The sequence below is a fragment of the Gobio gobio genome, assembly GCF_949357685.1.
Source record: "Gobio gobio genome assembly, chromosome: 12".
NCBI classification, from domain to species: Eukaryota; Metazoa; Chordata; class Actinopteri; order Cypriniformes; family Gobionidae; genus Gobio; species Gobio gobio.
The window spans coordinates 43,612,292-43,755,392 of NC_137105.1; the positions used below are offsets into that span (position 1 = coordinate 43,612,292).

The window sequence follows — 143,101 nt, forward strand, 5'->3', positions numbered from 1 at the left end:
TTTCCGGAAACTCCCAAAACGAACGTTGTTTCTGCCTGATTTTGTTATGATTCAGTTAGTTTTTCAATTTAGCTTAAAGTATATCAGGGCCTTTACTTGCTCATAGCAGCGTGTCGTGCATGTATTTGCAGTAGCGAGTCCCGTACTTGCTCTACAGCAGCAGCGCAGCAGATCTATTATGCCAAAAGCAAACATATCAACATTGTCATATCTATTACCTTGCCAAACACTACGAGGGTTGTCGTGACAGAATTATAATTTTTATCATAGTAGTGCAGCCCTAAAATTCTGTAGGTTGTTGTGCTGGTTTAAGAAGACAATTACCAGTGTACAAATCCGGTAAATAAATCCCATTTGTTCCTCTCTGAGGGGACCGTCCTACACAGCCACCCCAGCCTGCTTGACTCTTATAAGAGATTTGCGTGACAGTGGGAGCATGTCTGTATATGTGAGCAGTGAGAGTTTGCTTGGCAACTGTGATGTAAAAAAAAGACTGTTGGCTTTTTAATAATAATAATAATAATAATAAAATAATTCAGGCCTGATCCAGGTTCCAACAAAACAAACTTTGGTTGGTTGTCCTGACATGTCAGACATATCTCTTCATGTGAAGGGTTCTTGGGTCTGGCGGTCTGGCTGTATATCAGACTGTCACTGACCAAACTTGTCAACCACAACCCTTATTTCCCGCCTACTCACACGCATAATTTGCAAGCACCTTTTTCTCCCGTGGCTAATAACCAGAACCACATCAAGTGCAATTAGAATGATTGACGGATGCCAATAGCCTCTTGTCTGGCATTTCAGTGTAATTAATTCCATTGTTTAATCAGGCACACAATTTCATCTTCGGACTTTAGTTGTACTTTTAATGGAAAGTGGCTTTGGAGCGGTGAATCTCTCTGATTAGATCATGATTACAGCCCATCGAACATGAAGAAAAAAAGCCAACAGAACAAACTTTAATGGCACTTTGTAAACAGCATGCAGGTTCAGTCTGCTTTGGCTATTGACGAGTTGACGGTGTCGCCATTATGTTGTCAAGCTGCCAGAGTGAAAATGCACAAACCATTTTAATGTTAGTGAGCAAGATGTGTATTCCCTGAATAGACATAAAGCTCAGATGTATAGCGCTGTTTGCTCTCACTGATGCACTAAAGTCCCTGATATACTTCAAGAGAAATCAAAGAATGAACGAATGTGACAATATCGAATAAACTTCATTTGTTTGTTTTGGGAGTTTGAAACTAGCCTGGATGCCAGTCGAACTTAGCCCCGCCCACAACATTTGAGGTCGGGAAGTCTGGGCTTGATCCGTTGTGGAGCAACTATACTCGAACCAGAGCTGTTCGGACCAATCAAATGGTCAGGGCGGGCTTTATACGATGATGGACAGGTGCTCAACAGTGACATAATCATCCATGTCACCAAAGAGCGCTTGGGTTGAATTCGTTCTAATCCTAAACGGAGATCTTGTACGTATATGCATTCACCTTTACTATTTCTCTCAAAAAGTATGATCATGTTGGTAAGTACTCGTGTATCCTTAAATTCTTTTTTACAACACCGGCAAAGATCGTTTACACTCATCTTCTTCTACTTCTTCCAGTGTGCGTGCAGTCGAGTTCTGTTGACAACTATGCGTCACTCCATTGCTCTGATTGGTTGTAGGTTTATCCAATTGAGTGCAGAGGCATTTTCTTTCCTGGTTCGGTTGAGACACACCCCCATAATCACAGCCCAATGGATCAGACTCATAATCTGACTAGAATTGAGTATGACGACGTCAGGCTATTTTGAAACAGCTTGCCATAGCGATCTTTCCGGAAAGTTTTACACTGTTTTTACCAGCAGGGGTCACCAGAGTGTGGCGCTTTGAACACTTCGAAACAGTGAATCATTTTGTGACGCAATTGGTTCAGTTGATTCGAAGCTTTGAAAAGCTTTGTTTCTCTTATAACTAATTAATGCAAATTGTCTGTCGTTCTTACTACTTTGAGTCAAGATAAAGGGTGGAGCACAATTTGTTTTGCAAGCTTTAAAGTTACATCAGTCATTCACGTTAGTGCTGGCCTAACGTATGCGCTGTTATTGATACAGTTCCTGCATGTGCACCGCAATAAAATAGAAATATGCACACGGGTTTGTTGATGGACATACACTTGTTAAAGGGTTAGTTCACCCAAAAATGAAAATTCTGTCATTAATTTCTTACCCTCATGTCATTCGACACCCGTAAGACCTCCGTTCATCTTTGGAACACAAATGAAGATATTTTAGTTGAAATCCGATGGCTCAGAAAGGCCTCCATTGGCACAATGTAAAAGGTACTAAAGACGTCGTTACAAAGTCCACCTCACTACAGTGGTTCTACAATAACTTTATGAAGCGACGAGAATAGTTTTTGTGCAAAAAAAAAACTAAATAACGACTTATATAGTGATGACCGATTTCAAAGCACTGCATCATGAAGCTTCGAATCGTTATGAATCAGTGAGTCGATTCAGCGGTTTGGATCGCCAAAGTCACGTGATTTCAGCAGTTTGGCGGTTTGACACGCGATCCGAATCATGATTCGACTCACTGATTCATAATGCTTCGAAGCTTCATGATGCAGTGTTTTGAAATCGGTCATCACTATACATCAAGTCATCAAGTCGTTATTTAGGTTTTTTTTGCGCATAAAAACTATTCTCGTCGCTTCATAAAGTTATTGTAGAACCACTGTAGTGAGATGGACTTTGTAACGACGTCTTTAGTACCTTTTATGGGTCTTGAGAGTGTAAAGTACATTGTGCCAATGGAGGCCTTTCTGAGCCATCAGATTTCAACTAAAATATCTTCATTTGTGTTCCGAAGATGAACTGAGGTCTTACGGGTGTCGAACGACATGAGGGTAAGTAATTAATGACAGAATTTTCATTTTTGGGTGAACTAACCCTTTAATGCTGACGGTGAGGAATTACAGTTGCACCATCTCATAATGTACCTCAAAATGTGTAGCGTATCACTGGGAAACGTCCTGCTCAAGTCGTCCTTGCGATGGAGGTTCGGGTTGAATAACTAGTTCTTCCAATGTTTCATCATCAGACTCGCGCTCGGATTGATATGGTAAAATCAACGTCATCATTACTGTCTTTACAGTACAATCGCTGAGGACTGAGGAAGCATCCAGAGCTAAAGTTCGGTTATGGTGATGGGAGTTTAGCCTCTGACACACGTGGCAGACCAATCACAACAGACTGGGTCATCTGGCCAATCAGAGCGTAGTAGCTTGTGGAAAGGAGGGATTTAGAGAGACCGATTCATCCGACAAGTTGTTTGAGAATCATTGAAAAGTGTGATGTGCAATGTATATTATGAGAAAATGAAAGCCTTTTATGCATGTAAACCTGTTGTAGGAGACCTCGAAAACTAAATTAGGAACCTTTAAAGGTGCACTGTGTACATTTTAGCGGCATCTAGCGCTGAGGTTGCGACTTGCAACCGCTCACCCCTCCCTTTCAAAACACATAGAGAAGCTACGGTGGCCGACACAGGACAAAGATGTCGTTGTCGTCATCTGAGAGAGCAGAGAGTAGCTAGCGCTCTGTAGAGCAGTTTGTCTGTTTAGGGCAGGGGTGTCCAAACTCATCCTGGAGGGCCAATGTCCTGCTGAGTTTAGCTCCAATTTGCCTCAACACGCCTAATATCCTTAGGCCCTGTCCCAAATGGCACACTTACAATGGCCGCTGCGTGCGCGTGTCTGTTAAGTCCACGAGACCGCAGGGTGTCCCATTTGTCATTTTAGGTCTCAGATGCTCGCGAGCGCCCCCTTTGAGGTCGATATGCACCCTAGATGCGCACTTCTGCCGAGCCCGCACTGGTGCAGCGGACTTCTTCCCGGCAGTCAAAGCGGCATTACGCGTGAAAGTGCAGACTCAGAGGAAGACCGTGAGGGTTTAGGGTCCCATTTGGGACAGGGCCAAAGTAAGACTTTGATTAGCTGGATCAGGTGTTTAATTGGGGTTGGAGCTAAACTTTGCAGGACAGTGGCCCTCCAGGATCAGGATTGGACACCCCTGGTTTAGGGATACTGTAGAACAGTGGTTCCCAATCCTGGTCCTGGACGCACGCCAACACTGCACATTTTGCATATCTCCTTAATCAAACACACCTGATCCAGGTCATCAGCTCATTATTAGAGACTCCAAGACCTGAAAAGGGTGTGTAAGAGAAGGGAGACATGCAAAATCTGCAGTGTTGGGGTGCCTCCAGGACCTCTGCTAGAAACAAGCCGGTGCAAAATGGTGACTTCATTATAAGGGGACCCGCGGTGTAAGCAGATAGAAATGGCTCATTTATAAGGTAATAAAAACATAACGGTTCATTATGTAAGGTCTTTATACACCACTGAAGACATAGATATGTATATTATATTACATTTATATCCTCATAAATACTACACACTTCACCTCTAAAATGGCATAATAGGCTATTTTCATAATAAAGGCACTTTAAGATGTGATGGAAATGACAGTGTGAACAGAAAAATCTATCCAGTACAAATGTGTGTACATTCAACGAACACAATTGATTCTGCCAGTGTTGTCATGCAGCTGTGTACAGTACAGGCTGCAGCAGGCACAAGCCCATGTCTCTGTATATAGGACATCACTGATCCCAGTGTGATTTGCAGACAGCAGTGCGGAGGTATGGCAGTGTAACTGTGGTAAAGGCAGCGCTGGCACTGTCTCTCAGCTGGAGTCATCTCCCACTGTGGAGCGCTGGAGGAGGCCTGAGAGGCAGGCAGCAGTGGCTCAGTGTGAAGCTGGCTCACTAGGAAACATCCACAAAAAAGGCCTGTCAGTATCCACTTCAACAGCGTAACTTAGAGAATGCCACAGCAGGGCCGGCCCGTGGCATAGGCGGAATAGGCAAATGCTAGGGGCGCCACTCATCCATAGGGGCGCCAAAATGTATTACTGATACTATTTTATTAATATTAATTTGAAATATTACCAAATAAAGCGCAAAAAAAACGTAACTAAGTCCCCGCATCTTTCCGGTCCGCCTCATCAATCTCCCCCCGCCGATCTACTTGAAGTGCGTCAGAAATACAACGCGCGATCAGTTTATCGTTAGGGGAATTTGTTGTGTCGCGTCGCCTCTCGCCGCATCCAACGCAGACAAGGTTGCTTTCATTTTTTAGGGTGCTTGGCCGTTCGCGCCAGGTGTTGACACGGTGTAAGTTGCCTGATTATTTATGACGGATGGCCGAATTGAAGTGTCTAAAAAAAAGACACAAGCCCTCTGATGCAGGGAAGATAAGGGATACACTGCTCTTCTTACGTAGTATTTGTGTCTTGTTTCTAGTCTAAATATCTAAAATTCCTAAATCAAGGTTGAAGGTGCATTTACTAGATAAGTTAAATGACAGAAGATAGTTTTCTTGTTTTCTTGAAAATAAAATCAAAATGAAATGAGTTTTTTCTTTTAAGAAAAGAGTTTTTCTTAAAACAAGCAAAATTATCTGCCAATGGAGTGGAAAAATAATCTTGTTTCTGTCCCAAACAGAAATAAGATTATTTTTCTCACCCCATTGGCAGATAATTTTGCTTGTTTTAAGCAAAAATTCAAGACATTTTTCTTGTTTACTTGAAAATAAAATCAAAATGAAGTATGTCATTTTACTCATCTAGTAAATGCACCTTGATTTAAGAATTTTTAGATATTTGGACTGGAAACAAGAAAAAGATTCTAAATAAGAAGAGCATTTTTTGCTGTGTAAAGACAGAAGTAAAGGGATGTAGGCAAATTAGTTGAACAGTTAATGAACAGTTTATTTAATTGCATAGTAGTAAAATACGAATGTTTGCTAATTAATTCCAGTTATTTTTACCTTAAACTTTATGCAAGCAGCTGTTCTGGGTTCTCCAGAGGTCACAGCCAGTGTGATTTTGTAAAAAATAAATAATATAAAAATATTAAACGCATGTAATATCACTTTTTTAATAGCCTAATGTTTTTACTCTGCAGTTGTGCAGTTTTAAGGGGGTGTATAGCAATTTTAAAATGTATTTGCCGAAATTAGTAATGATATTTATATACAGGTTTATTTAAAATGGCAACATTTTATGTAAAATTCACATTAAATATCAATTTCTCAGTTGAATTCCTGGTGAAAGCATGAATGCTCATAGTTTAGTGGAAGATTGCTGCCATCTACTGGAAAACAAACACTTTTGCTAGTTCTCAATGAATAGTTTGTGCATGAATGTTAGATGCAATTACTCTTGCTATTTGTGTTTAGGCTGTAATGTGGCATAGGTGTAATATTTGTACAGTTTTACTATCATCAGCCTTTAACAAATAAAAAACAATAATAATATCATGAACATAATGATGGGGTAGAATGGACTGGACATCATATAAAACAACAACAACAATAAAAATAAAACATCAATGCATTACAAAAATAAAACAGTTACGAGTGTTTCCACAACTTAGAATGATAATAGTGCTAAACCTTGATACAAGGGGCACCAAGTAAAATCTTGCCTAGGGCAGCAAATTGGTCAGGGCCGGCCCTGTGCCACAGTGTGTGAAAGGAATTTTGTAGGTTCATTCCACCCACACATAATGACATTTGTACTTTTTTAAACTCACAAAAACAAATAAATGCAAAAACTGATGACATGAGCAGCATAATGTCAGTTAGTAAAATCAGATTTGTAATTGTATTTTGGTCAGCTCGTCTGTGTGTGTGTGTGTGTGTGTGTGTGTGTGTGTGTGTGTGTGTGTGTGTGTGTGTGTGTGTGTGTGTGTGTGTGTGTGTGTGTGTGTGTGTGTGTGTGTGTGTGTGTGTGTGTGTGTGTGTGTGTGTGTGTGTGTGTGTGTGTGTGTGTATATATATATATATATATATACACACAGTGCTGCTTGAAAGTTTGTGAACCCCTTGCAGAATCTGTGAAAATGTGAATAATTGTAACAAAATAAGAGGGATCATACAAAATGCATGTTATTTTTTATTTAGTACTGTCCTGAATAAGATATTTGACATAAAAGATGTTTACATATAGTCCACAAGGCCAAAAATAGCTGAATATATAAAAATGACCCCGTTCAAAAGTTTATTTACCCTTAATTCTTAATATTGTGTATAAAAAAAGGTTCAAACACACACAAAATTTAAAGATCATGATAAATTGTACTTAATTTGTCTTCCGGGAAACATGTAAACATCGTCTGTTGCTTCCGGAGGGCAGTTGTGGATCATCCAGGGAACGACAGAGTATTAAGAATCAAGGGTTCATAAACTTTTGAACGGGGTAATTTTTATAATCCACAATTGTCTTATGTTACATAGAAGATGTTTACATACAGTCCATATCTTATTCAGGACAGTACTAAATAAAAAAAATAACATGCATTTTGTTAATCTCTTATTTTGTTAGAATTTGTCACATATATATGAGCTATTATCATTATGCCCTTGAGCAAGGTGCTTAACCTCAGGTTTCAGGTTTCTCTTTGTGGGTAGTCACTGTAATAACTGTACTGTGAATTGCTTTTGATTAAAATGTCGGTTAAATAACAGATTAGTAATATAGTTACTCCAGTCTTCACAGAGCTTTTGCTAAAATACATTAATTCTCAGAAGCCATTTTCTCCGGGGTACCATACCTGACACTCGGAAGAAACTTAACGTCTCTGGATTCAGACACAGCCGCAGAGGGATTGTCTGCTGCTTTATGGCATGGGAAATGAAATCGTAAGCTACGCTCTGAAAATGACAGAGGGAAATAATTTTAGTTTTCGTAGCTGCTGACCTAGATAAGCTCTTATTTTTGACATCTGAGGAAGTTTGTGCATAGGCAACAAAATTAGCCTCTGAGGTGATTTGCTGTAGAGAAACAGCGCCACTTTGTGGTCATAATGAATGTGTTCCTTTAATATATAGTATAGTGAAAGGGGGCATCATAACTTTGTCAGAAACATTGTTTTATGAAAACCAAATTATATTTTTTAATCTGGGGGATTGATGAGCTCTGTCTGTGCTAGTTTGTCTGAATGTGTCTTTACATGTGCGAGCACATTTCTTTCTACACGACTGTCCGTCTGTTTTACCTGTCTTGTCCTGTTTTGCACCATCTTTTGCTGGTCTGGAAAATAATTATGCTCTGAGGATTTATTGAAATTAATCTTGCTGTTACATTCACACTTCCCTGAGGATCTCTGCAGTTACAAAACAGACGCGTGCCATCTAAAATCCACACAGGTAACAATATCCCAATGTGCACATCAACCAAAACAGAGAGCTGCACTCCATTTTTTTTTTTTTTATTTAAATTATCCTCATTAATAAAAGGTGTAAACATGAAATTAACAGTACTCAAGAAAAAAAACTCAATATCTGTAGCCTAATTAAAAAAAGATTCATTAATTAAATATAAGATAATACATTAACTATGATTCATTTTGTGTTAGATTGCTTTGATACATTAATATTAAGTCTTTCATTAAAATACTTTTAGTTTTAAGTCTCATCGGAAGTTTGCTGAGGCCCCCTAGTGGGCCCTGGGCCCCTGGTTGAGAACCATTGGAGTACATTGTATAGTTTTCCATTGTAGATTTATTATATGTTGTTATATATTGAATTTATGCTTTTAAAAGGTCCCACAGAGTGTGATATCCCGAGTATTTTTACATCTTACCTCTATGGTGCTGTTGAGTAGCCTGGCTCCGCCCTCCTACGTACTTCCGCTCAATTTTCATTTTTCTTCAGTACTCCGTCTGTGATTGCGGTATATTCTCTGGTTTTATCCAATAGTTTTAAACTTCAACAGAGGACCCGCCTTCAAAGAAGTAAACGCTTGTCAATGGAGAGTGGCCAGATGTGGTCGTGACGTATGTCATGCGCCGGAACCGTCCAGAATTTTTTTTTTTTTTTTTTTTTTTTGTCGAAAATAATAAGATTTACAAAACAAACATGGCTGCATAGAAATCGTTTCTTCAGAATAGAATACAGAAAATACATAGCCTGAGAGAGCAGCTCTTAATACAAACAGGAAATTATTAACAGTTTCGTGATAAAAATAAGGGTGAATTATGAGGAAGAGAAAGAAAACCAAAATAAAAACAAAAACAAAAAAACTAAGATTATAAGAACCGTCCGGAAATCACGCAGGCTGAAAACAACAACCATCCCTCATTGGAATGAGCAGAGGAGTGTGTGAAGATGTCTGTCAACGAGAGCTGCAGGTTATGTTCGTCAAACTTACGAAACCAACGGAACAATTGTAAATTCTAAATTAAAGGTGGGGTAAGTGCTTTCTGGTAACTGATGTTGATTTCAAATCACCAAAACAAACACGTCCCTATTTTGATAGCTCCGCCCCACACAAACGTAACCCAGGCAACGACTATGGCGGAGTCTCCTGTGCCAGCCGGCCGAGGGTATGATGTCATCAATAAGTGAAAGCAATGTGTGTTACTATGGTAATCCAGGTCGAATATTCAGTTAAAAAGTAATCCCTTACATCCCAAACACACAAACATAGTTCTCATGAACAAATCTATAGCACAAGCACGACAGTCCAACTAACCAACACATTACAATTATGACAAGATTAGAGGGTTATATCGATCATGAAAAGAGGAACCAAAGGAAACAAACATATAGGCCTATTAGGAGTATATTATCGTACTTTTCGGACACACTCTGAGAGCTGAGAAAGAGACAGTGAGGAGGTTTAGACGCTCAAGGCTTATACGGTGTGGAAATGAATGGGTAATTATCATCGCTGAAGTGAACGACAATACGATCGCAAATGTACAAGCAAGCAAACATGACACATGAGCATATTCAAGCAAAAGCCAGCATATATTAGTTATGTGAAACAAATCAAAATCAATGTTACTCGCGTATCGAGAAGAAATAAAGCAACTCTGCCTTCGCTCCTTGAGTTCTCTCCAGCGCTGGAAAGCTGATCCGATATTTACACGGGTCCCACTTCTTGCCTGATCGTAAGCCTTCTTTTGTTCCACAGACATCTTTCACATTCGTTTTTTTCATCTGCCATCTCTCTCTTTCTGTCGTCGCTCGGCTAATGTCCGTCCTGTGTCGTGTCTTTTGAATAATGACGTGCACTGAGCACAGACATGCCCCTTACTGCTAATTGACTATAAGTTTGTTTTGGTACTCGGCCCGAGACACTTTTCTAAAGCAGTTTTGAAATACAACTTACCCCACCTTTAATATTTGACACTAAGGACAGTAAAAATGTATACAGTCAACTGTTGAAGCTGGGTCTAATCATTCACAATACGCCGCTTCGGTCGTTTCGGATCTGCCGCAAATGCTGTTTAGTGATTGCCACAACGGACCGAATGGCTTCGCTCGCATCTTTCTCCGCCGCCATTACTGAACTACAACTCAAACTAGCGCATGACATCAACGTCCTCGTTCTCAGCCACTCCCTCTGTTCGCTGATTGGACTGGTTAAAATTTGGCAGAAGAAAAGCGAATATACTGCAAACCCAGACAACGTACTGAAGGAAAATGAGCCTACGTAGGAGGGCAGAGCCAGGCTATTGTAAACCAAGAGCGCAGACATTTGTCGTCAAAATAATGTCATATTCCTACAGTGTTTTGCATATTGTGTAGCAGGGAAGTATGCAAATTTGAATGCAGGGTTACAGAAAATGACTAAAATGCACCTTTGAATTCTCTTCTGTACAAAAGATGTTTTGGTATTTGTAGGGATTTTAATTGGGGATAAAGCTGCAGGTTACCTGCGGGATATTATTGAAGAAAAAGAGAAGAAAGCGAAGTAAACAGTCGTTTTTTGCCTTTAGCTTAGAACTTGAAGCCCTCAAAAGCCGCCAAAAAACAGCCAAGAGCCAAGCTCTTCTGCTGCTTATTAATATAAACAGATGTAAGAAAGAAATGTAAAACAGGTTGAAAAGATATTTGAGCATGTCTTCACGAACAGTCATATTTTATAGAAGTAACTTCAAAGGGGTACATTTTTAGCAGGCCAAAAAGCAGATCAAAACATGAAACTGGCCCATGTGTCCTTCAGGCAGATCAGAATGTGCCGGAGAGGCACTAATTGAGCAAAATAATACAATTAAGGCTAAGTCCTCCATTAACGAGGTGTTCAAGGTTACTTACTCTGTGCAGAATTAACTCTTGGCTGGAGGTCGTCATCATGCTGATTTAAAGGGAGCAGTGTTAACGAGCAATCAATTATGTCCCTCAAAATGTGTGTGTGTGTGTTTGGAAGGGGGTTTGATGAAGGGTTAATACGTTTAAATTTACTACAACCCAATGGGGTGCCAATGCATAGGCGGGATGCAGGGTGGGCGCAATATAATTCACAGATTTGTCGCCTCCGTTTCCATTCAGCTAACCTTTACAGAACATCCAGTTCCGCCAAGAGGTTTTTAAAAAATAGCTTGAGTTACACGTTGGCTTGTTGATTTTGACTTGATATTGACTGTGGTTTCTTTCATTTGATTGTATTGTTTGCTCAGCCAAGGTTTATATCCAGCAGGTGTCACCCTGCAGCGTTTGCTAAGTTCAGGCCTCCCAGTTCAAAGGATATTTCACCCAAAATGAAAATGTTGCCATCATTTACTCACCGTCATGTCGTTCCTGTATGATTTTCTTTCTCTGCGGAACAAGAAGATCTTTTGAAAAATTTCTGGGGGGGGGTTTCCATCAAAATATCTGCTTTTGTGTTCTGCAGAAGAAAAGTCATACAGGTTTGGAATTATATGAGGGTGTAATTTTGTATATTATTGTAATTTTCGTAATTATATATTGTAATTTTTGGGTGAACATCCCTATAAATCCCTTTCTGATTCTTTAGAGCAGTGGTTTCCCAAACAGGGGTCCGGGTCCCACTGTAAGGTTTATAATAGTTCTTAACGACTGTTGCTTGTCAGATTGTACGAACATGATCCCTACTATAAGCCATGTCACATGTCACACCAAGACTAGGGTTGCCACCTTTGGTGTGGCAAAATAAGGGACACCCATTCACGACCCCCCCCCCCCATCATCTCTCCCCCCCCCCCCCCCCCCCCTCTGTTGAACTTGCAACAGAGCACATTTTATATTATTTTAAATTTGATTATTTTATTTATTTCTAAAGAACTTTTTAGTAGCCTATTTGGTGCACTTTAAAGGGACAGTTCAGCCCAAAATGAAAATGCTGTCATCATTTACTCTCCCTCATGATGTTCCAGACCTGCATGAGTTTCTTTGTTCTGCTGAATACAAACGAAGATATTTTGAAGAATGTTTGTAACCAGGCTTCTTTGGGGGCACCATTGACTTCCATAGTAATCTTCCTATCTGTTCAACATAAAGAAATGTATACATGTTTGGAACAACTTGAGGGTGAGAAAATGATGACAGAATTTTCATTTTTGGGTGAACTGTCTCTTTAAAGGTCCCATGGCATGGCATTTTTCTATTATTTTATAATGTTTCCTGAGGTGTACTTATATTGTTAGTATGACTTTTACATCATAAAATGTCATAATTTAGAAATAAAAGGCATTTTGTCTATACTGCTGTTTGCCCTGTGGCTGAATGCCCTGCTTCAAGAGGCGTGTCTGCTGTGAGACTTCAGTAAAAACGCCCACTGTTGTGATTGGCTGACATCTTTGCATTTTAAATGAGCGGAGGGGGCGTGGTTTAACTTGGTCTATGAGGCACGAGCTGGCACGAGCTGCTGCCAGAGAGACGGATGGACCTGAGTTCACTTCTCATCAGTTCTCAGCATGTCTGAACTGTTGTAGTTACAGCATATACTTCAGGTTATTAGTCTATTTCTAGTCGGAGGGGCTGTCACTCATGTCAGAAAGTTAGTAACTTTAGTAAATTATGGATCAGCGCTGACTGGAGACGTGAACCGTTTAGAACGATTCAGTCCGATTTGGTGAACTGACTCGGTTCACTAAAAAGAACTGGTTCAAAAGAATGATCGTTCGCGAACCGGACATCACTAACGTACCAGAGACGGAGATCAGCGATTGCTAACAAAGTTATTTATAGTACCTACTGAGTTGTGAGAGCGTTGTCAGTCAGCGCGAGTTTATTGTGTTTGTATCTGAGAGTTCTGAATAAACACGAGTCCCAGTCACACCGAGTCCGTCTTCATCATTATTACCAACTTTGTAACACATGCAAAGTACCATTACAGCTGTCGAGATGAACGAGTTAAAAGTAAGTGTTGATTATAGCATTATTTTTAAAATAAAATAAAAGCGTCAGTGACGCTCGTTGAGTACACAGCGCAAACAAAGACACAACAGCAGTAATCGAATGTAATCCAGTTTATTGTGGGGATAGCTGGCTAGCCCGGATATGCTCACGCTTACCCCCCTTCTGCTTAATCTCACGCCGCGTTTGGTGCCTCTGCTGTGGGCCAGATGCAGTACTGGGGGTCGGGGATGTTGAAGGCCAACGGCCAGTGCAGCCCGAGCTTCGGCGTGTGTGAGGCCGATGTTAAGCAGAAACTTCCGACTGTATGCACATTTTAGAACCGATAGACGCGACGAGGACGTACAAAAACACTGACTCACAAGATAGAAAACACGAAAACACCGTTCTGTCTGGAGAGAGAGAAGCCGCATTGTGTGCACGAATAATAAATAATTAGCTACACATCAGAAATCACTGATCACAGATCAGAAGGAACTGAAAAAAGACTTCGGTTTTCATTTGTACATCCAAACACTGAGAAACTGCCAGCGTTCACTCGTTCACAAGCAATGATCTCTCGAGCGTTTGCATGGGCGTGCCAGATTTTCTGGGCGGAGGAAAGGGAGGTAACCGTTCCTGCTTGGACGTCAAACCAGGAGACTTCAGGATTGGCTCGTCTGGCCTGTCATTTTCTCAAAGGCAGAGAAAGACAGCCAGAACTCGGGTTTACACCGATCAACATTTCTATCCACTTGGGGACAATATTCAGGCTAGGGGAACTCATATTAATGTTGAAAAACCTCATAAAATGAAAATTTCATGCCATGGGACCTTTAAACAGTCATTCTGAACCACTAATCACTTTTTTGAATTTCAAAAATGTAATTTTTTTTAATTAATTTACTTAAATTATGACTATATTATCATGTAGTTATTGGTCCCATTTTTATCAAAAACATTTTTTAAATGTCATAAACTTTATACAACAGGATTATTGGTTATGTATGATTATAGCGTAGCTAAATTATAAATTAATAATTACATTTATTAGGCTATAATCTATTAATTAACCTGTCTAAAAAATAATAATTCTGTCTGCCAAGCTCTGATAATTTATGGAATATTATATTAAGATATTATCCATTAAAAAAAACTATAGGCTACCTTTAGAAGCACAGATGTGTCTGTCACCGCTGTTGCTTTAAGTCAGTCAGTCTGAGCAACTGAAATGCTTCTCACAAAGTGTGCAGTTGGCCTGAGGTTCATCATGAGTTACTGGACAGACCCATTGATACCTTTTTGATATTCAGCTCTATATCTGGAGATTGTCTTGCGTTTAAACGGTGGACGCACGCGACGCGAGCTCGACATGTTTTTTAAAAAACGCGCAAGTTTTCAGGCACACTCTGGCACAGCGCATGTTCTCGAGACTCCGCCGCTATGTCAACAAAGCCGCTAAAACGCAATCACGCACAAATGAGCTCCTGTACTACTTATTGTGAAATTGATTTGTTTATATTTGCTATCAGTATTCTCCACACTGCAAAATCCTTGTGTGTTTATTGAACTATGTGTGACCTATGTAAAATACGGAACAAATCGCGTCCCGTATTGGTTTGATACGGAATGCGTCATTTTGCTTGTAAATACGGGACGATTCCGTATTTTACGGGACGGGTGGCAACCCTAACCAAGACTCGTGCAGAGATTTACATCATAAATCCGTGACACGTTCGGTGACTGCATTTACATGCGGAATAGAAATGGTGGCTGGCAAACAAAAACAGCAGCATTCATTGTGATCAAGGAAAGGGAAAAAGTTTGGTATTTGATTTGATGGTTATCGTAGGAGAAGTCACACTGCAGGACGGCACCTTAAAACTTCGGACACTGCCAGGATGTTGTCGGAGGTTAAATTTGATCGCAATGTGATCGGCTGTTGGTGAACATGTCAAACTAGCGATCAAAGACTTCAGATTTTGGCCCTGGATCAGAGGAATCTTTTAGGATTCTGTAAAATTTGTCTCAGGCAGCCAAATCATGGCCAAAATCAGTTTAAATCCGGCTTAAGATGGCCTCAAGATTTCTTAAAATGATTATGATGAATGAATAATAAGCATTAAAATGTGCAAAAACAAACTAAAATTTAGTTTCAAATTATTTTCCGGGAAGTTCTTTTTGGCAAGCTGTTTCGAACTCCCAAAACTAACTCCAAACGAACTTCGTTTTGGCCTGATTTTGTTCGAAATGACGTCACATCATTTTGATTTTGCTTGAAGTATATCAGGGCCTTAACCCCACTCCCATCCGGGTCACGGCACCAAACGTAACCGCTCTGAGTGGGATTCGAACAGGAGTCTCCGCCGTAGTCTGGCGCTCTAACAAGGACGCTAAAGACCACAGCCCCTAGAGTCATTTGGTAGCGAGCCTCTTGAGGCTAGGAGAGTGAGGTCAAAGTCCCTTTTAAATAAAGTCTGTTCACTCTGCCGCCGTATTTGCAACGCCTCCAGGCAGCTATTTCGAGCATCCAAGACCAAGTCCTATATATTTGAATGGGGAAATCCTGAAATCGTTTTAAAAAACTGCTTGCCGAACTCGCAATTAAAGGGGTGATGAATTGAGAAATCAACTTTCCTTTGAGCCTTTGATATATAAAATTTCATCGTGATATAAGAATATCCTGAAAGTTTCGGAGCTGAAAACTTCCTTGTTAGTCAAAGAAAAGCTTTTATTGACACCAGGCCCAGAAAACGGGAGAAAAAAAATCTCAGAATATGTCGACCATTGACGTCATAGAATGCATAAGCGCCGCCTCAAGCCCGCCCACCGACTCGTGGAGCTAAACGTGGAGCAATAAACATGCCCGTTCCAGCTCACGTGCGTAAGTTATTGCGTGTTTGTTCGCTTCATTTCACCGGGGAATCGATTGTAAACATGATACAGGTTGAGACTGGATTTGCAAACATATTGAGATTAAAACACAATGCTGTGCCTTCTATATTGGATTGGAAAACATGTTTTTTATATGTGATAGTATTGCATTGTTACAGATCGTTTGATATCTATTGATTACATATCTTGGCACGCTGTCACAGTCTGGAGAATCCTTTATTTGATGTGTTATTGGTTTATTTGTGATCAGACTCGGACTTGTAATTTTGTAGCCAAAGCCCAACGTCCCGGGCCTATGTGTTTTTCAGATGGGCTACCAAAACGTATCACCGGCCTGCCGACGGGCTATCTTAAATAGTGAAATAACATTCCATTCTTGTGTGCGCGTACACGCATATATGTGTGTGTGTGTGTGTGTGTGTGTGTGTACGGTTCGCGGTTATATTCACCAAATGGGCCGGACAAGTAATAAAAAAATTACATTCCAATCAATCGCGGGTGGATGAAAGATGAATCATTGTGTTTGATAAAGATATTTTGCGAGTCCTGTGAGCGTTTCCCCAGATGCTTTCAAAACAATTCCGACATGTACTGAGGGGAGCTGAAGCTCATTAAATATGCAAATCTTATCCAATCATAGCCGTGGGCGTTTACTTCCAAGTCTTCAGTGCAGCTCGCCCATAGAAACAGAGTGTTTCTTCAGAGAGCCTCAAAACCAAGGCAGAAAATAGCCTATTACTTATTCATTATGATGTTTTTGAATGTAAAAACCACGCGTCATAAGTTGATCTCAGACAACAGTATAAAAAAATTGAAAAAGCCAGTTCATGACCCCTTTAAATAAAATATTTAAAATCAGCAACAAAATCTGACATGAACTGTCCCATAAATGTTGTTTCTTATGCTCAAATAGCATTTTAAAAAAATGCTTGTTTACAGTCCAAATATCTAAAAAATCTTAAATCAAGATGATTTTACTAAGTAAAATTACAAAGTTTTCTTGTTTTCTGGTGAAAAATCTAAATGAAGTGAGTTTTTACTTAAAACAAGCTAAATTATCTGCCAATGGAGATTATTAATTTCTGTTTGGGACAGAAACAAGAAACAAGATTTCAATCAGAAACAAGATTATTTTTCTTAACCCATTGGCAGATAATTTTGCTTTTTATAAGCAAAAACCCACTTTTTGATTTGATTTTCCAGAAAACAAGAACAAATATCTTATGTAATTTTATTTATCCAGTGCATCTTGATTTAAGAATTATTAGATATTTAGACTGGAAACAAGACAAAAATACTAAATAAGAAAAGCATGTTTTGCAGTGTAGAGAAGTCATGGTTCCTTTGAATGTTGTTATGGACAACAACAACATTTTTGCCTTGGAGTCACTGCTTTAGTGAATTATCGCATTAGTTTTAAGGAACAGTTTTCTAATGTAATATAATTACGTGGCACAAACACAATTTGAAATGGTTTCAAAACAAGTATTTTAGAGCACTTCTGATAATAAGGAGAAATGACATTTGGTAGATAGGGTTTAGGTTAATGACTCTGGTCAGGACTCTTCTTATGCTATTCATCATTTTAATGGTTTCTCTGTAGCTAGTTATGCACAGATCCATTATGAGTGGACACATTAATAAATAACAATGAATTCAGCTTTGCGTGTGAAAGAAAAATGACTAGAAAAAAAAAAAGAATATATGAAAAATGAATAGTGGGTTAAAAAAGACACTGAAAGTCACCAAACCAACAATGGGAGTAGTTTATTTGTTTTTAGTTTATCACAGTTATCTCGCAGAAGCTGTTTCGAAGGTTTGGTTTCTGCTGATGATAAAACCTATTTTGAACCCTGAGACCCTTCCATGGGCCTTTACATGCTGGATAGACCAAGAACAAGAGAACACTTTTGTCAAGAGAACACTATCCTGCTGTGCTCCTTGCTTTTTTGATTACTTGTTTGCATTCATTTTTAAAGAAGTGAATGCATAAGTGCAGTATCCAGCTACACTTCTTTCTGTTATCTCTGCAATCACAGCAATACCCTCCTTCTCAAAGTAACATCACTGAGAAAGACAGTCTTTCCCCTTTCAGTTCTTTGTGTCTACACAAAAAGAGTGTGAGAGAAAGAAAGAGAATCAGTGGATCTGAAAGAACTTGAGGCTGGTGTATTATTTCACTCGTGACACTTCAAATGAATGCAGATGGTGGTTGGCTAAAATTACAACAAAGTGTGGGTGTCCCTTTTTTCTCAGGTCTGTGACTGATATGTGGATAGGATGTGTAACAATGAGCCTGCTGGTCCTGAGAGTCTCTGTCTCTCTAAAAAAAAGTTTTGTCAATGAAAGGCTTGCCGTTCAGAGCCATGGCACAGTGTACGTGCACATGCTCAGGGCGCAGGCTTAGTGCTCCTGTGGGAAGATGGTTTCAAACCAGAAAAACACACAAAAAAAAAAAAAAATGCTTTCCATATTCCAGAAGTGTAGTGTCCAGTCAGGCATATCCTTTAGGCCCACATGAAACCTGCATCTGCTCAGGCTCACAGAAAGCTTGGCAGATTTCCACAGAATTGGTTCGCCTGTTAATCATACAAATCTATACAAATCCTATAATGCCCTTTTTTTACATGATGTAAAATAAGTCTCTGATGTCCCCAGAGTGTGTAAGTGAAGTTTTAGCTCAAAATACCCCATAGATCCTTTTTAATAGCATGTTAAAATAGTCACTTCTTGAGGGTGAGCAAAAACTTGCAGTGTTTGTGTGTGTCCCTTCAAAGGGTCATGAAACCCTAAACCAAATTTTCTGAGATTTATGAGTGTTGAGCATCATAGAAGTCAATGTTACCATCCATTCATTTTGATTGTAGGTGAAAACTAGTTCATTTGAAACATTTTTGCGCTATATTCAACTTCCAGGTTTAAATTCATTTTTATGTCAACGCTTTGTCGTACTATAGTACAGCGATGACTCATCGATGTCTCATAATTATTCATGAGTCTGCGTGTCCTTATCCTATGAGAAGAGGCCTCACTTAATTATTCATGAGACTGCGTGTCCTCATCCTATGAGAAGACGTCTTGCTTAATTATTCACGAGTCTGCGTGTCCTTATCCTATGAGAAGATGCCTCACTTAATTATACACAAGTCTGCGTGTCCTTATCCTATGAGAAGATGCCTCGCTTAACACAGCAGCACGCGTTGATTGACAGGTGCTTCAAAGAGATGCATTAATGGATCAAAAACTAGTGATTATTTTTGCTTTGTATTAGTTCCTGCGTCGCATAAGTTCTCTTCAGTATCCTGAGTCTTCACACAAACGCGATTCATCCACAATGTGAGTGTAACCTCTTTACGCCCCATTAACCGATCAAACGGCTCATAAAACACTGCAAAATAAGCCTCAAAAGTTATCAATGATGCAACAGCGTGTTCGTATATATTTTCTATACAGAGAACATGCGAATGGCTGTGGATTTATTTGTGCAATACATAGCTGTCATAGGAAATGTATTTATGTATTTGTGTTATTTAAGGTGAGCTTACAAAACCATGTGTTACGTAATGATATTTTGCAGCGTGCAATTTTTTGGGAAGCATTGATGCTTTTACTGAGAGTGAAATAATACTCTGAATCAGAAGCCGTTGCTGTGTTGTTGTCAGTCAGTCTCCCCTCACCTCCCTCGTCTCCGCAGCTTAACCGCGCCCACTTTTATAGCATTTTTCAAAACTGTGGTGAGAACTGACGGCTGCTAAAACAGGGGGTTTCATGACCCTTTAAATGCAAATGAGCTCTTTCTAGAAGAGGTTTGCAGCTCTTATTACCTCATGCAGACACACACTGAAAATGTCAGAAACTGTTAAGCCTTTTATGTTCAAACCAGAGTCGGACAATGATGGAGAGACTCAAGAAGAAGTGACAAATGCAACAGGATGTCTGAATGGTTAGTTAATGAATTTATGTAGCTGATGTGGAGTTAACTATCTAAAAGTCATCGATTAGCATTCTGTCATGATAATCTATAAATCGCTTGTGTGGGATCTGTTGTAAAATGCACAGAGACAGAGAATATATGAAGACAGAATAGGTATAATTTAGTTTTATTACGGTTATAACATACAGTCATTTGAAAATGTTAGGCCACCCTATTGAATTCCATGGTTTTCTGTACCAGGACTTAATAATAAAAAAAATCATCTGGTCCTTGGTAGATCTTAATTTGGAAAATGAAACCTCATGAACAACATCACATGACAAATCACACCGTGTCATTATTTACTTAGCAAAAATAAAGCCAAAATGGAAAAGCCACGGGTAGCAAAGTTAGGACACCCTTACTGTTAACATAGAAATTAAGACATTAAGTAACGGTCAGGCACTGCTAATCAAATGCCTTTGATTAACTGATCACCAGCAAGTGTGATCACCTCTATAAAAGCAGAAGTTTTGGCAATTCAGGTGTGAGTTAACACAATGCCAAGGAGGAAAGACACATCAGCAATTATCTTAGAGAAGCAGTTGTTGCTGCCATCAATCTGCGAACGGTTACAAGGCCATTTCCAAACAATTTGAAGTCCATCATTCTACAGTGAGGAAGATTATTCACAAGTGGAAGACATTCGAAACAGACACCAATCTTGCCATGAGTGGATGTCCGAGCAAATTCACCCCAAGATCAGATTGTTTAATGCTCAGAAAAATTGCAGACAACCCAAGAACCACACCTCACAATCTTCAGGCCTCAGATAACATGTTAAATGTTAAAGTTCATGACAGTACAATTAGAAAAAGATGGGTCAGGTATGGCATGTTTTGAAGGGTTGCCAGGAGAAAGCTCTTCTCCCTAAAAAAAGCATGGCAGCTGTAAGAATCGGTTTTGGTGCTAAGACAAAAGCTGAGATACACACCTCAGCAATTGAACAATAAAAGGCACTAATCTTGAGAGAAAGATCTCACAGAAACTGTGACAACACCCTGACAAACATTCCTTCCCCCTCCCCATTTTGCCCTCTCCTTGTCCTGGTTTCAAGTCACCAAATGCATATACCAGTGATGATGTCTCTTGTAAATTTATTGTTTTATCCCTTTCATGTTTAATGTCTTTTTAAAGGTCTCAGTGTGAATGGTAAAATGGTCTCAGTTTCACTGCAGTCACTGGTAGTATTAGAAAGATTGGAAAACTAATGAGAATTCAGTTCTCCTTTGAGTAGTCTCTTCAAAGATATCTGATCCACTCCCCCAAAACCAGGTGGGGGTGTTGCAAATATTTACAAACCTTTTGTTCTAGTTGGAGTATTTAAGGCTGGATGTTCTAACTCTCTGGGGGAATATTCTGTAGTCAGACCCCCCGTGCCGTGCAAACTGCATGTAGATGTGCCAGACATGATGACTCTTTTAAATTATTTTCATATTGCTTTGCAATTGTGTTTTATGTTTTTACGCTGATCAGTTGTGTACCATGGATTCTTGTTTACGTATTTACTTTTCCTGTCTGGCCAAAATAAATGTTAATCTTGATTTTTCTTGTATGGTTCCGAAATCATTATTCTAGTATGGATCGATGTATACTCCTTTATTACCGCAAAATCTAGGGTTATGATAGATCACACCGATGACGCCACGACTGAAGCTTGGAGCGCAGCGTGCGCGATATTCCGATTTCTGACTATCGCTGGGTTAGCAAGTTGTAGTCCGTGAATATTACTAAAATTACACTTTTTGTTGAGTGAGCATGTGCAACCACTTAAAGGTAAAATATTCACTCTACACCCTCTGACTAATTACAGAAGTAACCGTTTTGTGCCCGTGAGCGCGCGGATCCGGACGCGTCATGTCTCTCTGCGATTTAGGGTCTCTCGATGAACGAATATAAAAACTAGGAAGATACAAAGAAAATCAACGATCTAAATTAAATCGCAACTAATCGTAAAATCAGCTGATAAACTCTAAATGTAGCACACTTTATGGAGTCACCTAGAATTGGAGTCAGATAAAATTACTAATGGAGTCAGATTTAAAATGAGATATCAATAAATTAAGAGAACTTCACCGAAAGGCTGAAAAGGCTTACACGCAGAATTCCTTTTGACCAATTTATTAGTATCCGGTTTTTGGGCTAATGGATGGAGATTTACACAGCACACCTTAGGTTTGCAAAGTTGCATCTGAACAAACCTGAAGACTTATAGAACAATATCCTTTGGACAGACAAGACCAAAGTGGAGATGTTTGGCCATAATGCACAATGCAAATTTGGTGAAAACCAAAAGAGCATATCAGCACAAACACCTTGTTCAAAAAGTCAAGCATTCTGGTGGAGGGGTGATGATTTTGGGCTTGTTTTGTAGCCACAGGAACTGGGCACCTCACAGTTATTGAGTCGACCATGAACTCCTCTGAATACCAAAGTATTTTAGAGACAAATGTGAGACCATCTGTCCGACAGCTAAAGCTTGGCTAACATTGGGTCATGCAACCGGACAGTGATCCGAAGATCACCCGCAAATCTACAACAGAAAGGCTGAAAAAGAAAAGAATGAAGGTGTTGCAATGGCCGATGTCCAGACCTCATCCTGACTGAAGAGTTGTGCATAAACAAATGCCCACAAACTGAAGCAATGTTGTAAAGAGTGGACCAGAATTCCTCCAAAAATGATGTGAGAGACTGATAAATCATGCAGAAAATGATTACTTCAAGTTTTTGCTGCTAGAAGTGGATCTACAGGCAATTGTAATATGTTGTGTGTTGTTCATCCAAGGTTTTATTTTCCAAATTTGAAGACCTGCCAAGCACTAAATTATTTTTTATTATGTCCTGATACAAAAAAACATGTAATTCAATAGGGTGGGCAGGGTTTATGGAAATTTTAGGGTTAGTGATGTCACTACACTAACCTGTGACTAAGCTCGTTGTTGAAGTCCCTACAAGTCGTTTGTTGTAGTCCTTAAAAAGCCTGTGGCTAGGTTGACGAGCGAGAGACATGGGAGGAGCGAGCGAGATCGGTGTGCGTGATTTAGAATGAGCGTCACCTGCGAGGCACACCGGTCTCAAGTCCTCTCATGAGGGACCATGGAGGCATATAAGGACGAGCGACACTTGTGAAGGACGAGAGAGGACCAGGCCTGGACTTTACGTTGTGTTTTGTTTATGTTTGTTTTGTACGTAGGCGGCAGTCGTCCACGAATTATTTTCATTTTGTGTTTATTATTTGATTAAAGTTTTTGAACGTTCACCGGTTCCCGCCTCCTTCTTCCCTGAACATACAAACTCTGTTACAATGGTGCTGAAACCCGGGAGGAAGGAGAGACATACTGTCGAAGAGCCCTTGCTGCTGAGGGGGATTGCGGTGCTGAGGAAGTCGGGCGGCGCGGATGAATGAAGACCACGAGTGGCTGCCCGAGGCAGTGGTGCTGGAGCGAGTGAAGATCCGATGGGACGGAGAGCTCGCTGCCGTGCCCCTGGGTCGAGGTGGGGGGGCTGCCGTCCTAGAGGGAGCGGAGGCGTAGGTATAGGCGTAGTCGCGGGGTACTCCCCAGCCTACGAGGGGTGTTGGGGGTATGTGGCGAGGTTGACGAGCGAGAGACGTGGGAGGAGCGAGCGAGATGGCTTTTACTTTCATTTTGCTTTTATTTTGAATTAAAGTATTGTGAATGTTCGCCGGTTCCCGCCTCCTTCTTCCCATATGAACAAACCCGTTACAAAGCCATTTCTATAAAAGTAAATATCTACCTTTGCATTGAATTTTGAGCAGTAACTTTGCAGATGTTTTTTTATGCTCAAACAGCAACATTATACATTAACTAAAGTCAATCATAAGTCAACTCATAAGTCAAGTCACCTTCATTTATATAGCGCTTTTCACAACACAGATTGCTTCAAAGCAGCTTTACAGTGATAATAGGAAATTAAATTAGTTTTAGATGAAAAGCTAAAGTAAGTTTTTGAGTGATTAATTTATGTTGTAAAAACCGATTAGTTATTTAATTTGGTGCCATGTAAACAACACCATCCTCAATTAAAACAGAAATCCTCCAATGCATGCCGGACCCCATCCGCATGGCAACGGCACCTGGTGGCTGGAGAACAAAACCATGAAGTAGTTTTGAAACTATTACGTATTTAGCCTGTAGGCAAGCGTGTTTGACCACATTTGTGTGCAGATGTGTTTTTATCTGTACAGAGGGGAAGAGAAGGGAAGGAGGCCTTCCCAGGGGAGAGTCTAGTTGACATGGTCTCTGCCGACACCGACGGTCTGCGTTGTGGTCGTGTCTTGGAGCAGGTCCACCATCTGATCTGGATCTGGCAGACTATAGACTAGAGAGACTAACATTAGCGTAGATGCCATTCATTTTATGATGTAATGAGTACATCAGGTGTTATGGGAAGTGTTCCCGGTTCCGGCAGACCTAGTTAATGCAGCCTAACAATAAATGAACTGATTAAACTAATATAAATTGATGATGTTCTATGTGTATGCCAGTGTAAAGAGATGTGTTTCAGAGTGTGTCTGCTTCCCGAACAATGCTAGGACTACTGTCCCAAAGTTTAGGTGCTAAATAGGAAAAGGATTGACCGCCAGCAGTTGTTTTTGATATTCTAGGCATTATCAACTGGCCAGAATTTTGAGACCACAATAGACGTGAAGGAGTATAATGCATTAAGAGCTCCTTCAAGTACTAGGGAGCTAAGCCATTTAGTGCTTTGTAAGTAACAAGCAATATTTTTAAATTTATACAATGTTTAATAGGGAGCCAATGCAGTGTTGACAGAATTGGGCTAATATGGTCATATTTCCTGGTGCTAGTAAGAACTCGAGCTGCTGCGTTTTGGACCAGCTAGAGTTTGTTTACTAAGCGAGCAGGGCAACCACCCAGTAGAGCATTACAAAAATCTAGCCTTGAGATCATGAACGCATGAACTAACTGTTCAGCATTTTGCATTGAAAACATGTGCCGTAATTTAGATATATTTTTAAGATGGAAAAATGCAGATTTACAGATGCTATACACTCTAAAAAAAAAGTCTCGTAATCATAGGGGAACCTTTTTTAGTGCTATATAGCACCAATTTTGGTGCTTCAGTGGTTCTTCAGAGGTGCTATATAGCACCTTAGTCAAAGAACCGGTGAAGAACCTCTGAAGAACCTCTGAAGAAGATGATTACGAGCCAAGAACTATTTTTGGTGCCATATAGAACCTTTTTTTTTTAGAGTGTAGAAACGTGGCTTTCAAATGAAAGATTGGTATCAATTATTTAAATAATGAAATCATAATCAGCCACCCCTTTAAATATTTTGGTTATTTAATAATGCTTTGAGTTACTCCAGTAAGAGTGTTGTACAGTTTAACACATTTTAATATGTTAAAATCCTTTCAGCTGATTTTTCCTTTGCTCTTTATTTTATTTTATAATTTGTAAAAAAAAAAAAAAGTATATATATATATAAAAAAAATATATATATATATATATATACATACATACATGTCATCTGTGTCTAGGGCTGGGTTGATAATATTAATTTCTCAAATGATCTTGTTTTTAATAAAAAAAATTTTTTAATGAACTGGCTCAAAATGGTCTGTGTTTATGAATCATCTGCACACTTCTTTGTACCACTCTCAAGGGGATGCTGGGAAGAAAGATGGAAATGGGTGTGACTGGGTTCCCATGATTCCATTTATTACTTGGTATATAGAAGAGCCTCAGGCATCTACTGCATTCATGAGTTGCTACTCAGTAGACAACGTCTGATTCTTATTGATGTCATAAAAGAAGCGTGAGAGCATCTGCCGTCCATCAATATCTCTTTAATACTGCCCGTATTCAACAGTGAATGGTTCAGCCAAGTCTCATGCTTGAGTTCTAGCAACAAATCTCAAGTCAAGTCAACATCATGAAGACTTATTATACTTCATTACTATTGTTAAGTATTTAGTATTTTTTTATTTAATAACTAAGAAACTGAATCCATATTTTATTTTCAGTTGTGCTAACTAATGGGACCTTATTGTGAAGTGTTAACAAAATTTGTGAATGTGCTGTTCCATTCCAGAATTATAGAGATTATACAATAGAATATAATACAGTTTTACACAATAGTTTTTAAAAAAAAATTCAAATCACCCATTTTCTCACAACACATAACCAAATCTTCAAGCTATACCCACGAAACCCCTGACTCTTCAAAATCAAACAAACACCTCAAAAACTATTTCACCTGCACACAAAATCAAACAATGCTTCCAGCATTATTACATAATGTATAAGTATTACACTATTATTATAATAACATTTTCATAATGTAATAATTTTCTCAAAACAATACAATTGTCAAAAATTGTATTGTCATATTTTCACAATTGCAATAGCTTTTAAAACATAACAATTATTAGTATTCCTTTACAGTACATTTTTTAAAATCTTTGTTTAATAAAAAATATAATAATAATAACAATAATAACTGCATAAATATATAAATATAATATATATAATATATAAATATGATTTAGATTTTTAAAAATAGACTGTAAGGGAATACTAATATATTTGTTATTTTTTAAAAGGTATTATGACCATATATTTTGGTGTGTTGGTATAATACTTATTACATTATGCCATTTTTACATTATGAGTTGCTACAGACACTACATAAAAAATAGAGAACACAGTGTCCTGAGTATGAGGTTACAGGCATTTTCTTTATATTGTACACTGTAAACAAAGGTTGCAATTTTTGCGTAAAAAGTAGTAATTGAAACTTAGTAAGTTACATACAGTATATACACTCACCTAAAGGATTATTAGGAACACCATACTAATACTGTGTTTGACCCCCTTTCGCCTTCAGAACTGCCTTAATTCTACATGGCATTGATTCAACAAGGTGCTGAAAGCATTCTTTAGAAATGTTGGCCCATATTGATAGGATAGCATCTTGCAGTTGATGGAGATTTGTGGGATGCACATCCAGGGCACGAAGTTCCCGTTCCACCACATCCCAAAGATGCTCTATTGGCTTGAGATCTGGTGACTGTGGGGGCGATTTTAGTACAGTGAACTCATTGTCATGTTCAAGAAACCAATTTGAAATGATTCAAGCTTTGTGACATGGAGCATTATCTTGCTGGAAGTAGCCATCAGAGGATGGGTACATGGTGGTCATAAAGGGATGGATATGGTCAGAAACAATGCTCAGGTAGGCCGTAGCATTTAAACGATGCCCAATTGGCACTAAGGGGCCTAAAGTGTGCCAAGAAAACATCCCCCACACCATTACACCACCACCACCACCAGCCTGCACAGTGGTAACAAGGCATGATGGATCCATGTTCTCATTCTGTTTACGCCAAATTCTGACTCTACCATCCGAATGTCTCAACAGAAATCGAGACTCATCAGACCAGGCAACATTTTTCCAGTCTTCAACTGTACAATTTTGGTGAGCTCGTGCAAATTGTAGCCTCTTTTTCCTATTTGTAGTGGAGATGAGTGGTACCCGGTGGGGTCTTCTGCTGTTGTAGCCCATCCGCCTCAAGGTTATGCATATTGTGGCTTCACAAATGCTTTGCTGCATACCTCGGTTGTAACGAGTGGTTATTTCAGTCAAAGTTGCTCTTCTATCAGCTTGAATCAGTCGGCCCATTCTCCTCTGACCTCTAGCGTCAACAAGGCATTTTCGCCCACAGGACTGCCGCATACTGGATGTTTTTCCCTTTTCACACCCTTCTTTGTAAACCCTAGAAATGGTCGTGCGTGAAAATCCCAGTAACTGAGCAGATTGTGAAATACTCAGACCGGCCCGTCTGGCACCAACAACCATGCCACGCTCAAAATTGCTTAAATCACCTTTCTTTCCCATTCTGACATTCAGTTTGGAGTTCAGGAGATTGTCTTGACCAGGACCACACCCCTAAATGCATTGAAGCAACTGTCATGTGATTGGTTGATTAGATAATTGCATTAATGAGAAATTGAACAGGTGTTCCTAATAATCCTTTAGGTGAGTGTATATATATATATATATAAGTATACTGTATGTACTACAAGTATAGTATTGTATTGAATATAGTATGTCTGTATATTCAGCACTTGCATACACTAAAAAATACAGTAGTCCAAATGCAAAAGGTCAAAGAAAACTACAGTACACACAAGGTCAATGAGAGATTCTGTAACACTTTAGTTTAGGGTCCAATTCTCACTATTAACTAGTTGTTTGTTAGCATTACTAGGCTATTGGATGTTTATTAGTACTTATAAAGCACATATTAATGCCTTATTCTGCATGACCATATTCTACATCCCATAATCCTACCCAATACTTAAACTTAACAACTATTAGGAGTTTATTGAGGAAAAAGTCGTAGTTAATTGTGAGAATTGGATTCTAATCTAAAGTGTGACCTGAGATTCTTTCTGCCTCATCATCACGTCTTCATCCTGGGTCCGGCATGTGGACTTCATCCACATCACAGGCAATGATGTCTCTTACCAGTCAAAGGGAAAAACCTCTGGTGTGACGACTGTGTTGTAGTCGTTTTTAACTGTTACCGCTCATGTTTAGCATTTTGCAGCCGAAGTGCAAGGTTTCTCAGAAAGAGTGATTTATTCGACATATGGGTTTAGAATTTGCTTCAGAGAATGGAGTTTAGTGTTTAAGCATTTGTGAAAAACTTTCTTCAATATAAATGAAATCCCGGGAGTGGAATGAACAGCCAGATGGTGCTGTTGCCAAACAAAAGAAATGCTAACCTTCTTCTTTCCTTCAGCAAATGAAGTAGAGCAGGACCAGTGTTCACCTTGGATCTATCCTTTTAGTATACATTCAAATATACAAACACTGACCCAACACCTCGATCTTCACCAAAGCTGTGGGTTGAGCTGGTAACTGGGTAATAATATAGTCAAGGTCTCCATTAATGTCCATTGTTGACAGTTAATATATAAGGTAATTCTTTTAAAACTAGACATATTCTCTTTATTTTGTAATCTGCGTTCTGTTATTGCTTTTTTCTCTCACTGTTATTTTGTCTAAATTTTGAACCCCGTCACAGGTGTTCCAGCTATAGAGTCACTGTACATAATTTGTGGTTGTTCCCTAGAACCATAAAACTGTCAAGAGCACATTATGCCATATAGCAGAGATTTATAGGAGACCATCTTCACAGTCTTATCCAAACTCACATCAAGGTCTAAGTAAATATAGAGCACAGGATGAGATGAGGCAGATGCCCGTGAGGAAATTTATATTATAGATTTGATCAGACTGTGGGGGTTATCTTATCCCAATATTTGGGCAAATTATATAAAAAAATTCAGTTTGTTTGTGCAAAATTCAGTTATTTGTGCAATAACAACAACATTTGTGTTTCTGTTTATATTGGCAATGCATGAACAGATAAAATATATGCAATGTAAGTCACTTTTGTAAGTGCTTTTCACAATACACATTGCTTCAAAGCCACTTAATTCATGTAAAATAATATATTAGTCAATGCTAATGCTAAACCCATATCAACTGTATATTTGTCACAACGTATCTGTAAATGTACATGGGTCATCTCATCCCATCTTTTCTTAGTTATACTGTATAATTAGTAAATATACCCCCGCCCCACCACCACACAAAAGGTATGGTCTTATAGTTACGATTTTTCCCCCTACACATTTGATTTATAGACCTATATATTTTTTATCTTTTAGGACTTTTGTTTAACCTGTTCAAACCCCTCTGTGAGCTGAGAGTTGAATGCTTGTTCATTAAACTGATCGTTTGTCAGGAATGTAAATCTCATTTAAACATAGTCATTTGCAATAAGTAATGTGCCGTCCTCAACATTCTTGTCACAAAACTGCACTGTTTTATTGTTTTACAATGTTTCCTGGGGTGCACTTATAATGTAAGTATGATTTTTACATCAAAAGTAGTCATAATGCATATATAAAAGGCATTTTCCTACCCTGATTTATATAAAGTTGAAGTTTGAAGGGGCGTATCTGCACTCTAAAAAATGCTGGGTTAAAAAGAACCCAAGTTGGGTTGAAAATGGACTAACCCAGCAATTGGGTTGTTTTAACCCAGCGGTTGGGTTAAATGTTTGCTTAAAACAACCCATTTGCTGGGTTAAAACAACCCAATTGCTGGGTTAGTCCATTTTCAACCCAACTTGGGTTATTTTTAACCCAGCATTTTTTAGAGTGTGCTTTGAGACTTCAGTGTAAACGCCCACTGCTGTGATTGGCTAAAATCTTTGCATATGAAATAGCTAAGTATTACGTGTGGAACTCTCTCTAAAACTTTTAGCTTGTTTTTACTATTACAGCTCTCACGGTTAACTAATCGTGAGAAATGTTGATTATTAGCCTGACAAGCCGACCCACATCAAGATATTGGGTCTGGGAACACACCATTGGCAGGGCTCAATCCGAGGGGCGGGATAAAAGGTTGTCTTTCAAATTCCCTCTGCACACAATAGGATAGAACTAAAACCAACCAGAGCAACGAAGAAGGTGAAGCGGAGCTAGTTGATAGATTCAACTTTCGCCGTATCCGGTCGGCAAACCTCCGAACACATCTTCCTTTCTTAAGAATAACTTCAGCGCCGTTCTTTGTTCTTTTCTCAAAGTCTTCCAGAGTCGCGACCAAAACCGAATCGAAATACCGCTGTTTGCCTGCTGGTTTGTTTACGAGTAGCACGCGGAACCGCGTCAACTCTGCCGTCATTATGTTAAGCCCGCCCACCGACTCTATACACGATGTGATTGGCCTGACCAGAATTTGTTTTTTCCAGCTCACAAGCCTGGCTGCAAATTAGATTTGCTGCTGCTAGGGTGCGTCTAGATTTCTAGGCTAGTTGATTATAGCATTATATTTAGATCAATCGCATTATATTTAGATCATAGCATGAAAGGTTGCAGTGATGAGCATTGTAGCCGATCACAGACGTGTTGAGCGCATGAAATGCAGTGATTGTGCAAACACAATGTAAATAGAGATTTGTTGATTATAACGGGAGTTTTGGCGCAAGTTCAGAACTTAGTCGCTGATAAACTCGCGCTGTTTGATTGACAGCTCCAGCGATTGTACAGGGAGATTCAAGATTCAAGATTCAAGATTCAAGAGTTTTATTTGTCACATACACAGTTATATACACAATATACAACTGGCAGTGAAATGTAAACAGGTCCGCTCCATGGACAGTGCAAATAACAGTTACAAGAAATTAAATAGAAATAGAATAAAGTTAGAATAAAAAGTATTAACATAAGTAGAATTATAAATAAATCAAGTAAAAGATAAAAATAGGAAATAAGATAAAAATAAAAATATAAAAAATATGTGGATGATAAGTGAGATAAACTGTAGACTTAAAAATAAGTGGTTAACATAAAATATATAATATGTATATATAAAGAAGTATAATGTGCAAGGTTTATTACAGGTTGTTACGCAGTAACAATAGGGACGTAAAGTAAAGTGCAGTGCAATTGCAGTATGTGGATGTTAATGTTGAAAGACCGTATGTTTATGCGTGTGCGGGGGTGAAGTGAGTCACGTGATTGAGTTCAGGAGTCTGATGGCCTGGGGGAAGAAACTCCTCCTGAGTCTTTCAGTCTTTGCCATCAGGCTACGGAAGCGCTTACCAGATGGCAGCAGGGTGAAGTGAGAGTTTGCAGGGTGATTAATGTCTCTGATGATTTTAGTAGCTCTACCTCTGCAGCGTTTGGTGTAGATGTCCTGCAGAGACGGGAGAGCTGAGCCTGAGATGCGCTCGGATAAGCGCACCACTCTTTGCAGGGCTTTGCAGTCGTGAGCGTAGGCAAGCGTAGGCGGCAGTCGGGAGCGTTCTTTGATCGCTTTCTATATACAATTTAATCACAGTTTAAATAACAGATTATTTTCCTCCTACTAAGAGACTCAATGTGAAGTTGACCATTTAGTCACTGGTTTGATTTACTGACACAGACAAAGAACATCTGACTGTACATGAATCATTACATATCAGAAATCACTGGTCACAGATCAGGCATTAGAATTAACACGATTACTAACATGTCGTCGCATTTGATGTCGAGTCCATATCGTAAAAGTGTGTTTGCAAAGCCTGCGCCAAAACTGTGACTGATTTACCAAGGAATCCACAGTGAAATGTGCTGAATACAGATAAATAATGCTCAACTGAGACATTCACATTTTTGAAAATAAATAAGCACATTTCTATTTTTAGTCCAGTAATCCTGTATTGTTCCTCTCTCCTTGTCATCTCACTAACACGCCAGTGGGCGGGGCCAAAGTTGCAATGATGAAATAGGCGTTGATTTTCGTCTTTCACCTGTCTATGACAGGCACATTCCACAATGAGTCATTTGGCTTGGTTACAATAAAAGTTTTCAGTTCTGAAACTTCTGAAACAATATTCTTATAGTATGATGACCTCTTATATGTCAAAAGCTCAAGGACATTTTTTATTTCTCAGTTCATGACCCCTTTAAAATTATTTTCCAGAAAATTATTTGAATAATTTGGCTTTAGAATTATACAGTGACAAAATTTATGCCTTTTTTTGTTGTTACTTTGTCATTACATTATCACACATTTTTTTCTCTCACACAGTTTTAAAATATATTAGCTGTTTATTATATGTGGGGGTGTTTTTTGGCATGAAAAAGTATAAAAATAAGTGGGATTTTTTTATAAGGCACCTTAAATAACCTCCATGAGCAGCCTTCTGCCTTTTTTTCTGCCTTCTATGCATTGTTGTGATTGACACATGGGGTTGTTAATGATTATTCCATGTTTCCATTGCTGTACCTCCGTGAGCTAATAATAATAGTTCTCGGAACGTGCCACAGTAGCCCATATTGGCCTGTTTGCTCCCTTATGCTAATCCCTCCTGAAAAAGAGTTCCGCTCCACAGCAAACTGTGCGCCTGCCGCCCTCCCTCCTTCTCTCTTGCGGCAGGACTGACATGAGGGAACACATCCCATTAGCCGCCTACGCTTGCTCTTCTCCTCATGGATAAACCAGCTGCACACCACCTCCAGTGCACCCCCAAACAATGGCACTCGGAAGGCACATTCCTCTCTATTCATATGTTATGTAGCCTCATAACGCTGACTGTACATGTCTCCATTCTCTGCATAATCATTATTCAATATAGCCAGGCTTCCTCTGGACTGTTTGGGCAAAGCTTAAACAAGTCCTGTCATAAGATGGCTTAAGTCTCGCTTATCATACACCTGCCCTCAGACTGTCATGGTTGGTGGGACTGATAGTAAAGCCAAACACCATTTCCAGTAAAGCCAATAGATCCCGGAGAGAGTAGGAGGATGTTATAATTGAGCTAAGGCTGAGCAGAAATTTGATATCTGCTGTAACACTATCTTCCCAAAGTACAATGCGGCGATATAAGAGATTGTTGTCATCAGGGGAGGCAATTAAACATAAAGAGGGAAGAAAAGAAATAGGTGAAATGAACTACGGTATATAGGCAGAATCGGTGGAATCAAAGCTCCCCTGGGAGGAAACTGACTCTACTTCAAATGCTGGTTTCCACTGGTATATGGCACTGGCATTAGTTTCCTCTTAAAGGGATAGTTCACTCCAAAATGTACATTTTACAAGCCTGTATTACTGTCAAAACAAAAAAGAAGATATTTCGAAAAATACTTCAGCTGTTTTGTTGAGATGATGAAAGTCAATGGGGTCCAAAATAGCATATCCGTAAGATTAAAAAAATAAAAAGTCTCCTGCTCACCAAGCATGCATTGTTTGATCCGAAATACAGTAAAAACAGTAATAATGCAAAATATTAAATTATTGTTTTCTATTTTAATATATTTTAAAATGTATTTATTCCTGTGATGCAACGCTGAATTTTCAGCATCATTACTCCAGTCTTCAGTGTCGCATAGTTTGCAGCTCAAGAATATTATTAATGTTGAAAACAGTTGTGCACTGTAAAAAAAATCCCCGTAAAATTTACGGTAAAAACGGTAAAAGAACTTTATCGTAAAAAATATGGCAGTAATGTTTTAGGTTTTACGAGACAGCACCATATAATTTAAAGGTTTATATTGTAATAATTGCGTGTACGTTATAAAAAAAAAATCATCGTAACACATGAAATTTAAAAAATGCCATAAAAATTAATTTAACAACATTAGATGTAACATAAAACCCTAATGTACATAACCGATTAGAAAAAAACTAAGAAGAAACAGTTATTTCAATGAAAACACATCAAATGCGAAGTGTCACGCAGGGAATTCTGGAAATGTCAATTTACGTTTTTTTACTGTAAATTACACTATGACTTGTTCTTTTTCACTTCCAAAAGATTGGAAACAAGAAACAAGAAATTTAACCTAATTTTACTGTAAAATTATTAGTAATATATATATATTAGTTAAATTATTAGAAACTTTCTGTTAACCAATTAACTGTTTTTCACCGTAGCATTTTTACAGTATTTTACCGTTAAATTTTTTTACAGTGTGTTGGTCATATTTTTATGGATACATTTTTTTAAAGATTCTTGATGAATAGAAAGTTCAAAAGAACAGCATTTATTTGAAGTAGTATCTTTGTACCAGTTTAAATGTCTTTACTGTTACTTTTGATCAAATGAACGGAGCCTTGGTCAAACTTCTGAATGGTAGTATAAATGTAGCAATCTTAATTTAAGGCTTATATTGTATCTTTCCATCATACTAGTTGATTGTGCCGCTTTGGAGAATTACAATAGAGCTGTGATTCATTTCACACTTAAATATTTTGGACCCCATTGACTTTCATTGCATGGACAATAACAGCCGAAGCATTCTTAGAAGAAAGAAAGTCATACAGGTTTGGAACAATGTGAGGGTGATTAAAAGAGGACATATTAGACCTGTGAGAACTTACAAACGCTGACAGATTTGTGTCAATAGGCCACAGCAACTGGCCAAATGTCCTTGTTGATGTGAATCACTATGTTTATTATTTAAATCAAATGATCAGGATCGGAGATTTTAAATAGGCACACGCGTGAAACAAGCACACATGCTCCATAGAAACCAAAAACAGGAGTGTATTTTGATTTGGGCCGATCCCTTCTTTTTCAAAGTCTTTTTTTTTTTTCCAGGATTACCAAAGTCATTGCCTGATTGAGAGAAAAATGCTAACGTGTATGGGCAGGCGGTCTGACCCTCCACTGATTTCTGGGCACACACAGGTGTGGTGATATACAGGAAACTATCTAACAGCGAACAAAAGATCCAAATGCAACCCCAAGGCACAAATGCATCGGCATTCAGGAACACATTGTTGGCGTGCACCATCCATGGCTGACAAACCTGTAGCGGATAGCTTTCAAATACCTTAAGCGTTGCGCTGTTTACCCACAGTTCGTACAGAATGGATGCATAATGCTTAATTATTATTAATACGGTCTTCATTAATATTCCCCGGAGGTCTTAAAAGCCAAACAATGCAACAATGAAAGGCATGTACAGGATGGCAGCCGTTTTAAAGCACCGTACAATTACGATTATTATGATGGGAAACAATCAAACTTGTCGAGAGCTTTTAATACCCCGTTCTTTGTTGATGCTTCCTGCTGGTCACCCAGTCCCCATGCCGGGACATGTTTGCGTAAGAGCGGCACCCTTATCGGGGCCTATCTACCAAAGCCGGCCGAGCCCGGCGAGTGACAGCAGGAGCATGTACAGTGGAGGGCAGATAAAGGCGGTGCTGTTTAAATAAAGAACGGCAGCAGTAAAGTGGGCTCAGAGGAAGGCCGCATTCTGCCTCCAGTACAATGGAATCATTCTTCAAACCTGGGGACAGAATAATATTGCCCTTCTGAAGCGGGTGGCACAGGAAAAGAGGGAGCCTCGAGGGAGAAAGCCAAAACTCTCTGGCTTTATTTACAGCCGTCCGGTCACTGGCGTACCGCTGGCACCCTTGGGAGGGCTGCAGAATCAAAAGCGCTGCATGACAAAACACCCTGGCTTCGGATAATGGGCCTTGACTCGGGAAATCTTTTCTCAAGGCCTCGCAAGTGTGGCTGCCTCGGCCGAGGAATTGTTGTGCTGCAACAGGATCTGCTAAAGGATTTACGGCTATGTGACGTTTGTTTGCTTAAAGATTGCTTTTATTGAGGAGTGCAGATGTACAATGGCTAACTGAAGACGTCCTTGTAGGTTTGTGGGCATAGTGATTCTCAATTGATTCAAACACAATAAATCTTGTGATTTTCAGGGGGTGACAATGGCAGTACAGGACTGTGACCAATGGATGGCGCTTATCCCTCATGAAGTCTCAGGCTTGTCATAACTTCTATAAAGACTGTCGCCGAAAAGGAATTAGCTGTGTGAGCTTTCTTTTAAACCACAGAAAAACCCACAGATAAGTATCAGTGTAGGGTGTAGACATCACACATGATGAGTGTGCCCTGCGTGATTAGCAATTTACTGTAAGACCATCTGTGACTGATCAATTTACACTAAATGTTGATGTGCAACCATAGAGAAAGATACCGTTCTATGTAAATGGTTACAAAATCACACAGCATTCTAGACTGTATATTTTTACCATATCATGACCACACTTCATGACATGACAAAAAAAGACTTTCTATATTCCACAGTCTCTCAATTTTCTTTTCTTTTTTTTGTGGTGATTTGTATTTATTTATTTTCGCCACCGCAGGTGTCTTGCTCTCTCCGAGCCAGAGGTGAAAATGAGTGCTAGTTCAGTGGAGGTGTGAAACTGTTTCTTCACACTGATAATGAATTCTGCCCCATAGTGATTAAAAGAGGTTTCTGAATACCCAGATGATCTCTGCATGTGTTTTACACTCAGTTTCGATAATGAATGTGATGATGATCTAAGGTTGCCTTAAGGCTTTTTTTCTCCCCCGGAACAGGATTCATAATATCTGAGCACTACTTTCCACGATTCTGGGCTCTCATTTAGCCTGTTTTGTACTACAATAAACCTTGAGGTAACACTTTAAAATAAATAACATTAGTTAATGCATTAGGTATTATGACATAACAATGAACATCAGCGTTTATTAAATAGGTTAATATTATTAATAAAAAATAATTAAGGGTAATTAGTGTGTGCTCATGTGTGCAATGTCTATGTACAAATTAACATTAATAATTATTATAATAAAACACACACACATATATATATTATATATATATATATATATATATATATATAAAGTTGAATTGTATTTATAAAAATAATTAAGTTTATAATATATTGGACAATGTTAATTTATACTTGAAAAGTTAATGACAAATTATATTTAAAGGTGCAGTGTGTAGTATTTATGAGGATCTATTGACAGAAATGCAATATAATATACAGTACATATTTATGTTTCCAGTGGTGTATAAAGACCTTACCCAATGTACCGTTATGTTTTTATTACCTCAGAATGAGCCATTTCTATCTACATACACCGCGGGTCCCCTTACAGTGAAGTCACCATTTTATGCCATCATGTTTGTTCAGTTAGCCTGCTCCTACCAGACTCTCGTACATTTCATTTGTACAGAGAGTCTGGCCACTCTCCATTGACAAGCGTTAACTTCTTTGAAGGCGGGTACTCTGTGGGAGTTTAAAACTATAGGATCTGCCCAGAGCCACTCTGGATCTGCCATAACCAGATGTATGGCGTAACCATAACGTATGTCATCTCAAACTAGCGCATGACATCAACGTCATCGTTCTCAGCCACTCCCTCTGTTCACTGATTGGACTGGTTAAAATTTGACTGGAGAAAACCACAGAAAATATACCGCAATCACGGAGTACTGAAGGAAAATGAAAATTGAGTGGAAGTACGTAGGGCGGAGCCAGGCTATTCTACAGTAGCTCTAAATGGACAAACTGCTCTATATAGTGCTAGCTACTCTCTGGGTGCTTCTCAAACGGAAGGCTACATCCTACTAAGACTGTGTCCTTCCTAGTCCAGTCCTTCAGAGGCTTGTAGGCTTGAGTCCTCGTCAGCATTAAACACTAGAATGAGACGGTCTAGTAAGTGTACATGGCTACCTCACACATGTTCCCGCCCCCCGTAGTCACGGCACGAAAATACTATTAACACTTCATTTTGGAAAAATACTTTGTAACACAAATCTTTCTATTAATTGGCTTTCTATTAAGGCAATACAGTGAATGACAGCCGTCTGCATCCTCCCACCAGCATACATTATTGTCAATTTAGTGTTAGTGATAAATCTACAGCAAAACAAAAGATAGCATCTATGCTTTCATGTCCAAAAACATTATTTTTGTCTTACATTTCATAATAAACTCAGACAAGCTCAGAACCGACTCGTTTTCCATCAGTTTATTTTAGTGAATTTAAATGTGTGCGAAGGATACATCAGATGTGCCGAATAAAGGAAGCAAAATGAAGGCTGTCTTCCAAAGATCCTTCAAATTGAGATGGCCTTCAGCGACTTTTGATGCAGCCGAGATATGCAGCCTTCGTAGGATGCAGCCTTCCATTTTTAGAAACAGCCTCTATTGTCGCCAACGACTACATTTTTGTCCTGTGTCGGCCACCGTAGCTTCTGTATTTGCTTCGAAAGGGAGGGGTGAGTGGTGACCTCGGAACCACACCACTAGATTCGCAATCCCACAGCAACATGAAGGCACAAATTGCAGTCCGCGAAGTGCATTAAAATCGTTTAATGCACAGCTAGCCATGGATTATCCCGCTTATACCACGGTCATTTTCCAGCATTGACCACTTAAAGATGTTATTGATGTTTGCAGCACAATATTTGACTGGAAGGGTAAAATTGACGGTTATTTTCGTCAGTTACGGCTCGTAAGATCTAGCATTCTGCTCGCTTTGAATCAGACACAGAGATAAAGTAGTGCGTAAGTTTACATTTATTGGAATTAATTAATTACAGCATTTATTTGAATTAATTATCGATCGAGAGAGCGAGATAGAGAGAGAGAGAGAGAGAGAGAGAGAGAGAGATTCGTACCTGCATCTGTTCAGCGTGTTATTAATTACTTCAAAATAAGCAATGTAACCCGAAAAATTAATACCTGAAAAAACCTGAAAAATATGTTTCGATTCAGTAAAAAAGCTATTTAAAAAAAAAAAGTCACAGGGTGGGGATGATAACAAGTATCTGTGCTCTTGAATGTTTCTGTGCGTGCACAGCGCGATCACATGTGTGCGAGTGTATGCTTCGATGAAAACATTGCATTGATATAGAACGGTGATTAAACTGACTTGGAACTACCTGTGCATTAAATGGTTTTATTGCACACCTACCAGCCAATCAGAATCGAGTATTCAGACAGACCATGTTCTGCATCCCAATTCGCATACTATCCATCCTAAATATTCGAAAATAGAATTATTATGTCCTAAATCGTAGTATATTGAAAAGAGTATTCCAAAGATAAGCGGATGGTCTACTATTTCCGGTCCACAACCCATTGCGAGTTGGACGAGAGTTCGATTAGAACTACAAACGTGGATAGAAAGTGTTAAAAAACTACAAACATGACGGATGTGCGAGTCCGGCGGTTAAGTAGAGAGATTTAGATTAAGGGGCTTGAGTGATCAATTATCAGTGTTTAACCTGACTAAAAGATATTTATTCAATGTTATCCACATTATATTTCACCTGCAGAAGCATTGAGAACTTTTGTAATGATACATTTGGCCATTGACTTTTAAGTGCATCATTATTTTTAAACTGCAAACACATGAGAGGAGTCTCTGCATTAAGGACTCATGAATGGCAGATCAACGTGCTACTACATTTCTCTATGATACAGTAGGAAATTAAACTGAATATGGAGGATTTTAACTGTGACGACTGACGGGGCAGTTTAAACGGTGACGGGATGCACGTTACTAAGCGAAAGAGTCCGTTATAGATGACGAACTAGTATATCCCAAAGCTTGCATACTCTTCTGCTGCACACTCAAAAGTATGTTCTTTTTCTTCACAAAAAGAGGACATACTTTTAGATCGTAGTATAAGTAAGCGAATCGGGACGCAGCAATGGTATAATAACATATATTTAATGGATACAACAACCGTTACCAACTTGACAATGATTGTTCATTGATAAACCATATCGATGTAAGGCTAGACCACAGCAGATCTACCAATAAAGCTTTGTTAGATTGTGGAAAAGGCTGACTATTCCTGGCAGAAACCAGGCTCTAGTGGCTGTTAATCTACACCTCTTATATGTTTTTTGTTTTTTTAGCCAAGCTTCTTTGATGCAACATCACGTGCAGTTGATGTTTTCTCCATGCATACAGTTCTATGGCCCAGCATGTCATTAACATACCACTGCTGTGACAAAAGCACTAATTATTATTCTTAGACTGTGGTTAATGAACACAGCTTCAACTGAGGGCACACTTGCATGCTGCAACATACGGGTTCTGGAAGTAAAAAATGATTTTTAACCATAACTTGTTAATCTTTAAAGATAGACCTTTGTGAGCTCTGAGGTTAATTCATGGTAGGCCTATATACTTTTGTTGAAGCCATCTGTTTACATTATTTTAGCGTATCACCCTCTCCCATGAAGCACTGTGAATCGAGTCAGCCTCCACATGGTTTTTAATTCAATTGTCATTCACAGTGCTTCATGGGACTGTAGTTATTTTCTTCACTAAAGCTGTTAAGTACACAGTTTTTTGACGTTTTGCTTTAACCCTTTCGGACGTACGATCACACTGGTGTGATAAGCCTTGGCTGGTCCCTGGAGCATACGATCACACCGATGTGATTAGAACATTCAGTGCATCACGTGATCAACTTCTAAATTCAAACATGTTTTCGCACTTTGGCTGGCACTGAGCCAGAGGCAGAAACGCTGAGCACTTGTCATATACAACAACTATTCAGTGTTTTCAAACACATAATGTTTATTTTAGCCTTGAGACATTTAAATATAAATAAGTATCAGCAAAACCATGGATTTAGAGTTTGTAAAATACACACTGATGTCTATGGAAGCGACAATAATAATCCTTTCCATTATAATTAGACAACTTTTTATTCATATCAGATACACATTGTGTAAGTAACTTTAAAGTTTTCTCTATTCTTCTCCTAGTTCACCGGTCACTTAGGGTGCTTTCACACCTGCCTCATTTAGTTCGGTTGAATCGCACTAGAGTTCGTTTTCCCCTTTGGTGCGGTTCGTTTGGTCAGGTGTGAAAGCAGCAATCTCACTCGGGTGCGCACCAAAAGCGGACCAAACAAGCGTACCGAGACCTCCTTGAAGAGGCTTTCAAACGAACTCTGGAGCGGTTCGTTTGTGGTGAGAACGTGATCCGACCTCGAACAGACCCAGCTGCAAAAGGTAGTGATCATTTTTGGACAAAACCAGCTGCCATAGTCAGCTGCGCTGTGCATTATGGGATGAGGAAGTGTTTGTTGACAGTTTGCACTTTAGCATGGCAGCTCGCGGACAAACTTGTAGTAGTGAGGAGGTGCGGAGCCTCATAGAAATTTGGTCTGATGACCATATTAGCTCCAAACTTTCGAAAACTCACAAGAACAGCACGATCTTCGCTTGAAGTGACGAGCGATGTGCGCTCGCCATTTGCAGTGCATTAGAACGTTGCATCCGCGCTTCATTATAGAAATGTATTGTTTGCATATTGTGGTGTATACAAACAATTTAATAGATTATGGCCAGGGACAAAACCTGTGTAGTCGCAGTTTAGGAAATACGCCATGGCCAATGAGTGATGTGGATGTTGTCATGTGACTGCATTTTGGTGCGTTTCAACTGCTTCGGACCAAAGCAATCAGTGTGGAGTGAAAAGGAACCAAAAAAGCTGAAAAATGCTACAATGTATAATTGTTTGCCCTTGGTTCGGACCAAATGAACCGAACTAGAGATGTAAAAGCACCCTTACTTTCATGTATTTCGGGATAAGTGGATGAATTCGCGTGTTGTAAATCCAATAGATCCGATTCTCTGAACTGCGGCACTAACTAAAATGGCGGATAAAATGCGCATATCTCAACTAACGTGATCGTTATAAAGGTGTTTAAATGACAAAACACATCCACTTGCCCATATTTGACAATTGGAATATCAGATATTTCATGCTATAGGTAACAAATTTGCGACTATTTTTAATAAAAAGGACAAATGAAATAAAAGCAGATCATTAGTCATACAGTCCTATTTTAACTGCGGTGCGTCATGTGACAAGCAATGACGCGTCACCATGGAAACAATAAAGTGATACGTTCTAAACGATCGCCTTGAAAAAAATCACACTGGGGGGTCAGCCAGAATATTTTAAACTTACGTGTGAAAGGGTTAAATAAAAGTTTGTAATATTCACCTCATACCACGCTTATATGCTTTAACGAAAACTTTTTTTTTTATCCCAATATGAAAAATGAATAGAAAAGATACTTCCGGAACCATGCCGCTGAAAAAGGTGGGCGGACACTAATGCACCGTATAACGCCTAACCCTCCCATCACCACCCCATAACCTCCCACCACAACTATGACCAGCACCAATCTTCCCCCATGGTCACAGGGCACATAATGGTCTGTGGAATTGGAGACAGAGCTGCGTTTGCACAGTTGGTTTAGTGTGTCACACTGTTTCTCTCTCGTCACCTCTTCCACTACAGCCCCCCGCCACTGCCACCGCCGCCGCCCTCTGTAACCTCTCACTCCGTATACTGGCTGCACCTTCTGTAGAGCGTCTCAGGTTTTTGAGATCAGGTTATGTGTCATTAACAGTGTCTCTGTGGGCCAATTCAAGCAAGTAATTAGCAAGGGAACGTGCATTCCCATGGTGATGAGAGGCACAAGCCATCTCGCAAACACACTCGGCCCAGAGCCCTGCATCTGCGGCCGAGCGCGAGAGTGGGTAAAGCCTCATATAAAAACAATGGGATTTGAGTTTTCGAGGCGTTTAAAATAGTCCCCCCTGCAGGAGAGGGGGTAGTCAGCTGTTCCTTAGTAAATTGAGAGAGAGATCAAGGTTCAGTCGGCTTGTCAGGCCTGTGGCCCTGTAATCCCCAAAGATGACTGCCACTTTTGACCACTTCTAAAAATACCTCCTCAGGCGCCTCTTTATCACTTAACTGTCACCTTTCCCAACTTATCAAAATCACAAACTGCCTCTTTCACCATCTCTTTTCTGCTTGCGACTCTTCGATTTGAAGGGATGGTACTGTCGGTCTAGGTACGCCGGCCATAATTCTTGCGCAAAATGAGGAGCGGGACGCGGGAATTCTGTCTAGGTAACACATCCGGGGCCACAAGAACAATAATAGCCCTGCCTGAAAATACAAGAGGCAAAATAACAGCGGTGGTTTCCATTACAAAGGCCTTGGATGGTAGAGAGGCCTGCTGCTTTGAAGGACTATTCACGAGAGGCGAGTTCCACACAGATCAGGTTGCCTTAATTTAGGCCCTATACCTGGAAAGGGAGGAGGGTCGAAGTGTTGTTTGATGTGACAGGCAATGGCCATTCGTGCCCGCCCAAAGCCGCACACATCACACCTGCATATGTGTGTGTGTGTTTGTGTGTGTGTCAAATATATATATATATATATATATATATATATATATATATATATATATATATATATATATATATATATATATATATATATATAGACAGACGTAGGCCAGAGCTGGCCTTCAAACCACATTTGAACGTTTGATAAGTTATGGCTTCGCCCTCAGTTTAAATCCCGCTCGGAGCAGGTCGAGTAGGACTGGGGACTCCGACGTGGGAGGCAGGTGCACTAACAAGGAAGCTAAAGATGCTATATAAGATATATATTAGTGGTGGGCCGTTATCGGCGTTAACGTGCTGCGTTAACGTGAGACTCTAATCGGGCGATAAAAAAAATATCGGCGTTAATCTATTCTCAAAGTTGAGTTGGGAGCTGGGTCTATACTACGCAAGCTATGATGACTTTCACCTTGATATTTTAGCGCGGATGTATACCCAGCCGAATTGCACTGTAGGGGCGAGAGAACGAGTCTTCGAACCTGTGTGTAATGTATGCCTACTAGTGTTGTCAAAAATATCCATATTTCGATATGTATCAATACTGAAATATCTGAAACGATACGATACTCATTTTCTACAGTATCGATACCAGCCGCGCTCTCCTCTCCGACCGACAGCGAGTTGACACGCACCCGCCTCCTCTCATTCAGTCCAGTTAACCCTCTGAACATTGCGAACGGGTGTTCTGCTGGATTTTTCCTCATGACCGCGTGTTAGTATTCGTGTGATCGGTCTGAATTTCGAGCAGGGTTGCACATAACGTTAATTCTACTAATTCCCGCAGATTTCACGCTCGCATCTGAAGCGCACACACATATACCGTAATAAAGCCGTCTCTGACATACAAGTGCAAAAATGAGCTCCTTTTTCCAGCTTATTAATGGTCAAATACACTCAATGCCCCAATGTCTCAATGCCCATCTTGGTGAGCTTTAACGTAAACACAGTCGTAACCAACTCACAGGAACAGTGTTTGGGATCCATGCGTGCGTCAGGTCTTAAAGGGACAGAAGTTATTTTTTATTCAAACTACAAAAAGACTTCTGAATGCCTTCGGTAGAATTCAAATGAGCCATTTTAATCTAGATTAATCTAGATTAATTCCAAGATTACAGTGAGATTAATCTAGATTAAAAAAAATAATCTATGCCCACCACTAATATACATATATATATATATATATATATATATATATATATATATATATATATATATATATATATATATATATATATATATATATATATATATATATATATATATATATATATATATATATATATATATATATATATATATATATTATATATACTGTATTATACGGAATATAGGCAGGGGTGCACATTAGTTTTTCAGTCTGGTTCTCATGAGAGCACCTGGAGATTTGGTTTGGTAGCACATAGTGTGACCCATTAAATATAACTATAAAAAATACAATAAAATAATGAATAATAGCATTATTGCACTTTATTTAGCTCATTTTTAATTAAAATAATAAATAAAGTGTCATTATACTATTATATTTTAAAATAAATAATGAGTATTAAATAAAAATACAATTATTTAATAGTACACCTAAAGATACAAAGCTAATATTTACATTTCCTTTTTTTTTCTTTTTTTTTTTCTTTTTTTTTAAATATGAATTTTCAAAATTTCCAAACCTAAAATCAGCACGCTTTCATTTTGGCGGGTTGCCAGGAAGTATATATGCACTGCCATTTTTAGCTCTGCCGAGTCAGTGAATGTCACAGCTTTGCATTTTGCTCTGAAACTGGCAGATTTATTTTGCATTCAGTACAAATGGAAACCTTCAGTATTACAGTTACTCAATCTAAAATGGTGATTGTGCATATACAGCTGTCAACCATGTTATGTGCGCCGCTGTATATTGGAGCTGCTTACACAACACTGTTTTTAACTGAAAAACGGCAGTGTTTTGGTGGCCTGAAAACGCAAACTTGTGAAAGCGGGTTTCAAAGTGTACGTTTTTGAAAACGATACCGTTATCGTCTCTGTGTGAACTACAAAAATGTGAATTTGTGAAAAACGGTGACGTCATGCACATGCATATTACGTGTTCAGTCTATAGGCGCGTAGTGTTTCTTTACAAAGTGGCATTGCTATCTACCGGCTTGGCATGAATAATACTGTGTTTTTAACAGTTGTCGTCTGTACGCAAAAAACGCAAAGGAAAACGTTTCCGTTTTTAGTACATAGTACATCGTTGTCATACCCTTAGATTGGTACGTTTTTCAAAACCACGTGAAACCAACATGAATTCTAAGGGTAGATTTCTAAGATCTTGCCACGTGTTTTGAAAAGATCCTTTTCTATATCGTGGACACTCTGGACACACTTAAATGTCATTGACCCATAAGCAGCTAACCTTCAAGGCCACAATCTCTTCAGGATGTCGTGTCTGGCTCGACACCCTGTGAACGCTAACAGAAGGGTAGCAGGCACCTCAGCTAAGTGCATTCCCAGAAGTCTGACCTTTGTCATCTCCGGCAACAACAAATCCCTGCTTGACCCTTGCTGATAAACCTACTCTGCCTAGACTACAAGAGGAGACAGAGCGAAAGCTAGAAATATGAAAAGGAGTGTGTGAGGCTCCGTGACCCTGTATTCTCTGGAGCCAGCACTGGCCTGGCTTGTGTTGCAGCGCCAAAGAGTGTAATTCAGAGTGAAGGGATGGTCCGGACAACAGTGACGCCCTGAGGTGCGCACAGGGGTGCAGGATTAGCACTCTGTTGGGGCTCCCGAGCCAAAAAGATGGTTTGATAAGATACAGGGGGTTTTGCAGGGGGCCTCATGCAGAATGAAAGGAGGACCGGGCGATCCGATATCCGTTTTCCATTCAGCTTTAAGATATAGACTGTGTAATGAGCCATGTCTCATCTTGAGTTATCTTGTGTTCTCAGACTTTCACTTCTTCGGCTACTTATTTGGATACTGTGCGCAGTTCAAAACAAGGGCAGTTCACACAAAGTCTCTGCAGCAGAGCACAGGGCTATATTTACAGAGCCTCATATAAATAGTTTCAAAATCCTGTGGATGTTTACATTTTTTTTGGTACAAAGAATTTTCACTTTGGACTAGAGAAAAACTTGGAGAATAAGAGGTACAAAATATCATCCGTAAGATGAGAACATGCAAGATCCTTTAAGTCCTGTAAGTTGCGAGGTGAGGGTGGATCGGACGTGTTTGTTCACATCCCACAGATGCTCGATTGGATTGAGATCTGGGAAATTTGGAGGCCAAGTCAACTCCTCAAATTCGTTGTGCTCCGCAAACCATTCCTGATCCATTTTTGCTTTGTGGCATTATCTGCTGAAAGAGAACACAGCCACCAGGGAATACCGTTTCCATGAAAGGTTGTACATGGTCTGCAACAATGCTTAGGTAGGTGGTACGTGTCAAAGTAACATCCACATGGATGGCAAGACCCAAGGTTTCCCTGCAGAACATTGCCCAAAGCATCACACATCACACACCGGCTTGCCTTCTTCCCATAGTGCATCCTGGTGGCAGCATGTACACCCTGACGCAACAAACTGCGATGCACTGTGTATTCTGACACCTTTCTATCAGAACCCACCCCCCCCCACCCATCAATGAGCCTTGTCCGCCCTGTCGACGGTCCACCACTGTTCCTTCCTTGGACCACTTTTTGATAGATACTGACCACTGCAGAACGGGAACACCCCACAAGAGCTGCAGTTTTGGAGATGCTCAATTACGCAATTTAGCCCTTGTCAAACTCGCTCAAATCCTTATGCTTGCCCATTTTTCCTGCTTCTAACACATCAACTTTGATTGTTCACTTGCTGCCTAATATATCCCACCCACTAACAGGTGCCATTTGTTAAATTGTAATAGCTAAAGTAATAAGTAAAGTATATTTAATATTTTACATATATGGATGCACTGTTATGAACATTTTGGCCGATACCGTTAATTCTTTATATTTGAAAGCCGATAACCGATAAATTGTCAGATAAATCTAAATCCAAAAAAGTCTCACCATTAAAAGCCATGTTCCAATCACACAATTATAATTTATGCATATATGAAAGACTTGCACTTCACATGTTGACCGTAACCATATATTTTGAAGTGATTTCAATCACATTTCAAGCAATTAAAAACCATCATGGCGAACAGTGTCTCAGCTGAAGGAAATAATTTATCGGCTTCAATATATCGGCCAAATTTTCAGGCCGATAACGATAACATTAAAAATGAACAAATATAGGCCGATACCGATATGGTGGCCAGTATATATTGTGCATCCCAAATATAGCCTATAAGTATGTATATTTTTTGAATAAATATAGAAATATTAATATCACTATTCACATACATATTTGAATCAAGTGTCCCCACAAAAGGCCTTAAACTTTCATTGAACCCCTTTTTGTGAACCTCTGCTTATCATAGAGTGCAGCCTTGTTCAATCGGCTCATATCAATTGGCCGGGTGGAGAAAAAAGGGCTGCGTTTCCATTCCAGTCGCACATTGTTTTGTCTGGCAATGTTTATTTAGATGTAAATCAGCCAGCAAAAGTGTTACATCCTGCCAGTGTATGGAGGGTGCGACTTCTGGCCCTCTGAGGAGGAAACTGGCTTGCAGAGATTGGGACCCTCGGAATGTCCGAAACCGAGTGCCCTGTTGCAGTTTGGGTGACATCACCCTTTCTCCCCGAATTTAGCATCAAAGTCGGGGCGTCCTGGGTGTTACACGCCTTCAGCTCCTCTCAACACCTCCTGGCCCAGGCCTGCATGGGGCTTTTATGATTGCGCTGATTATTGTATTATTGTACACAATCACAATCACTGTACCACACAGTATTGCGTCTAAAGATGTTTGGAAAGGTGCACACCCCGGGGTTTATAAGAATCATGCTGAATTTCCTTGCTGCCTTATCGACTGACTTCCACCCCGCCTTCATCAAAAGATCTAATTTAGATCAAATTAGAACTTGTATTTTTCCAGTCAAACTCAGAAGATTGGAGGGGCGGGAAAGAGGAACCAAGGGGCGGAAACAGTTCGTGTGGGAGAGTTCTGAGAACTATGATTAGAGGTATGAGAAATATGATTGAAAGAACAGGGTGTGGAGTATATTGTGGATTGAATTGCCGTCACATTAATCACTGTGGTTATACAGAGAAACCCATGACCACATGCGAAATAAAACATTTGGGTCTTTGTTTTTCGTGTCTTTGTTTACAATGTTTGATTTCTTATAGGATAAGACAAAAAGGCCCAAGGATATTGCAGAACACATGCATAAAAGAAGAAATTATTTGCATTTTAATGCATCTGTTTGATGACAATTAATTTATACAGAACTGGAGTTTTTCTAATATGAGAATTTCCTTCTTCACTGGGACCCAGAAATAGACTAAAATTATATTTTAGTGAAGTTCTCTGACATCATACATGTCACAGTTTTAAGTATTTTCACCAGGACAACAACTTATTTTTGGTCTTTAAAACAGCTGACATTATTGTTTTGCACTCTTATGGAAATATGATAAATTTTTTGTAATTATAATTTAAATTGGATTAATTTTCAAATGGTTTGTTATAAATCAACCTCTCAGGAAAATGGGGTTTCTAATCAAAATATGACTTTCTGTTACAAAACAGGGCATTGATTTCACAAATGTCCACTGATGCCAGGACTTAAATCATGTTTATCAGGCATTTTGGAGACACAACACGTGAATAGGGAAAGAAATTACATGTCAATATTCCTATGAATTATTAGATATTATTATGAAAATGTTGCCAGTTATTCCTCCCATTATTACACTTCTATTTTCAATACGTGTTGCACCAAGAACACATTAATATGCAAATTAGATGCAGTGTATAGATACATTGTATTGAATGGGAAAATCCAAGCATGGCCATTTTACCCACATATTGCATAAAGTAAAATGGTATATCAATTCATTTCGTTATATCTTTCATAACAGTTCAGAATCCTAAAAATTGATTGGTGAATTAAAAATGAATCCCATTGTTTTTGTTTATACATGCAATTTCATGTCATTTTATTTTTAAACGAGTCCTTTGTGTCAACTATATAGAGGACATATCATCATAACATATGAATAAAACATAATTTTAATAAAAAAATAAGTTTTTTTTTCCCCATTTGTTTCTTATGCGCTAAAAAATGCAATGACATGAAAAAAATAATAAATTCAAAAAACTTTTTTTTGGGGGGGGGGATAATGACAATTATGTTGGATTAAAAAAAAAAAGTCAACTCAGGAAAGTGGAAAATAATATACATAATTCAGGAACTGCAAGCCAATTTTGTGTTCTTTATGTCTGTAACCTTGACCTGACAGTCATATACTTTAGGTCCCTAGTGAATTCCTCAGTGTAATTAGCAATTCGTTCCACTTCTGCTGCCTATAAAATCATGCCAAGCCAAGCCATCAATAGACATATACTGTCGATGATGAACCAACGTGATGATGTCATTTCTATATGTGAAAGCTGTGATCACAGACATCTAAAGCAGACAAAGAAAAATTGTCACCCTACATATAGAGGTGACAGTTTTACACTTTCTGTGCTTGTAAAGATGGTGACTCACAAATATCCTCATCTCTTTAAGACATGGTTTTAAACACTTCAATATCATGACTCTTGGAATGTATTTATAAAAAGATTTTTGCTGCTTGATCAAATTTCTTGGTTAAAATGTGCTGAAGTAACGTAATTCTTTACCTTTTTGTAACAAAACTAAAATGATTATGTTCAACTTAATGAATCATTTTCGTCGACAATGACAGTGGATCTGTAGTTCCCAGTATGCTTTGCATGGGACTGCATTAGGAGAATTTTTTTCCTGTTATTTTTCAGTAAAGAGAAAGACTTAGTGCTTAAAGGGTAACTTCAGCGATTAGCATTAAGCTTTGTATCAGAAGAAACCCGGTAGTATATTCGAATTATGGTACTTTCCCCCCTCATATCCCCCTGAGACAAGAGAATTGTGCATTTTATTTCATTTTTATTTAGGTTTTTGAGTTTTGTGGTTACCGTTATGCTAGTCTCAGCCTCGGACAGTTGGCTGAACGTCTGATGCAAATGGGACACTTTTCTGGAAACACTTCAGGAGTAGTGTTGTCAAAAGTACCGACCGCGATACCAATTCGGTACTGACATTTTTAAAATGTGACGCTTTGAGTGCTGTTGAGCTGGAATCATAAACACCTATGACTGGCCGTTGTGCTCATGCGCTCATCGGATGTGTCTGTGATTGGCTACAATGATCAACGCACGGGAGCGTTTGAAAGCACACGGAAGTGTTTGAAAGTGTTTTGAAAGCGGGAGCGTCTGAAAGCACAAGCAGGCGTCGACCAGCGGACCGGGAGGCAGATAGGCGCCTGCATTGAAACGCTCCCGTGTGTATCTGTGTAAGCGCTCTGTGAAAGCGTCATTGATGCACACTCACCTAAAGGATTATTAGGAACACCTGTTCAATTTCTCATTAATGCAATTATGTAATCAACCAATCACATGGCAGTTGCTTCAATGCATTTAGGGTTGTGGTCCTGGTCAAGACAATCTCCTGAACTCCAAACTGAATGTCAGAATGGGAAAGAAAGGTGATTTAAGCAATCTTGAGTGTGGCATGGTTGTTGGTGCCAGACGGGCCGGTCTGAGTATTTCACAATCTGCTCAGTTACTGGGATTTTCACGCACAACCATTTCTAGGGTTCACAAAGAATGGTGTGAAAAGGGAAAAACATCCAGTATGCGGCAGTCCTGTGGGCGAAAATGCCTTCAGAGATGAATGGGCCGACTGATTCAAGCTGATAGAAGAGCAACTTTGACTGAAATAACCACTCGTTACAACCGAGGTATGCAGCAAAGCATTTGTGAAGCCACAACACGCACAACCTTGAGGCGGATGGGCTACAACAGCAGAAGACCCCACCGGGTACCACTCATCTCTACTACAAATAGGAAAAAGAGGCTACAATTTGCAGGAGCTCACCAAATTGGACAGTTGAAGACTGGAAAAATGTAGCCTGGTCTGATGAGTCTCGATTTCTGTTGAGACATTCAGATGGTAGAGTCAGAATTTGGCATAAACAGAATGAGAACATGGATCCATCATGCCTTGTTACCACTGTGCAGGCTGGTGGTGGTGGTGTAATGGTGTGGGCGATGTTTTCTTGGCACACTTTAGGCCCCTTAGTGCCAATTGGGCATCGTTTAAATGCCACGGCCTACCTGAGCATTGTTTCTGACCATGTCCATCCCTTTATGACCACCATGTACCCATCCTCTGATGGCTACTTCCAGCAGGATAATGCTCCATGTCACAAAGCTCGAATAATTTCAAATTGGTTTCTTGAACATGACAATGAGTTCACTGTACTAAAATGGCCCCCACAGTCACCAGATCTCAACCCAATAGAGCATCTTTGGGATGTGGTGGAACGGGAGCTTCGTGCCCTGGATGTGCATCCCAGAAATCTTCATCAACTGCAAGATGCTATCCTATCAATATGGGCCAACATTTCTAAAGAATGCTTTCAGCACCTTGTTGAATCAATGCCACGTAGAATTAAGGCAGTTCTGAAAGCGAAAGGGGGTCAAACACAGGATTAGTATGGTGTTCCTAATAATCCTTTAGGTGAGTGTAAATTTTACAACATGTTTTTGAGGCGCTGGTCTTTGCCAATCACAGACATATTTGATGAGCGCGTGAGCGCAACGGCCAGTCAGAGGTGATTACGATTCCGCTCAACAGCGCTCAAAGCGTCACATTTTTAAAATTTCAGTACCGAATTGGTATCGCGGTCGGTATTTTGACAACACTATTCAGGAGTTTCGAAGTCGTCATCTGATTGGTTGAATTCTACAGGATTAGCGGTCTGGAAACAAATGCAGTGACGCCAAACTCCCTCGTGGCAGAAGAACGCCGTCATGTTTACAACTGTGGCAATGAACGCTTACCAGGATCAACGAAACGCTGGATTTTCAAAAGTATGTGACGTTTGCGGCGCCATTGTTGCAGTAAATTTGCACGTCGTTATTGAATGAATAATTTATAGATGCACACCGGTCTGTTATTGCAGGTACACCGACTTTACATTGTCACGCCCCTAAACATGAGACAGAACAAATTGAACTGTGATTGGTTGTGTTACATGTCAGTCAAATGTCCTCTTTGGCGGTCCTCGACCAATGAAGCTGCAATAGTTCAGACCTTCTGCCGTCAATCTGAAGGTCTGGCTGCGTGAGACTATGGGTGCTTCTCAATCAGCTCACTATTTCAGTCATCAGGGCACTGATCAGGGAGTCAGCCCATTGACTTATTTCCTGATCAGTGCCCTGATGACTGAACTAGGGAGCTGATTGAGACGCACGCTATGTTGTGCAGAACAGTGGCGCTTGTGCTTATAGGCTGTGGGTGGTTACATGATAAACATGATGCCACTTGCCAGTACTGAAAGCAGTCTCTTCTTACTTGCTCATCCTACAAGTTGTTTAATAAACTAATTAGCATACTAACATGTGCTGTTGCTAGTTAGTATGACACAGTAACTTAAATGTATTAAGTTGCTTCAACAACACATTATATATATACAATATTCTTATTGTACCGACCTAAACTAATTGCATGGAAAAGTTCTCACACCGTGATACTTCAGCCCATTTACTAAGACTCAACCATTGAAGAAAAATAACTATAAGTAAAGATGTTTCAAGGAAGATAGGATAAGCTTTGTCAGCTGGTTTTGATGAGATGTTAGCAGAGGTACGGTCAGATAAGAAATCTGCACCCATCATGATACACACAGTTTACCTCTGCGATTCTTAAGACGTCTATGTCAAATGCCGCATTCTGTTTCCTCTAAACTACATTGAAACCACATGTTTAGACATCACTTGTATCACTGATGTTTTAAGGCCATCAGATAAGCAGAAAGATTTACTTTGCAATAGCGGAGGTAAAAGACAGAAAATGAAGATGAAATACATCTGCTATAATAAAATGGAAAACAACAAGGCTGTGTTTAGAATGGAATACGCCTACTGCTGCCTACTGTATAAAAGAATATTTCAGACAGTATGCTACATTATTGACATGACCTCATTACCTCACATGATTAATTCAGAGAATGGTGGTGACCAGTTATCATCCCGGAAATAATTAATTTTTCTTCAAATTTGTAATCAAATTTTGTGTTAAAAAAATATCCTTTCATTTGGCAGATAAATAAAATAAATGAACCAAGAAATAGATAACTACTATGAAATGTATAAACACATGCATAGACTATAAAATAAAAAATGTAAATATTTTATTATATATATTAAAATATTATGTAATGAAACTAATATAAACAGTTTGTTGTAACTCAGGTAACACTTTAGGGTTCAATTTTTACTATAGTTGCTTATTAGCATGCATATTACTAGCTGTTTATTAGGAGGGTACTTATATTAATGCCTTGTTCTTTATTCTACATCCCTTAATCCTACTCAATACCTAAATTTAATAAATTTAAACGCTACAAAAGCTACCTTACTAACTATTAATACGAAGTAATTTAATAGTTTATTGAGGCAAAAGTCATAGTCAGTAGTCGATATGTGTTCCCCATACTAAACTGTTACCGTTACAAATAGCCTATACAAAATATCTATATTATTTTTTTATTTTATTTTTTTTCAGATTTTTCCCTGTTCTGTTCTGTTCTACTACTACTACCTTATATAGGCTATAATAATTTCACAACTATTTTGGTTTAATACCTTATTTATCCTGTCGAGGAAGGTGGGAGTAAAAGAATTCAGACATATGGGCAGTGCACGTTTCTGGAAAGATTAACAGAAAATTGGTCAATAGTTTTGGCGGTTTAAATTCTTTAAAGACTTTTTGGCGGTTTATTTAGCGAATCACGCGCTCCCTGAAGTTGGCGCTGAATGTGAGGTAATGCCTGCACGAGCCAAGCACACACCTGCATGCGCGCGTCGTGCGCGCGCCCGGTAAAGGTTGAAAAGGGGGTGTGCTGAGGCGACAGAGTCCGTTGTTTAACCTTAAAATAAAAATAAATAAATGAATGAACTCATCCACCCGAAACTATCGCTGACTGGCCGTTTTCTGCACCGCATAGTCCTCTCTACAGAGCATTACTACAACGCAAAAACTAAACAGCGTTCTTATTCTGCCCTTCACAGGCTTCCGTAGACATTTCCCCTCATTCTCCCGTAGTCTGCGGCTCTGCCATCTGTGGTGAGAAGTACCCGTGGGCAGCTCTATCAAAGCCATGGAGCAGATCAATAATATTCAGGTGGTTCCGTGCACCAGCTCGAACTATCTCAGACCGTTTAGGGTGCATTACAACCAGGTGAGTTGCTATAGTTTAATCGCACGTTCTCATCTGTCAGTGATGCGGTCACACCTCATCATTTTGCTGTCAAGCAGCCCAACCCCCATTCATTCAGTCATTGCTTTTATCGACCAACATTGCGTCTAATATTTCACAATGTGCATAACATAAATAGCGTCATTCAGAATGACAAACGACGTATTGCAAATGTTGCTGATGCCGTGTGTTGTGGTCTTAGGTTAACTAGCAAGACGCTATTAAGCTATAGACAGGGAAGCAGCCACTTTCCCTCGAGCACATGCTTTACATTACAAGCAGCACAGCTGCCTTAGAAAGGCTTTATTAAAAGCCTGATGCACATCATATTGTACAGTTGGAACTGAGGAATGAAACGCGAGCCTGGACTGAACATGCTAAAATACAAGAACACAATTATTGTTATCCATACTCTAATCTGTCTATCTTTAGCAATTTTGACACTGTAAACTATATATATATATATATATATATATATATATATATATATATATATATATATATATTCGTAATACTTTTTATGAAGGCATATGTTTAATTAATTTTTCTTACATTATTGTAAAAATATAAACAATAAGGCACTCGGCTGTGATTTGTGTTTTGAATATAATCAGGGGTAAAGGCTATTGTTAGGGACAACCCTCAGTGTAGGCCTTCTTGCTTTTATAAATCTAAAATATTATAAGAACATTATAAGTTATTATTATAATATAATTGTTTTTGTTTTTTGCAAATTCATTAAGTGGCATCTGACTAAAGGATTACAATTTTTAGCGTACTTTAAAGATAATTTTGTAAAATCGAAATAAGCTTTACAGATCTTTTTTGAAACTATGTTTTTCATGCTTAAACAATTAACAATTATTGCACATATACCTGTGGAACAGTACTTAAAGACCCCTGCGGTGAAGTTTTTAATGTTGTTTAAATGTCTGTGTGGTGTTTTTAATAGCCATGAGCAAATTCATGTCAACACCATTGCTGAGTATTTTCTTCTTAAAGAGCACCTATCATGGAATTTAGAAATGTACCTTTCATGTAGTGTGTAACATAGATCTAAGTGAACAAAAATATCCTGCAAAGTTTGAAATATGACAGTGCACCGTATATATAGTTATTTTCTTTCAAAAGTAAGAGTTGACTCTGAGTCATTTTTAAGAATCGTTAGAAGACCGAAGCTTTTTCTCTGACTAGATGACGTCAACTTGTCAAGTTATTTGAATACGATACGCCCACTTATTGCGCTCCAAGACGCCAGTGAAAACTAGAAAACATCATGGCGACGAGACGCTGTGTTCTGAAGTGCGACTCAAAATCAAACTTTTTTTAATCTGCCCAAGGATGAGCATTTGAAGACTAAGTGGCTTGAAGACAAACCATACATCGTCGCGATTGTGTGTTTATTAGTCTTCAAATGTCTCTATTTGCATGTTTCGCGATCTCAGGAAGCTTTTATTATGGACTTCTATTATGGCACATGGTGTCTTCTTCGTCTGTCTGTACCATATATGGACTACATGTGCACAGAGCGCCATCCGGCTGCCAGTATGAATTGAAAACAACACATAAGAGACTCCATCACTCATGATTAGGCTATCTGCGCATTTTGAGGAAGTATTGAATAAAAAATACTCTGTTTAGAAATTTGACACAGACATATGAGAATCTATCAATATGTCTCCTCATCTGCACACTTTTGAACTAAAAGCCCTGAGGGATGTTGATTTGTCGCGAGTCTTCGTGAGGAGAATAGAGGAGTTTTTTTTATGAATGAGATCAGCTGAGGCTCATATTACAATCGAACGGAACCGACGCGGTTTTCATATTCATAACTTCTGACACATATTAACAAATTACGGTCACTATAAGACTTTGATGGGCGTTCCGTTTCCGAAAATATCTGCACAAACTATACCAATCACAACTGACTGGGTCATCGGACCAATCACCACAGATTAGCGTTGCGTAAAGGCGGGGTTTTGAAAAGTGAATCACTAAAGGAATCATTTGAGAATCGCTGTCAAAACAGGTAAAAATAAATGCATATTATAAGAAAACTAAAGTCTTTTTTGTCATTGCATGCATGCAAAACTGTTGTTGGGGACTTCTAAAACAATATTTGGAACATTTTAAATGCCATGATAGGTGCTCTTTAAAAGTCCAGTGAACCAAAGACAGTCTCAAAAACACGGTTTGAAATCGCCAGTATTTCTTACGTCACAAACTGTTTTGTTACCAATCATGTCAACATGCAGGTGGGCTTTAGCAAATAATTTACTGCTGCGAAGCTGGGGAGTCTTAAGCGAAGCCAGGTTATCCTGGTATATTTTTCTGAAGATATGAAAAATCATGTACATTTAGCAATATAGCGAGTGAATTATTAATATGATGTATAGTATGATGTTATAATAATTATATGCTTTCTACACTGACGTTCTAAGATGTTCAAAGCGTTTCTAAGGATGCTGATTTAGCAAACAGGAACATGGTTGTGTAACATTTGCAACACATTATTAGCTGTTTGATAACACAGTCAAGCAAAGGCTATTTATATTAATTACCAGTATGTGTCTGTCGTTGTAAAGAGCAATACCATTGTGCAGCGTTTGATTCAGTAAAGTTGAGCGAGTGAATCTCTGAGCTGGTGTGAGTGAGTGGAGGCGGGGATAGTTTGCATATTCATTCATATGTCTCAAGATGCACACCAGTAATGTTTTTTTTCTAAGGCATATTTATAATTGAACTAAGGTCTAATACAGTGTTGGGCAAGCTACTCTGAAACTGTAGCTTTACAAGCTACTTGTAAGTTAAAGTAGTTAAGTTACATTCAAGCTACCCTTTAGAAAATGTAGTTAGCTCCACTACAAGTTACTGTCAAAAAGTAGCTAGCTACATTTCTTTCTTTTTTTTTTTACAATTACATTGTTACAAAAAACGGAATAATTATTAATGAAGAATGTTATAATATTTGGGGTTTCAAGCAACATAATGCAATGTAATTATGATTTCAAATAGTATAGGGTGAATTCAGGTTGATTGGGACACTTTTTTCCCAGTCATTTCAAACTGTCGGAATCCTTTGATTTTGTAAACGATCCGATACACGCAATACTCAAATATAGCCTATATCTCAAACTAGCTGTTAAAGTGCAAAATGGCTACAAATTTACATCAATGCAAGAACAAAATGTATGCCACTTAAATTAAATACTCAGGAGTCAAGATTAGTCTAGAAATGCAGGTTATACTTCAGGTTAACCAGAAACGCTCTGAGTAGTCATGACCTGCTCGCGTGAACAGTGCGCATTGCTTGACTATTTCTTTTCGTTTTGAATTGTTTTGTTTAAAAGTGGACATTTCAAGCTTTCTATACACATAGTTCTCATGTCTGTGAGACAAGGAGCCTGCTGAGGTTCGGTTTATTAATGAGAGCAATGCAACTGATCGCTCCGGCGCCTCCATGTCATGATTATTGTCTGCTATAGTCTATTTGCTTCTTATTTATTAAATCCAGGCGATTGGCTGATGAAACATCGATTACAATTAAGATACAATTTATACAAAACGAAATTCAAAACAAAAACAAAACTTAATGAAGTGGTCAAAATCATTTCTGACTCACTCGCACCTTTGCACTTTTCATAATCCATATAGCCTAGATTATATTTAAAAATAACATTATAATATTTAAACATAAATATGAAATAAAATACATTGTTTAATGGCTACAACAAGTTTAGTAGGCTACAGAACAGATACATTTCATGTCTGAGCAGGATTTGAGCGAACATAGTTTTACCGGTGAGCGGTTCATGAGTGGAGCGCGCCTGCAAGCATAGAGCGGATTATTGAGCTGAGCGTCACATCGCTCCGCTTCGCTCATTACAGGCTCGTTCTCGTCAGAACCCAAAACAGAATTTAGCTTTTGGTTGCGCTACACTGCTACTTTCTGGATAAAGTAGTTAGCTACTGGAAAAGCTACACTGTTTTAAAAGTAACTGAGCTGCTGACAAGCTACTGAAAAATGTATTTACAAGTCACTACTTGTAGCTCGCTACTGTCCAACACTGGTCTAATCCCGGCTCAAACTAAGCCATGTCTGTAAAACCAGACACCAGACGCGAATGAAGCGTTTTGCGCGAGTGATTACCATGTTGAGTCAATGAAAAGACGCAAAAAGACATTCTGCGGCATGATTCACACAAATGAGGTGCCGCAAATTATGCGATTCGCGCAAACTTTGAACTTTGGCGGATATTCGCGCCACGTTAACCAATCAGGAGCTTGCTCTAGCAGGGTGTCCGCTGGGTTGTAAAAGGTAGTAAATGAAATTAGCCAAAATTAAGGGCATTAAAAAGTAGTAAACATCATCTGACGAGGTATTACATTTTCGAGCCCAATTATTTTTAGATACATTTTCAATTAGTGTTAAGTACAGGCCTTTTTTTTCTACAATTTGCGTGGATTTATTTATATGTTGAGAGTAGGACCTGCGCGATATCATGTGAGGTGAGGTGAGGTGGTGTGGTGTTCATTCGCGCGCATGGTGAAACAAACTGGGTCCGCGGCTGGCTTGCTGCCAAGCATGTACGCAAGCTCGCTTCCATTCAGTAATTAAAGCATGGGGAAATGCAAGTTCTCGGACCTCTGGCTGGAGGACTCACGATTTAAAGACTGGCTTAGGCCAGTAGTTTGCAACAGCCGTGAGGAAGACAATTAATATAACCTGGGTGGGGGTGAATTGCGTCAAATCACATATGTAATCATATAGCAGCCACCAAGCTAGGATGCGCGGACGTAGCGAGCAGCTTCCCATATCAATGTTCTGCACTACGGATGCATCAACGACCTCAACCTCCACTGCTTTGCCCTCAACCCCGACTGCTCTCCCGATTCAAACCACTGCAGTCAGCAGTAGCCTAACGTTAGTCCTAGCAGCTTCATCAACAGGTGCGTGTCAGACAGCAGACGCTATGCCCTATCACCACCGCTACACCAGAGCTGAGGTGTTTAGACCTTGCAACTAAACACCACATTGCGTTTTTGTGTGATATCCACTGACTGACTCGCCTTAATGATTTAAAAAGAAAAAGAAAAAAAATCTATATTGCGCCGTGAAAATTGCTCTCGTTTCCCTCTGTACACTGCACGAACTATGAAGAAGATGTCTCCTTCCTCTCCTGTCTTTATTTCTATTCTCATCTCTGTGGGCAGTTGATGTTAAGTTATAATGACCTCGTTACATTGTGATGCAATATATTATTCCATTTGGAAAGATATTTAATTTGCGCTACTATAGTTGCAGCTTGAAGTCGCGCTGGTATTAAAAAATATTTTTAAGGTAGTAAAAAAGGTAGTTAAAGGTATTAAATTCAACTTAAGAAGTTCTGTATATACCCTGTCTAGTAGTGACAACAATGAGGACAAAATCATATGTGGATACCCGGAGCTGTACGATACATCTTCAAACTTTATAGAAACAAGAATAAAAAGGATCTTGCTTGGAAGTAAGTGAGTGAGGAGGTCGGACAATCTGGTATATTGTAAAAAAACATTTACTCAATTTGGGCTATACAGGGTGATTTCAGGGTGATTGGGACACTTTTTGCCATTGAGATGACTTGAAAAAAGTATCCCAATCACCCTGAATTCAGACTTAAAGCTAATTAAAGCCGGCAAATTGAGCTTATTCGCCGTATTTTAAAACAATCCATGTCAGCCATTTCACAACGAGACGAGCCGGCTGGCAGAAGCCCCTCCTATGATGGGAATTTGTGTCTGTTGTGTAGTGAATTTCATGCGCAAATGAAGCAAATTTCACACTCGAATGAAGCGAGTAAACTCAAAATGTTCAAGCGTCCAACTATGCGCGAATAGCGTGATTTATTTGCGTCTGGTGTGAACACACAGTCACAGCAAGAACTTGCAAATCTGCTGCAGTCCATGAAGATGAGATGCACTGTAGTACTTAAAGCAGCTGCTGGTACATGAGCACAAAACCCATAGGACTTCATTACGAGGTCATTTTTATGCACACATTTGAAATATAATTTAATGTTAATAATCTTTTAGGCACTCTCAGTAGCTTTTTTGCCCAAAGCCCTGGATTTGATTTGTGAAGTAGTAGTTAAAAGGCCCAAAGCCAACACATCTGTAGACCTTACAATTATATTCGAATAGCCTTTGGGTATGTTTTAATCTTTTAACCTCTCGGTACTGACTGATTCTTGGCATGCATCCCCATCCTTTTCCGTGGAACTGTGGTAACAAATATGTCAACACATCCATAGGGTTTTCCTGAGTTGACGTCATTTTTCCTTCTGTTGTATTAAATCCTTTTTGTGTTTTGCGGGGGCACCTGTGGGTGTTTCCTCTTTGATTGTTCTCCTCAAACTGTGTGTTGCATTTTTCAGAGTGTATTAATACTTCCTCCTGCTATAGTTTGACAAGCAGACCCTGGGTCCACATACACGGTTGCACATGAGGTGTCTTAGTCATCCACATCCACTGCTCGGTGCGGGAATAGATGGAATGCGCAGTGATTTCTTTCCAGATTCTCGTGCGATTGCCACTAAGTCCCTTAATGTGAGGGTAAGGGATTTCAAGATGTTTCATGTTTCACTTTGAGTCACACTACCTAAATCTTGTAGTTTGGATTTAAAGTGCAGCCTAATAACGGTCAGGCCTTGCTCAGTGGCTTATTTGTTTTAAAAATGCTGTTACAACTTTTAGCATGATGTCTAAAGTGGAAATCCCTGCCCATGAAGATTTGGTGATGTTGGGCAGGCGTGCTTAGTTTGCATTTGCATTTTAAAGGGCAAATTAGTGTGACAGCGCAATTCCAAAAAAACGCTGATGGGAGTGGAAAGTTCTGTGCGTGATCTACTGACGACGCACAAATGAAAGAACACAGACTTAGCCGATGTAGTGACAAATTGTGTCCCCCCCAAAATCGGGTCTCCTTTAGCACCCCAAGTGATCCCATTGGGTTAAATTGCCTTTAATAGGTTCTAATTTTAGCACCTGATTACAATTCCTACAAAATCATGTTATGATACATGTTGTTCCAACTTTATGTTATAATGACCATTTATGTCTGTATTAGTTAGCTTATATACTAGCATAGCAGCATACAGCTAACGCCCAATTTATACTTCTGCGTCGAGTGTACGGTCGTAGGGCTGAACCCGAGGCGTTTTAAAAAAAAAATTATGCTTTTATGTCTGCCGTTTCGTGCGTCGGTGTGTACACTCACATTGGCACCCTTTGTTTAGTCACGAGGCGTTAAACGTCGGCGATAAACGCGTGCGAAAATCGTCCCGGTGTGAACAGGCCTTTAGACCATGCGCTTAGATCGTTAAAATAGGGCCTGAGGAGTTCATTGAAGAGATTTTAATTAACAGAAACTCAAAATACAATATTATCTGAACAACATTTATTATCTAAGTTGGTTTTGACAAAATAAAATAAATCATTAAATAATTCTTATAGTGTATTTGTTGTAAAAAGGCAGGATTCTGCTTTGAAATTGATGCTGTGGTAGGTCATAGTAATGCAAGACATTTGAATAGATTTGCTTTGAGTTAGGAATATGTTCCATTAGAGAGAGAAAAAAAATATGTTTAGGCCATTGAGTTCATAGATATAATTTGTGCTAATAATAATTAAGTGTTGTCAGGAATGCAAGCATATGGAGTCCTTTTCTGGCTAGTAGAAAAGAATAATTAGGCCTTAATTGTCCCACTTTTCCATTATGAATAATCGTAGGAGGTCTTAAATGCATTAAAAGTGAGCGCTTTAAAGTGCAGGTCAGAAAACACCCAGACACTTTTTCAGGTGCAACATAAGATAAGTGCAATCTATGCACCCACACCTCCAACCTTTGCCTCTCTGAAAGAAGTTGAAATTTCCAGCACCAGCCGCATCACTGAGTCACAGCGCACAGTGCCACCCACACAGCCCTGCTGCCATGTACCAGTAGACGCTTGCTGCCAATCCATTCCACCACCTGTATTTTCAAATATTGCCACCCAGCGCACATCTCACCTTTGCACCAACCCCTTTCGCAGATTCACCTCCAGGGTTTCGTATTGTTCAATGAGTCAATGACTGAATCCGAAATCGCCCCCTAAACCCTCATTCACTATTCCCAACGTTAGTCCACTAATATTGTTCACTTGAAGGAGTGAATGAAAACAAGTGGGTGAATTCGGACAGCCGTTGTGTGTACATCGGCTGTACACTCGTTATTGGGGTGCAATGTGGGATACAATGAGTGCACTCAATAACGTTCACTATGGTTTCGGACACCACTACAAATGCATGTCTCCTCAAATAGTGCCCTATTCAAGGGTATAGGGGGCGATTTCGGATTCAGCCAATGTGTTGTCTGGTAGGGCTGGGTCAAAATCAGTACTAGGGGTCGCACAAACTATTCGACTAGTTGACTTTAATTCTCTGCCATGACGTATTAATCTTGAGGTTGACAAGTCACTGATCATGGCCAATGGCTGATCATGGCCCGATTAATTGATTGGCTACAATGATCAACGCTCTTCACCGAGGAGCACTTGAAAGCAGACGTCTTTCAGTAGATCCCTTATATATCCTCTGATAGACGGATCTGCTGATAGAACGCTCCAGTGTGTATCTTGTGTAAGCGCTCTGTGAAAAGCATCAACATGTTAATCATTGTAGCCAATCACGGACATATATGTTGAGCTCGTGAACACAATGGCCAATCCGAGGTGTTTATGAATCTGTTTAACAGCGCTCAAAATGCTGATATCTGAGGGAACGTCAAATTTTTAAAATTTCAGTACCGATTGGTACTGAAGTCAGTACTATCGACAACACTATGTTGGCGTGGATTTAAGCATACACACACTCTATGTTCAAAACTGCATATGCATGTTTTATAAATGAGGCTGTGCATGTGATTGAGGAATGTATAGTGCTCGCAGTGGGTGTGGCCTCAATAGCCCTGCAGTAAATGGTATGCTGTATGCATGTGATTGAGGAATGTGCAGGGTAGAAATTCAACTGAATTTGCATTAAAAGCCCACTGAAGTGCCTTGAAACCCGCAGCATTATTCAATGTGTTGACGTAATTTCCCCTGAAACAGCTCCAGCTGTTAGCAGCTCCTCCCCTTTTTTAAAACAGCCAATAGCGTTTCGTTAACCTCACAGTTTGACTAGAGCCTTTCTGTTTGGTAAAGCCGCTGTTTCCTCGTTTATCTCTAACCGTTTATCATCATCAGTGTTGGGGGTAACGCATTAAGCAACGCGAGTTACATATTCAGATTACTTTTTCAAGTAACTAGTAAAGTAATGCATTACTTTTAACAACTAACAGATTTCAGTCGCAGCATTAGTGTCTATTTATAGTGTAGGGTGCGGGGCGCTTCAGATTCTATAGAGCATTTGATTGGACAGAAGATGTGATGAGAAGCTGAAGTCGCGGTGATGTCATAAAAATCTGTGATCCCTTTTAGTGAAAGGGAGAGACTGTAAGTTTTGAATGCTTATATCTCCTAAATGCGAATTTTGTCATTGTTTTGGAGCACACCAACTTATTCCTAACATTTAAGGCTAACATAGTAATAATAAAAGCTAAAAAACTTAAATTTTGATTTCTTTAAATCTGGTTATTTTAACCAACATTATGCTGCAAGATGTTTTTTTTTTACTACATTTAAGTTCCCTGTTATAGGCTAACCTGCAATTTAGCAAATTTTCGGTTAATTCCCACAAATTCTCGTTAATTCGCGTGGAAAGTTTCCAGAAATTTTGCGGCCCTACTTATGTTAACCTCATGTGAAATTTTACAATGGCGTGCGCTGTGTAGAGGTCCTATAGATCACATGTAATTTTCAAAACTTTTTTAAACCATTTGGAAAGATGTTTTATCACCCAAACAATCGGTATTTTGCAGAGGTGGACAGTAACTAAGTACATTTACTTGAGTACTGTACTTATGTACACTTTACTTGTATCTGTACTTTACTTGAGTATAATTTTTTCGGGAAACTTTGACTTTAACTTCACTAGGGCTGTAATCTCCCAGTCGATTAGTCGATTATTGGTCGATACGTTATGGCTCGACCAAAATTTTGATTGGTCGATTTTTTGCAGCGTTCATTTAATTAGTTTTTGCCGCGTTCATTTCATCAGTTTTGCTGCGCCGCGTTCATTTAATCAGGTGGAAAGCACTAATTGCTAATGGGGGTGTTTTCAGAGCACCCCTGTTTCACAGGTATCAGTCTGCCTTCAGAACACCCCCATTGTTTTCACTTCTTTTGGATTAGCCCAACCAACTGGCGAAGAAGAGAAGTCTCTCGCCGGTCCTTTGTTTTTCATTCCCCGCTGGCTCAAACGCACGCCCATAGCGGTAAACTTGAGGAACGCCCATCAACACACACATGAGGGGAAGCGTCACAACACCACGCTTCAGTCGTGCCGCAAAAGTGGATCTGTACTGTCCGTTTTGCCGCGTTCATTTCATCAGTTTTGCCGCGCCGCGTTCATTTCAACAGGTGGAAAGCATTAATTGCTAATGGGGGTGTTTTCAGAGCACCCCTGTTTCACATCTAACAGTCTGTCTTCAAAACACCCCCATTGTTTTCACTTTTGGATTAGCCCAACCCACTGGAGAAGAGAGACAGATTGAAGAAGGCTAGTTTTCTGTAACTTATATTATTTATTTAATTGTGAGAGCGTTTTTTCTGCTCTTGATCTGGCTTGTTTAATAAATATTCATTTTTTATTAAAGTGGACGTGCCTTTTGTGTTTAAGAGTAAAAGCTTTAAGTTAATAGTCTATTCGTGTCTCAGCCGCGAAGCTGAGCTCAGCTGATCCTATGTTCGAGCTGCACAGAGCGGCTGAAATTATACTGTCTGTCAGTTATTATAATACATATGACAAAAACAATTGTCTAAATTATGTTGCATATTCCTCAAAAGTTCTTGTGATGATATCTAGTTGACAATAGTACTATATTTTGGGAAATCATAGGCTATGATATTGCGCAGGTGCACGTGATGCACCGCTGTCAGAGCTGACAGACTCGTGTGTCAGACTCATTTCAGTGCAAAATAATCAGCTCAAAAACTATTTAATATACTGCAAATAGCCTACTAGTTTTTTATGTTTATTTATATTCATTTATGTAGACAACAAGGCTACCAAGTACTGCGCACAGTGCGCAGCTAATTAATTTAACTTTTTTTTCCTAACGTCATTTTTAGTCGATTTTTAGTCGAAAATTTCAGGACTTCAGTCGACCAAGATTTTCTTTGGTTGATTACAGCCCTAAACTTCACTACATTTGAAAGACAAATATCGTACTTTTTAACTCCACTCAAAGTCGACAGTTTTTTCTGTAGCAACCTTTGAAAGTCAGTGGATGATTTTTTTTCTCCTTTAAAAGTTTTTTTTTTTTTTTGCAGACAGCCTATCAGTAATCACTCTTGTATAGGGTAATTTGAAGTTTCCCAACATTTTTTTAACACTGATCAGTTTATAGCAAAATGGAAGAAGGCGGTTCCTCTGCGCAATGTGTGCACCCATGGCCATACTTCAGGGCTCCAGACTGCGACTAAATTAGTGATGCACCGATCATGATTTTACATGGCCGATACCGATTTTTTAAAAGAAAACTGGCCGATTCCGATACCGATTTCCGATTTTTTTTTTTTTTTTTTTTTTTTTTTTTTACACAATAAAATAATGAAAGTATACATGAACAATATGTTTACTTGGTATTTAACTGGCTAAATTGGCTTTTGGCTAATGAAAACAAGTCCGCAATCTGAAATTAACAGGAAATTTAATTGGAAATTAAAAGGCTGAAAGGTGAAATTAAAGGCAACAACTGCATATTCTGCAATCCAAACAAAGATGTTACTTAAATCAGCATTTGTTTTTAAATTCAGTGTAAAGAAAAAAAGTATTTACCAGTGAAATTCAATAAAACCAAAGTATATAATTGTTCCAAAATGTTAAATCAAATAATGTTTAGTGCAACGAAAAAAACTAAGATGCTACAGCAGGTGCTTTTTAAATCAAATTAAGTCAATGTAATTTTAAGGTAAAATAAAAGTTTACACTTTAGAATAATGGTCATATAAATATGAGCAGTACATTTGTTACTGTATTTGTTCATCTTTGTTAACGTTAGTTAATATAAATACAGCTGTTCATGGTTTGTTCATGTTAGTTCACAGTGCATTAACTAATGTTAACAAGATTTTAATAATGCAGTTATCTCTCATTAGTAAATGTTGAAATTAACATTAACAAAGATTAATAAACGCTTTATAAGTGCAGTTCATTATTAGTTCATGTTAACTAATGTAGTTAACTAATGTTAACTAATGACCATTATTCTAAAGTGTTACCAAATAAAAATGATCATCCTATAGGCTACAGAACTGATAGTATTTCATTTCTAAAGTGCATGCATGTTCTTCTTTAGGCTACAAAAAGAAGTATTTCGGCTTTGTCACAATTTAGTCTGTTTCGTTCTCATCCGATCCAACACGCGAGCAGCTGAGCTGAACAAACGCTCACTATCTGCACTTGTGCAGGGCGCGGAGAGGTAAGCTCGCGCAACTTCAGCTCGCGCAGGAAAGCGGCTCTTCATTCCCTTCAGAGTATCTCATCTCTTCCCTCAGTTCTCCAGTTTCCGTTTGTAACACACAAGTGACATGTTCGCGAATGCTTGCAATATAGGCGTATGTGCACGTGGGCGCACTTCCGGATAAATCGGCAGAAAAATACAAAGAAAACCGGCCGATCGCGCGCTAGAAGCAAAAACCGTCTGGTTACGGTTTTTGGCCGGTCAACCGGTGCATCCCTAGACTAAATGGTCGCATTTTGCAACATTTTATCCTGCTGGTGCGACTGAATTTGGTTGGAGGTCGCACTGGTGCGACCACCGCGGTGCCCAACCGGAGCTGCCATTTCTGTTACATATGGACGGCAAACGAAACAAAAGCGGAACAGAACCGAGCTACTCGTTTGAGCTGTGCTGCGCAGGCCGTTTATCAGCTCGGAGCAATAATAGACATTGCAGCGCGAGCTCATACATGGGCCGATCTCGATCACGCAACACCGTAACTAAACAGCACTGAGAGATCCAGTGAGAATGCATTTGAATTCACATCAGTATTAATAACATTGCTACTGCGAGACCTAGTGGGAAGCGCTTGGTGCAGAATTCTCTGTTATAAACCACAGATATCAGAGCAAATAGAGCTGACGTGGAGACCAGGAGAAACATTTTGAAACATTAAGGGGTTTCAGTCCACAAATCATAAACATGAACCATGGTTTAGTAACACCCCATGGTATTGTGGAAGAGAGAGTCGAATTTTTATTTAAAAAAAAAAAATATTACATTATTCATCTCAGGGTTCGTACAACCTTTTGAGAGTGAAATTCAAGCCCTTTTCAAGTGTTTCACACTTTTTCCTGCACTTCAAAGCTCTAAATATTATCCAATTTTAATATTATTTTAGTGTGATGATTTGTAAAACTAAAAGTTTTAAGTTGCTGGCCACTTTATGTAAAAAAAAAAAACCCCACTATAACCAGTAGGTGGTGGCATAGGAGCACTTATTTGACTTATTAGACATTTCCACTCCTTAAAGCAGCACTAGATAACTTTTCAACCGTTATAATATATTTTCAAACCTCTTGTGATGATACATCGACTTACAATAGGTTGAATGACACGTCTGCCATAGCCTGACGGGGTCTGTATCGTTTTTAATCGTACTTTTAAACTTCGGGTTTCGGGTTGTAACCCGAGAAAAAAAGAACTACAAAATTTGACTGCTTTACGGCTCCTTAAATTCGGACGTGCGAGCCCAACTATCATTTGTTTGCCGAATGTTATAGTCATGGCCGAAGCAGCACAGAAAAATAAGAAAGCAAAGGTTTTGTCGGAGGAAAGCAAAAAGAGGAAACGAGAAAGTGATCGGATTAAAGGCAGGACGAGGATTAACATTGGGCCAGCGTTTGCTCGTTGGCGTGAGCTGAAAGTGGAGGGGCTACATTCTTGCAAGTAAATACTTAAGACGTACAAAATCATATTTTAGGATACCTAACATGTCTGTGATTATTGGTTTATTTGTCTTTCCTCAAGCTATAATGCATATCGATTTTTCAAATTTGCAGATTCATCTATGGTAGCTTGATATTATAATATTGACGATATATGGTTATTACCTACCACTCAAACATTGAATTGAAGTATCATATAGATTCTGTAAAACGGGAACCAATAGACTAGGCTACTATAATGACGCTAGCTTGTAAACGTGAGCATCGCGATCATTTGGCATTTGAAAAAAATAAAACCCATGAAATGATATTCATATGACATGCTGAAACATATGCCACTGTACCTGGGATGAAGACATTTCACACGCGACGCAAGCAGAACACCTGCATGTGAACTCCTGCAGTGTTCAGGGCTATCATAGTTGTCATGTCAACAAATGCACGTGCGATGCATCCCCTGATGTAGGATGACAGAGTTTACGACAGTAGTAGAGGACAATACTGTTTCCCAACTGTACTGGGACCCCGAGAGCAAAAACTACCTAGTGCTGCTTTAATATATATGGAAAAAAGTAGGACGTCACAAAGTCTCATGAAAAACTAAAACTTTTCTTCAAATTGTGACTGGATTACACAGAAAACAAGTAAAGAGTGTTCCTTTTAGTTCAGTATGATACTATAGAAGAACAATAGTACATTTAATAAGAGTGGAATATTGAATATTACAATTTTCCTTATAAAAAAGAGTTTTTTGCACATTACTGTTGTTAATAAAAGTTAATTTTTTTCTGCATAACAATTCAAGCTCAGTGCTTCACTGTTAATTTTCCAATAAACAAACATGTGCTATTATTAGTAACCGCACTTGTTAAGAAGACGATGATACATTTTCCTCCAGTGCCACCAAATCAGGTGCTGGCGTCACCATCTTTAGAACTTAGTGGCGCTAGTGTCACTGCTTTCAAATGTTAGTCTGAAGCCCCTGTATTTATTTGCAATACAGTGGAAATTAGTAGATTTGGTTAGCATGTTGATTTACGGTGTACACCCCTACATTTTCTGGTTGTGCACCTAAAATTTTCAGTTGGGGGCCACTGTGCTCCTAGTGAAAAAAGTTAGTCTGGAGCCCAAAAGTATGTTTCAGTTTTCTGAAAAGATTAAAGATTCGTTTAGTTGGCATACACTTCATGCATGTCTCATAAAATGTTCAAAAATGTAAACGTCTGGGAGCAAGAGAAGAGAAAATAGTTTGTTGAACATCGGATGTGTATCAGTGTATTGGATCTCTGCATTTGGCCTTAAAGTGACAGCAGCTTTGTAAAGAGCTTTGTAACTTTTATACAAGTAATGAAATGAGTTTAAGGTAGTCGTATGCTAGCATGTCGGATGGAGCATCACTGACTGGCTTAAACCACCATGGTGGCATAGAGTGCATTTATACAACAATGCAACAATGATAAAATAATGCATTAACATAAAAAATTAAATTTACTTTTAAAAACAAATACTTCTGTACTTTTACTTAAGGAAAAATAATTTTTTAGAACTTTCACTTGTAACTGAGTAATATTTGACTAGTAGTACTTTTACTCAAGTAATAGAGTTGTGTACTTTTTCCAACAATACAATTTTTGAACACACACTACTACTATCCCTTGCAGCCTAGTTTTCATTTCTGTCAAAAACTAAATATGTCGCTACCCTGACAAAAGTCTATTAATCGCAAATGGATTGACTACTCTTGTATAAAAAAAATAAAATAAAAAAAAAAACAGTCAAGACTGCTCCCAAATGCTCCCATGACAAGACAAAGCCCGATCAGTGCACTGTCTCTTACACATGAAATCTGATATGGAAGGTACTTGTATCTCAGGTACAGTAATCTTCCAATGCTCTCCCATTGGACACCACCTTAATTAATTAGTAAGGTGGTTGGATAATGAAATTTAGCCCGAGCCAGTTCCCAGTGTTGTTCTCATGCAGAGCCGAAAGTCACTCGGGTCCCGAGAACCAGCAGCTGAGCCAACATGGTCAACTGCTCCAGCTGCCAGGCTACTGCTTTAGCAGCAGGGGTCTCGACTAGGAAAGGGGGTTATCAAAGGAGAGTGTATTGGGGAGAGGAGGGGTGTTGGATTAAAGCAGGGGTTGGTGGGCAGACAACAGTGTGCACTGGGTGGGGAAGAACAGATGAGGAACAATAGGGGCAGGGACGCTGGAGTGAGCAGAAGGGTGAGGAGGCCATGGGAAACGTGTGGCGGCCATCGCCCCAGCACCAGGCCACTGGGCGCGCTCAATAGACACAGGAAATGGGATTTACGTGAGGCAGATGTGCGCAAGAGAGGTAATGAATGCATTAGAGCCCAATGAGCACGAAAAAGGTGAGATCGAGATGTGCGCTTCCCATGAAAGCCGTTAACCCTACCCTCTATGTAGACCACCTCTCTTTAGACAGCTTTACAGAGACACTCTAAAACAATGAGAGCAGAAGGAGATGGAAAGAGAAAGAAAGGCTCTTGAGCCTCGAGTACTCTTTGTCGCCCAAGGCTGGCCTGTCATCTAGCATTGCGTGGTAAGTGTGTCGCAGTGTAACTTACTACTTATCGACTGTTTCCAAACCCATGACACATCTGATGAAAGGACTCTGTCACTTTCCCAAGACTGTGTGGCCCTAGATCACCACTGACATCCTTTCTCTTACAGATGTTGGTTTTGTATGGTGAGAATCTGGAAGCAACTGCACCCAAGAACATTTTCCCACTGCATGGCATAGCCTCAATCTTGTGGCTGGAGGTTTTCAGCCGCCATTCAGGGCATTGTATTTATGTCCTGTATATCGTTTCCCTGTGAGATTGGGGATTGTTCACAGGAACAATGATGTGTGGTTTTTTGAAATGTTCATAAATCACTCGCTTAGTGAAGAAAATAACGTACGCTGCTGTCTCTCTTTATATGTTAGAGTGGTTTTCTGATGCTGGTTTTTCCCTAGTGAAAGCAAAGTTACAAGGGCGTATGTGACTCTTCTGAATCTGAAATTCAAAATGCAATTCATAAAGACAGTGACTTGAATTCACCTCTTTAATGATAAGCATGTTTTCTAAAGTAAATTAAGTAAAAAATGCTAATTAGGGGTTGGAACGAAATATCGATAGGGCAATATATCATTGTCCTTCTCCGTACGTTACGAGAATCGATACGCTGGCGCCAGATATCAATATTTTAATTAATAAAATAAGGTGCTCTAAATAGATTTTCCTGCTCCCAGCGTCGCTACTTCATGGCTCCTCGAGGTGACGCTCAACACTGAATGAGGGAAACGTGCACATAAGTTAACTAGCCTAAGAAAAAGTGATTTTTATCAGGATGGTGAACAGCAGTGGGAGTAGATGCCCCAGCCACGTTTAAGTCCAAACCTGCATTTAATCTTTTCACAGGTATTTTGTTTTCATAGTTAGACAGATATCATGATGTATCATTATAGGATTGTCTAGCAATATTGACTATCGCATAATTGCTGTATCATGATTGCAACACAGTTCGTAGTAATGGGAAGAAGGAGAACCGCGCACACACACACACACACACATAAACAAATACATAAACAAAACACAACATAAAGTCTTGTTTCTTTTTATGCTTTCTTTTATATGCAGTTTGTCTTATTGTACAGCACTTTGGCGTAACTCTGTTGCTTTTAAATGTGCTAAATAAATAAAATTTGACTTGACTTGAAAGTCCAGGCCTGGTCCTCTCTCGTCCTTCACTGTCGTCACTCGTCCTTTTATACTTCCGAGCTCCTCTGTGAGAGGATTCGAGACCGGTGTGATGCGCAGCTGGCACTCATCTTCAATCTTGCTGGCTTGCATCGGCCTCTCTCACGGCTCCCGCTCGCCCTGCTTGTCTCAATGATATTATCGGTATCCCGAGCCATATATCGCGTAACGTATCGTGAGGTACCCTGTGATTTCCACCTCCACTGATAATAATGAGGGGAAAAGCCTAATAAAAATGACATTCCTGACAGAATTTTTTTTTATTAAGTCTCGTCTTTGTGATTTTATTTAAAACATAACATTGGAACAAAAGTGATTGTCATTTGTTTTTTTTAAAGTGCATGAAACAGTCTATTACCAATAACCCTCGCACACCTGGGTGTGATAGGTGCGTAGGAGAAAGAACCAAAAAAGGTCCAAAATCAAAAAACAAAAGAGTCCCGCTCACAAAAGTATCAAAAATAGCTTTATTTGCAACGTTTCTGTCCCATGACCTTCATCGGGCATATACACACTATTCAAAACACAGACACATTTAAAAACAACTCATGACCAATCACTGAGAAGATCCATCAATTATCAATCACAATCAGTGATTACATACATCTTTATATCATCATATAAAAGGGGATATTGAGAATTGGTGAAGGTGAAGTCAAAAACAAATAAAAACACTATAGCATCACAAAGAATAATGTGTCATTCATAACAGATCAAATAAAAAAAATTGTATCACGATAAAAAAATATATGTAAAAAAAAAAAAGGTAAATTGTATTTACCTATTTCAAAATTGTATTGCAACCAGCATGCAGAAAATATAAAACAACATAAAATAGGAAATGACAGAGAGGACCTGTAAAAAATTGTAAAATACTCCCCCCAAAACTTGATGAAGTTGTGAATCAATAATTCATATTTATAAAAAAGTACATTGAAAAATGTATTATAAAAATATATAATATAAACTTTTTTGAAAAAAATAAGATGTGTGCACTTGCATGTATTCCGTGTATAAAGAAAATTTTATTACTTTTAATTATTTAAAACACATGAAATAAAATCATATAAAACCAACATGAATACAAAGTGCATTGCATGTGACGTGTGTAAAAGGAACACTCCACTTTTTTTGAAAATAGGCTTGACTCATTTTCCAACTCTCCTAGAGTTAAACAGTTGAGTTTTACCATTTTCGAATCCATTCAGCCGATCTCCGGGTCTGGCAGTAGCACTTTTAGCATAGCTTAGCAAAGATCATTGAACCTGATTAGACTGTTTGCATCTCACTCAAAAAATGACCAAAGAGTTTCTGCATAATTTCTAATAATCTGCATTGTGCGCCGCTGCACCCATGGCACGGCAGCAAAGTTCCTTGATTATTACGCAGGAATGAGAGTATAGTTCCTAGCCATATCGTCCTAGAAAATCGCAACTTTTCATTTTCCATCGGCCTTAGTACATGATGTAACTACAGAAGAGTCAAGTTTTAAATAGGAAAAATATCAAATCTCTTTGGTCATTTTTGACGGTCTAATACGATTCAATTACAGGCTAAGCTATGCTAAAAGTGCTACCGCCAGACCTGGAGATCGACTGAATGGATTAAACTCAACTGTTTAACTGGGAGTTGGAAAATTAGCCTATTTTCAAAAAAAGTGGAGTGTTCCTTTTAAACTAGATTTTAGATTTTTGTCTTTTTGGTGGGGACTCTTACAGTATTTGTCCCATGCACAAATCCAAACTATGCATGATTAAATGTAGAAAAGTTTGTTTTACCCTCCATCAACTGCCAGCATAATCAAGGATCTTTGCCTCCCTTACAGTAGGCATTTGCTGTGATGGCTGCAGGAACCTGTAGCCCTAGGCTCACAGGCATGAGCGCTACTTAAGCCCAGCATGGGGCTCGAAGGGGGGCGGGGGTACACGGAGGGGGTAATTTGGGGAGGTAAGCTCACACCTGTGGGATGGAGGGGCAGAAGGAGAGTGGGGTCGATGAGGGGTGGAGGGCGCGGAGAAAGCAGATGGAGACACAGAGGTTGAGCTCCCTCTGTTCTCCCATCTCTTTCATCCCTACCCCTGTGCTCTGAAGCGCAAGAGCAGAAAAAAGAAGCGACACAAAGCCTTTTCAATTGGGTTAAAGTGGCAGACATGTCTGCCTTTGCCCTTACACTTTCAAAATGTAAGTAAAAAATATTATGGGCGAAGATGGTGGTCACCTCTGAGAGACTCTTGCAGAAAAGCAACCTTTCATTAAAAGTTTATCGCTTGTTTTGTCACTTGTGTTTTTTTTTTCTGTTGTAATTTATGGTCGGCGAGCTTTGAGGGGAATCAGCGTGTGTCCGCGTCAGAGGGTTGGGTTATGTTGTTTACACAGAAAGTGTTTTGTTTAGGTGCTTGGTTGGTTCAGTAACATTGGTTGTCCCGGTGTAATGACGTCTTAGTGTTTACCTTTGAGATCTGAAGTATGCTTGAGGACTCAACCTTTGTACCCTTTGCAGGGTGGCAGTGCATAATTGCATAAAACTCATCTCTCATTTTGAGCGTCATGTTGGGCTGAGAAGAAAAATTCATGGGTAGGTACAGTAAACAAGCATGTGATTTTATTTTTTTTTTTTAAGTAATGAATCCTTTTGCTCATTATCCCTTGCATTTCACACCAACACACCCTACCAGATCCAGACAGCATCTTTCTTACTATGAATATCAGCAGGGCTTGGCACATGATAGCCTGGTGGGAATAATGTGCGATAAGGGCTTTAAATCTTAGGAAGTTGAACAGCACATGGTGGGAATTAAAGGCCTTGATTGTAAATGGCAGCGTGACGGCAATTGAATTCTCAGCAGCTGTCGGGGTCACAGCATTATATACTGCAAGCTGATGATAATTAGACTTTAAGCATGCAAAAGAACAAGGCCTGTCGCTCCGTCCCTATTCACTCATAAGCCTTTATTGCGAGTACGACGGAGGGGGCACCATAATTTCAAGTCTCTGTGTCTCCTTCCACTCCCTGTAATCTGTGTTGTAATCCATGTCGCTTGTGATTCCCAGGGTCCCAAAAGGCTTTTCTTGTTGACCTAGAGAGTGGCCCTGATAATGAGGGACCCCCACCATCTGTGTGCAAGGCCAGGGACCCTGCCACACAGAATAGTCCTTAAGGGGGCAAAACAATAAAAGGAGCTAGAACCTCAACAGGGGTTTTGGAGGCAATATAACCTGGGCTTCAGTTGGTTTGTTTCAGAATGATGGATCATATAGGCTACATTTTTAGTGAACACTTGTTAGGTAATTTTATAGGTCAGTTTTAAGGGTGTCATGATTTATCCTCCCTCATGTTGTTCCAAACATGCATGACTATTCTTCTTCTGTGGAACATAAAAGAAGATATTTTGACGAAATATAGAAGTAGAAGTTTTTGTCCATGGAATGAAAGTCAATGGGATCAAATGAGGTCAACCTTATTGGACCCCATTGTCTTTTTTGTATGCGTTCTTTCAGCATATCTTCTTTTGTGTTCCACAGAAGAAAGTAATTGTTACAGGTTTGGAATGACATAAGGGTAAATGATGACAGAATGTTCTTTATTAGGTGAACTATCACTTCACCTAATATTATATTACTGATCTGCCTGCATTGACACCATTGTATGAGAATTGAACAGAGCTGGACGATGACATCACAGTTTACTCTAGAGCGGCTGTACAGCCGAAACAAATTTTGTTGGATTATTTTCCTTTTATCCCTGTAAAGATGCTTTGAAACAGTCTGTAAAAAGCACTATATAAATAAAGATGACTTGACTTGACTTCAGTGGCTTATGGCTCGACACTTAGGGATGGTGTTCAAATTCTGGCCAGAAACCAGACAGATGTTGACTAGAGCCCCGTTTCCACCGAAATTACCCGGAACAATTTGTCCCAGGAACTCTTTTCCCCCCAGATCTACTGCTGTCTGCGTTTCCATCGCGGTCTAAAGTACCGTGAAGATTTGTCCGGTGACGTAGGACTGCACGCATTGACTTTACAGTTCCCACTGGATTTCTTCCTTTTTAAATTCAATAAAGCCTGAACCTCGTCGCCGGCCCATCGGTCGTATTTTTTAAACTCCAATCAACTCTTATTGCAAGCACAGCAACAGACTTTAGCCGCGTTTCCACCGTGAGAACTTTCCCCAGGAACTAGGGACTTTGTGGTGGTACTCAGTGTGTTTTGACCGCAGGAACCAGGGTCTAAATAAAGTTCCGGGTAAAGATTTCCCCCTCAGAACTTCTCTGCTTGCGAGGTAGTACTTTTTCAAAGTTCAGGAACTTTCGGGGGTGGGACTTGGGCACTGAACATGCTGATTGGTTGAGCTCACGCAGCATTTTATTTCAACCTAAAAGTCTGTTGCAGTGCGTGCAGTAAAAGTCGTTTGCTATTCAAATCAACAATGGTGTTAAAAAATACGACCAATGAACCGACGGCAAAGTTCAGGCTTTGTTAAGTTTATTTGCGGAGGACGAAATCCAGTGGGCAGTCCCACGTCACTGAACTAATCTTCACGGTACTTTAGACCGCAATGGAAACGCAGACAGCAGCAGGTCTGGGGGGAAAAGAGTTCCTGGGAAAAAAGTTCCTGGGACAAATTGTTCCGGGTAATTTTGGTGAAAACGGGGATTTTTAAAAATAGTAGTTGAAATAAAATGCTGCGTCGAGTCGACCAATCAAAATGCTTCATGAACTAGACCAATCAGTATGTTCAGCGCCCAAGTCCCACCCCACGAAAGTTCCTGAACTTTGAAAAAGTACTACCTCGTGAGCAGGGACGTTTCTAGGAAGAAATATTTACCCGTAACTTCATTTAGACGAAACACACAGAGTACCACCCCAATGTCCCTAGTTCCTAGGAGAAAGTTCCTGCGGTGGAAACGCGGCTTTACATAACATTGTACGTTATAATGTACTTCTTCATACTGCAAGGTGCTTTACAGGAAAAACCAAGTGGCGCAGCCAAACCAGTACCACATGTCTCTTATGAAGTGAAGCCTATGGCTCTCCATTAAACCTGAATTTCTTGTACCTTTCATTCAGGTATTCAACTAGTTCAGTCATTTGACTTTATGAGTTCAACAGCATATGTTGTGAGCTAAGAGTGCATGTTTGTACACATCTCTTCATTTACCTGGATTTTAGTTCCACCTAATATATAGTTAATATTCATTTTGTAATTGTTCAATAACACTTTGTTTTTACTGTTGGAAGTTCTGTGTGTAACTGGCGCACAGTAATAAGTGATGAATGAGACTTGGTGAAGAATCATCACATGTTTAAAAACATAGTAGATTACCTAAAGTGGTTGGTTTAAATACAACTGCCTTTAAACTATTCATAGATCATGAGTTCATAAGTTTAAAATATTAATAGTAGTACAGTTTTAGGGCTTTGTCTGGTTCTACGGTATATACCTGCAGAGCAACATCTCTGATTTCACTTCCTGTTTAGATAAGATGCTTTGCAGAATATCAGAAAGTAACATCAAGTATTTACAATCACTGCTTGAAATTCACTAAATTAGCCTCATATAGTCTTTTCACTATCAGTCATTTCACAATATTATACTTTTCTAATGCTAATGGGGTGTTGCTCCTGTTTGGATGTTTCTTAGTAGTGTTTACAGCAGTGCTCGGAAGTGGGGTGGTACTCACCGTTAAGCAGTATTTTGACCTCACTTAGCGGAAGTTATGGCGGAGCTCAGAGACGATCACGTTCGTTTGATAAGAGGTAAAATAATAGCATAAATACTGCTCGGTTTCTCGCAGAAACGGATCGTTTAGCTAGATAAGACCCTTATTCATCGTTTGGTATCGTTTAAAGTTTGGAGCCCATTGAAGTCCATTATATGGAGAACAATCCTGGAATGTTTTCATCAAAAAACTTAATTTCTTTTCGACTTTAGAAAGAAAGACATGGACATCTTGGATGACATGGGGGTGAGTAAATTATCAGCAAAAGTTTATTTAAAAGTGAACTAATCCTTTAAGCGTACCTGCACCTTTTCTTGCGTACCGCTACTTCTCGCCTTTATAACGGATGCCCAAATGTTTAATTAAGTGGTGCGGGAATCACTGTTGGTGCATTCACCATCGCGCTCCAAAAGTGTTAAGCCTTGTTTATACTTTTGCCTGGCTCCGGAGCGCGAGTGTCCGCTGACTGCGCGCACACCTCGTCTGCTTGGCACAACGGCAAGCAAAATGGGCTCTTGTTCTCTCAAGGCCTTATATGATCACTTCTGCAGTCTATAGAACCACTGGAGTCACATGGACTTTTTTAACGATGTCTTTACTACCTTTCTGGACCTTGAAATGGTAATAACATTGCTGTCTATGGAGGGGTCAGAAAGCTCTCGGATTGCATCAAAAATATCTTCATTTGTGTTCTGAAGATGAACGAAGGTCTTACGGGTTTGGAACGACATGAGGGTAATTAAAAAAACTACCCCTTTAAACAACAAAAGAGAAAGAGAAAATCACTTTTATAGCTTTTAACAAAGATAGATTGTATTAATTATATTAATTACATTTATACAGTGAAGACTATACAGTGTTATATTACATTTGATTATTCAATGTCTGTTCCTGAAAACTGTTAGATTTGCCTGAAAAACATAAAGCACTGCTTATTTAATTTGTGTATTTGTTCTATTGTATTTATCTGTGCTTGTAATTTGTTTATTTTCTTCTATGTAGATGCTCTCTCCTACAAATCTGATTAAATTGTTTTCATATCGCAACAACAAAAAAGATCACAAATGTCAGTTTTTTTCAATATTGTGCAGCCCTAATGCATGGCTCAGAGTCCTGCACGGGTCCGATTTTGTAAACCCACACCCGCCCGTACCCGCAGTGCTTAAAACCGCATCCGACCTGTTTTCCGACAACAGCACTAAATAAAATCCGCACCCGACCCGCTTAAAACAGAACCGACAGCATATCACATTATAGACACACTTACAAAAATGTTTATTGCCAGCATACAGAAGTTATTACACGACCATTAACACAAGGGCAACTTCAGCCGGGACATTCTAAACGCTTAAAGTCCCTGTAAAGGCATTTCTGAGATTTTTTTCTAAACACATTATAAATGTTAGAAATGTATTACTGAAGCAAATTACAAGGACTGTGAACTATGTAGTACTGAATTCAGAAGTTAGACCGTTAAACAGTTTTTCACCGTTGCTGTGTTCAGGATTTTCTGGGCGGGGCTAAAACGGTGGCTCGATGACGCACTGGAGCCACCGAGCCTGGCTCCTCCCCTAACACGATCATAACTAGAGCACATTCGCATCAGTTTGCCCGCTCGATCGCGAGTTACTGTCAGTACTGTTAGTTACTATAGTCTACAACTTACAAAACAGCTTACAAAACAAACACGATGATCAAGAAGAGGTGGATTAATGTTGTGAACAGCCATCTTGATGGAGAGCTGAGGATAACCACCGATGCCTGCCTCCGAGTCTGCAGGATCGTTTTACAAACTTTCACCGGAGACAACTGTGATTCACTGATAATCTGCTGCAGAACCGACTATCCCCCGCCCCGGCCTTAGTCCTCCCGTCCCGCCGACATCTGGTGCGTCGTGATCATATACGGTCGTGATCAGTGAGTGTTGTCTTGTGTGCAACTGCCGCTTTCCCGCGAGTGGGCGTGGTTTCGGCGCCGATAGCGGACACACCCCCAGCGTTTGAGAGCAGAGAATGTTGCTAATTTTTTCAAGTTTTTGATAAGCTATTTTATGTACTTGGCGGATTTTTTAATGATTAAAATTTGGCTGGGTGGTTAATAACACATTTATCTGTAGTATGAGAAACTCAAACACATGTTTAGTTTTGACTTTACAGGGACTTTAACGTGGCTTAATGTAGGTAAGACACTGTTATTAAGAGACCAAACTCAGTAAACATAATACTAATAACGTCTACTATGTACAAAAAAATCAGAATATGAACGCAACGCGTTTAATTACACGTTAAGCGTTTTCCTGCCATAGAAAACCATTATAAGAAAATGCTTAACGTGGCTTAATGTACTAAGACAGTGTTATTAAGAGACCAATCTCAGGAAACAGAATAAAAATACTGTTCGATAGAACTGCTTGTGCTTGGTTTGTTACCACAGTTATCTGCGTGCTTCCTCAGCGATGAATTTCCACATTTGCGGCTATCTTTTCTTCAACTCCCCGTGATCCATCTTGACGACTGCAGTGCAGGCAGATGCTTGCGCGGTTGTGATTCTTCTGGGAGGACGCGCACGCGCCGCGCGGCCACAAATAAACTGATATGGATTTGAAATTATTTTATCAACTTGAAATGCAGGCAAGGCATATTTTTGTATATGCATATTTTTAGGAACACATCTACAATATACATGCATATATTTTTATATATAGGCCTATATTCGTTTGCACGTGACTGTTTAAAACCCGTGTTTAGACCCGTGTTCTCCCTTGTCCGACCCGACCCGCACCCGTATCCGACACAGTAGGATGTTTTTCACCCGTTTCAGCAATATTCGCGGGTCACCACACCCGTGCAGGACTCTGGCATGGCTACTCTAAGTTTAGGGTTCACCTGTTAGATGAGTTTGTCTGCCTCTTATGTGCTAATAGTTAGGGATGCACGATATTATCGGCACAACATCGGAATCTGCCGATAAACGCATAAAATATAAAAATCGGCAACGGCCGATATGAAAAAATTATGCCGATATGATGTGTTGATATGAGCCTGCAGTAACTCAAATGTGCAAGGACTGCCTTAGCAATCAGGTCAGCAGTGTGGACATTCTTGAAGTGAAAACAAGCAAATACATGTATGGTGATTTATATTGACAGTTTTTAAATGCTGCCTTGAATTTGTGAATGCGTGTACAGAAGGCAGTGACCGTCAACGCAGAGTTGCCAGGTTTCAACAACAAAACTATCCCAAAACATTCTCTCTCCACTATAGCGCGCGAAGCAGCCTCCACAGCAGCAGAAGCTTCTCCAGGTCCTAGTGTCCGCCCTCTAGATTGTTATATATATGTAGAGGGGGGCGCTGTTGTTACAGTAATAAAATGAAAAGTAGAATACACAAATAAATTGAAGTTACTTCTTTTTCTGAACAAATAAAGCAGTAATGATGTCAAATCACAAGCATGACACTTGTAAATGAAATACTTTTATATACAGTTTATTAATCTGTAATCATTTTATGAAATCGATGATGAAACATAATCCAAGGACAACTATAATAATTGTATATTTTTTTATTTGAAGCTAAAGACAGCATCAACTGATGCCATGCCACCCCCACTTCATGTGCACAAACATTAAATCCAAAAATAAAATATTTAGGTTACAACGGCATCTGTCTGGGGTAAAAAATAAAAAAAAATCACTGACTTTATTATTGTTATTTTTAGAGAAAATATACTCTTATTATAAAAATAACATTTATTTATCTTTAACAAGTATCCTTTTAGTAAGACTCTGTATATTTGATCACAAAAGTCAAGCAATACATGTTGTTTCGATGCTCTTTAATGTGTTGTGACTTTATCCACCTCAGTTCAGCGGCAGTACAGAGCACAAGTAAACCAAGATTCATGAAATCTTGAAACTGAGACAGTCATTTTGTAGAAACAGCCCTCATAAAGCTCTTTGTAATGATGCAGGATAATGGCTCTATGTGATTAGAGTTTGATGTTGGCTGTCAATGTCAGGCTTATCCTTGATTTCAAGTCATTTTTTCCACATATCTATCTCAGAAATATTTTGCATTCTCTACTGCAGCTCTAGAGATATCTTTGCACATTTTTTTTCAGGATTCCACGTTAGTGGTTATGTAGATTCAATAGACCTGGTGTCAGTGGTACGTGAATGTGCATACTTGTCTGTTGAGCAACAAACATTAATCTGTTGTACCCTCATCTTAAAGCCCTTACTCTTTGCTCCTTCTATCTTGTAATAGCTTATGCTCAATTTGCAGCACTTTCACTTTGTGGACTTGTCTTAGCAGTGCATGAACTTGCATAGCCTCTCCCTTTCAGTGCTCTCAGGAGTGATGAGTTAATACTGGTGTTCAGACTGAGACTAAGGGTTTGCTTTCATGGAATGTAAATGCTCAAGCTTTTCAGAAAACTGCGGGTCGTCTTTGTTTTAGATACTGTAGTTGGCATCGTCCCTTATGAACCCTAAAAAAAGAATCCCTCTGAAGATAGTAGCGTAAAGACTTTTGTTTGACAATCTAAAGTTCAGCACGTTACATCCCCCTCCACATATTAACACTTTTGCCTCCACAAGTATGTACTCAAGTATACACTTGCCATGAAAAGGCACTTTTATCCTCACTTGTCTAGCCCTGCGGGAAAAAATTGTCGAATTTTGCACCTACACAAAAATGTTTGGATCACTGTGACATGATTAGGGCACACACCTCTTTCCTGGCCATGACATTTTTATAACTTCTTTATCACTTCTTGTGAGGTCAACAGCATCTCATCCGCAGTGTATAAGGTACAAAAAGATGTTTTGTAATGTTATTTTAATATTGAGCAAAACATTAATATCCCTTTTTTCTTGGCTGAAAAGTCTTTCAAGTCTTTTTGCTTTTTTTTTAATGGCCATAGGAATAACTATGGGGTGGGGTGATATACAGGTAGACACGATTAACCGGTAAAAATGTGTTAACCGGTAGATATTTTGGACTATCGTAATGTGGTTACGCTCTCATGTGATGTTGCTGTGCGGCACAGTAACAAAAGACATTGTTAACATTATTAATGCTAATCAAACAACAAAAAAGAGAGAAAATCTTTCACTCCTCTTGACTGAATCTCTTTTGTAATTTACACAGTAAAGACTATACATTTGTTTTTTTTATACATTTGATTACTTTATTCATTTTATGTAGTATTTCCAGTGCTTGAAGTTTTTCAGGTAGGTCTATTTCCTTTGTGTCTGTTCTATTGTAGTTTGTTTTCTTTGCTCTTTCTTTATCACTGTTTACTTGACTTCAGTAAGCTTGAGAGTTTTTTAGGCTAGTATTAGGGTTTTTTTATATTGAAAATGGTGATAAGAATTTTGACATCATAAAAACCTTAGTCAATGCACAAACAACTATATTGTGATTTATATATCGTTATCGTGAAATAAAATGAAAGATTTTGGTCATATTGCCCACCCCTACAGTAACCTTAGCGACAGTGGCCAAAGTAATATCAAAGATGGCAACGTCCATAAAACTGAAAAGTCTTATCACTTTTGATACGACAAGTGCCCAATCCAGCCGCGAGTTCATCTGTCAAATCTTCATTAACCGACAGCAGTTTTTATAGTCGTCCATAGAACACGAAACTGATGGGAACTAGCCTAGAAATCTAGATGCACCCTAGCGGAAGCAAATATAATTTGCAGCCAGGGTAGTCTAGCAACTCTCCGTTGGCTTGCGAGCTGGAAAAACCAAACTCTAGTCAGGCCAATCACATCGTGTATAGAGTCGGTGGGCGGGCTTACCATAATTACGGCAGAGATGCGGCGGTTCCGCGTGCTACTTGAAAACAAAGAAGCTGGCGAACAGCGGTCTTTCGAATCTGCTTTGGCTGCGATTCTGGAAGACTTGGAGTTAAAGGGTTAGTTCACCCAAAAATGAAAATTCTGTCATTAATTACTCACCCTCATGTCGTTGGACACCCGTCAGACCTCCGTTCATATTCGGAACACAAATGAAGATATTTTAGTTGAAAGCTGATGGCTGAGAAAGGCTTCAGACAGGCCTCCATTGGCATTCAGTACATTGACACTTCCAAGATCCATAAAAGGCACTTAAAACGTCGTTACAAAGTCCATCTCACAACAGTGGCTCTACAATAATTTTACGATGCGACGACAATAGTTTTTGTGCGCAAAAAAAAATCAAAATAACACCTTTATCCAACTTGTTCTCGACTTCCGTGTGTGCCTCCACGACCCATGTGCGAGAATATGACGCAGATCCGGCGCTCGGACACATGACCCAGAAGCGATTTGTTTACGAGCAGAGGAAGACGCGCGTGTCTAAGCTGTTGGATTCTACATTGATCGTGCTTTAGGTCTCGGCGTAGTTCTCAAAATGGGACTTAAGTGTGCATTTCATGGATTCCCGAACGCCGGCGCTACGTCATATTCTCGCGCATGCGTCGTGGAGGCACACACGGAAGTCGAGAACAAGTTGGATAAAGGTGTTATTTTGATTTTTTTTTGCGCACAAAAACTATTGTCGTCGCATCGTAAAATTATTGTAGAGCCACTGTGGTGAGATGGACTTTGTAACGACGTTTTAAGTGCCTTTCATGGATCTTGGAAGTGTCAATGTACTGAATGCCAATGGAGGCCTGTCTGAAGCCTTTCTCAGCCATCAGCTTTCAACTAAAATATCTTCATTTGTGTTCCGAATATGAACGGAGGTCTGACGGGTGTCCAACGACATGAGGGTGAGTAATTAATGACAGAATTTTCATTTTTGGGTGAACTAACCCTTTAAGCTTTTCTTTGAGAAAAGAGCAAAGAATGACACTGAAGTCACTCTTAAAAAAGGAAGATGTGTTCGGAGTTATGCCGACTGGATACAGCAAAAGTTTAATCTATCAACTAGCTCCGCTTCACCTTCTTCGTTGCTCTGGTTGGTTGTAGCGCTATCCTTTTGCGTGCAGAGGGAATTTGAAAGACAACCGTTTATCCCGCCCCTCGGATTGAGCCCTGCCAATGGTGTGTTCCCACACCCAACATCTTAATGTGGGTCTGGCTTGTCAGGCTAGAAGGGAACAGCTCTGGTCGAGAACTGTGACTGTATCTAAAACCTTCAGATTTCAAATAACTGAAAGCGAAACCACACACTAAAACCTACTACACACAGTAGACACGCATATGTGCAGCGCATAACGGATCTCTCACACTGTATGACGGGACAGACGACTAGTTGTCCAGTCCGGTTCTGTTCACACTGCATGGGTTTTCTGAGAATGCGGTTGTGGGTCCTGGAAATGTACCGGTGTGAGTTCAGTTATAGAACGTAACCGAATTAAGGACTGAAATACTGGACTGAAAACCGTATTTTGCTGCTGTGTGAACGTGGCCAATGATTCAAATCTGAATTACTTTAAAATATTATGAATTATTAGTAATCACAAATGACTTGAAATTCATTTGTCAAAAATATGTGATCTTTTCTAAACATTGACGTTTCTTTCATGTAGCGAAGCAGATGACGCTTGAGTAATGAAGATTGCAAAAACCCTTTCAAGCATTTAACTAGCTTGGATTAATGGAGCAACTCTGACACCATACAGAGCTACAAGTCTGAAGTTTGTTCCGCTTTCTCAGTCTTCCCTCCAAAACAGCCACATTTTGGAGCCAAAAGATACAGGTCATTAGCACGAAAAGCGGCATTGCCCAAAGCAAACATGACCCCGTCGGATCCACTGACCGTGCTTGGTATGCAGGTTCACTTTCCACACTCTCGTTTTACACTGGTGCCTCAGGTAACCGATGACTGTTTCCATTAATGGAGCTTTGCTTCTTATTAACAGATCAGACCAGCAACCACGATTAGGTAGGTTACGCTTAAGCTGTTCAACTGGAAAAAGGTGCTGCATTTTTTTAAATGGCACATTGTCTGTTCATTGAGAGGTGTAATGAAGCCTTTGATTATTTCTGCCTTTGCGCTTGCGACCATACAACCAGTTTATCTGCTAACCAGGCGGATAGCACTAAGAAATTGGATGAGCATATTAAAAACGGTCAACTCCCATTTAAAAGTTTTCTGTGACTGTGGCTTTGAGGGTTTAACTAGTCCACGGTGGAATTCTGCAAGAAGGCCAATCTAAAATATATATTTTTTTGTATAATAATTTTAAGTACGAATAATAATATTTATTTTAGGGCTGTCAAGCGATTAATCGCATCCAAAATAAAAGTTTGTGTTTGCGTAATATATGTGTGTCCTCTGTGTATAATTATTATGTATATTTAAATATACACACATACATGTATACATTTAAGAACTATTTGTGTGTGTGTGTGTGTGTGTGTGTGTGTGTGTGTGTGTGTGTGTGTGTGTGTGTGTGTGTGTGTGTGTGTGTGTGTGTGTGTGTGTGTGTGTATGTGTGTGTGTGTGTGTGTGTGTGTGTGTGTGTGTGTGTGTGTGTGTGTGTGTGTGTGTGGGCATGTTTTTGTGAAATATCAGGACACAAATGTGTATAATGACATGGGTATGACATAGGTATTACAAAAAGAGGGTGAAATATGAGGACGTTCCCCATGTCCTCACTTTTCAAAATGCTTATAAATCACACAGAACAAGTTTTTTTTCACAGAAAGTGAACTGCACAGTCTCCTGTGAGGGCTAGGTTTAGGGGCAGGGTCAGTGTAAGGGGATAGAAAATACGGTTTGTACGGTATAAAAACCATTACGCCTATGGAATGTCCTCACATTTCACAAAAACAAACGTGTGTGTGTGTGTGTGTGTGTGTGTGTGTGTGTGTGTGTGTGTGTGTGTGTGTGTGTGTGTGTGTGTGTGTGTGTGTGTGTGTGTGTGTGTGTGTGTGTGTGTGTGTGTGTGTGTGTGTGTGTGTGTGTGTGTGTGTGTGTGTGTGTGTGTGTGTGTGTGTGTGTGTGTGTGTGTGTGTGTGTGTGTGTGTGTGTGTATTTATATATAATTGACATTTATGTAAATATAACAGATTTTTCTTAAATATATAAACTTTTGACTAAACTGTTTATTAGTTTCAATGACATTCATTCATTCTAATTCAGTTTTTATCTGATTTAATAAACTCTTTTTAGGCTGTTTTTGGGAAGGTTACAACTTTGGTGTTGAACATATTGCTTCAGAAATGCAAACAATTAAAGATATTGAAATTTCAACTTCATTTGGTTGGTTTTATGTTGTTTAAATTAGCTTTAAGAAAAGAAATATGACTATTTGATTATTGTAGATGTTTTTAAAAGAGGTAAATTATCTTTATAATTTCACATAAGTTTGATTCAGATTCAATTAGATGCTCCGTTTTCACACAGATGGTGCAACTTACGCCAAACCTGGGGTAAACTGAGCCACAGGAACACTTTTTTAGTAAAAAGCCATATTTTTAGAGCCCTTTGTCATAGATGTATTCTGATCATTTAAAATGATAGAAAAAAATCCTGAAATCACTTTAAATACTTTCATTACACTTCTTCCTTATTTGACCTTATCTTGAGGACCACGTAAGTAAAACAAATGGTTCATCTTACCCCACTCTCCCCTATGTTTATTTTATACATAATAATTATACACAGCACACACACATATATTACGCAAACACAAACTTTTATTTTGAATACGATTAATCGCGATTAATCGTTTGACAGCAGTTAGTTAGCAAATCCACATGAGTTGTATCATGATGCTGCCTGTATTGTGATCATTTAGCTTTAGTCCTTAAAGATACTGCTTATGCTGAGCGATGCATATTTTTTCAAAGTTCAGAGTGATGTACTAATTCACTCTTTTGTGGCGAATGAATAGTTACTGTGGGTGTTAGCATAAAGAGCGCCCATGAAAAGAGAATTACTCATTTCCAAACCCTTCTTATTATTAGGGCTGTAGGCTACTTGTTCCCAACCATGACACATGATCTTGATCTGGTATGTGTTGAGACAAATATTGGGTGTAAATTCTTGGACATAAGCATATTCTGAATATAATTGTAATTGTTACATTTGTGAAAATATCATACATGATCTTAAGAGAACACACTTCTAGGATGCCAAGCATCTTACAAGATGCATGACATTACGTCACCTTTGATATTGAGTGTTCATTGAGTGTTGAGTTTCCATCCCAAACTACAAGTTGAACTCATGATATAGAAAAGAGAGAGTGTATGTAGAATAAGCGCATTAAGTGATGCGCCTTCAAGAGTACAAGCGCACGCACAGGGCCGATCCCCTACCGACTTGAGGAAAAACCAACAACCTTTACAAGAATCATGTCTGATCTTGTAAGATTCATGTCTCACAGAATCCTTGTCTTCAGGCATTGCAGTGATCAAAAGTGCTAGAGGTTTATTTAAAAGGGTGAGGGAGACACTTAGTACTGTACATGCACTGTACACATACATAAGCCTGGGCTGTTACTACTAACCTTTTAAGAGCTACACACCCTGTCCCATTATTGCTATAGTGTTTTGACAACTCAAATACACAAATCTGCTTATCTAGCTTGAAACCAAAAATTGCCATTTATAGTTTCATTAAGATTAAGCTTGGTATTTTGTTGTACATACGATTTTTAATGTGAACACACTCTATATAGCAATCCACCTTATGCAATTATTATTATTGAACAGATATAACTTAATATCTTAGGATCTGTGGCTAATTGCATTTTATATAATTTTGGGATTGATAGGATGTCTGGTTGCCTAGCAACTACAGTAGGAGTTACATTTGCAACATTCAAAACATAAGCCCGGTTAACTCATTTTTGCAGGGAAATTAAAATTGCACATGACAACCCCTCTCCTGATGGAGAACTGAAGTTACAGCATGAAACAATTTTCAGTATTTAACATGATCAGAAATCAGAAATGTTCTTCTCATGAACCACTTGGACATGGATTTTATATGTTTGTCAAATTTTAATAGATTTGTTAGATTTAAAGGATTATTTCACCTCAAAATGAAAATGTCCTGATATTTTACTCACTCCATCTCATCCAAGATTTTCATGTCTTTCTTTCTTCAGTCGAAAAGAAAATATGTTTTTTGAGGAAAACATTCCAGGATTTTTGTCCACACCATTAAATTCCTTGACAACCAAAATGTTGAAGGTCCAAATCAATGCAGTTTCGAAGGGCTTCAGAGGCTCTGCACGATCCCAGACGGGGAATAGGGTCTTATCTAGTGAAACCATCGGTCATTTAAAAAAAAATATGAAACATTTATATACTTTTTAACCTAAATTGCTTATCTTACGCTGCTCTGCGACATGCCAAGGATTGCACAATCACTTCGAAAACGTCACACTAGACGTAGGCAGAAGTACCGCCCCAAGCGAACGTGCGAGGACTAATACAAACGGCCTTTACCAAAAAACACTCCATTTTCAACTTCAAAATCATCCGACATCGTTGTTTTACCTTTTTTTTTTGTTGCTAAAGGCCGTTTGTATTAGTCTTTGCATGTGCGCTTTGTAAACACAGGGGCGGTACTTCTGCTTACGTCTAGTGTGACCTTTTCGACATGATTGCGCAATCACTGGCGAGCCGCAGAGCGGCAGCAAGATGAGCAATTTAGGTTAAAAAGTATATTCGTTTTTATTTTTTCTTGAAAATGACCGATCATCTGACCCTATTCCTCATCTGGGATCGCGCAGAGCCTCTGAAGCCCTTCAAACCACTTTGAAACTGCATTGATTTGGACCTTCAACATTTTGGTTGTCATGGAAGTCTATGGTGTGGAGAAAAATCCTGGAATGTTTTCCTCAAAAAACGTAATTTCTTTTCGACTGACGAAAGAAAGACATAAACATAAATATCAGGAAATTTTCATTTTGAAGTGAACTAATCCTTAAAACAGTCTGTCTCAATTCTTTGTTTGTTTGACATATTTACCTAAATTATGTTATTTTAGAAATTATATTACTTTTTTTTTTTTTTTCACAGAATGGAACAAGGAAGTCCTGGGACTTTATGCAAACCCATGATAGGTAAGGATGTGTCTTTCTTTCTAATTTGATCCATACTTCTTTTTTTAACAACAATAACACTCTGAAGTAAGCCCTCTCTGAATTATTTGGTTTCTGTCTTCGACTGTATTTCGTTCTCTTTGGAGTTCTGACTCTAAATTTAGACATTCTGCTTTTAGTGAGAAATGGAGATTTGGATTTCCTGTTAGCCTATTTAACGATATTATCAGAGAGATGTCCATTGCATTGAGTTGCACGGAGTGTAAATCATTCAACATAATACTTCAAGGCGACTATAAACCTGGGAGGATTAGAGGATTTTGGAGCTGGAATGTCTCACCACGGTGCAACAATAGGAAGTTCTCCCCTGCCCCAAAAGTCTTTGTGTGCCCATCTTGATCTGTCTTCAGTTCTGTCTTTTACATGCACACGTCTCCATTGAGCTTTGTCATAATAAATCTGTCCCTTCTTTTCTTACTTTTATACACAGTCCTCTTTTTAGTAGGTTCAGGTAGACCTTGCAGCCCTCCACCTGTCTTCAGTGCAGTTACTGATCCTTGACCAGGCTTGAAGTGTCCTAGAGAGAGGCAGAAGCAGTTAAACTTCCATTCTGTTTTCCACACAACCCCTTCTCACCGACCCTAAGCAGTCTTTGGGTCATTACACACCTAAGAGCAGCCTCTTTGTACCTCTCCAGTTGTCAACTGCTGCCTTGAGATCACGGTGACCTTTCATACAGGGTTCATTAAAGCTATCGGTGAGGTTTGAGAACCTCTGTGGAGCGTGTGTCAATGTTGCAGGACACTTTTATTTTCCATGGAGCTGTCTGGATTTTCAATCATTCTCACCAAGTAGACCTGATGGAACAAAGTGGCTACAAACTCTCTGGCCAATAATATCGCAAGAGTTACAGTATGTTCCTATATTAGGTTTCTTAAGAAAGTCTTTGTTCTTCAATGAGGAGCGTCTGGACCATGTCTGAGAAAGTGGTCCACAAAACAAAACAGTTTTATAACACCTCATCCTATACGTTCATTCAGACATGTAGTTTTTCTAATCTCAATCATAGACAAAAAAACGCACCTCCACTCTTCTATTGTAGAAAAGCCGCCAATGTCCCTATATGGGACCCAAGTCTGCGCAGTAGTGAGCGTGAAGTGGAGCTGCGGTATCAAAGCCCCGCCCACAGTCCCGCAGAATCAGTTACAGTTTACTGCAGAACAACTTATTAAGTTGGTGTGAAATAAACAGTTATTGAAATGTAGAAATTAAAGCTAAAGCTCCAATCTCCTCCCAAATATCCCCAAAAAAGTCTCTGTGACTACTTCGCTCAAAGAAGCTGTCAATCAGCTGTCAGTCATGATGTCACGCGCCCATTTTTATAGCATCTAACTAAAACCAAACTTATTTGAAAAAACGAACACTGAACTTACATCAGCGCGATTTAGAAACGACCTAAAATGACAGAAACCATCAGTGTAATTTGATTGTTCATTTTGTCTCGCATCCCATTCAATTACCGGGACCTATACTGGGACCAACCACCTTGGGGCAATCGAAACGCTTTGGCTTCACTTTTCAGGACTTGTGCGGCACACTTGATCTCAATAGATTCAAAAAGCTACAAGGCTTGAAAATTACAGCCAATAAGAACTTGCAACTACGTGGATCTGGATTTTGGACCAATCTTATTTCACTGTGGGTGGGGCAACCAGCACAATTCCAGCGACAATGGGAAGAATAAAAACTCAAATTTTGACTTTGAAAAGATTGTCACTTTATTGTGTCAAACCAGCTGAAAAAGAAAGACACTCGTTCACCACAGAAAATGATGAGGTTTTCATATAAATCCTTCGATTATGAGAAGGTGCTTCATATTGTAAAAGCTGAACAGTTATTCGAATGTGAGTGTTTTATTTTGTACTTAATGCTACTCCCATACACCACCATTCAAAAGTTTGAAATCAAGAATTTTTGAATATACTTTTATTCAGCATGGACACATTAAAGGGATAGTTCACCCAAAAATGAAAATTAGCCCATGATTTACTCACCCTCAAACAATCCTAGGTTTATATGACTTTCTCCTTTCAGACAAATACAATCGATGAACAATGTCCAGGCTCTTCCCAGCTTTATAATGGCAGTGAATAGAGGGCATGATTTTGAAGCCCAAAAAGTGCTTTCATCCATTTTAAAAATACACCGGGGGGGTTAATAAAGGCCTTCTGAAGCAAAACAATGCGTTTTTGTATGAAAAATTTATATTTATAACCAGTGTTGGGGAAAGTTACTTTGAAAAGTAATGCATTACAATATTGCGTTACTCCCTTAAAAATGCAAATTCACGCATGAACAGTAGAGGGGCGCAGCTCTGCTGTGCTGCCATTTTGGATAATGGTAGAATAGGATGCAGGAGAAAAATTTTTACCAATAAAAACAAAAAATCTTATAATTTTCATCATCAAAGGTCAGCAGCAGGACATTGGTAAATTAAATATAAATGTAGATTAAATGCATAAAAATAGTTGTTTTATTTAACATTTAATTATTGGAGGTTTGCATTGTATTCTGATTTTGCATTTGACTGATTTTATTCATTTTATTCATCATATTCAGATGAATACAATCTGAGATATATTAAATAATGTCCTGGCTCTTCTAAGCTTTATAATTGCAGTGAATGGTAGTCCTGATTTTGAAGCCCAAAAAGTGCATCCATCCATCATAAAAGTACTCCACGTTTCCTTTTTTTTCCCCAGGTTAACACCTTAAAATATTTAACGCAATTAAAGGCCTTTGCACACTGAGTCCGAAATTTTCGCATGCGTTTTTTCGTATTCGTGATCCGAAAAATTTGTCACGCACAGAGACCTTGCACACTGAGTCTGATGCGTATTTATGAATGCGTTATGAAAAAAAAACACAAAACAACACAAAATGCCGTCTTCCACCTCCTTATCAAGGAGCTGCGGGATTATCCAGACCGATTCAAAGTTGAATGTCAGTGGCTCCGTTTGATGCTTTGCTAGCGATACTGGAGCCACATATTAAAAAGAAGACCACCAATTTCCAATCCTGAACAGAGACTGGCAGTATGTCTAGGATCCGTGCACGTGCGCACACACACACGGTTTACAGGGAGTTGGTGTACTATAATTATAGCTGTGAATGTGATATTGTAGTATTTTTGATACAATAATATTTGTATATATAATTGTAGGTATCTGAGCACTGGCGATTCATTCACCAGCATTGCCAGCAGTTTTAGGTTGGGCATCAGCTGTAGATGGAAAAACGGATGCGAAAAACGCAGAAAATCGAACCTGCTCCGATTTCTTTTTTGACGGAAGAAAGTTTCGGAGGCAGTGTGCAAGCGTAATTGACATAACGTGAGGTCAAATTAATTTAATTATTGGAGGTTTGCATTAGGGATGGGTCGCGATTTTCGAATATTCGATTAGTTATTGAATTATAGAATATCGAGTAGTATGTGCGATTATCGTCCAAAAAAAATCCCCATGTTGTCGGTGCTGATGTGGTGCTGACGCGTTCATGTAACCAGAGGCGCTGCCAATAACGCTCCTAAAAGCTGCCAGTCAGCTCTCAGGGTGTTTTATACTGTGGGCACGTTTGCTGCGGTCCGAGTCTGATTGTTCCCTCCGCCTCCGCAGTGTTGGTCTGGTTTCACACTCAACTTGAACCCTGGTGCGTTTGCGTTCATCTTACGTTATCACAAACGTGCACGGGCGTGATAGAAAACAGAACGCGGGTCAATATATTGGGCTTTTTTCAATTAATTTGGTGCTATTATGTGCAGCTGAGTAAACGACACTTGGGTTTACCGTATGTGTGTCGCTTGAAGGCGGCTTTGCTGCTTGCAAACAGACTCTTTTGAGGAGACGGTGAATTGCCATTAATTTGCTGCCCTGATTGCACTCTATGCGCGAATACACTGCAGGCTCGCTCTCACGATCGTATCTCAGCTAAATCATCAACACTATCATCTCTTACGTGTATGTTATTGAACTAATGACATTGTAATTGGCTAAAATGCATGCGCTGGTTACTTTCTTCCACAACAAGTGCGCACCCGAGTGCTGTTTGCACATTCACGTGAATCACGGCTCAGCTCCGAGAGCAACCGAACTCCGGTTGTGTGTTCTCGGGTTCGGTACCTCAGTGCACACCAAGCTCTGTAGGTAAGCTTTCACATTAGCAATTTTTCATGCTAACCGTGCCCCATTCCGAACTAAAATGCCAGAGTAAAAACGCCCTGAGACAACAGAAGAATAATGTCTCACGCGCACGCTGTAGACTTGTGGCATTTATCAGGTAACTTGGGGCGATGTCACATTACAGTCATATGTTTCAGCATATTACAATAATATGGCTTGAGTTGATATAGCCTATTCCCTAATGAATTAAACAGTTTGTTATCATACAGATTGAGAGTGTGAATGGTCTCTCTCTCTCTCTCTCTCTCTCTCTCTCTCTCTCTCTCTCTCTCTTTATGTGTAGCCTATACATGCGTGCATGCCTAGTTTGCATAGTATTCTGATTTTGCATTTGACTGATTTTATTCATTTTGAGGAGTACGGAATCTTTATTGTGCAAGAGAGATAAATAAATGCTCACATTTATTCTAGATCTACAATAACCATCATGTTTACACACAAGCCTCTGCACTTATTTTTCTCAACATGGGGGAAGGAGAGCTGCCAGTCAAATTAATGTGAAAAAGTAACTTGCGTTACTTTTTTGAAAAAGTAACTCCGATATTTTGTAAATTTGAAAAGTAATGCGTTACTTTACTAGTTACTTGGAAAAAGTAATATTATTACGTAACTCAAATTACTTGTAATGCGTTACCCCCAACACTGTTTATAATTAAAATCTTCTTTATGGATTAAAATAACTAGCTTCCGACAGATGGCCCCTACACAAGTCGACTTGTGCCAAAAGAGTTTGTCCTGACGTGATGTGTGGCGTAGGAGTAGAGTAAGCTTTGACGCCTCTCGTGATTCAAACAAATAGAGCTGGGCATCAAACTCCTCTTCTCTTATATCGAAATCCTCCAACATTTCTCTTTAAAAAATCTTGTTTTAAACTTCTAATTCGTGACCAGACCATCTACTGCACTTCCGTGTTCATCAATACGTCATGCGTCAGGTCAGGAGTTACTCTTTCGCCATAAATCGATGCGTACGGCCGTCTATCGGAAGCTAGTTATTTTAGTTTATAACGTTTTAAATATAGATTTTTTTTTATACACAGACGCATCACATCGCTTCAGAAGGCCTTTATTAACCCCCTGGAGCCGCGTGGAGTACTTTTATGATGGATGGATGCACTTTTTGGGCTTCAAAATCAGGACCCCCATTCACTGCAATTATAAAGCTTGGAATAGCCAGGACGTTATTTAATATAACTCTGATTGTATTCGTCTGAAAGAAGGAAGTTACATAAACCTAGGATGGCTTTAAATCATGGGCTAATTTTAACTTTTGGGTGAACTATCCCTTTAAATTGATCAAAAGTGACAGTAAAGACTGTCAAATAAATGCTGTTCTTTCTATTCTTGTAGGAATCCTGAATAAAATGAATTACAGTTTTTACTAAAAAATGAAGCAGCACAACTGTTTTTAACATTGATACTAATAATAAATGTTTCTTGAGTGGCAAATCAACATATTAGAATGATTTCTGAAGGATCATGTGACACTGAAGACTGGAGTAATGATGCTAAAAATTCAGCTTCGCCATCACAGGAATAAATCACATTTAAAATAGAAAAGTTATTTCAAATTGTGATAACATTACACAATATTGCTGTATTTTTTTTACTAGATAATGCAGCCGTGGTGAGGATAAGAGACTTCTTTCAAAAACATTTGAAAAAAACTTTTGAACGATTGTGTGTGTGCACTTGTTAAAATATTTGAAATCACCATTTGACTGTGACTCATTGTTTAGTGGATTGATGAATGAGGTGATCTGCAGTTGAAAGGTAAAGCCATTAGGAGGAGCATCTGTTCAGGTCATTAGTGCCACTGCTACAGTCTATTGTGAGCTGGTAGCCGTTGTCCTTTGTGAGGATTTTCAGGGGCGTATGTTTGTCTGTGATCTTTCATCTACAGTTTTGGATTTGCATCAGTGTGTGATGTGAGTGATTTGTATAATGCTGCACCAGGCCTCTTCTTCTCTTCCTGCTGCTCCCGTTGCATTGCATCCCGTGGCGAGAACCAAACAGCCCTAATGGACAGCAGGCTTAATGGCGTGTGACACGTCCTGCGTGACTTCGACAGTACTTTCATGGTGGAGAGGTGAAGCAGCGAGGAGCACGTCATTCAGACATGCCTCGGCTCGCTGGGGCACTGACCCGTCAGCCGCAGTTTTCAAGGGCTGACCCAGACTGCACTCTTCATTCCAGATAGTCTGTACTCCACAGCTCATCATCAGTGAAGAAAAGGGGAGGAGCCTAACTGACATCAGGTGTGTACTTCCTCCTGATGGGATAGATGAAAGTATAGAAGCAGGGGGAAAACTGAAGCAGGACCCCGCTTAACCCAAAGAACGTGCTGGCGCGTTTTGCTCGATTTTTTTCCACGACAGCAGAAACCACTTATAATACTGTCATTTTTGGCCTTACATATGAGTGCAAGACTTCGGTATAAACTATATATAATCTACTTTTATTTATGTACACTCAAAATAACAACAAAACATTGCGTTTTTGTAAAATAAAGAAAATGAACAGGGTGCGCTTTCAGCTGTCTCTCCGCGAGAAACTTTCTGAATGACGTCTGAATAATGAACTGAAACTCAGCGAATACTTAACTCACAAACATGAAACGTACGTCTTAAGAAAGCTTGAAATGTCTACTTTTAAATAAAACATTCTCATTTAAAACAAATATTCTCCTGCAATGTTATCTGTATGAAACTAAAGAGATTTACAGTTTCTCACGGCTCAGCTCATTAACGTTAATGTGACCACACCCACGCGCATTCATAAAATAATGTACTGAGGCGATCTATGCAAAATGCTAAACGCCCCCAACAATGGCTTAAAAAGCATCATGTTTCATCATCAGATTCATTCACTTTCCTGCGTGTTCAGGGCCACAAAATACCCTTAGGGTCCAGAGGGTTAATCAGCCCTCAAAGCATCAAATCATCATGGTGTCTCCAGATGATAGCGCTTCCTACCAAAAGTATATCTGAGTAATATCAATTCAGGAACTGCTGCAGTTTCTGTTCTGAACAAATAAATGTACATTTTTATACATATACGTAACATTTTCTTCCAGTTTAAAGGTGCACTATGTAAAAATTTTTGAGTAAAATATCCAAAAACCACTAGGCCAGTGTTATATATTTTGTTCAGTTGAGTACTTACAATATCCCAAATGTTTCCAACTATTTGTAAATCGTGAGAAATTGCCATTTTAACCAAGGAACCGGGACGTGTGAGGGAGTCGCCTGTCAATTGCGTCATATCTGCATTACCCTCATTTTCCGGTTTTATTTTGCAGAAACACTTTACTCTCACTGCAGTGTTAACAAGTGCCAAGCGAACGCACATTGTATAACATCATTAACACACTCCGATGTGTCTAACATGATAAACAGAGCTGCGTTACCTCATACTCATGACCGGAAAAACCGGAAGTGGCACCGGCGACTGTGTCATAATAAAAGTCCTGTCGGAGACTGTGTCATCATAAAAGTCCCACACCGCTCTTCTCATTAACAATCGCTCCAGCGGCCTTGCTCAGCTCCACAACACTTCGTCCTGCTCTGCTTCATACTACAGTAACGTTAATAATCGCATCCATGAACATGATTTCTGCCTGAGTCCTATCCCGATACTTTTCCACCGGCTGTGAGGTGAAGACCACATGTCTCAAACGTGGCGTCATCAAACTACGCCTTTTGTTTTGAACAGGCGACCTCTAGTGGATGGAAAAGTCACAGTGCACCTTTAACACATTAAAAATATTTAACGAAATGTACCCAGCATCTGTTTTTTTTCTATTATATCATCACGCTATTATTCATGCAAATATTTTTTACTATTTAAGCACGACAAGACAAAGAGAACTCTGTCCTGTCTGTGACGCACACACACACCACGCAGACAGAATCGAGTTCTCTTTCACACTTGAACAAACAATAACACAGAATTATGCCAAAATGCCCGTTTTGTAGAGTATTATTAGTCTTAAATGAGTTAAAGTCTTAAATAAACATAAAAGTCGATGAGACGTGTGAGAAAATCACTCACTGCTCTTGACTAAAGAACTTCTGTATCTTTAATATGGATTAATCTATATTTAATTTATAATTTATGCAGTGCAGACTGTTCGATAACTTTATTCAATTTATGTATATTTCCTGTACTGTCTGTTAGACATTTATATATGACGTTTATTATGGATTTATATGAGGATTGTTTTAAGTTCACTTAAATTAAAAGTTATATTTTTTGAAGCCTGATAAATGTAAAAAAAAAAAATTGATAGCTTTCAATTACACTGTAATGTTGACTGGCTATAATAATGCTTAAAATGTAAAAAAATATATATATTCTTAGAGACATCAGTAGCTGTATTAGTATCAGTGATACTGGCCTTCATTCATAAAAAGATACCATTAAACAAGTATTTTCACTGCCTTTATGTTGTTTTTCTACATTAATTTGGAGATTAACTGAAATGATTACATTATACAATATATTAAACACATAAAAACGCAAGTTTTTTAATCGCGATTAATCACAGAAAAGATTTCATCTAGTTAATTTTTTAACCGATTGACAGCACTAATATTTATATTTACAAATTCTGGCCAATAATGCAAATATTATTTTCATGTGAAGACCAATAATTGATAAATGGCCAGGATTAAAATTATATAATAATTTGTCTAAATTAAAATAAAACAGTAAAAAAATGCCTCAGGTGAGTTTAGGCGTTACAACCTTATAATGAACAGTATGACAAATATATTCAGTATATTCATCTTGAAAAATATTACAATTATCAGTGTTATTAAATTATTTAGTGATGCACTGAGATTATTTTCGAAACAGAAAATACATTTCGATAATTAAATTTGGGTAATTGAACAGTCTGATGTTCAGGGTGTTGTGTTAACAGGTGATAAACCATAATAACGTTTATCGTCAAAGAGCAAATGCTTGTAGGTAAGATTCAGGAGTGTGTGTGTGTGTAGGTTTGCATTCAGGCTGTGTGGGTAATATCTGGCACGCATTCACCATGGGAAAGGCAGGGCAGGGCTTCCTGCCTCTACGGACATATCCGCTTTCTCCACTCAAAGAGCCGTCTTGCTCTCCTTTGCCATCCAAACAATGACGCTAATACAACATATTATTATAGCAGATAATGATCTGATCTGTGAAGATCGACAAATCTTGTACTCTAAAAGTGCGGTCACATTTAGCGTTATTCAGCGAATTTCCCAGGCAAAATCCAGTCATTTTAATAGAAATCCAAGCGTCTAGGAATTATGCGTGAATGTGAAAATATTCCCACGCAGATTTAGCAGTGGGTTCAAGATGGCCGCACATTTGCCGCATTGACCTTCTTGGTTTAAAAAGTGATTTCTATGAGAGCTGTGCTTCATACATTAAAGGGTTAGTTCACCCAAAAATGAAAATTCTGTCATTAATTACTTACCCTCATGTTGTTTGACACCCGTAAGACTTCATCCCGTTCATCTTCGGAACAGAAATGAAGATATTTTAGTTGAAATCTGATGGCTCTGAAAGGCCTCCATTGGTACAATGGCACTTTACACTCTCAAGACCCTTAAAAGGTACTAAAGACGTCTTTACAAAGTCCATCTCACTACAGTGGTTCTACAATAACTTTATGAATATGCGAGAATAGTTTTTGTGCGCAAAAAACCCTAAATAACGACTTATATGGTGATGACCGATTTCAAAACAAGGCATCATGAAGCTTCGAAGTGTTATGAATCAGTGAGTCGAATCATGATTCGGATCGCGTGTCAAACCGCCAAACTCCTGAAATTTGGCGATTCAAACTGCTGATTCGACTCACTGATTCATAACGCTTCGAAGCTTCATGATGCCTTGTTTTGAAATCGTCATCACTATGTAAGTCGTTATTTAGGGTTTTTTTGCACACAAAAACTATTCTCGCCGATTCATAAAGTTATTTTAGAACCACTGTAGTGAGATGGACTTTGCAACGACGTCTTTAGTACCTTTTAAGGGTCTTGAGAGTGTAAAGTGCCATTGTGCCAATGGAGGCCTTTCAGAGCCATCAGATTTCAACTAAAACATCTTCATTTCTGTTCCGAAGATGAACGGAGGTCTGACGGGTGTCGAACGACATAAGGGTAAGTAATTAATGACAGAATTTTCATTTGTGGGTGAACTAACCCTTTAAGTCAAGTCAAGTCAACTGTATTTATATAGCGCTTTTTACAATGCAGTTAGCTGGAAACTTGCGCCATATAAAACACAAAACTATGTATTTTGAATACCCCGGTAGATCAAGTTTGCAGGGTGGACAACGTACAACAGGCGGGCATTATGCAAATGTCTTATTTAGTGATGTAGAACCGTAACGAAGTGAGATTACAGACGACTCGTTTAGCCGGTTCAGAGTCAATTCTTTCTTTTGGGAGACAATAACTTCATTTATCTTACACCTTTGCAGAACGTTTACATTCACAAATGGCTACACAGTGCATGCAAGGGAATATTCAAAAAAACATAATGGGGCACTTTAAATTCAACAGCCATTTGTCTAGTAGTCCAGCTCAAAGTGTGCCAGCATGGTATTTGTGAAGTCAGACTAACAGATCTAAATAGTATGATGCATATATACATGTTACTTGGTCTCAATGTTGAATGCATGGTTCAAAAGACACCCCAGTTGTATTTAATCCTTAAATATTTGGTTATGCATGTGGCAAATGAAGACTGTGACTCAACTACGCAGAAAACGCTGTAGCTCGATTATAACGGCAACAAACTTGAGTGTATTTGTAGATATTGTTTGATGTATTTGTGGATGACATTTTTTCCGCTTGGATCTCCGGAGTCAGATGGTTTGTCAGGTATGTGTTGTCCTGGTTGGAGAGTTGGGGAAGGATGCTGCTTGTATGTGTGAAAGTGCTGTACAGAGACACTCTGTCCTCTGACCTCCTGCCACGCTGAGCTATTAGCTAGTCCACTGAGGCCTGGCTATCCCTGTATGCTTCAGTGGATAAATCCTATTATACAGAGATCCTAAAGAAGCAGGGATTTATTCTCTTCTTTTTAAGGCATTATGTTCAGCGTCAAACCGAGATAAAGTGAAAAGCCAAAACCACATCCAAGGTGTTAATCCTGGGTGATTTGTTGGGGCTTGATGGGGCAAGGGTGTCCATGTGCCTCTCTTTTTCACACGCATGCTCATGTTCACTTGCTCTTTATCACTAAGCCTACCCGAGTTTTTGGATCAGTTGTGTTTGTTGTTGCTCTTGCAGGACTGGATGCATTAACGGGAAGGCAAGATATCCATTGTTGAGTACTGATCCAAGTGGAACCGCTTCTGTAAATGACAACTCGGCTTCTAAATTCATTCCTCCTCTTTTTCTTTCCTCTCTCCAGTGTCTCTGTGCTGATTTTCAACACCACCTCACACTGTTTTATCCTGGTCAAGCAGTTCCGCCCAGGTAACGCCCTGCAGTTTTCCACACTTGAATCTTTGATTTTGATTGATTTTAGTTCTAATCTTGTTTTCTTCACCCCAATTGAATGAATGTTTCGTAGAACTGAATTTTCTACCTCCAGATCTTCAGAAGGTTTAAGGCTGTAAGGTATTTTTCCATTACTGTAGATATCAGGGTTGTGCAACATTCTGAAATGAAGAAATATCTCCCTTTCAGTTCATGAGTTGGACTTTGAATTGGAATGACAGGCAGGGGAAATTACCCAGCACAGGTAATGAAAGGTGAAAGTGATTTCACCAAGTGCATTATGTTTCTGGATTAAAATCTTTGTTGATCTTGGAACAACATTCCAATCAACCAGTCAGATTTGAGAAACAAGTTTACAGTTGATGTCACGTTACAACCAGGGTTAGATGCTTCTACATCAGTGTTATTCACCTATCGTTTCCATCTGATTTTATGGGTAAGGTTAGGTTTAGGGCTAGGGGTATGGTAAGGACAACATTTTTTGGAGAGAAATGTGACCGTGGACCACAAAACCAGTCATAATGGTCATTTTCTATTGTTGGATGTTTTGTTAGGATAGACAACATTTGGCTGAGATACAACTATTTGAAAATCTGGAATCCGAGGGTGCAAAACAATCTAAATATTGAGAAAATTGTCCTTAGCAATGGATATTACTACTAATAATACATTTTTGATATATTTACTGTAGGAAATTTACAAAATATATTTATGGAACATGATCTTTACTTAATATCCTAATGATTTTTGGCATTTAAAAAAATCTATAATTTTGACCCATACAATGTATTGTTGGCTATTGCCACAAATATACCTGTGCAACTTAGGACTGGATTTGTGGTCCAGGGTCACATTTTGTTATTTCACAATCAAAAAAATATGTGACCCATGCTGGCAAAAGGAGTCGGAATGCGCATGGGATAATTTCGAGCTACAGGCAAAACAAGTGAAAAGTTTTGAATTTGAGGTTTTTCTCAAAAATTGGTTTATTAAGCCCTCGTCTAGCGATCCCAATGCTCACAAAGACGACTCGGACAGCGCGCAATCCCGATATACACTATGATATACTCATACACACAGAATTACAGTATTTCAAAATATCTGTCATGGCGAGTATTCACGCAAACGTTATCTGTTATGTCTTATGTGAACGTTTAGTTAACTGTTGGGGAAAAACATCTGATGTGTGATATTATTTTATAGCTGTGCGGTACAGTAGATCTTAATATATAGACTGCCTGTTTCATTAATGTTAATCAAACCATTGTGGTATCATGGGAAAAAAAGTTGAATATATATTTTTCCTATATATATTTGGTTTTGACTTGATGTGTGCCAAATTTGGTGTTATTTCCAGGGATTTTAATGTATGGTTGCTAGGTGATTTTGTTTTGGAACCTTCTGAAAACTTTAACTCGAATTTTCTCAATGAACTTTGCTGACTCTATCGACTTAAATGTCTTACAGGTGCAGCTCAGTTATTTTTTTGTCCGGTTCAAATTCAAATGCATCATTTAGAAGTTTTGTTTATTTTTTTTTTGCTCATATCTACTCAGTTTGCCAGCACGGGTCACATATATTGATCCAGGAATGTCTAGGAATGAGATGGAAAAATTCCATCTGTTAGACTTAATGGTTTTTAAAACCTTCAAGCTTTTTAATTTTTTTAAGCCATGGTTTTGTCAAGCCATCATTTATTGACATGGTTTGTCAATGTCAAATAGTTTTTACCTTCACATTTTTATTTATAATTAAAATTACACATTGCAGTTAGTCTTTCAATTTGATCAGTTCCCTTCGGCGTCACTTTTTAACACACAGGGTATCCCTTTAGCGTAATTTTTCGATGCGCAGGGTACTCCATTGATTTCAATGAGAAACCTATGGCATCATATACAGACATTTTGGGTATGGTTATCGTCATGATGAAACTATATATTGAGTTATGATTTTGCCATTAAGACATGGAGTGTAATTCTCAATTTAATCAGCCAGTATAATTTTATTTACATTTAGTTTCTTTTTTTATTTACGCTATTCAGACACTTCTTTAAAACACGTAACCCAACCCCATCCCTAAACCGACCCATTTGTGTATTATAAAAAACAGGCAGATACGACTGCAGCGTCAATTTATTCAAAAAGTACAAATATTCCAAGTGTTCTTGGTGTGAAAGTGATCATGAACACATTTCAAAATTTGCCGCCCCAAGAAACGTTACGTCAGCTTTGATAGTGAAATCGCATTGGCTGTCGTATGTCTCGTGACCAATTGCGTCATTTACGTCAGCTTTGATTGTAAAATGTCATTGGCTCTTGTGTGTCTTGTGACGGATTGTGTCATGCTCAAGAGCTGGGTGTATCATTTGAATGAGATATGAATAGTATATATGATATAGTGGAGTGTGTGCGTTCACTGAGCGGCATGATCATCATTTCAGTGATTAAAACATTAAGATCAACTCTGTTCTTTACATGAAGATATCGTATGACTTCAGAAGACTTGGAATGCAACATGAGTTAATACTCTTATAGGTCAGTTTTTTGCAATAAATACCTGTGATTTTACTTTATTTGCCGGTTATGTGTTTTATATAGTTGAGAAGTGGGTAGGTTTAGGGTAGGAGTGGGGTTAGTTGATCCAAAATAAGTAGCCTATAAATATTCATAAAGTCATGTCTACTTTTACAAATGCAAAGAATTAAATGAGTCTTGATCTTACGCATTGGGCAAACAACTCAAATCAACGGAAAATGACGCTAAAGGGGTACCCTGTGCGTTAAAAAGTTACGCAGAGGGGTCCTGACCAAGCGTAAATATGTGACGAATAGGAGTGAGACCGTGTTGGCCTCTTTGATCAATTCAGGAATTTATTTGTAATTCAATTAGGGATGCACCGATCCAATACTCAGTATCGGTTCCGATCCGCCATTATTTGCCGGATCAGGTATCGATCAGACAGGACCGATCCAAATCCGATTCTGTGCGTATAATATTCTGTGTTATTGTTAAGCCCCAGTGCCCCACAAAAGGCACAAAAACATTATAAAGCATCATCAACTCTTCTTCGTGCACCATATAAAGTGTTCTGAAGCCATTCCATAGTTTAATGTGAGGTACAGATGAATATTAAATCATTAAATTCAAGTTCACGCGAATGCTTCCCTCCGCTGCGTCTGTCAGACATTCTCCATTCAGCTTTAAACTGTGTGTCGCGTTCGGTTACGACAGACGCGATGAAACTCTCTCCAAGATGATTCCGTGTTCCTGTTATTACGCTTGATCTGTATATAATGCTCTATGGTTTTGCATAACTTGACTTTATCTTGCTGGAGTTTAATGCTGTAAATCGTGTGTTAACATTACTTTCTACCGGGTGTCTGTTAGATCACAACACTGGACCAGAGATGGTGTTGTTCTTCACACACAGTAACTGAAGTGTTAAACTGTTTAAAGAAACGCCTCAGTAAAATATTGCATAGATAGATACACTACGCATAGATATATCTTCCCTTTGTGTTTTAAAGTTGAACTTTTCAATGCGGACGGAGCCGTTAGTATTACCGTATAATACCTTTACACTATGAAAGATTATTAATAGCCTTTCTTGTTCTGCCCCATCTATGATATGTTACTGCCTCATTAAAAAGCTGCGTTATACATTTAAAATAAATGTCTTTTAATTTCATAGTATAGGCCCTATATCTATAAATATATTTACTTGTTTTTCATGAATGTATTTTACAACATTTTACCAGATTTAGAGCTACACTTATTCACTTTTATGCCCCCCCCTCCTAATTGTATATAGATTTTATACAATTATTGTGCACTTTTTGTGCTTTTTATTCACTAATCTAGTTTATCCACCATCTAGTTTATAGTAGTATTTTTGTCATGGATTGTGATTTATTTTTATAATTTGTTGTTTTTCTTTATAATGAAGTTGTCTGTATTTAGTAGATTGTGTTTAACTCACAAAAGAGTGATTATCAGTTCAACACACTGAGGTATAGAAATTCTACATAGATTTAAACAAAACTGCAGTATCGGTATCTGATTGGTATCGGTATCGGCCGATACTCAGAATTTAAAAAATCGGATCGGTTCTGAAAAAATGGTATCGGTGCATCCCTAAATTCAATAACCATTCTCAATTCAATTCTGAATGTTAGATACATTCTTGGAGCCCACACCAAAACATAAAATTTGAGGAAAGCATCCACATGAGGCTTGTCATACCTAAACTAATATTTCCTGTCCGTTTTGCATCTGTCTGAGCTGTCCTACTAACCTAAGCTCCCCCTCATCCTACACAACATAGGCGCCTGTGTGGGCCGGATACATTCAAAACTTCCCTAAAACAAACTTTTAATGTTATTCTCACTTTGATTTTGTGGCACGATTTCACAGCAGAACAACACTTCGACATGCTGTATTTTTAAATGCAAACGCTCACACATACTTCATTTAGACTGTATCTCATTACAGTGTTGTACTACACCCAGATCCCTCTGTTAGCTCTACTTGAAAGAGATGGAGAAATGTTTTGTTCTGCTGCTTCTAATACGCAACAGAGGTGCCATTTTATAACTGCCTTTAGTGAGTTTTTCTAAGTTGAAACGTTTGCTTGAAAATAACATGGATGATAGACTAGGAATAAATCTGATTTTTTTCAGTCTTATAAGAAGACAGTTTAGAACCTTGCCACATCCATAAGGTAATTTCTCTAAAATGTGTAGCACACAAAAGAATAAGGCATGTATTGATCTATTGCTGTGTTCTCATAATGGGCCATTTTTCATGTCGATGGTGGTCGTGCAAACAGAGCATTTTTCAGTGTTCTCTATGAAGCTTTGGCCCTGCGCTACACTGTTACACTATTGTTCTATACATGCTCGCCAGGGACGGCGCCCTGCTTCTCAGAATGGAAGGAAAGCCTTGCATTGAAAGAGAGACGTCTTTCTACAGTTTTTTTTTTCTTTTCTGTAGTGTTCAAACAATGCTTCAAATGAAAAGGCAGGCCTTGTGCAGGGAAACATAAGAACAAGTCTTCTCAAGGATGGCTGTTCTTGAATTGAGCTCTCAGTCAGTCCCATATGTACAGTACATTCGTCTGAAGGGCGTAGTAGTTAAAGATCTGGGTAAAGATATCTGTAAGATTGTAGGTTCAAACCTATGTGTTGTGAACCATGAGCAGGGTTATTATCGTTAAGTGAAACTAAAACCATATAAAAAAGTTCATTACTTGAAATAAAACTAACATTAACTGAAATAAAATAAACATTAGCTTATTTTATTTCAGCTAGTTGCAAATGCAACATTTCTCATTTTTGTTTAGCTTGTTTATGTAGTTGAACTAAAACTTGACATTAAAGGGGTCATGAACTGGCTTTTTTTAAATATATATACTGTTGTCTGAGGTCAACTTATGACGTTTGCGTTGTTTTTACATTCAAAACCATCATAATGACTAAGTAATAGGCTTCTTTCTACCCTGGTTTTGAGCCTCTCTCCTGGAACGCTCTGTTTTTATGGGCGTGCCGCACTGAAGACTTGGAAGTAAACGCCCACGGCTATGATTGGATAACAGTTTTGCATAATAATGAGTTTCGGCTCCCCCGTCAGTACATGTGGCGAATTGTTTTGAAAACTTCCAATGTGGAGAAACGGCAACCGGAATCCGCCCACAGGGCTCGCAAAATGTCTTTATCAAACAAACATTATTATTTTTCTCTCATCCACCCGCAATTAATATGAATGTTATTTTTTTATTACTTGGCCCGCCCGATCGGTGGATATATCCGCGAACCGCAAATCACTAACACACACACAAAAGCCAAGCACGTGCATCAGCGAAACTTCACTGCAGACAAATCAGCATGTTCAAAACTTCCGCAACATAATCAGAAGATATCAAACGATCTGTAACAATGCAATACTATCACATATAAAAAAACATGTTTTACTCACATAAGTGTTGCACCATTCCTGTCGGATCCAATATAGAAGGCACAGCATTGTGTTTTAATCTCAATCTGTCTGCAAATCCAGTCTCGACCTGTGTCTTGTTTACAAACGATTCCGCGGTGAAATGAAGCGAACAAACGTGTAACATCTTACCCACGTGAGCTGGATCTTCATTAAAAATAAAGTTCAACCTCACATTCCTAATATTAGAATCCGAAGGAAGCTTATGCAGCAACTGTGTTCTTCCACAACCAAGCACAGCACAATATTTTGCTATCTTCGGCATGTTTATTGCTCGGTAGTGCGATCCGTTTAGCTCCACGAGTTGATGGGCGGGGCTACAGAAGTACTTATTCTTCTGTTCTGAGATTGAGCGTTTGTTGGGGCTGGTGTCAATAAAAGCTCTTCTTTGACTAACAAGGAAGTTTTCAGCTCAGAGACTTACAGGATATTCTTATATCACGATGAACTTTTATATATCAAAGGCTCAAGAGAAAGTTGATTTCTCAATTCATGACCCCTTTAAAAAAACTGATAATGACAAAAAGCACAACAACATTACTAAAACTTTAAATCTAAAAACCTATTTCAAAATATTAACAAAAACTATTATAGTGGTAGATCATTGATATTAATCAATAGGCGCGTTCACACTTGATGTCTTTTTTTGAAGCTACCAGCGTCCGTTTTACATTATAATTCTATGGAGTAAACCGTGCTTTCAAAAAAGTACTGAGCGCTTTTTTAAACGCCAACGGCGACGTCTTTTTCTGCAGCTCAGAGCGTCTTTTCAAGTTGAAAAAAGTTCAACTTTTCTGATAAAAATGCCCTACGTCAAGCGCCTTTTTGACAGCTGACCAATGACAAGCGAGTAGCAAGACCTTACTTGTTTCCATAACAACAAGAAAAATGGAGAAAGTGCCGGTAGATCGACTGACTTTGAAATATGCCGCAAACCATGCATCATCCAGCCGGAGCTCCTGGACTAAATTATTGTAAGCAGTAAGCACCATACTGTTTTCTTCCCTGTATAATGTAATTCACCCACAAACGTTGTTTTGAGCCGACATTCTCCTCCCCGTTAACTTCAAAAGCCATAGCAAGATCCAACTTTCTAGACATTTTGTATCTCTGCACCACACAGCACTCTTGTTGCAGCAACAAAAGACGCCCTAGGCTGCTATTTGGAACCAAACGCTGCCAGCTTTCTTTGTTTTTTTTTTACTAAAAGATCTCTTGTCTACTTTTTCTTTTCAAAAAAGACATCAAGTGTGAACACAGCCTTAGGCGATCTATCTGGCACTATGATTACAAGGTCAATAAGTCTGTTAAAATATCATATCATTTGTTTTTTTATTTTTATGACAAATTAAGGTTGTTGTCTAAGGCAGTGGTTTTCAAACCTGTCCTGGAGGCACCCCAGCCCTGCACATTTTTTCACAAACTCCCACATTTATCACACCTGATTCAACTCATCAGCTCGTTAGTAGAGACTGCAAGACTAAGGCCCCGTCCACACGGAGACGCGTTTAGCTGTATACGTAAAAATGTTGTACCATATCATCGCTTCGTCCACACGGATCCGGTGTTTTGGGAGCATGAAACAGAGTGGATACATCTGAAACGACACCCTTGTGTTTTCATATGTACAGCCAATCCGTATATTTTGTGAAATGGTGATGTCATCACACCACGTCCCGCACGGGAAAGACTAGAAAGGGATACAACTACGGGCACTGAGCATGCGCACATCAATATTGCGTAATTTAATTACTGTATTTATATTATTGTAAGTGTAGGTGTAGGTGTTAATAAAACACAATCTGGTAAGTAGCAAATTTATTACTTGTTATTTTATTGTGAGATTTTGCCTCACCTTTGCTGTAAGTCTTCTCCTCTGTTTTTAGTATATTTCTGTGGCAGAATTACAGCGCCACATACTGGCCTGGCATGTATACAACATAGTTTTGAGTCGGTTTCAGTGCTCTCGTGTGTACGCAGATATTTCTTGAAACGAGAAAAAAAAAAGATTGGATAGGGAAAGCTCTGGCTTCGTGTGGACGGGGCCTAAATTGGGTGTAGGGTTAAGACCCTTATCAAGGGTCTGATAAGGGAGACAAACAAAATGTGCAGGGCTGGGGTGCCTCCAGGACTGGTTTGAAAACCACTGGTCTAAGGCCGTGTTTACACAACAACGATGTACTCAAAACGGAAACGTTTTTCCTTTGCGTTTTTTGCGTACAGACGACAACATTGTCAAAACGATCCCCATTCACATGGATCTGCGAAAATGATTAAAACGCTGCATTATGCTGCCAGGCCAGTAGTTGGCAATGTCTTTGTAAAGAAACATTACGTGCCTATAGACTGAACATGTAATAGGCATGCGCATGATGTCACCATTTTCACAAATCCGCATTTTGTAGTATATTTTAAATCATTTTTAAAATAATGGGCCTCATTCATGAAACACGAGCAGAACGAATTTGTGTAAACCATTCGTAAAGCCAATCTGACGTAATTTTTCACGAAAATGTTTGTATTTTCAAAATGTTAGTTGGTACGAAAGAAATGTACACCTGCTCCCCTACCACGTGTAAATGGTGCGTTAAACATTGAACGTTCTGTGTTCTAATTTAGGCAAACTAATGGCATTACTGATGCACTATGTACCATAATATTTCACTAGTTACTTTGCCCTTTCTTTTTTTTATACTGTTCAACTTTGTGTAATATGCAGCATTCGTCACTGTCACTTTTTACCCAACCGTCCAATCACAGTGGAGGAGGGGCGGGACAAATACCGACCAATCATCCCACTTGTACACCGACTGAACAACAATGGAGAAGTTAATATTGCTTTTTACTGCATTTTTATATTCAGTAAAATACTTCAAAATGAAATGCTAGTAACATTACTGCCATGGATATTCTGTATCATAGCAACCAAAGTATTTCAGCTGGAAAAACGCTGCACTTGCCAAGCGCTTTCAAGCGCCGCACTTCAGAAGAGCACCAGGCATTTTTTAGCTGGCTAAAAATACTTTGATGGACACACGATAATTGAATATTTATTGCCAGGCATATGGCCAATTAGTCTCTTTAGCATTTATGCAAAATACTGGAGCCAAACCTAAAAAAGACGTCCAGAAGATTCCACAGCGTTTCCTGGACACATCATTTGCAGTTGTAACTCAGGGGCGGGATTATGCTAATTATTAAATCTTAGTAAATTACTCAGAATTTGCTCGTATATTTAAGAAAGTTTCATGAATGAGACCCATTGATTCTATGCATTTATGATTTTATTATATTTTGTTTGTTATTATTACTATTAGATGATGGTTACACCACATGTCATTAAATTTAAACTTATTAAATTGTATACGTTTTTTCAAAACCATATGAAACCAATGTGAGTGCAAAGATTTGTGTATGCTTCATTAGACTACACTTTATTTTTAAGATTCTCAAACACATACTTGTGCCTACATGACCTAAAACCCTATATTTGAGACCTCATCAATCAAAGTGGTCAAACTCTTCTATCTTTGTGTTTACGTCTTTGAGTGACACGTCTCACTTCTCCACAGCTGTATTCATGAGCGAATGGGAGCGGAGCAAACCTAAGCCCCTGCAGCCTGCGGAGGAAGAGTCAGCGGAAGCTGCACCAACAGAAGCTAAAGTCCCGGAAGAGAACCAAGCAGGGGACTCAAGCGAAGAGACGTCAAGCCACCAACCTCCTGCTTCGGCTGGCGTGACCTACGAGCTTTGCGCTGGCTTGGTGGACAAACCCAACCTTTCTCTAGAGGAGATTGCCAGGCAGGAAGTGCTGGAAGAGTGCGGCTTTGATGTGCCAGTCACCAAACTGAGAAAGATCACGTCATACAGGTGAGAACCCATCTAAAGTAAGTCACATTTCTTATGGCAAGTTCGTAAGCGCAATTCGCACATGAAGTTCGTTAGCAATCACTCCAAAGCATTTACTTGTTGGCCTATGTGATGCAGAACAAACTCTATTATCAGATACATTGTGATGAGAAATGGCATAACATTAAATCTCAATAGGTTTATGGATAAAGGTTATTTCGTGTAAATGGTGTCAGAGGTGATGTATTTTGGTGATGTCAATGTGTTTAAAATACTTAAAGCTGCTGCTTGTGCTAATAACAGATGTGGGAAAGTTAATCTTGAAATTTAGCAGCTTTCAAGTGTGAAAGTCGCTAATAATAACACAAGCAGTTTCGTCAGTGATACACTGATAATGAAACAAGTCCTGAGGTTTATTCAAGCTCATTCAAGCTTCAATTGGTCAAACACAGCATTCTGCAGTTAGCCTGATCTCCCCATCGATGTTTATTATACACCGATCAGGCATAACATTATGAAGTGAATAACACTGATTATCTCTTCATTACGGCACATATATTATATATTAGGCAGCAAGTGAACATTTTGTCCTCAAAGTTGATGTGTAAGGATTTGAGCGAGTTTGACAAGGGCCAAATTGTGATGGCTAGATGACTCCAAAACTGCAGCTCTTGTGGGGTGTTCCCGGTCTGCATTGGTCAGTATCTATCAAAAGTGGTCCAAGGAAGGAGCAGGATGTTATGCTGGGAATCCTTGGGTCCTGCCATCCATGCGGATGTTACTTTGACACGTTGCAGACCATGTACACTCCTTCATGGAAACGGTATTCCCTGGTGGCTGTGTCCTCTTTCAGCAGGATAATGCGCCCTGTCACAAAGCAAAAAAATGGTTCAGGGATGGTTTGAGGAGCACAACAACGAGTTTGAGGTGTTGACTTGGCCTCCAAATTCCCCAGATCTCAATCCATTCGAGCATCTGTGGGATGTGCTGAACAAACAAGTCCAATCCATGGAGGCCCCACCTCGCAACTTACAGGACTTAAAGGATCTGCTGTTAACATATTGGTGCCAGATACCAAAGCACACCTTAGGGGTCTAGTGGAGTCCATGCCTCGATGAGTCAGGGCTGTTTTGGCAGCAAAAGGGGGACCAAACACAATATTAGGATATAATGTTAGGTCATAATATTAGGTCATAATGTTATGCCTGATCGATATATACACTACTTTAATACTATTACTATCAGTAACATTTTTGAGATTAATACTTTTATTTAGCAAGGATACAATGATTTGATCAAAAGTGACAGTAAAGACATTTATTTATTATCAAAGAATCCTGAATAAATATATTATAATTTCCAGAAAAATACTAAGCAGCACGAATGAACACCAAATCAGCATATTAGAATGATTTCTGAAGGATCGTGTGACACTAAAGACTGAAGTAATGGTTGCTGAATATTCAACTTTGCCATCACAGAAATAAATTACATTTTAAAATGTATTAAAAGAAGGAAAGTAATAATATTTTACCATATTACTGTATTCTATCGGATAAATGCAGCCTCTGTGAGCATAAGAGGCTTCTTTCAGAAACATTAAAAAAAATCCCCAAACTTTTGAATGGTAGTTTATAGAGAGTGTGTGAGAGAGGAATGTATAAATGTCTGCTAATATGCACTTTTTCATAACTGACATACATTTTTATCTCAATGGATTCTTGTCTCCCATTTTAATATTTAACCTTCCTCTTGGTCATTGGCTGGTAAACCCCCAGAGGGAAGAACCTCAGATAAAGTATTGAGGGGTTAAATGTGTCCAAATCCCATCTGTAAAGAAAGATGAAACAGTGCTGCATTATGCTCTTATCAGTCTGCATTGAGGAGAGTGTCGTAAACCCCTGCCGCCTCGCACCTGCCAGAGTCACACACCTGTGCATGTTGCTGTTTGTGACCTGTGCAGCCATCTCTGATTTGCTACAATAGCACATGGAGTCAGACGCACCTGCCGACTGCACCATCACAAACACCTGTAGACCTTATGCTGCACCTGCTGCTTTTATGGGCTGGGTAGGGACATGAAGGAATGCAGAGTGGATGACCTACTTCTGATTGATTGTTACACAGTGAAATTTGTTACTTTTGTTACACAATGAATTGTTACACTTTTTTCCCTTTTCCACGTAATTAGAAACAAGAAGGAACAAGAAATGTTGTGGGAAAGGGGATGAGAAAATGTTTCGTTAACCACTGGACCGAGGTACTAACCAGAGATTGTTTTCGATTCGTTTTTCTCTCTCTCTGACATTTGTTTATCATTGTAATACAATTCTTAACCTCATCATTGTCACTTTCTATCCTGTTATATACCCTGGCTGGATACCTTTCTAGGCTCAATCTGACAGGCCTCTTACACTGCATTCACACGGGACGTCTGCGTCAACGCTTCTCATTGGCTTTGAATGGGTGACGTCATGCGTTGCCGAACTGAATTTTGGGTTCTGTCGTGTCACTGGCATTGCTTGCGACAGAAATTTAAACGTTTTCAACTTTTCAAGCGCCAATGCAGGCGTCAGCCAATCAGATCGCCTATGCAAATACCCTAGCGCAGACGCTAGCCAATTGCGTTCATGCAACACCGGAAAAGTAATGTGATTGGCTGTTGTCACTATGACACCAAGCACCAAGCTTCAGACATGAGACTAAATCAAGTCTCAAATTGAATGGTAGCCTTAGCTTGTTGTTCTGATGTCACTGCTCATAGGTCAATATTTATCCTTATTTGCATATATTTTTTTAAATGTAATGTATTCCTGTGATGGCAAAGCTGAATTTTCGGCATCATTTTACACATTTCTTATTGCTGTCAATTTTGGAAACAGTTGTGCTGCATAATATTTTTGTGGAAATTAATACTTTTTTCAGGCTTCTTTGATGAATGGAAAGTTCAAAATAACAGCAGGAATGGCAGTGTAAATGTGACTTGACTGTATCAAAATCCACCTGTATGCAAGACATTCCTTACCATGTTAATAGTACACATTCTAATTGTGCTCCTTTAAACTTGTTCATAGTCAGATAGACTTTTAAAGGTGAAGTATGTTTTTGTAGAAAATATATATATTTAGATTGTGGCATGAAAGGTTGCAGTGATTCATTAGAATTAACATGGCGCAGGCTTTGCAAATAAACTTTTCCGATATGGACTCGACAACAGTAAGTAAACATGTTGTCGCATTACTGTCGAGTCCATATTGTAAAAGTCTCAGCTCAACTGAGACATTCACATTGTTGAAAATAAATAACCACATTCCTAGCATTAGGATCTTTGGAAGGTAATGTTAATTGTAGTCCATCCTGTTTCGCTCTTCTCTCCTCGTCATCTCACTAACACTTCAATGGGCGGGGCCAAAGTTGCAATGATGAAGTAGGTGTTGATTTTCTTCTGCAGAGGCGGTATTTCACCATAGACAGGCACATTTCATAATGAGTCGTTATCTGGGCTTGGTTATAATAAAGCTGTTTTTGGACTAACAAGGAAGTTTTCAGTTCTGAAACTTACAGGATATTCTTATTTTATGATGACCTCTTATATGTCAAAAGCTCAAGGAAAATGTTATTTCTCAGTTCACGACACCTTTAATTCTCTCAAAAATTGTAAGCACTGTGGCTCTATCAAAACATTGTTTATGTAATTATTTTTGCAATTCTGTTTGCTGAGGCTAGTATCACAGAAATTAAGGCAAGTTATTTTGGGCAGTACTTTCTCTTTCTCCTAAAGAGAGGAGGAAACTGTATCCTATCTTTTGTGTTGAAACCATTATGAAACTGGAATCGTCCAAAGATTTATTAGAAAACAATATCTTCTGGGCCCACAAGTGCCCCATGCAGGAGGGCTTCAGAATAGTTCATTTGTCATGTTTTGTCTCCCTTCTTTGAGGAGTGGGTATCAGCATAGACACCATTTTTCATTGGTGACCTGGAGATTCTCTTGAAATCCGTCCTCTCAGATGTAGATTCATGTTTTGCAACGCACTCATTATGGTTAGTTTAAACGCATCCTAGAAAGTGATTGCTGGGGCTTGTTCCATTTTTACCTCCTCGGGCCATCATCCATCACTTCGATTGTACGCAGGCATCACTGCCTTGTAATTTTCTTCCATATTTCATGAGCTAATTTTAAAAAAGCTGTTTCAGACTACAAAAATACTAAGAAAAGAAGGGGCTTTTGGAAGCTTCCCATCTCTGTAATGCTCTCATGGTGTTAAGGAGATATCCATGGTGATGTCTCCATGACGGAGTCTCAGGTGAGGTAACGCCTCAGCCACAGTGGCGCTTACCGGATTGTTGTCTATTAAGGTTTCAGAGGTCTTGCTTCAGGTCCTCGCAGTAGACCCCCTTTGCCCTTGCCTAGTCCTCATTGTACGATAGCAATTTTCCTAAACCTTGCTGGCCATCTTGGTAACACCGCTAGGCAATTAGTTTCCAAGTTGGCAATAAGCATACAGAGACAGGTATCTGAATGTGCCGTGGAAAGACAAAAATGTATTAAGCTGTTTGCCAGGATTACATTTCAATAACATCTTAAATCAGGAGTTAAATGTGACAACACTGGTACAGAATTGAACCTTTATTTTAGCAGAAAAGTTGCTTCTTTAGCTCAAATTATACTGAAAATGTATTAAGCTGTTTGTCAACATTTCAAATCCGGGGCAAAAACTGAGGGGCTTACCGATAGGTCAATTGTTACCACAATATCCAAAGGAAAACAGAATTTATCACACAGGGTTGTTTAAAAGTCTTTTAATCGTGATTTCATTAGTGTCATGTGCTCTTAGCATTTATGCTAGCAAGTGGAGTTTTTTGCTAAAAAGGTTAAAAATGTCAATTCTGTTACCAATGTTTTTTCCCACACATTGCCTAATTTGTCTGTAACAGAGTTGACAAACAATACTATAAAGAAATAAATAACTTTTTGAAATGCAACATGTATTGTATATTTAGCTATCATGTTAAAATGAACTAATCAATGTGGCATTTCAACAGCATTCGAAATCAGGATTAAATCTAACAACAATTGTATTTAGCACTAGCATTAGGGATAGTTCACCCAAAAAGGAAATTTCTGTCATCATTTACACACCCTCAAGTTGTTCCAAACCTGTAAGAATTTCTTTCTTCAGCTGAACACAAAAAAGGTATTTTGAAGAATGTTGGAAACCAAACAGTAGATGAGCCCCATTGACTTCCATTTTTTGGGGGTGAACTTACCCCTTTAAATCATGTGTCTCCAGGTTGGTTTGTGCGTTCTCGAATTGCTCTTTTTGCCATGTCATTATCGAGTGTCCTGAGTCTCTTGTGCTTTCCTCCCCCACAGGTCAGGAGTCGGAGTGACTGGATCGAAGCAGACCATGTTCTACGCTGAGGTGTCCGATGAGAATCGCGTCGGAGAGGGAGGAGGTAAACCCCAAGAGGGCGAATTGATCGAGGTGGTCAAAGTTCCCCTGCACGAAGCCATGACCTTCGCCTTTGACGAGAGCATCCCGAAAACGATGGGCGTCATTTTCAGCTTCATCTGGTTCCACAGCAACATGTCGCCGAAATATAAGATCTCCACCAATGTGTAACGTAACAGTTCCAAGCCATTCTCCGAAATACAAGTCATTACATACATTTTTATATATAGTAATCAAAATGGTCACTAACTGTTACTTTTTTTTTCTTCTGTTATTTCTTACACTTTTATCTGTCTGTTGTGGTTCTAGCTATTGTCTTATTTTAAACTGAAGCGGCACACGTGTGCTGTCCGCTTTCCACGGGAGCTGACACGTCCCAATCGGTTAACCATAGAACTGAAGAGGTTCATTGTGAGTTTGTTTTGTGTAACCGGATGCTTTGTTTTTAACATGTCAGGAATTTCAGCCAGCCATTTGAAATCGCACCACAGCCCTTAAAGACTTTGTAATGGTGATCTATTCCGCTCGAATTTGAGAGGGCAAGATCTGAAAGACCGTGTTGATACCATCAGAGAGAGCACATCAGACCTGGATCATTCACGATTGAAGCTGTACAATGTGGTCAGAAAGTGACCGCCATATATATAGCCATATTCAAATTTTGCCGTTTGAAGAATAACAATCGTTTAAAAAGAAAATAATCACAAGAATTAATGTGAGTTATATGTAAACAACACAGGCAGCTACCCAAATGAGCCACTTCTTGAAAACAATCATTGACAGAAAAACAATTACGCTCTTGCACATATCTCAGGTCCAAAGCTGACTTTGGGACATTCAGGGTTAGTGACAATGCTGAAAAATACTGAGGTGTTTTTTATTGCCGCTTAACAATAAGTTGATATTCTAAGTGTGTTTTTGCACAGAATTTATGAAATATCTACGACAAAAACCTAAAGTATGAGTACAGCGCTAGTACTAAAGGTTTAAAGCTGCTTTGCCATAATAATCATAATCGTAACTGTAACAACATTATGAATTCTTTCAGAACTTACGGAATATTTTAGGGGTGCATGAGCTTGCCTGCTGAAGTTGAAAAAGAAAAAGTAGGAATTATTTTCAAATACCATATAGTGTCTGGGTCCTCCTAAAGTCACAGGAACAAAAAGTAGTGGCTTTCTAAAAATCCATTGAATACTTGAAAATCATTTGTATTACTGTTGCGGTTTACCGTGTGAATATATATATAGGGTTATGAGTATAAATGCTTGAATATAATCAATATACCCTCAATATTCTCGATGATACCTCCAAGATTTGAGAGGCTGCTTGCAACTTGCAAACGTTTTAAGGTGAGCTGAAGCTTTCTGGATCAGATTCTTGCTCTGTTTAGTTCAGTTCAAATTCTCTCAAGCACAAAGCATTCACTAGTTAATTTCAATCGATCGATCCGTCAATTATTTTTTTATTTATCCTGTATCTTGTTGGCTTAATTATTTTGTGAAGGATATTGAAGTGCACAAACATTTGTTAATGCTATCTTTGTTCTTGTCTTGACAACTATCATGGCCATGCTAAATAAATTCAATATTGTCAGCTGATTGGATCTATTGTAAAGCATTTCTTCTGTCCTATCACTGTACTTGGTCTATATTCTGTTGTGATTGAGTGTTATAACTTTATCAATACATATGGTCAATGTGCTAATTCACAAGTTACAATGTTCATATAATCAGTCAAAACGAGGACAAACGGGACTGGTTTGGTCCACAATGGCAGTGTTTTTAACTTTTAAAGTATGCAAATGAGACATTTAAGAATTATGCATTTGTTTTGGGAGCATTATTTCTTATCACGATGCCTCAGATATCATTCCCTCGTTTTCTTAATCTCTTATCAAATAAATTCTGAACTTTTTTGAGTGTTTTGTATGTTTATCTCAGGATAGGGCTTTGTTTCTTTTTAAAAAAAAAATTGCAGTTTTTTTTTTTTAATTGCTTACAATTTCTCAAACTATGGCTCCTTTTCTCTAAACTCCGCAACATGCAAAACGTCACACATCTCTTGCAAAAGCAAACACTTGCAAAAACTATTTTAGCTCTTCTAAAAATTCGGTCGGTCATGTTCAACGAGGGTTACATATGTAACCGAGACGTTCCCTTTCAATCGGTCATGTTCAACGTTACGTCGACGTCACCGACGTATTGGGATCCCAATATGCTGGTGACGTCGATGTAGTGTCTCCGCTCCCTCCTTCAGGGAACAAGGGTTACATACGCAACCGAGACATTCCCTTTCAATTGGTCACGTTCGACATTACGACGACGTCACAACTTATTGGGATCCCAATAAGTCGGTGACGTCGACGTAGCTTCTCCGCTCCCTCCTTCAGAGAAGAAGGGTTAAATACGTAAACGAGACGTTCCCTTTCAATCGGTCACGATGTCGACATAATGTCTCTGCTCCCTCCTTCAGGGAAGAAGGGTTACATACGTAACCGAGACATTCCCTTTCAATCTGCCTAGTTCGACGTTACGTCGACATCACCGACGTATTGTGATCCCAATATGTCAGAGATGTCGACGTTGCATCTCCGTTCCCTCCTTCAGGCAACGAGGGTTACATACACAACCGAGACATTCCCTTTCAATCGGTCACGTTCGACATTACTTCGACGCCGGTGATGTCGACATAATGTCTCCGTTCCCTCCTTCAGGGAATTAGGGTTACATACGTGACCGAGACATTCCCTTTCAATCGGTCACTTTCGACATTACGACGACGTCACAACGTATTGGGATCCCAATATGCCGGTGACGTCGTCGTGGCTTCTCCGCTCCCTCCTTCAGGGAAGAAGGGTTAAATACGTAACCGAGACATTCCCTTTTAATCGGTCACGATGTCGACATTATGTCTCCGCTCTCTCCTTCAGGCAACTAGGGTTACATACACAACCGAGATGTTCCCTTTCAATCGGTCACGATGTCGATATGTCTCCGCTCTCTCCTTCAGGCAACTAGGGTTACATACACAACCGAGATGTTCCCTTTCAATCGGTCACAATGTCGATATGTCTCCGCTCCCTCCTTCAGGCAACGAGGGTTACATACACAACCGAGATGTTCCCTTTCAATCGGTCACGATGTCGAGATAATGTCTCCGTTCCCTCCTTCAGGGAACAAGGGTTACATACACAACCGAGACATTCCCTTTCAATCTGTCACTTTCGACATTACGACGACGTCACAACGTATTGGGATCCCAATATGCCGGTGAGGTCGACGTAGCTTCTCCGCTCCCTCCTTCAAGGAAGAAGGGTTAAATACGTAACCGAGACATTCCCTTTTAATCGGTCACAATGTCGACATTATGTCTCCGCTCCCTCCTTCAGGCAACGAGGGTTACATACACAACCGAGATGTTCCCTTTCAATCGGTCACGATGTCGAGATAATGTCTCCGTTCCCTCCTTCAGGGAACAAGGGTTACATACACAACCGAGACATTCCCTTTCAATCTGTCACTTTCGACATTACGACGACGTCACAACGTATTGGGATCCCAATATGCCGGTGAGGTCGACGTAGCTTCTCCGCTCCATCCTTCAGGGAAGAAGGGTTAAATACGCAACCGAGACGTTCCCTTTTAATCGGTCACGATGTCGACATAATGTCTCCGCTCCCTCCTTCAGGCAACGAGGGTTACATACACAACTGAGATGTTCCCTTTCAATCGGTCACGATGTCGAGATAATGTCTCCATTCCCTACTTCAGGGAACAAGGGTTACATACACAACCGAGACATTCCCTTTCAATCGGTCACTTTCGACATTACGACGACGCCGGTGATGACGACATGTCTCCGTTCCCTCCTTCAGGGAATTAGGGTTATATACGTAACCGAGGCGTTCCCTTTCAATCGGTCACGATCGACGTTACGTCGACGTCACTGACGTATTGGGATCCCAATATGCCGGTGACGTTGCCGTAACGTCTCCGTTCCGTCCTTCAGGGAACTTACATACAGTGTTACATGCGCAACCCAGATGTTCCCTTTCAACCAGTCACATTTGACATTATGTCGATTTCACAGACGTATTGCGATCCCAAAATGGCAGTGACATCGACGTAGCGTCTCCACTCCCTCCTTCAGGGAACAAGGGTTACATTCGTAACCGAGTCACGATGTCAACATAATGTCAAAATTTAATCGGTCACGATGTCACAATATGTCACCGACATATTGTGACATCGTGACCGATTTAATTTTGACATTACGTTGAAGTTGCCGTTCCCTCCTTCAGGCAACAAGGGTTACATACGCAACTGAGACGTTCCCTTTCAATCTGTCCCGCTCGACATTATGTCAACATCACCGACGTATATGGGATCCCAATATGCCGGTGACGTCGTCGTGGCTTCTCCGCTCCCTCCTTCAGGGAAGAAGGGTTAAATACGTAACCGAGACATTCCCTTTTAATCGGTCACGATGTCGACATTATGTCTCCGCTCTCTCCTTCAGGCAACTAGGGTTACATACACAACCGAGATGTTCCCTTTCAATCGGTCACGATGTCGATATGTCTCCGCTCTCTCCTTCAGGCAACTAGGGTTACATACACAACCGAGATGTTCCCTTTCAATCGGTCACAATGTCGATATGTCTCCGCTCCCTCCTTCAGGCAACGAGGGTTACATACACAACCGAGATGTTCCCTTTCAATCGGTCACGATGTCGAGATAATGTCTCCGTTCCCTCCTTCAGGGAACAAGGGTTACATACACAACCGAGACATTCCCTTTCAATCTGTCACTTTCGACATTACGACGACGTCACAACGTATTGGGATCCCAATATGCCGGTGAGGTCGACGTAGCTTCTCCGCTCCCTCCTTCAAGGAAGAAGGGTTAAATACGTAACCGAGACATTCCCTTTTAATCGGTCACAATGTCGACATTATGTCTCCGCTCCCTCCTTCAGGCAACGAGGGTTACATACACAACCGAGATGTTCCCTTTCAATCGGTCACGATGTCGAGATAATGTCTCCGTTCCCTCCTTCAGGGAACAAGGGTTACATACACAACCGAGACATTCCCTTTCAATCTGTCACTTTCGACATTACGACGACGTCACAACGTATTGGGATCCCAATATGCCGGTGAGGTCGACGTAGCTTCTCCGCTCCATCCTTCAGGGAAGAAGGGTTAAATACGCAACCGAGACGTTCCCTTTTAATCGGTCACGATGTCGACATAATGTCTCCGCTCCCTCCTTCAGGCAACGAGGGTTACATACACAACTGAGATGTTCCCTTTCAATCGGTCACGATGTCGAGATAATGTCTCCATTCCCTACTTCAGGGAACAAGGGTTACATACACAACCGAGACATTCCCTTTCAATCGGTCACTTTCGACATTACGACGACGCCGGTGATGACGACATGTCTCCGTTCCCTCCTTCAGGGAATTAGGGTTATATACGTAACCGAGGCGTTCCCTTTCAATCGGTCACGATCGACGTTACGTCGACGTCACTGACGTATTGGGATCCCAATATGCCGGTGACGTTGCCGTAACGTCTCCGTTCCGTCCTTCAGGGAACTTACATACAGTGTTACATGCGCAACCCAGATGTTCCCTTTCAACCAGTCACATTTGACATTATGTCGATTTCACAGACGTATTGCGATCCCAAAATGGCAGTGACATCGACGTAGCGTCTCCACTCCCTCCTTCAGGGAACAAGGGTTACATTCGTAACCGAGTCACGATGTCAACATAATGTCAAAATTTAATCGGTCACGATGTCACAATATGTCACCGACATATTGTGACATCGTGACCGATTTAATTTTGACATTACGTTGAAGTTGCCGTTCCCTCCTTCAGGCAACAAGGGTTACATACGCAACTGAGACGTTCCCTTTCAATCTGTCCCGCTCGACATTATGTCAACATCACCGACGTATATGGGATCCCAATATGCCGGTGACGTCGACGTAGTGTCTGTGCTCCCTCCTTCAAGGAACAAGGGTTATATATGTAATTGAGATGTTCCCTTTCAATCGGTCACGTTCAACATTACGTCGACGTCACAGACGTATTGGGATCCCAATATGCCGGTGACGACGACGTAACGTCTCCGTTCCGTCCTTCAGGGAACTTACATACAGGATTACACACGTAACCGAGACGTTCCCTTTCAATGGGTCACGATGTCGACATTACATCGACGTCACCGACCTATTGGGTTAAAAATTGTATTTGTTTCTCAAAACATTGTGGTTTGATTACTAAGGGATCCAATTAGGTATATTTACACTTTAAACAGAAATGCAAGAGGGTAAAAATAATGTATTTCTTTCTGATCGACATTGAGTTTTGATTTCGAAGTGATCAAATTATGCGTTTTCACGGATCGTTGGGTGTAGGAAATGGGTAAATGATTGTGGCATTTAAATGCCAGTGTTTCCCAAAATTAAATACAAGAGCTGTTGGTTTTGAATGATGTGTCTAATGTAGAGAACTGTGTTTAGCATTTTGCAAAAAACTGAGTGCAAAGTATATAATGTGCTTAGTGGGCCTCAAATACCACTTTTAGTGTGTAAGCAATTTTTTTAAAAACTGTAATAAATTGTTGATTTATTGTCATGTGCCACTGTTACTAATGCTTGATTTTCAGACTCAGTATTTCAAGAGAGGTGTTTTAATGTCTTTATATATCTTTTTGTTTTGGATCTCACAACATTTGTTTACTGATTGTTTTAATTTATGGCACCTTGAACGAATATATATATATTTCAAATATGTAATATATATATACAATTACGGATCTTTTGAGATTTGAAAATATATATATTTCAAAAATGAAATATTGCATGTGCACTCTGTATTACATTGATCTGCATTCAGTTTAAATGAATAAAAAGGTTCCTGCCTTAGGTCATGGAGTCTACTTTCATCTGTCCAAAATCAACGGCAAAGTGTTGAAATTACTGATAAATAATACATTTAAACATTTGCCACTCCACTTGTCCTCATGCCACTCTTTTCTTTGGTCCCCCGCATCACCACACCTTTTGGTTGCAATCTGGCTTTCATGTGCCAAACGACGTTGATGTTTTCATTCAAGCTGAGGGACAATTTGTCAAGAACTTCTCTCTAGGGGTCAGAGCGCTCTTCGTTATAGAGATTCGAGAGGAGTTGAGTTGTCAAGGTAATGTTTGTTTTCGTCTCTGCTCTTTTTAGGCACATTGGTAATCATTAGACAGCCTTACTGACGGATGTCCGGGGCGAGGGATTGTGGAGGAGGGACAGGCGGGTGGGTGAGGGGGTCACAAATAATAGCATTAAGTAACTAAGTGCAACTACCACGACTTTGCTATAGCAACCGCACGCCTCAAAACAAGACACACAATGAATGTGATCTGTGAGGCAGGGGAGAGGAGAAGACATGGCAAGGGCACCTAAGCGTGTTTTCTGCTTCTTGATTTACTGATGTCTTTGTTTAGATGACCCACAAAGGGCTTGTGCACTGTACGCAGACTGAATATATTATCAATACAAAACAATTGCTTATTTGTCAGTTGTATTAAGAATGTTTTGGCTTTTCTTGTGCATTTAATGTAATAAACCAGCAACTGCTCTGGAGAGATGTGACAATTATTTCATAGTACACCCTAATGGGATTAGCTTGCTAATAGAAATTAATTATGGGGGTGGAACAAATTTACATAAAAATGTTAACCCTGTAAAGCCTGACATATAAAGTAACAGTCAGATAAATCATTTTTTTTTAAATGGAACGGTTTATTGCAATCCCTAATGCTCAAAATAATTAATTGGTTTGAGTAGAGCCAACATAACATAAACAAATGAGTTCAATCAAATTAACTTTAATGAGTATTTTGAACTTTCTATTTTCTTTTGAGGATGTCATATCAGCTTCAACTCTTCTGGGAAGGCTTTCCACAAGGTTTAGGAGTGTGTTTATGGGAATTTTTGACCATTCTTCTAGAAGCGCATTTGTGAGGTCAGGCACTGTTGTAAGCCTGGCTCACAGTCTCCGCTCTAATTCATCCCAAAGGTGTTCTATCGGGTTGAGGTCAGGACTCTGTGCAGGCCAGTCAAGTTCCTCCACACCAAACTCACTCGTCCATGTCTTTATGTACCTTGCTTTGTGCACTGGTGCAGTCATGTTGGAACATAAAGGGACCATCCCCAAACTGTTCCCACAATGTTGGGAGTATGAAATTGTCCAAAATGTCTTGGTATGCGGAAGCATTTAAAGTTCCTTTCACTGGAACTAAGGGGCCAAGCCCAACCCCTGAAAAACAACCCCACACCATAATCCCCCTCCACCAAACTTTACACTTGGCACAATGGAGTCAGGCAAGTACCGTTCTCCTGGCAACCGCCAAACCCAGACTCGTACATCGGATTGACAGACAGAGAAGCGTGATTGGTCACTCCGAAGAACACGTCTCCACTGCTCTAGAGTCCAGTGACGGCGTGCTTTGCACCACTGCATCCGACACTTTGCATTGCACTTGGTGATGTAAGGCTTGGATGCAGCTGCTCAGCCATGGAAACCCATTCCATGAAGCTCTCTACACACTGTTCTTGAGCTAATCTGAAGGCCACACAAAGTTTGGAGGTCTGTAGCTATTGACTCTGCTGAAAGTTGGTGATGTCAGAGCACTGTGCGCCTCAGCATGCACTGACCCCGCTGTGATTTTTACGTGGCCTACCACTTTGTGGCTGAGTTGCTGTTGTTCCCAATTGCTTCCACTTTGTTACAATAACACTAACAGTCGACTGTGGAATATTCAGAGGAAATTTCACGAATGGACTTATTGCACAGGTGGCAATCACGGTACCACGCTTGAATTCCTGAGTGCGACCCATTCTTTCCCAAATGTTTGTAGAAGCGTCTGCATGCCTTGTATACACATGTGGCCATGGAAGTGATTGGAACACCTGAATTCATTGATTTGGAGGGGTGTCCCAATACTTTTGGCAATATAGTGTATTTAACTGCTTAGTTTTAGGATCAAAGCTGTGTATTTTTTATTGTGAGGGCACAACGGCAAAAAGACTAAATAAGATGACTGAAGGTATATATAGGTATAGAAGGTATATATATTTTAGATCATTTCTATTAGTGGTGTTTCATTGGTGAAGGAATCATTCTCATCCCAGTATAGAGATGGGGACACTATACTGTCAAAAAGCACCGTCCTTCAGATGAGACTTTAAACCGAGGTCCTGACTGTCTGGTCATTTAAAAACCCCAGGATGTCCTTCAAAAAAGATTAGGGGTTTAACCCCGGCATCCTGGCCAAAATCTGCCCATTGGCCTCTGTCCTTCATCATGACCTCCTAATCATCCCCATATATACTGATTGGCTTCATCACTCTGTCTCCTCTCCACTGGTGTGGTGGGCGTTCTGGCCACTATGGCTGCCGTCGCATCATCCAGGCGGATGATCCACATTGGTGGTGGTTGAGGAGATTCACCCCTATATGTAAGGCGCTTTGAGTACCCAGAAAAGCACTATATAAATGTAACAAATTATTATTCTCATTCATTTCCATTTCCTTCACTGAAGCCCTTTTGAAGCATGTTATATTACGTTGGCTTTTCCTTCTTTTAAAGACCTACTGAATGAACACGACCCCTTAACTGATTGATTCACTGAGTCTGAATGAGACATCTTGTTCCTGAATTATCTAATAATCATGCCCGCAATCTACAGTGGTTTTCAGCTCTATATGTCTATGTGATGTGGTTTTAAAAGGATAGCTCACACAAAAAGCACATTTATATCAGAAAGAATCAGAGGGCAGGTGAACGTTTGCATGGTGTTTATTCCCGTGAAATATTAACCGATGGTACTGGGCTATAATCTTTTGTGTTTAGTTGTATAGAAAAGTTATTTGCCGTAGGCCTTGTCCTTTGTCTGAATCCTGGGGATGCAGATTCGGCTGATCCTGCCTGAAGGACGAAGGTAGGGGTAGAGCCTCCGATTGATGAACAGGGGCCAACCTGGTGGTGGTGGGGAGGATGGATGGGAACGTCAGCGTCATCAACTGGGAACATGAAACCGAGAGTTTAGTGCTTATATACTCCAGGTTTGAAGCAGTGAAACACAGTCAGTATATAAACACTACAGATCATTCATTAGACACTATAGAAATGGAGAACATTTCTATGGGGGCACAATTTAGTAAGGTGAAAATATTGTATACTGTATGTATGGCAAGTATAGTATTGTCCTGGATATAGTATAATATTAAATGTCTGCATATTCAGCAAAAGAAAATGCAATAGTCAAAATGCAAATCATGTTACAGTACACTCAAAAAAGTTATGCAACTGCCAAATCAAGGTCACCGAGAGATTCATTCTCCGGCCTGAGGACTTATTCCACATCACAGGCAACTATATCTCTTAATAGTCAAAGGGAAAAATCCTCCGGTGTGCCGGATCCAGCCTTGGCAACACTCTCCACACCATGCTCTTCCACATCCTCATCCTCTTACAAATTCTCTTCCTCCGCTCCCTCTCAGATTGTTTCCATCGATTGTTGGTATCAACATTTAGCGCAGCTGTGGCACCCGTGCCCTATGAGCTACAGGCTCATATTTTGTACAGTTGCTTTGATCACATCATTAGAAACTATTTTGAGACATTGTGTATAAACGATGACGACTGTGCTGTAGTCGTTTTTAACTGTTGCCGCTCATGTTTAACATTTTGCAACACAACTGCATCACAGTGCAGAATGTGTTTTAGTGAGGGAGAATGTGTTTAGAGTTTTGCAAAAAGAGTGCTAGTCAGAATTTGAGTCTGATTCTGCTCCGTTGGGCTGTGATTATGGGGCGTGTTTCAACCCAACCAGGAAAGACCTCAATTGGATAGACCTACAACCAATCAGACGCATAACATTAGTTGTCAAATGTCAACAGAACTCAACTGCACTGTGTTGCCAAGTCTGCGGGTTGTTTTCCATGTCCGTGGGTTGAACCGACCCCAATTATGTGATATACAGACCCAGGAATGCGAATTTTAGCAGGCAGCCCTGCCAAAATAACACACATTTTACCCCCCAAATGCCATTTTTTTCCGGAGAATCCCCCGGAAGCTATTGGGCTTGTTTTTGGCTAGTTTTGAGTAGCAATTGGGCGGGTTTTGTTGTAAAAAACTTGGCAACCCTGTCTGCACGCACGCTGGAATAAGTAACGTTAGAAGAAAAAGATGAGTGTAAACGATCTTTGCCGGTGTTGTAAAAAAATAATTTAACGATACACAGAGTACTTACCAACACGATCATCATTTCTGAGAGAAATAGTAAAGGTGAACGCATATACGAACAAGTTCTCTGTTTAGGATTAGAACAAATTCAACCCAAGCGCCTTTGATGACGTGGATGATAAAGTTACTGTTTATCATCTGTCCATCATCGTCTAAAGCCCGCCCTGACAATTTCATTGGTCCGAACAGCTTCTGTTCGGGTATGATTACTCCTCTACGGATCAAGTCCAGACCGAACTGCCTGAGCTCAAATGTTGTGGGCGGGGCTAAGTTCGGCTGGCATCCAGGCTAAGGGTTTAGTGTAAAAAACAAAAAAACAATTCTGTCATCATTTACTCACCTGCATATTGTTCCATAATTTACTTTATTTCTGTTTGGTGACCAACATTCTTCAAAATATTTTCTTTTGTGTTCTGCAGAAAAAAGTCATGCAGGCTTGGAAAGACATGAGGGTGAGTAGGCCTAAATGATGACTGAATTTCCAGTTTGCAGGAACTATCCCTTTAAAGGAACACAGCGACTTTTGGGGACTTTATCTTATCTTAGCTTAGCTTTAGCTTTAGCGCACCCACCGCTAGCCTAGCTTAGCACAAAGACTGGAGGTAAATGGCTCCAGCTAGCCTACTGCTCAATAAATGACAAAATAACGCCAACATTTACATGTTGTGATGTGTATAGTTACATCGTATACTAAGACTGACGGAAAATGAAAAGTTGTTAAAGGGTTAGTTCACCCAAAAATGAAAATTCTGTCATTAATTACTCACCCTCATGTCGTTCGACACCCGTAAGACCTCCGTTCATATTCGGAACACAAATGAAGATATTTTAGTTGAAAGCTGATGGCTGAGAAAGGCTTCAGACAGGCCTCCATTGGCATTCAGTACATTTACACTCCCAAGACCCATAAAAGACACTTAAAACATTGTTACAAAGTCCATCTCACCACAGTGACTCTACAATAATTTTACGATGCGACGACAATAGTTTTTGTGCGCAAAAAAAAATCAAAATAACACCTTTATCCAGCTTGTTATTGTCTTCCGTGTGTGCCTCCACGACGCATGCGCGAGAATATGACGCAGATCCGGCGTTCGGACACATGACCCAGAAGGGATTTGTTTACAAGCAGAGGAAGACGCGCGTGTCTAAGCTGTTGGATTCTACATTGATCGTGCTTTAGGTCTCGGCGTAGTTCTCAAAATGGGGCTTAAGTGTGCATTTCATGGATTCCCGAACGCTGGCGCTACGTCATATTCTCGCGCATGCGTCGTGGAGGCACACACGGAAGACAATAACAAGTTGGATAAAGGTGTTATGTTGATTTTTTTTTTTGCGCACAAAAACTATTGTCGTCGCATCGTAAAATTATTGTAGAGTCACTGTGGTGAGATGGACTTTGTAACGACGTTTTAAATGCCTTTTATGGGTCTTGGGAGTATTAGGGTGTACTCACACTAGGCACGATTGCCTTGTACCGTGCCCGAGCGCGATTGTCCCCCCTCCCCACTCCCCCGCTGGCCTGCACTCACATTGCACTTAACGTACCGGGCCGGAGCACGCTTAAGTCATTCACGATGCAACTTTTTGTTTTGAAGAAGACAGGAAGAAAAGCGCTTTCGCTAATAGACTGCCTAATACATTTATAATTTATGCCGCGCAGCAATTTTCACTTGATTGCACTGCACATATCAGAAGATTTTTACGGAGGCAGCTGACTTTGACGGAGGAATTTGCAGCTTTACCCGCAAACTTCAATTCATGTTCATCAATAAGGTGAGAACCAGAACCATTATAAACCTAAATATAATTGAATTAATTGAAAAGTGTATCCAAGTAGTAATAGTTTGGTGTTTGCTGTTGTAATGTTGATAGTAGCGCGCAGCTGTTCCGTGCTCCAGCACGGTTAGCGCTCACACTGCATGCGAACCGCACCCGAGTCCAACTGAACCGTGCTCTGGCCCACCTCTTCCAAGCGGGCCAGGGCCGGCTAATCGAGCCGCGCCCGAGCACGGTTCGGATCACTCACACTAGTCAAACGAACCGCGCTTTGGTGGTCAAACGCACTCGGGCACGGTTCAAACTGTCTAGTGTGAGTACACCCTCAATGTACTGAATGCCAATGGAGGCCTGTCTGAAGCCTTTCTCAGCCATCAGCTTTCAACAAAAATATCTTCATTTGTGTTCCGAATATGAACCGAGGTCTTACGGGTGTCGAACGACATGAGGGTGAGTAATTAATGACAGAATATTAATTTTTGGGTGAACTAACCCTTTAATTTCTAGACCGATATGGCTAGGAACTATACTCTCATTCCTGCGTAATGATCATGGAACTTTGCTGCCGTACCATGGGTGCAGCGGCGCAATGATATTACACAGCGTTAACTTCCGTCAACATAACCAACATGACAACCTGCTTGCACAGAGAGCATGCTGGGGACTATTTTTAGGCGCTGCGTAATATCATTGTGCCGCTGCACCCATGGTACGGCTTAAAGTTCCTTGATTATTACGCAGGAATGAGAGAATAGTTCCTAGCCATATCGGTCTAGAAAATCGCAACTTTAATTGCCCCGGTCTTAGTACACGATGTAACTTTACACATCACATGTAAATAGGAAAATGTTGGCGTTATTTTGTCACTTATTGAGCAGTAGGCTAGCTGGAGCCATTTACCTCCAGTCTTTGTGCTAAGCTAGGCTAGCGGTGGGTGCGTCAGACAGAGTTATGGCACGCACAGAGATGAGAATTGTATGTATGGACTTATCTAACTCTGGGGGATACGGCGAATAAGCTAAAGTCCCAAAAAGTCGCCGTGTTCCTTTAACACCAGTCTACTTTGAATGTTCCAGGTGTTGCTCATTGCGATTTCAATAAAAAGGGAGCCACATTGCTGCTTTGTGTTTTTGGCATCAACCTCATCATTTTCTCTATAGTTTTATCAAGCTCGAAACCTTAGGGAATCCAAAAGACAGGCAGAGACTGGCTTCCATAGAATCTTTTGTTGTCTCGAGGCCATTTCTTCAGTTAGTTACATTTGTTATAGTTTCACATAATTTGCATATACAATTTTGACTCCACCTGTTAAACTGCTGAGCTTCCAGTAACGGTAAATGGAAATCTGCTGAACGCTCAGTTCCGCATTGGCATGCTGTTCAATAGATTCTCGCATCCAGGAAGGTGTGGGTTTTGTTTTCCATTACAACCAGTTCAATTTTCGAATGCTATCCTTCCATTTTTCCACTTCTTAACATATGGGCTGACTTGTAAGGAGCTGTTCACTTTTATTGCTCCTCACTGTCAGTGCGTTCATAAATCATCTACGTGGAAGAAAATGTAACAACACAATGTTCTCGATGAGGAGGTGAGGTCAGCATTTCAGCTCGCGTTGAGCGGCAGCTTCTAAATTTCATGCAGGTTCCGAAGGAAAGGGCACTTCCATTTCCATGAAATCCTGATCTGTCATCACTCCCCCATCCTGCTCCACACACCAAGCGCAGCTGATAAGATTCACTGTAGATAATGCAAGCTTAATGCATTAATGGCACAGCTGAATGTTTATGTGAACTTGCCCAATCTTGATGTCAACCACCTCTTGCTTCTAGCAGTGTGGCAGGACTGATTTGCTGTGTGGTTTGACAGGGCTGAACTTCAGCAGGGAATATTCAGACATCCTCCGGGAGCTCTGTCACGCCAGGCAAGGAGGCTGATTAATTAAGGCCTGTTGTTTTCTGTTTTGGGCCTTAAAGGTAGAATGCTAGCCCATATTGCGCTTATATGCAAGACGCAGATATCTTATGACCTTACAGCAGAGTTTCTTTGCAGAGCTGACGTGATCTTTTGCTGCCTAATGTTTCACAGTTAAACATGTATCCTCTTTAAAAACACAATGGATCATTTACTGTGGGAAAGTGCGTAAAACTGAAATACTTTTAACATTGTGTGAATTTCTAACAGTGCGAATCGAGCTATCAGATTTAGTTCTGACACATTATCACTTTTGACTTGTAATTTTCTTGCCAATGCAAGAACCACATGTAACCACGTTTGCTCTCCTCAAATAAATGGGTAAAAAGAGAGAGAAACAATTCACCCCTTCAATAGCAAACATTTTTTTAATAATAAACAGCATGTCGTGTTTTTTTTTTTTTTTTTTTTTTTTATACAGCAATTCATTTAAAAAAATGTCTAGTTCAATTTTAACATTTTTTGAAAAGATGGGATACAATTTGAAACCTTTTACTGATTAATAAAATGTTTAGCATATCATAAAATCGACAATATTCCAGAGGTTTGTTTTTAATACCATTATAATAAAAAAAGCAATGTATAATGATGCTATTGTGTCTGCCCCACCCACACTGAAATCTCATTGGACCGATGAGATGCTGATTAATTTTAGACATTTTGAAATAGCATTTTTCATGACAAAATCTTAGTTACACAAGAAAGATCATTAAAGCTACACTGTGTAACTTTTTTTGTTTATTCTTAGCTACAAACACTTAATTCTTTCAAAAATATATGTGCTCATTAATGTATATTTACTTCTTTCCAGTAATAAAGTATTCTCGTAAGTTTATAATATGCCATTGAAAATACATACGTGAGGGGTTCGAATGCGGGGCGCCATGTTGCCCCTCCATCTTGAAAGTACATTAGCCAAAGAGGGACATACCCGTAAATTCAAGCTTCGCCTTTCGCGTTTTAACACTCGATGGCACCGTGTCGAATGTGGACGAGGTCGAACTGGAAGCCATATTAATCTTGGACTAAATCGGCCACCGTAGGAGTTAAAACGAAATCGGAATTGAGAGGAACAGAAACTAAAATTCACTGCATGGTCATATACCTTTTCACCGCTAGATGGGGGAAAATATCACACAGTGTAGCTTTAAAATCCAGCTAAAACCAAGCAATATGTCATGAAAAAACTAAACAAAAATGAATAAATCAATGTGTGTTTTAAGATTAAAAATTCCCTTAAATTGTTCTAAACCTGTATTTCTTTCTTCTGCTGAACACAAAAGAAGATATTTTGACGAATATGGGTAGGCTAACCAAAAAGTTGATGGACCTCATTGATCTTCTTCTTCGTAGGAAGAAAGAAATTAATACAGGTTTGGAACAATTTGAGGATAAGTAAATGGTCATTTTTTGGGTTAACTGTTCTGATTGGGTCTTGGGTGTGTGTTTGTGATTGCTTGCGTCGCATCACGCCCCATTCTGACGGTCGGAGTGAACAGACAAATAGACTGGTGCAGGTATGACGTCACTTTGTAGGCCAACTGGCAGTTAGCATCGCACTGGTTCCCTCAAGAAAAACCCAATAGGATTTTCCCATTGGCTTTTGGATTATCGCAAAAAAAAAAACAAGCTCCGTGATCAACAAAGGTTTATGATGCTTACACGTTTTGTCCATCAAGACTATTATCACAGATGAACACAACTTTTATTACTTTTGAAGCCTAAATGCAGTCGCCAGAAGTAAAAAGCTAAAGTTAGGCTATAAACAAACTACCCCAACGTCACACGAATTCACCATCACTAAGCTTCCGAGAACTCTCTCAGTTTTTATCTCAAAACATCTTCCCAGAACGTTTGAGATAGAATAGTTTATAAGAGCACAATTATAAGCACTGAGTTTACCTGTTTGGCGTGATGATGATTAAAGGGATAGTTCACCCAAAAGCCAAAATTGTATGTTTTTCTGCTTACCCCCAGGGCATCCAAGATGTAGGTGTCTTTGTTTCTTCAGTAGAACACAAATTAAGAATTTTAACTCCAACCGTTGCTGTGTGCCAGTTGTATAATGCATGTGAATGGGGTCTAATTCTATTAAAGAAAAAAAAACATGCACAGACAACTTCAAATTAAACCCTGCGGCTCGTGGCGACACATTGATGTATTAAGACACGAAACGATCGGTTTTCAAAACAGTAACCAAACAGTATTTATGCTATTATTTCACCTCATATTAGACGAATGTCATCAGCTCTCCAGACCGCCATAATTTATATAACATAGATATATACATAGATTCCTCATTAGTGCCTGCGGATTGCTCGAATGAGGAATCTACATATATATATATATATATTTTTTTTTTTTTTTTTTTGACCGTACTCACAGGAAGTTATGGCGGTCTGGAGAGCTCATGACATTCGTCTGATATGAGGTGTAATAATAGCATAAATACCGTTTGGTTTCTCGCAGAAACCGATCGTTTCGTGTCTTCGTGTCGCCACGAGCCGCAGGGTTTAATTTGAAGTTGTCTGTGCATGTTTTTTTTACTCTAATAGAATTAGACCCCATTCACATGCATTATAGGACTGACAGACTGCAACGGTTGGAGTTAAAAATCTTAATTTGTGTTCTACTGAATAAACAAAGACACCTACATCTAGGATGCCTTAGGGGTAAGCAGAAAAACATCCAATTTTCGTTTTTGGGTGAACTATCCCTTTAATCTCCTCGACAGCCTCTGTAGTCCCATTTAGCCTCTTGTTAGCAACCACCTTTTTCAATACACGAGTGTTGAAAAAAAAAATCATGAGCGGGGTAATACTGATGTATTTTATTTCATAGAATAAAAGGTGGAAGTGTCTTGAGCTTGTGTTCACCACAAACTTTATTTCAGCCATTTAACCAAAACCCCATTCAGAAAACCCTTTGACTTGCTAAAATGCTAAAACCCTTTCATCACCACTCCATCGCTTACCGCTGACATCTCGTTGCGTCGCTCCTGGTAAGGAAACGTTGTAATAATTGTTTAAATATATTTCCAAATTAAATGTGAACTTTATGGCAACAGTTCAGCATTCCTTTTCTTGCTTATAAATTGCATAAAATGCCAATAAACGATGGGACTGGTTGAATAAGGCACTTAATGTAGGCTGGCTGTGGAGATGAGACTCAAACGCCAAGCTGAGCTGCCAGAACCAAACACACAAAGTGAGATTGCAGGTGTCAGGGGATTGTTTCACCTTCCTGTTTTTTCCTGCTCAAACATAGCCTGTGGCATGAAATCTACAGGTAATTTTTCTTCATAGTTATAGCACCTCTTACCATCTGTCAGTGTATTTTTGCATCTGTGCATCAAAACGGGACTAATAATCATAGTTTACATGGCATCATCACTCTTTTGCCTGTTATGAAGTCCTTCCCCAAATTGTCCTGCTGAGACTACTTGGCTTCCAGTTATTCTTGCTTTCACTTTCACTCTGCTTGCTAAGCCTCGAGGCAGGGCATTCTGAATCTGACTTGTAAGTGATCATTTGTTTTCTCTTTCAAGCTACAGCAGCTTCATGAGCGTTGCATGATCAGCATGTGGGTTTGTGTTACAGATAAGGGATTCTTTTCCCACTGCCTGTGGCTATGGATCACCCACACTGACGTGCTGGTGTATTTTCTGTTATCTCCTCACTGTAAATGCAAAGTTCCTTGAGGTGCATTGCAATGAAATGGATGCTGAGTTCCTGGACGGAGGTATACATACAGATGTTATCATCGCAGACCCAAAGGTTGAGTTTCTTTGGAAGGGGGTGGATTTTCTGACTTGACTTCCAATCCACCTACAGCATTTCTCAAAAATTCAATAGTACAACCAGCGCTGCTTGAAGAACTTGTTGCCGGGGAACGAGATGGTAACAGGTCATGGAACACCCCCTCAGGGTTTTGTTCAATGAGATGCAAGTCTTCCTGTCTGTCTGTTTGCCTCTCAGAGCATCTGCTAACCTTCAGCTATAAAAGGGATATGGTAGTATTTTTCATCAGCTGAACAACAGTTATTGCACTTTCCAAGGACATTTTTACTCAGTTTTATTAAATCACATCACGTCATTATATTTAAATATATTTGACATATATGATATATTGATATTGATATATATGGGGGATGGGGGGGCATAAAGTAAAAAGAAAATGTTTTGATACTCTAATGAAGAAATAAAGCCTTATTAATAGCATGCAATTCTTGAAAATAAAGCGTATTGTCGTCGAATCGAGTCTAGTAGAATCTAGTAGTTTGGCATAATCTTTTATTATTATTTTTTAATTAAAACAAAATATTTAAAAAAAACATCACAGCTTATTAAAAATCAACAAAGTCTTGTGATCCAATCAACATGCAGAAAAACATAAAACATGAAATATTATGAGATGATCAGATAAAAATGATATGTAATTATACTAAATTATATGATGTATTTTATCATTAAAAAATATTGTTTTTATAATCATTTTTAATGAAATACGAGATAAAATCAGCTATTTTAAAAGTTATATTAAAATCAAATTATTTTAAAAGATTTACATTGGAGAATCTATATATCGAAAATAAAAAATGATGATTATGTATGTTAAAATTATTTCAATATTTATATAAATGATTATTCATATGCAAATTAAAATTATAAAAAAAATAATTATTAAAATCAGGCATAACATTATGACTTAATATTGTGTTGGTCCCCCTTTTGCTGCCAAAACAGCCATGACCTGTCAAGGCATGGACTCCACTAGACCCCTTGAAGGTGTGTGTGGTATCAGGCACCAAGATGTTAGCAGCAAATCCTTTAAGTCCTTTAAGTTGCGAGGTGGGGCCTCCATGGATCGGACTTGTTTGTTCAGCACATCCCACAGATGCTCAATTGGATTGAGATCTGGGGAATTTGGAGGCCAAGTCAACTCCTCAAACTCATTGTTGTGCTCCTCAAACCATTCCTGAACCATTTTTGCTTTGTGGCAGGGCGGATTATCTGCTGAAAGAGCCACAGCCACCAGGGAATACCGTTTCCATGAAAGGGTGTACATGATCTGCAACAATGCTTAGGTAGGTGGTACGTGTCAAAGTAACATCCACATGGATGGCAGGACCCAAGGTTTCCCAGCAGAACATTGCCCAAAGCATCACACTGCCTCCACCGGCTTGCCTTCTTCCCATAGTGCATCCTGGTGCCATGTGTTCCCGATGCACACACACCCGGCCATCCACGTGATGTAAAAGAGAACGTGATTCATCAGACCAGGCCACCTTCTTCCATTGCTCCGTGGTCCAGTTCTAATGCTCAGGTACCACTGTTGGTGCTTTCAGTGGTGGACAGGGGTCAGCATGGGCTCCCTGACTGGTCTGTGGCTATGCAGCCCCATACGCAACAAACTGTGATGCACTGTGTATTCTGACACCTTTCTATCAGAACCAGCAATAACTTTTTGAGCAATTTGAGCTACATTAGCTCGTCTGTTTGATCGGACCACACGGGCAAACCTTCGCTCCCCACATGCATCAATGAGCCTTGGCCGCCCATGACCCTGTCGCCGGTTCATCACTGTTCCTTCCTTGGAGCACTTTTGATAGATACTGGCCACTGCAGACCGGGAACACCCCACAAGAGCTGCAGTTTTGGAGATGCTCTGATCCAGTCGTCTAGCCGTCACAATTTGGCCCTTGTCAAACTCGCTCAAATCTTTACGCTTGCCCATTTTTCCTGCTTCTAACACATCAACTTTGAGGACAAAATGTTCACTTGCTGCCTAATATATCCCACCCACTAACAGGTGCCGTGATGAAGAGATAATCAGTGTTATTCACTTCACCTGTCATAGTGTTGTTCCTGATCGGTATAATTATTATATAAATTATAAAAAATTATATAAATGTGCATTAAATAAATAAATATATATACACACCAGCAGCTTCAAATACCTGTTTGCTGCTGAACAGTGGCTTTTTATCGCTATCCTTTTATTAAAAAATATATCATTTTGACAGAAACGTTCCTTAATAAGCTTTTATCGGACCGAGTTCTCTTGTGCTGTAAATGACTCACAAATCTTATGATAGTTTGATAATCTCCATTCAGTTTTCACACAGTTAGTTGTTTTCTAACATTGCACCCTTTCATGTTTTTCCTCTTAAAGATCTTTCTTCCTCCCATATAGCATGAGAACGGTGACTTTTTAATAATGTGGAACCTCTTTAAGTATAGGTTTCCATTGACTCAAGTAGACCCAAGTACCCAAGATTCATACCGGCTATCTAAAACTATATAGAGAAATAAAACAAACAAACAAACACTTTCTTTGAAAAACTAAAATCTGAAAGTTTATTGTACTGAAATCTTATTGATATGATTTGGAACACAGTGTATATACTTGAATTAGTTAGTGTAAAGTAATGTTTGCAGGTAATGTGAGACCTACCACGCACCACACAAGCCCATCACAACATGATGTTTCCACTATGTCACTACTGATGATGAAATAGTAATGAGCTCCTCTTACGCGTCATAGCTCCCAAATTCGTCCTGAGTTTTACGAGCACTTTCATATGTAACCCGACACACGGACCTCTTACAGCTCGCCCATTGTGCTTTAGCGTGAGAGGCCATCTGTGCAGCTGGCTATGGGTGCCTACTCCCTTTCTCAGAACACTCCCAGGTGTGACCGGCCCTTTGAAGAGCAGGGAGCATTGTGCCCACCTCTGGAGTTATGACTGGCAAACAAAGAGCAGGACGACACACAATATGATTCCAGCACACTGTCCATCTGTATGCTAATGAGAAATGGTGTGCACACGGGGTCAGAGAAACTGGATATGGCTGTCCACTCCATGTCCTGAGAGCCTTTTGGCTTGGAAATGGTGGTCACCAAACATGACTGGACAACAGGTGTCGTATTTTTGTTTTCAGGCCCTGAATGAGAAATTCAAGCAGATCCCTGTCGATGAATCTCATGGATGGTGGCATTCTAATACAACTTAAGTAGTTTCCTTCATTTTTTTTGTTAAAGGTGTATACATTTTTCCATCGCAATAAATATTTTTCTGCTACATGTATATGGTTAAATCATGTGCACTCACCAGGCCTAATTTGTATATACACAAAAAAAAATAAACGTTCATCAAATAAATGTTCATTATTTGATTTCAGAATCTGAATAAAATGTATCACACTTTCCACAAAAATATTAAGAAGCACTGTTTTATTGATAATAATACGAAATGTTTCTGCTAAATCATCGTTTTAGAATGATTTCTGAAGGATCATATGACATGGATGGATGGATGGATGGTTGGTTGTTTGGATGGATGGTTGGTTGGTTGGTTCGGTGGATTGATGGATGGGTGGTTGGGTTGGTTGGTTGGGTTGGTTGGTTGGTTGGTTGGATGGATGGATGGATGGATGGATGGGTGGATGGATGGGTGGGTGATTGGTTGGATGGATGGGTGGGTGGGTGGATGGATGGATTGGGTGGATGGATGGATGGATGGATGGATGGATTGGATTGGATTGGATTCGATGGGTGGATGGATTAGATTGGATTGGATGGATGGGTCGGTGTGTGGGTTGGGTGGGTGTGTGTGTGGGTGTGGGGGTGAATGGATTGAACCGGTGGTTGGGTGGGTGGGTGGGTGGATGGATGGATTGGATAGGTGGGTGTGTGGGATGGATGGATGGATGGGTGCTTGGATGGGTGGGTGTGTGGGATGGATGGATGGATGGATGGATGGATGGATGGATGGATGGGTGGGTGGGTGTGTGGGTTGGTTGGTTGGGTTGGTTGGTTGGGTGGGTGGGTGTGGGGGTGAATGGATGGAACCGGTGGTTGGTATGGATGGATTGGATAGGTGGGTGTGTGGGATGGATGGATGGGTGCTTGGATGGGTGGGTGGGTGTGTGGGATGGATGGATGGATGGGTGTGTGGGTAGGTTGGTTTAGTGTGTTGGATGGAAGGAAGGAAGGAAGGAAGGAAGGAAGGAAGGAAGGAAGGAAGGAAGGAAGGAAGGAAGGAAGGAAGGAAGGAAGGAAGGAAGGAAGGAAGGAAGGAAGGAAGGAAGGAAGGAAGGAAGGAAGGAAGGAAGGAAGGAAGGAAGGATGGATGGATGGATGGATGTGTGGGTGGATGGATAGACGGATGGATGGATGGATGGATGTGTGGTAGATGATAGATAGATAGATAGATAGATAGATAGATAGATAGATAGATAGATAGATAGATAGATAGATAGATAGATAGATAGATAGATAGATAGATAGATAGATAGATAGATAGATAGATGGATGGATGGATGGATGGATGGATGGATGGATGGATGGATGGATGGATGGATGGATGGATGGATGGATGGATGGATGGATAGATAGATAGATAGATAGATAGATAGATGTGTGGATGGATGGATAGATAGATAGATAGATAGATAGATAGATAGATAGATAGATAGATAGATAGATAGATAGATAGATAGATAGATAGATAGATAGATAGATAGATAGATAGATAGATAGATAGATAGATAGATAGATAGATAGATAGATAGATAGATAGATGTGTGGATGGATAGATAGATAGATAGATAGATAGATAGATAGATAGATAGATAGATAGATAGATAGATAGATAGATAGATAGATAGATAGATAGATAGATAGATAGATAGATAGATAGATAGATAGATAGATAGATAGATAGATAGATAGATAGATAGATGTGTGGATAGATAGATAGATAGATAGATAGATAGATAGATAGATAGATAGATAGATAGATAGATAGATAGATAGATAGATAGATAGATAGATAGATAGATAGATAGATAGATAGATAGATAGATAGATAGATAGATAGATAGATAGATAGATAGATAGATAGATAGATAGATAGATAGATGTGTGGATAGATAGATAGATAGATAGATAGATAGATAGATAGATAGATAGATAGATAGATAGATAGATAGATAGATAGATAGATAGATAGATAGATAGATAGATAGATAGATAGATAGATAGATAGATAGATAGATAGATAGATAGATAGATAGATGTGTGGATAGATAGATAGATAGATAGATAGATAGATAGATAGATAGATAGATAGATAGATAGATAGATAGATAGATAGATAGATAGATAGATAGATAGATAGATAGATAGATAGATAGATAGATAGATAGATAGATAGATAGATAGATAGATAGATAGATAGATAGATAGATAGATAGATAGATAGATAGATAGATAGATAGATAGATAGATAGATAGATAGATAGATAGATAGATAGATAGACAGACATATATGTAGGTTTTGATTTGGACTGAGGCAGAGCACAGTACCGGCTGTGAGAACACTGGGTCTTCTGCTTATCTGTAGATATTGTAGATATTTATGAGGCTGTCTCTGCAAAGCCTGCTTCTTCTCCCTCTTTCTCTCCGTTGTTTTCTGTGGAGATTCGTCTTCGCTGTGCACTCTTTAATCGCTGAACCCTCTCTGAACCAGTGGACGGATGTGGGGCTTGGAATGGAGCAGACTGAAAACAAGCAAACAGGGGAGTCACCATTCCGACTCTGTTGTAGGATATCCTGGATGAGTGCGTGTCACTGCTGTTTTGGGAAGGCAAAGCATGTAGAGTTCGATATGCTCCGCTCTCATGAGGGTTCATAAGCCACTTCAGTGTGTGATGTCAGAAACAGGACGGACATCCTGGTCTTTTCTGACCCAAATATAACCGTTTCATATGTGGAAAAAATACTACATACACACGACCGAAAGATTAAGACGTGAATTCCAGATGTTATAACAATGGCATAACAATCTCAGAAATATATTAGATATATTAATAAATAAAAATGAAACGATAAAGTAGATAAAGATGGATGCAAGGAAAAGTGAATATGGGATGTTCAAAATCCTCCTAACTGGGGGTTGTGGATAATAAACAGATACGTGTCCCCCTTGAATTCTGACAACAAAAGAGTCCTCTCTGAGCCGCTGTGCAGATGTATTATGTCTTTAATGACACAAATAGCAAAGGCATGTCCCTGCACTCGGCCCTCTTCACACACACACATGAAACGAGGGTGAAGAGTCTCTTGATTACACACAACTCATCAACATTCTCAAGTGGGCTCTGATTATATATTGTTAACATAATTTATCATCAGTTGCTGCTAATCCTCATGTTTTGAACCTACATTATGCACATCATTATCTATCTATCTATCTATCTATCTATCTATCTATCTATCTATCTATCTATCTATCTATCTATCTATCTATCTATCTATCTATCTATCTATCTATCTATCTATCTATCTATCAT

The 143,101-nt window shown here is 39.4% G+C and overlaps 1 protein-coding gene across 1 annotated transcript; it reads left to right on the forward strand.

Moving 5' to 3' along the window:
* The first annotated feature begins 54,915 nt into the window (after positions 1-54,915).
* On the forward strand, positions 54,916-119,590 carry nudt14 (nudix (nucleoside diphosphate linked moiety X)-type motif 14). Its single transcript, XM_079830355.1, has 5 exons — positions 54,916-55,055; positions 90,613-90,656; positions 102,289-102,353; positions 111,941-112,238; positions 117,595-119,590. Exons 1-5 carry the CDS (start codon positions 54,975-54,977, stop codon positions 117,842-117,844), a joined length of 738 nt encoding a protein of 245 aa, XP_079686481.1. The 5' UTR covers positions 54,916-54,974; the 3' UTR covers positions 117,845-119,590.
* Positions 119,591-143,101: the final 23,511 nt, after the last annotated feature.

Excerpts from the sequence above, each read along its gene's own strand:
- nudt14 (XM_079830355.1), top strand. The coding sequence starts at position 54,975 with ATGGAGCAGATCAATAATATTCAGGTGGTTCCGTGCACCAGCTCGAAC. Across the intron at positions 90,657-102,288 it reads TTTATGCAAACCCATGATAG|TGTCTCTGTGCTGATTTTCA; the intron begins GTAAGGATGTGT and ends TCCTCTCTCCAG. Across the intron at positions 112,239-117,594 it reads AGAAAGATCACGTCATACAG|GTCAGGAGTCGGAGTGACTG; the intron begins GTGAGAACCCAT and ends CCTCCCCCACAG.